Source organism: Pollachius pollachius (assembly GCF_949987615.1).
Source record: "Pollachius pollachius genome assembly, chromosome: 5".
NCBI classification, from domain to species: Eukaryota; Metazoa; Chordata; class Actinopteri; order Gadiformes; family Gadidae; genus Pollachius; species Pollachius pollachius.
Window position 1 is genome coordinate 434,723 of NC_136938.1, and position 144,179 is coordinate 578,901.

Genomic DNA, 144,179 nt, shown 5'->3' on the forward strand with positions numbered 1-144,179 from the left:
AGAAATAAGAGCTATGAATGACTGCTTCGCTTGACCTGCTGCAGTCCATCGCAGCGTTTGAAACGCTATGTTTCTTCAAAGGTTCACGCAAACGAGCACACACGCCAACTCGGTGTATTGCATTGCGTTTTGATATGGTACTTTGAGTCCGGAATAAAGTATTCATTCATTGCTTTCCTTCATTATTGATCTAATAATTGTTTCTGTACAAGTCTGGTCTATGGTCACGGCAGCGCTCTCAGTCCTTATGTGCTCCTGCTGTTTAAAAGCTACTTTGGATGCGCCTATACTCGCTTACGGCCATACCACCCTGAACACGCCCGATCTCGTCTGATCTCGGAAGCTAAGCAGGGTCGGGCCTGGTTAGTACTTGGATGGGAGACCGCCTGGGAATACCAGGTGCTGTAAGCTTTTTTTTTTTCTGCTCGAGATCAGTGGCTGCAATGGTCTGCCGTGCCCTGATCTTTAGCGCCCACTGTTTGGGAGAATTTAAGCAACATACAGACACTGACAACGTCTCTCCAAACTCTATTTGTGAAAAATGCAGACACTGTTGTGACGCCGGCAGCAGGGAGCATCAGAGGGCTGCAACGACAGAGATACATTGCAGTCTATCCCTGGTGTTGCAACGCTACATTTCTTCAAAAGATCACTCAACCGCACACGCAGTGTATTGCATTGCGTTTTGATATGGTACTTTGAGTATGGAATAAAGTCTTTATGCATTGCTTTCCTTCATTATGGATCTAATCATTGTTTCTGTACAAGTCCCGTCTCTGGCCACGGCAGCGCTCTCAGTCCTTTTGTGCTCCTGCTGAATAAAAGGTAGTATGGACCCGGTAACATTTGCGTACGGCCATACCACCCTGATCACGCCCGATCTCGTCTGATCTCGGAAGCTAAGCAGGGTCGGGCCTGGTTAGTACTTGGATGGGTGACCGCCTGGGAATACCAGGTGCTGTAAGCATATTTATTTTTCTGCTCGAGATCAATGGCTGCAATGGTCTGCCGTGCCCTGATCTTTAGCGCCCACTGTTTGGGAGAATTTAAGCAACATACAGACACTGACAACGTCTCTCCAAACTCTATTTGTGAAAAATGCAGACACTGTTGTGACGCCGGCAGCAGGGAGCATCAGAGGGCTGCAACGACAGAGATACATTGCAGTCTATCCCTGGTGTTGCAACGCTACATTTCTTCAAAAGATCACTCAACCGCACACGCAGTGTATTGCATTGCGTTTTCATATGGTACTTTGAGTATGGAATAAAGTCTTTATGCATTGCTTTCCTTCATTATGGATCTAATCATTGTTTCTGTACAAGTCCCGTCTCTGGCCACGGCAGCGCGCTCAGTCCTTTTGTGCTCCTGCTGAATAAAAGGTAGTATGGACCCGGTAACATTTGCGTACGGCCATACCACCCTGATCACGCCCGATCTCGTCTGATCTCGGAAGCTAAGCAGGGTCGGGCCTGGTTAGTACTTGGATGGGTGACCGCCTGGGAATACCAGGTGCTGTAAGCATATTTATTTTTCTGCTCGAGATCAATGGCTGCAATGGTCTGCCGTGCCCTGATCTTTAGCGCCCACTGTTTGGGAGAATTTAAGCAACATACAGACACTGACAACGTCTCTCCAAACTCTATTTGTGAAAAATGCAGACACTGTTGTGACGCCGGCAGCAGGGAGCATCAGAGGGCTGCAACGACAGAGATACATTGCAGTCTATCCCTGGTGTTGCAACGCTACATTTCTTCAAAAGATCACTCAACCGCACACGCAGTGTATTGCATTGCGTTTTCATATGGTACTTTGAGTATGGAATAAAGTCTTTATGCATTGCTTTCCTTCATTATGGATCTAATCATTGTTTCTGTACAAGTCCCGTCTCTGGCCACGGCAGCGCTCAGTCCTTTTGTGCTCCTGCTGAATAAAAGGTAGTATGGACCCGGTAACATTTGCGTACGGCCATACCACCCTGATCACGCCCGATCTCGTCTGATATCGGAAGCTAAGCGGGGTCGGGCCTGGTTAGTACTTGGATGGTTGACCGCCTGGGAATACCAGGTGCTGTAAGCATATTTATTTTTCTGCTCGAGATCAATGGCTGCAATGGTCTGCCGTGCCCTGATCTTTAGCACCCACTGTTTGGGAGAATTTAAGCAACATACAGACACTGACAACGTCTCTCCAAACTCTATTTGTGAAAAATGCAGACACTGTTGTGACGCCGGCAGCAGGGAGCATCAGAGGGCTGCAACGACAGAGATACATTGCAGTCTATCCCTGGTGTTGCAACGCTACATTTCTTCAAAAGATCACTCAACCGCACACGCAGTGTATTGCATTGCGTTTTCATATGGTACTTTGAGTATGGAATAAAGTCTTTATGCATTGCTTTCCTTCATTATGGATCTAATCATTGTTTCTGTACAAGTCCCGTCTCTGGCCACGGCAGCGCTCTCAGTCCTTTTGTGCTCCTGCTGAATAAAAGGTAGTATGGACCCGGTAACATTTGCGTACGGCCATACCACACTGATCACGCCCGATCTCGTCTGATCTCGGAAGCTAAGCAGGGTCGGGCCTGGTTAGTACTTGGATGGGTGACCGCCTGGGAATACCAGGTGCTGTAAGCATATTTATTTTTCTGCTCGAGATCAATGGCTGCAATGGTCTGCCGTGCCCTGATCTTTAGCGCCCACTGTTTGGGAGAATTTAAGCAACATACAGACACTGACAACGTCTCTCCAAACTCTATTTGTGAAAAATGCAGACACTGTTGTGACGCCGGCAGCAGGGAGCATCAGAGGGCTGCAACGACAGAGATACATTGCAGTCTATCCCTGGTGTTGCAACGCTACATTTCTTCAAAAGATCACTCAACCGCACACGCAGTGTATTGCATTGCGTTTTGATATGGTACTTTGAGTATGGAATAAAGTCTTTATGCATTGCTTTCCTTCATTATGGATCTAATCATTGTTTCTGTACAAGTCCCGTCTCTGGCCACGGCAGCGCTCTCAGTCCTTTTGTGCTCCTGCTGAATAAAAGGTAGTATGGACCCGGTAACATTTGCGTACGGCCATACCACCCTGATCACGCCCGATCTCGTCTGATCTCGGAAGCTAAGCAGGGTCGGGCCTGGTTAGTACTTGGATGGGTGACCGCCTGGGAATACCAGGTGCTGTAAGCATTTTTATTTTTCTGCTCGAGATCAATGGCTGCAATGGTCTGCCGTGCCCTGATCCTTAGCGCCCACTGTTTGGGAGAATTTAAGCAACATACAGACACTGACAACGTCTCTCCAAACTCTATTTGTGAAAAATGCAGACACTGTTGTGACGCCGGCAGCAGGGAGCATCAGAGGGCTGCAACGACAGAGATACATTGCAGTCTATCCCTGGTTTTGCAACGCTACATTTCTTCAAAAGATCACTCAACCGCACACGCAGTGTATTGCATTGCGTTTTCATATGGTACTTTGAGTATGGAATAAAGTCTTTATGCATTGCTTTCCTTCATTATGGATCTAATCATTGTTTCTGTACAAGTCCCGTCTCTGGCCACGGCAGCGCTCTCAGTCCTTTTGTGCTCCTGCTGAATAAAAGGTAGTATGGACCCGGTAATATTTGCGTACGGCCATACCATCCTGATCACGCCCGATCTCGTCTGATCTCAGAAGCTAAGCAGGATCGGGCCTGGTTAGTACTTGGATGGGTGACCGCCTGGGAATACCAGGTGCTGTAAGCATTTTTATTTTTCTGCTCGAGATCAATGGCTGCAATGGTCTGCCGTGCCCTGATCCTTAGCGCCCACTGTTTGGGAGAATTTAAGCAACATACAGACACTGACAACGTCTCTCCAAACTCTATTTGTGAAACATGCAGACACTGTTGTGACGCCGGCAGCAGGGAGCATCAGAGGGCTGCAACGACAGAGATACATTGCAGTCTATCCCTGGTGTTGCAACGCTACATTTCTTCAAAAGATCACTCAACCGCACACGCAGTGTATTGCATTGCGTTTTCATATGGTACTTTGAGTATGGAATAAAGTCTTTATGCATTGCTTTCCTTCATTATGGATCTAATCATTGTTTCTGTACAAGTCCCGTCTCTGGCCACGGCAGTGCTCTCAGTCCTTTTGTGCTCCTGCTGAATAAAAGGTAGTATGGACCCGGTAACATTTGCGTACGGCCATACCACCCTGATCACGCCCGATCTCGTCTGATCTCGGAAGCCAAGCAGGGTCGGGCCTGGTTAGTACTTGGATGGGTGACCGCCTGGGAATACCAGGTGCTGTAAGCATATTTATTTTTCTGCTCGAGATCAATGGCTGCAATGGTCTGCCGTGCCCTGATCTTTAGCGCCCACTGTTTGGGAGAATTTAAGCAACATACAGACACTGACAACGTCTCTCCAAACTCTATTTGTGAAACATGCAGACACTGTTGTGACGCCGGCAGCAGGGAGCATCAGAGGGCTGCAACGACAGAGATACATTGCAGTCTATCCCTGGTGTTGCAACGCTACATTTCTTCAAAAGATCACTCAACCGCACACGCAGTGTATTGCATTGCGTTTTCATATGGTACTTTGAGTATGGAATAAAGTCTTTATGCATTGCTTTCCTTCATTATGGATCTAATCATTGTTTCTGTACAAGTCCCGTCTCTGGCCACGGCAGCGCTCTCAGTCCTTTTGTGCTCCTGCTGAATAAAAGGTAGTATGGACCCGGTAACATTTGCGTACGGCCATACCAACCTGATCACGCCCGATCTCGTCTGATCTCGGAAGCCAAGCAGGGTCGGGCCTGGTTAGTACTTGGATGGGTGATCGCCTGGGAACACCAGGTGCTGTAAGCATATTTATTTTTCTGCTCGAGATCAATGGCTGCAATGGTCTGCCGTGCCCTGATCTTTAGCGCCCACTGTTTGGGAGAATTTAAGCAACATACAGACACTGACAACGTCTCTCCAAACTCTATTTGTGAAACATGCAGACGCTGTTGTGACGCCGGCAGCAGGGAGCATCAGAGGGCTGCAACGACAGAGATACATTGCAGTCTGTCCCTGGTGTTGCAACGCTACATTTCTTCAAAAGATCACTCAACCGCACACGCAGTGTATTGCATTGCGTTTTCATATGGTACTTTGAGTATGGAATAAAGTCTTTATGCATTGCTTTCCTTCATTATGGATCTAATCATTGTTTCTGTACAAGTCCCGTCTCTGGCCACGGCAGCACCCTCAGTCCTTATGTGCTCCTGCTGTATAAAACCTAGTATGGACCCGGAAATGTTAGTTTACGGCCATAACAGCCTGATCATGCCCGATCTCGTCTGATCTCGGAAGCTAAGCAGGGTCGGGCCTGGTTACTACATCGATGGGGGACCACCTGGTGCTGTAAGCACATTTATTTTTCAACTCGAGCTCATTGGCTGCAATGGCCTGCCGTGCCGTGATCTTTAGCGCCCACTGTTTGGGAGAATTTAAGCAACATACAGACACTGACAACGTCTCTCCAAACTCTATTTGAGAAACATGCAGACACACTAGTGACGCTGGCAGCAGGGACCAGCAGAGAGATGCAGCGACCTCGGCATTTTTCTTCAGCTTTCACAAACACGCACACAGGGTGACTGGTCTTCTATTTGTTTTGTCGTCGTCTGTCAAACCGCTAAGTGGAGCGACGTGTTTGGGAAGCTGGACTCTTGGTCTGAGCATGTGTGGGCATCGCTTCTCGGACTTTTGGCTAAGATCAAGTGTAGTATCTGTTCTTATCAGTTTAATATCTGATACGTCCCCTACCCGGGGACCATATATTAAATTGTTTTTTGGAACTGGGAGATGGAATAGGGGCTTGCTCCGTCCACTCCACGCATCGACCTGGTATTGCAGTACCTCCAGGACCGGTGCACCCCTCTCTCACTGTGAAAAATAAACTCCAATCACTCGAACTTATCCAACTGTAAGGCTTAGCTGCTTCACTAAGAAAGTAACTCACCACGAGGCCTTCATGACCATGCGGTATGCCGAAGCCGGAAATGACAAACACACAGTCGCACACACTCATCTTATGCAAAACAATCCGTTTTATCATCAACATTCAGTCACTGCAAAGATTTAAAGACTAGCCTCTTATCAAAAGTTAGAATGGACCCAAAGTGTGTGATTGATACAGTCTGGTTTAGCTTTCGCTTGCTCTCGGTTTTTAGTATGACTCGTTCTCAACATTACGTCATTCTTCTGTTAGGCGCACATGGCTAATTTGCATACGGGCAGAGATCTTTAGCGCCCACTGTTTGGGAGAATTTAAGCAACATACAGACACTGACAACGTCTCTCCAAACTCTATTTGTGAAACATGCAGACACTGTTGTGACGCCGGCAGCAGGGAGCATCAGAGGGCTGCAACGACAGAGATACATTGCAGTCTATCCCTGGTGTTGCAACGCTACATTTCTTCAAAAGATCACTCAACCGCACACGCAGTGTATTGCATTACGTTTTGATATGGTACATTGAGTCTGGAATAAAGTCTTTATGCATTGCTTTCCTTCATTATGGATCTAATCATTGTTTTTGTACAAGTCCCGTCTCTGGCCACTGCAGCGCTCTCAGTCCTTATGTGCTTCTGCTGTTTAAAAGCTACTTTGGATGCGGCAATACTCGCTTAGGGCCATACCACCCTGATCACGCCCGATCTCGTCTGATCTCGGAAGCTAAGCAGGGTCGGGCCTGGTTAGTACTTGGATGGGTGACCGCCTGGGAACACCAGGTGCTGTAAGCATATTTATTTTTCTGCTCGAGATCAATGGCTGCAATGGTCTGCCGTGCCCTGATCTTTAGCGCCCACTGTTTGGGAGAATTTAAGCAACATACAGACACTGACAACGTCTCTCCAAACTCTATTTGTGAAAAATGCAGACACTGTTGTGACGCCGGCAGCAGGGAGCATCAGAGGGCTGCAACGACAGAGATACATTGCAGTCTATCCCTGGTGTTGCAACGCTACATTTCTTCAAAAGATCACTCAACCGCAAACGCAGTGTATTGCATTGCGTTTTGATATGGTACTTTGAGTATGGAATAAAGTCTTTATGCATTGCTTTCCTTCATTATGGATCTAATCATTGTTTCTGTACAAGTCCCGTCTCTGGCCACTGCAGCGCTCTCAGTCCTTTTGTGCTCCTGATGAATAAAACGTAGTATGGACCCGGGAACATTTGCGTACGGCCATACCACCCTGATCACGCCCGATCTCGTCTGATCTCGGAAGCTAAGCAGGGTCGGGCCTGGTTAGTACTTGGATGGGTGACCGCCTGGGAATACCAGGTGCTGTAAGCATTTTTATTTTTCTGCTCGAGATCAATGGCTGCAATGGTCTGCCGTGCCCTGATCCTTAGCGCCCACTGTTTGGGAGAATTTAAGCAACATACAGACACTGACAACGTCTCTCCAAACTCTATTTGTGAAAAATGCAGACACTGTTGTGACGCCGGCAGCAGGGAGCATCAGAGGGCTGCAACGACAGAGATACATTGCAGTCTATCCCTGGTGTTGCAACGCTACATTTCTTCAAAAGATCACTCAACCGCAAACGCAGTGTATTGCATTGCGTTTTGATATGGTACTTTGAGTATGGAATAAAGTCTTTATGCATTGCTTTCCTTCATTATGGATCTAATCATTGTTTCTGTACAAGTCCCGTCTCTGGCCACGGCAGCGCTCTCAGTCCTTTTGTGCCCCTGATGAATAAAACGTAGTATGGACCCGGGAACATTTGCGTACGGCCATACCACCCTGATCACGCCCGATCTCGTCTGATCTCGGAAGCTAAGCAGGGTCGGGCCTGGTTAGTACTTGGATGGGTGACCGCCTGGGAATACCAGGTGCTGTAAGCATTTTTATTTTTCTGCTCGAGATCAATGGCTGCAATGGTCTGCCGTGCCCTGATCCTTAGCGCCCACTGTTTGGGAGAATTTAAGCAACATACAGACACTGACAACGTCTCTCCAAACTCTATTTGTGAAAAATGCAGACACTGTTGTGACGCCGGCAGCAGGGAGCATCAGAGGGCTGCAACGACAGAGATACATTGCAGTCTATCCCTGGTGTTGCAACGCTACATTTCTTCAAAAGATCACTCAACCGCACACGCAGTGTATTGCATTACGTTTTCATATGGTACTTTGAGTATGGAATAAAGTCTTTATGCATTGCTTTCCTTCATTATGGATCTAATCATTGTTTCTGTACAAGTCCCGTCTCTGGCCACGGCAGCGCTCTCAGTCCTTTTGTGCTCCTGCTGAATAAAAGGTAGTATGGACCCGGTAACATTTGCGTACGGCCATACCATCCTGATCACGCCCGATCTCGTCTGATCTCGGAAGCTAAGCAGGATCGGGCCTGGTTAGTACTTGGATGGGTGACCGCCTGGGAATACCAGGTGCTGTAAGCATTTTTATTTTTCTGCTCGAGATCAATGGCTGCAATGGTCTGCCGTGCCCTGATCCTTAGCGCCCACTGTTTGGGAGAATTTAAGCAACATACAGACACTGACAACTTATATCACTCCAACTCATCCAACTCCAAGGCGAGGCTGCTTCACTAAGAAAGCAACTCACCACGAGGCCTTCATTACCATGCGGTATGCCGAAGCCGGAAATGACAAACGCACAGTCGCACACACTCATCGAATGCAAAACAATCCGTTTTATCATAAACATTCAGTCACTGCAAAGATTTAAAGACTAGCCTCTTATCATAAGTTAGAATGGACCCAAAGTGTGTGATTGATACAGTCTGGTTTAGCTGTCGATTGCTCTCCCTTTTTAGTATGACTCGTTCTCAACATTACGTCATTCTTCTGTTAGGTGCACATGGCTAATTTGCATACGTGCACAGGACTGGCTGGCTCCGCATGGCAAATAATAGAACATATTTAATTATCCTGGGGGAAAAGAGAATCAATTGCAAACCGCTAAAATAGTACCTACTTTGTCGTATTACATTCCGTTTTGTGATACCTAACAACATGAAATAAAATGGATAACAGTTTAAATCTGTATTAAGAACAAGCAAATTGCACACACTTGTTGGAAAATAAACCCTGCAACACGGACTTTAAAGTCTAGACATCTCCGAATTCTTTGCAACCGTTCTCCAAGGGAACACGCGTGGGCAGCGTTTAGCCCATCTGAACGAGTACTAATCATACTTACCTGGCAAGGGAGATACCATGATCAAGAAGGTGGTTCACCCATGGTGAGGCTCGGCCATTGCACTGCGGCTGTTGCTGACCCGTGCGAATTCCCCAAATGTGGGAATCTCGATTGCATAATTTCTGGTAGTGGGGGACTGCGTTCGCGCTCTCCCCTGATCATGTTGTTGTAAAGAAATAAGAGCTATGAATGACTGCTTCGCTTGACCTGCTGCAGTCCATCGCAGCGTTTGAAACGCTATGTTTCTTCAAAGGTTCACGCAAACGAGCACACACGCCAACTCGGTGTATTGCATTGCGTTTTGATATGGTACTTTGAGTCCGGAATAAAGTATTCATTCATTGCTTTCCTTCATTATTGATCTAATAATTGTTTCTGTACAAGTCTGGTCTATGGTCACGGCAGCGCTCTCAGTCCTTATGTGCTCCTGCTGTTTAAAAGCTACTTTGGATGCGCCTATACTCGCTTACGGCCATACCACCCTGAACACGCCCGATCTCGTCTGATCTCGGAAGCTAAGCAGGGTCGGGCCTGGTTAGTACTTGGATGGGAGACCGCCTGGGAATACCAGGTGCTGTAAGCTTTTTTTTTTTCTGCTCGAGATCAGTGGCTGCAATGGTCTGCCGTGCCCTGATCTTTAGCGCCCACTGTTTGGGAGAATTTAAGCAACATACAGACACTGACAACGTCTCTCCAAACTCTATTTGTGAAAAATGCAGACACTGTTGTGACGCCGGCAGCAGGGAGCATCAGAGGGCTGCAACGACAGAGATACATTGCAGTCTATCCCTGGTGTTGCAACGCTACATTTCTTCAAAAGATCACTCAACCGCACACGCAGTGTATTGCATTGCGTTTTGATATGGTACTTTGAGTATGGAATAAAGTCTTTATGCATTGCTTTCCTTCATTATGGATCTAATCATTGTTTCTGTACAAGTCCCGTCTCTGGCCACGGCAGCGCTCAGTCCTTTTGTGCTCCTGCTGAATAAAAGGTAGTATGGACCCGGTAACATTTGCGTACGGCCATACCACCCTGATCACGCCCGATCTCGTCTGATATCGGAAGCTAAGCGGGGTCGGGCCTGGTTAGTACTTGGATGGTTGACCGCCTGGGAATACCAGGTGCTGTAAGCATATTTATTTTTCTGCTCGAGATCAATGGCTGCAATGGTCTGCCGTGCCCTGATCTTTAGCACCCACTGTTTGGGAGAATTTAAGCAACATACAGACACTGACAACGTCTCTCCAAACTCTATTTGTGAAAAATGCAGACACTGTTGTGACGCCGGCAGCAGGGAGCATCAGAGGGCTGCAACGACAGAGATACATTGCAGTCTATCCCTGGTGTTGCAACGCTACATTTCTTCAAAAGATCACTCAACCGCACACGCAGTGTATTGCATTGCGTTTTCATATGGTACTTTGAGTATGGAATAAAGTCTTTATGCATTGCTTTCCTTCATTATGGATCTAATCATTGTTTCTGTACAAGTCCCGTCTCTGGCCACGGCAGCGCTCTCAGTCCTTTTGTGCTCCTGCTGAATAAAAGGTAGTATGGACCCGGTAACATTTGCGTACGGCCATACCACACTGATCACGCCCGATCTCGTCTGATCTCGGAAGCTAAGCAGGGTCGGGCCTGGTTAGTACTTGGATGGGTGACCGCCTGGGAATACCAGGTGCTGTAAGCATATTTATTTTTCTGCTCGAGATCAATGGCTGCAATGGTCTGCCGTGCCCTGATCTTTAGCGCCCACTGTTTGGGAGAATTTAAGCAACATACAGACACTGACAACGTCTCTCCAAACTCTATTTGTGAAAAATGCAGACACTGTTGTGACGCCGGCAGCAGGGAGCATCAGAGGGCTGCAACGACAGAGATACATTGCAGTCTATCCCTGGTGTTGCAACGCTACATTTCTTCAAAAGATCACTCAACCGCACACGCAGTGTATTGCATTGCGTTTTGATATGGTACTTTGAGTATGGAATAAAGTCTTTATGCATTGCTTTCCTTCATTATGGATCTAATCATTGTTTCTGTACAAGTCCCGTCTCTGGCCACGGCAGCGCTCTCAGTCCTTTTGTGCTCCTGCTGAATAAAAGGTAGTATGGACCCGGTAACATTTGCGTACGGCCATACCACCCTGATCACGCCCGATCTCGTCTGATCTCGGAAGCTAAGCAGGGTCGGGCCTGGTTAGTACTTGGATGGGTGACCGCCTGGGAATACCAGGTGCTGTAAGCATTTTTATTTTTCTGCTCGAGATCAATGGCTGCAATGGTCTGCCGTGCCCTGATCCTTAGCGCCCACTGTTTGGGAGAATTTAAGCAACATACAGACACTGACAACGTCTCTCCAAACTCTATTTGTGAAAAATGCAGACACTGTTGTGACGCCGGCAGCAGGGAGCATCAGAGGGCTGCAACGACAGAGATACATTGCAGTCTATCCCTGGTTTTGCAACGCTACATTTCTTCAAAAGATCACTCAACCGCACACGCAGTGTATTGCATTGCGTTTTCATATGGTACTTTGAGTATGGAATAAAGTCTTTATGCATTGCTTTCCTTCATTATGGATCTAATCATTGTTTCTGTACAAGTCCCGTCTCTGGCCACGGCAGCGCTCTCAGTCCTTTTGTGCTCCTGCTGAATAAAAGGTAGTATGGACCCGGTAATATTTGCGTACGGCCATACCATCCTGATCACGCCCGATCTCGTCTGATCTCAGAAGCTAAGCAGGATCGGGCCTGGTTAGTACTTGGATGGGTGACCGCCTGGGAATACCAGGTGCTGTAAGCATTTTTATTTTTCTGCTCGAGATCAATGGCTGCAATGGTCTGCCGTGCCCTGATCCTTAGCGCCCACTGTTTGGGAGAATTTAAGCAACATACAGACACTGACAACGTCTCTCCAAACTCTATTTGTGAAACATGCAGACACTGTTGTGACGCCGGCAGCAGGGAGCATCAGAGGGCTGCAACGACAGAGATACATTGCAGTCTATCCCTGGTGTTGCAACGCTACATTTCTTCAAAAGATCACTCAACCGCACACGCAGTGTATTGCATTGCGTTTTCATATGGTACTTTGAGTATGGAATAAAGTCTTTATGCATTGCTTTCCTTCATTATGGATCTAATCATTGTTTCTGTACAAGTCCCGTCTCTGGCCACGGCAGTGCTCTCAGTCCTTTTGTGCTCCTGCTGAATAAAAGGTAGTATGGACCCGGTAACATTTGCGTACGGCCATACCACCCTGATCACGCCCGATCTCGTCTGATCTCGGAAGCCAAGCAGGGTCGGGCCTGGTTAGTACTTGGATGGGTGACCGCCTGGGAATACCAGGTGCTGTAAGCATATTTATTTTTCTGCTCGAGATCAATGGCTGCAATGGTCTGCCGTGCCCTGATCTTTAGCGCCCACTGTTTGGGAGAATTTAAGCAACATACAGACACTGACAACGTCTCTCCAAACTCTATTTGTGAAACATGCAGACACTGTTGTGACGCCGGCAGCAGGGAGCATCAGAGGGCTGCAACGACAGAGATACATTGCAGTCTATCCCTGGTGTTGCAACGCTACATTTCTTCAAAAGATCACTCAACCGCACACGCAGTGTATTGCATTGCGTTTTCATATGGTACTTTGAGTATGGAATAAAGTCTTTATGCATTGCTTTCCTTCATTATGGATCTAATCATTGTTTCTGTACAAGTCCCGTCTCTGGCCACGGCAGCGCTCTCAGTCCTTTTGTGCTCCTGCTGAATAAAAGGTAGTATGGACCCGGTAACATTTGCGTACGGCCATACCAACCTGATCACGCCCGATCTCGTCTGATCTCGGAAGCCAAGCAGGGTCGGGCCTGGTTAGTACTTGGATGGGTGATCGCCTGGGAACACCAGGTGCTGTAAGCATATTTATTTTTCTGCTCGAGATCAATGGCTGCAATGGTCTGCCGTGCCCTGATCTTTAGCGCCCACTGTTTGGGAGAATTTAAGCAACATACAGACACTGACAACGTCTCTCCAAACTCTATTTGTGAAACATGCAGACGCTGTTGTGACGCCGGCAGCAGGGAGCATCAGAGGGCTGCAACGACAGAGATACATTGCAGTCTGTCCCTGGTGTTGCAACGCTACATTTCTTCAAAAGATCACTCAACCGCACACGCAGTGTATTGCATTGCGTTTTCATATGGTACTTTGAGTATGGAATAAAGTCTTTATGCATTGCTTTCCTTCATTATGGATCTAATCATTGTTTCTGTACAAGTCCCGTCTCTGGCCACGGCAGCACCCTCAGTCCTTATGTGCTCCTGCTGTATAAAACCTAGTATGGACCCGGAAATGTTAGTTTACGGCCATAACAGCCTGATCATGCCCGATCTCGTCTGATCTCGGAAGCTAAGCAGGGTCGGGCCTGGTTACTACATCGATGGGGGACCACCTGGTGCTGTAAGCACATTTATTTTTCAACTCGAGCTCATTGGCTGCAATGGCCTGCCGTGCCGTGATCTTTAGCGCCCACTGTTTGGGAGAATTTAAGCAACATACAGACACTGACAACGTCTCTCCAAACTCTATTTGAGAAACATGCAGACACACTAGTGACGCTGGCAGCAGGGACCAGCAGAGAGATGCAGCGACCTCGGCATTTTTCTTCAGCTTTCACAAACACGCACACAGGGTGACTGGTCTTCTATTTGTTTTGTCGTCGTCTGTCAAACCGCTAAGTGGAGCGACGTGTTTGGGAAGCTGGACTCTTGGTCTGAGCATGTGTGGGCATCGCTTCTCGGCCTTTTGGCTAAGATCAAGTGTAGTATCTGTTCTTATCAGTTTAATATCTGATACGTCCCCTACCCGGGGACCATATATTAAATTGTTTTTTGGAACTGGGAGATGGAATAGGGGCTTGCTCCGTCCACTCCACGCATCGACCTGGTATTGCAGTACCTCCAGGACCGGTGCACCCCTCTCTCACTGTGAAAAATAAACTCCAATCACTCCAACTTATCCAACTGTAAGGCTTAGCTGCTTCACTAAGAAAGTAACTCACCACGAGGCCTTCATGACCATGCGGTATGCCGAAGCCGGAAATGACAAACACACAGTCGCACACACTCATCTTATGCAAAACAATCCGTTTTATCATCAACATTCAGTCACTGCAAAGATTTAAAGACTAGCCTCTTATCAAAAGTTAGAATGGACCCAAAGTGTGTGATTGATACAGTCTGGTTTAGCTTTCGCTTGCTCTCGGTTTTTAGTATGACTCGTTCTCAACATTACGTCATTCTTCTGTTAGGCGCACATGGCTAATTTGCATACGGGCAGAGATCTTTAGCGCCCACTGTTTGGGAGAATTTAAGCAACATACAGACACTGACAACGTCTCTCCAAACTCTATTTGTGAAACATGCAGACACTGTTGTGACGCCGGCAGCAGGGAGCATCAGAGGGCTGCAACGACAGAGATACATTGCAGTCTATCCCTGGTGTTGCAACGCTACATTTCTTCAAAAGATCACTCAACCGCACACGCAGTGTATTGCATTACGTTTTGATATGGTACATTGAGTCTGGAATAAAGTCTTTATGCATTGCTTTCCTTCATTATGGATCTAATCATTGTTTTTGTACAAGTCCCGTCTCTGGCCACTGCAGCGCTCTCAGTCCTTATGTGCTTCTGCTGTTTAAAAGCTACTTTGGATGCGGCAATACTCGCTTAGGGCCATACCACCCTGATCACGCCCGATCTCGTCTGATCTCGGAAGCTAAGCAGGGTCGGGCCTGGTTAGTACTTGGATGGGTGACCGCCTGGGAACACCAGGTGCTGTAAGCATATTTATTTTTCTGCTCGAGATCAATGGCTGCAATGGTCTGCCGTGCCCTGATCTTTAGCGCCCACTGTTTGGGAGAATTTAAGCAACATACAGACACTGACAACGTCTCTCCAAACTCTATTTGTGAAAAATGCAGACACTGTTGTGACGCCGGCAGCAGGGAGCATCAGAGGGCTGCAACGACAGAGATACATTGCAGTCTATCCCTGGTGTTGCAACGCTACATTTCTTCAAAAGATCACTCAACCGCAAACGCAGTGTATTGCATTGCGTTTTGATATGGTACTTTGAGTATGGAATAAAGTCTTTATGCATTGCTTTCCTTCATTATGGATCTAATCATTGTTTCTGTACAAGTCCCGTCTCTGGCCACTGCAGCGCTCTCAGTCCTTTTGTGCTCCTGATGAATAAAACGTAGTATGGACCCGGGAACATTTGCGTACGGCCATACCACCCTGATCACGCCCGATCTCGTCTGATCTCGGAAGCTAAGCAGGGTCGGGCCTGGTTAGTACTTGGATGGGTGACCGCCTGGGAATACCAGGTGCTGTAAGCATTTTTATTTTTCTGCTCGAGATCAATGGCTGCAATGGTCTGCCGTGCCCTGATCCTTAGCGCCCACTGTTTGGGAGAATTTAAGCAACATACAGACACTGACAACGTCTCTCCAAACTCTATTTGTGAAAAATGCAGACACTGTTGTGACGCCGGCAGCAGGGAGCATCAGAGGGCTGCAACGACAGAGATACATTGCAGTCTATCCCTGGTGTTGCAACGCTACATTTCTTCAAAAGATCACTCAACCGCAAACGCAGTGTATTGCATTGCGTTTTGATATGGTACTTTGAGTATGGAATAAAGTCTTTATGCATTGCTTTCCTTCATTATGGATCTAATCATTGTTTCTGTACAAGTCCCGTCTCTGGCCACGGCAGCGCTCTCAGTCCTTTTGTGCCCCTGATGAATAAAACGTAGTATGGACCCGGGAACATTTGCGTACGGCCATACCACCCTGATCACGCCCGATCTCGTCTGATCTCGGAAGCTAAGCAGGGTCGGGCCTGGTTAGTACTTGGATGGGTGACCGCCTGGGAATACCAGGTGCTGTAAGCATTTTTATTTTTCTGCTCGAGATCAATGGCTGCAATGGTCTGCCGTGCCCTGATCCTTAGCGCCCACTGTTTGGGAGAATTTAAGCAACATACAGACACTGACAACGTCTCTCCAAACTCTATTTGTGAAAAATGCAGACACTGTTGTGACGCCGGCAGCAGGGAGCATCAGAGGGCTGCAACGACAGAGATACATTGCAGTCTATCCCTGGTGTTGCAACGCTACATTTCTTCAAAAGATCACTCAACCGCACACGCAGTGTATTGCATTACGTTTTCATATGGTACTTTGAGTATGGAATAAAGTCTTTATGCATTGCTTTCCTTCATTATGGATCTAATCATTGTTTCTGTACAAGTCCCGTCTCTGGCCACGGCAGCGCTCTCAGTCCTTTTGTGCTCCTGCTGAATAAAAGGTAGTATGGACCCGGTAACATTTGCGTACGGCCATACCATCCTGATCACGCCCGATCTCGTCTGATCTCGGAAGCTAAGCAGGATCGGGCCTGGTTAGTACTTGGATGGGTGACCGCCTGGGAATACCAGGTGCTGTAAGCATTTTTATTTTTCTGCTCGAGATCAATGGCTGCAATGGTCTGCCGTGCCCTGATCCTTAGCGCCCACTGTTTGGGAGAATTTAAGCAACATACAGACACTGACAACTTATATCACTCCAACTCATCCAACTCCAAGGCGAGGCTGCTTCACTAAGAAAGCAACTCACCACGAGGCCTTCATTACCATGCGGTATGCCGAAGCCGGAAATGACAAACGCACAGTCGCACACACTCATCGAATGCAAAACAATCCGTTTTATCATAAACATTCAGTCACTGCAAAGATTTAAAGACTAGCCTCTTATCATAAGTTAGAATGGACCCAAAGTGTGTGATTGATACAGTCTGGTTTAGCTGTCGATTGCTCTCCCTTTTTAGTATGACTCGTTCTCAACATTACGTCATTCTTCTGTTAGGTGCACATGGCTAATTTGCATACGTGCACAGGACTGGCTGGCTCCGCATGGCAAATAATAGAACATATTTAATTATCCTGGGGGAAAAGAGAATCAATTGCAAACCGCTAAAATAGTACCTACTTTGTCGTATTACATTCCGTTTTGTGATACCTAACAACATGAAATAAAATGGATAACAGTTTAAATCTGTATTAAGAACAAGCAAATTGCACACACTTGTTGGAAAATAAACCCTGCAACACGGACTTTAAAGTCTAGACATCTCCGAATTCTTTGCAACCGTTCTCCAAGGGAACACGCGTGGGCAGCGTTTAGCCCATCTGAACGAGTACTAATCATACTTACCTGGCAAGGGAGATACCATGATCAAGAAGGTGGTTCACCCATGGTGAGGCTCGGCCATTGCACTGCGGCTGTTGCTGACCCGTGCGAATTCCCCAAATGTGGGAATCTCGATTGCATAATTTCTGGTAGTGGGGGACTGCGTTCGCGCTCTCCCCTGATCATGTTGTTGTAAAGAAATAAGAGCTATGAATGACTGCTTCGCTTGACCTGCTGCAGTCCATCGCAGCGTTTGAAACGCTATGTTTCTTCAAAGGTTCACGCAAACGAGCACACACGCCAACTCGGTGTATTGCATTGCGTTTTGATATGGTACTTTGAGTCCGGAATAAAGTATTCATTCATTGCTTTCCTTCATTATTGATCTAATAATTGTTTCTGTACAAGTCTGGTCTATGGTCACGGCAGCGCTCTCAGTCCTTATGTGCTCCTGCTGTTTAAAAGCTACTTTGGATGCGCCTATACTCGCTTACGGCCATACCACCCTGAACACGCCCGATCTCGTCTGATCTCGGAAGCTAAGCAGGGTCGGGCCTGGTTAGTACTTGGATGGGACACCGCCTGGGAATACCAGGTGCTGTAAGCTTTTTTTTTTTCTGCTCGAGATCAGTGGCTGCAATGGTCTGCCGTGCCCTGATCTTTAGCGCCCACTGTTTGGGAGAATTTAAGCAACATACAGACACTGACAACGTCTCTCCAAACTCTATTTGTGAAAAATGCAGACACTGTTGTGACGCCGGCAGCAGGGAGCATCAGAGGGCTGCAACGACAGAGATACATTGCAGTCTATCCCTGGTGTTGCAACGCTACATTTCTTCAAAAGATCACTCAACCGCACACGCAGTGTATTGCATTGCGTTTTGATATGGTACTTTGAGTATGGAATAAAGTCTTTATGCATTGCTTTCCTTCATTATGGATCTAATCATTGTTTCTGTACAAGTCCCGTCTCTGGCCACGGCAGCGCTCTCAGTCCTTTTGTGCTCCTGCTGAATAAAAGGTAGTATGGACCCGGTAACATTTGCGTACGGCCATACCACCCTGATCACGCCCGATCTCGTCTGATCTCGGAAGCTAAGCAGGGTCGGGCCTGGTTAGTACTTGGATGGGTGACCGCCTGGGAATACCAGGTGCTGTAAGCATATTTATTTTTCTGCTCGAGATCAATGGCTGCAATGGTCTGCCGTGCCCTGATCTTTAGCGCCCACTGTTTGGGAGAATTTAAGCAACATACAGACACTGACAACGTCTCTCCAAACTCTATTTGTGAAAAATGCAGACACTGTTGTGACGCTGGCAGCAGGGAGCATCAGAGGGCTGCAACGACAGAGATACATTGCAGTCTATCCCTGGTGTTGCAACGCTACATTTCTTCAAAAGATCACTCAACCGCACACGCAGTGTATTGCATTGCGTTTTCATATGGTACTTTGAGTATGGAATAAAGTCTTTATGCATTGCTTTCCTTCATTATGGATCTAATCATTGTTTCTGTACAAGTCCCGTCTCTGGCCACGGCAGCGCGCTCAGTCCTTTTGTGCTCCTGCTGAATAAAAGGTAGTATGGACCCGGTAACATTTGCGTACGGCCATACCACCCTGATCACGCCCGATCTCGTCTGATCTCGGAAGCTAAGCAGGGTCGGGCCTGGTTAGTACTTGGATGGGTGACCGCCTGGGAATACCAGGTGCTGTAAGCATATTTATTTTTCTGCTCGAGATCAATGGCTGCAATGGTCTGCCGTGCCCTGATCTTTAGCGCCCACTGTTTGGGAGAATTTAAGCAACATACAGACACTGACAACGTCTCTCCAAACTCTATTTGTGAAAAATGCAGACACTGTTGTGACGCCGGCAGCAGGGAGCATCAGAGGGCTGCAACGACAGAGATACATTGCAGTCTATCCCTGGTGTTGCAACGCTACATTTCTTCAAAAGATCACTCAACCGCACACGCAGTGTATTGCATTGCGTTTTCATATGGTACTTTGAGTATGGAATAAAGTCTTTATGCATTGCTTTCCTTCATTATGGATCTAATCATTGTTTCTGTACAAGTCCCGTCTCTGGCCACGGCAGCGCTCAGTCCTTTTGTGCTCCTGCTGAATAAAAGGTAGTATGGACCCGGTAACATTTGCGTACGGCCATACCACCCTGATCACGCCCGATCTCGTCTGATATCGGAAGCTAAGCGGGGTCGGGCCTGGTTAGTACTTGGATGGTTGACCGCCTGGGAATACCAGGTGCTGTAAGCATATTTATTTTTCTGCTCGAGATCAATGGCTGCAATGGTCTGCCGTGCCCTGATCTTTAGCACCCACTGTTTGGGAGAATTTAAGCAACATACAGACACTGACAACGTCTCTCCAAACTCTATTTGTGAAAAATGCAGACACTGTTGTGACGCCGGCAGCAGGGAGCATCAGAGGGCTGCAACGACAGAGATACATTGCAGTCTATCCCTGGTGTTGCAACGCTACATTTCTTCAAAAGATCACTCAACCGCACACGCAGTGTATTGCATTGCGTTTTCATATGGTACTTTGAGTATGGAATAAAGTCTTTATGCATTGCTTTCCTTCATTATGGATCTAATCATTGTTTCTGTACAAGTCCCGTCTCTGGCCACGGCAGCGCTCTCAGTCCTTTTGTGCTCCTGCTGAATAAAAGGTAGTATGGACCCGGTAACATTTGCGTACGGCCATACCACACTGATCACGCCCGATCTCGTCTGATCTCGGAAGCTAAGCAGGGTCGGGCCTGGTTAGTACTTGGATGGGTGACCGCCTGGGAATACCAGGTGCTGTAAGCATATTTATTTTTCTGCTCGAGATCAATGGCTGCAATGGTCTGCCGTGCCCTGATCTTTAGCGCCCACTGTTTGGGAGAATTTAAGCAACATACAGACACTGACAACGTCTCTCCAAACTCTATTTGTGAAAAATGCAGACACTGTTGTGACGCCGGCAGCAGGGAGCATCAGAGGGCTGCAACGACAGAGATACATTGCAGTCTATCCCTGGTGTTGCAACGCTACATTTCTTCAAAAGATCACTCAACCGCACACGCAGTGTATTGCATTGCGTTTTGATATGGTACTTTGAGTATGGAATAAAGTCTTTATGCATTGCTTTCCTTCATTATGGATCTAATCATTGTTTCTGTACAAGTCCCGTCTCTGGCCACGGCAGCGCTCTCAGTCCTTTTGTGCTCCTGCTGAATAAAAGGTAGTATGGACCCGGTAACATTTGCGTACGGCCATACCACCCTGATCACGCCCGATCTCGTCTGATCTCGGAAGCTAAGCAGGGTCGGGCCTGGTTAGTACTTGGATGGGTGACCGCCTGGGAATACCAGGTGCTGTAAGCATTTTTATTTTTCTGCTCGAGATCAATGGCTGCAATGGTCTGCCGTGCCCTGATCCTTAGCGCCCACTGTTTGGGAGAATTTAAGCAACATACAGACACTGACAACGTCTCTCCAAACTCTATTTGTGAAAAATGCAGACACTGTTGTGACGCCGGCAGCAGGGAGCATCAGAGGGCTGCAACGACAGAGATACATTGCAGTCTATCCCTGGTTTTGCAACGCTACATTTCTTCAAAAGATCACTCAACCGCACACGCAGTGTATTGCATTGCGTTTTCATATGGTACTTTGAGTATGGAATAAAGTCTTTATGCATTGCTTTCCTTCATTATGGATCTAATCATTGTTTCTGTACAAGTCCCGTCTCTGGCCACGGCAGCGCTCTCAGTCCTTTTGTGCTCCTGCTGAATAAAAGGTAGTATGGACCCGGTAATATTTGCGTACGGCCATACCATCCTGATCACGCCCGATCTCGTCTGATCTCAGAAGCTAAGCAGGATCGGGCCTGGTTAGTACTTGGATGGGTGACCGCCTGGGAATACCAGGTGCTGTAAGCATTTTTATTTTTCTGCTCGAGATCAATGGCTGCAATGGTCTGCCGTGCCCTGATCCTTAGCGCCCACTGTTTGGGAGAATTTAAGCAACATACAGACACTGACAACGTCTCTCCAAACTCTATTTGTGAAACATGCAGACACTGTTGTGACGCCGGCAGCAGGGAGCATCAGAGGGCTGCAACGACAGAGATACATTGCAGTCTATCCCTGGTGTTGCAACGCTACATTTCTTCAAAAGATCACTCAACCGCACACGCAGTGTATTGCATTGCGTTTTCATATGGTACTTTGAGTATGGAATAAAGTCTTTATGCATTGCTTTCCTTCATTATGGATCTAATCATTGTTTCTGTACAAGTCCCGTCTCTGGCCACGGCAGTGCTCTCAGTCCTTTTGTGCTCCTGCTGAATAAAAGGTAGTATGGACCCGGTAACATTTGCGTACGGCCATACCACCCTGATCACGCCCGATCTCGTCTGATCTCGGAAGCCAAGCAGGGTCGGGCCTGGTTAGTACTTGGATGGGTGACCGCCTGGGAATACCAGGTGCTGTAAGCATATTTATTTTTCTGCTCGAGATCAATGGCTGCAATGGTCTGCCGTGCCCTGATCTTTAGCGCCCACTGTTTGGGAGAATTTAAGCAACATACAGACACTGACAACGTCTCTCCAAACTCTATTTGTGAAACATGCAGACACTGTTGTGACGCCGGCAGCAGGGAGCATCAGAGGGCTGCAACGACAGAGATACATTGCAGTCTATCCCTGGTGTTGCAACGCTACATTTCTTCAAAAGATCACTCAACCGCACACGCAGTGTATTGCATTGCGTTTTCATATGGTACTTTGAGTATGGAATAAAGTCTTTATGCATTGCTTTCCTTCATTATGGATCTAATCATTGTTTCTGTACAAGTCCCGTCTCTGGCCACGGCAGCGCTCTCAGTCCTTTTGTGCTCCTGCTGAATAAAAGGTAGTATGGACCCGGTAACATTTGCGTACGGCCATACCAACCTGATCACGCCCGATCTCGTCTGATCTCGGAAGCCAAGCAGGGTCGGGCCTGGTTAGTACTTGGATGGGTGATCGCCTGGGAATACCAGGTGCTGTAAGCATATTTATTTTTCTGCTCGAGATCAATGGCTGCAATGGTCTGCCGTGCCCTGATCTTTAGCGCCCACTGTTTGGGAGAATTTAAGCAACATACAGACACTGACAACGTCTCTCCAAACTCTATTTGTGAAACATGCAGACGCTGTTGTGACGCCGGCAGCAGGGAGCATCAGAGGGCTGCAACGACAGAGATACATTGCAGTCTGTCCCTGGTGTTGCAACGCTACATTTCTTCAAAAGATCACTCAACCGCACACGCAGTGTATTGCATTGCGTTTTCATATGGTACTTTGAGTATGGAATAAAGTCTTTATGCATTGCTTTCCTTCATTATGGATCTAATCATTGTTTCTGTACAAGTCCCGTCTCTGGCCACGGCAGCACCCTCAGTCCTTATGTGCTCCTGCTGTATAAAACCTAGTATGGACCCGGAAATGTTAGTTTACGGCCATAACAGCCTGATCATGCCCGATCTCGTCTGATCTCGGAAGCTAAGCAGGGTCGGGCCTGGTTACTACATCGATGGGGGACCACCTGGTGCTGTAAGCACATTTATTTTTCAACTCGAGCTCATTGGCTGCAATGGCCTGCCGTGCCGTGATCTTTAGCGCCCACTGTTTGGGAGAATTTAAGCAACATACAGACACTGACAACGTCTCTCCAAACTCTATTTGAGAAACATGCAGACACACTAGTGACGCTGGCAGCAGGGACCAGCAGAGAGATGCAGCGACCTCGGCATTTTTCTTCAGCTTTCACAAACACGCACACAGGGTGACTGGTCTTCTATTTGTTTTGTCGTCGTCTGTCAAACCGCTAAGTGGAGCGACGTGTTTGGGAAGCTGGACTCTTGGTCTGAGCATGTGTGGGCATCGCTTCTCGGCCTTTTGGCTAAGATCAAGTGTAGTATCTGTTCTTATCAGTTTAATATCTGATACGTCCCCTACCCGGGGACCATATATTAAATTGTTTTTTGGAACTGGGAGATGGAATAGGGGCTTGCTCCGTCCACTCCACGCATCGACCTGGTATTGCAGTACCTCCAGGACCGGTGCACCCCTCTCTCACTGTGAAAAATAAACTCCAATCACTCCAACTTATCCAACTGTAAGGCTAAGCTGCTTCACTAAGAAAGTAACTCACCACGAGGCCTTCATGACCATGCGGTATGCCGAAGCCGGAAATGACAAACACACAGTCGCACACACTCATCTTATGCAAAACAATCCGTTTTATCATCAACATTCAGTCACTGCAAAGATTTAAAGACTAGCCTCTTATCAAAAGTTAGAATGGACCCAAAGTGTGTGATTGATACAGTCTGGTTTAGCTTTCGCTTGCTCTCGGTTTTTAGTATGACTCGTTCTCAACATTACGTCATTCTTCTGTTAGGCGCACATGGCTAATTTGCATACGGGCAGAGATCTTTAGCGCCCACTGTTTGGGAGAATTTAAGCAACATACAGACACTGACAACGTCTCTCCAAACTCTATTTGTGAAACATGCAGACACTGTTGTGACGCCGGCAGCAGGGAGCATCAGAGGGCTGCAACGACAGAGATACATTGCAGTCTATCCCTGGTGTTGCAACGCTACATTTCTTCAAAAGATCACTCAACCGCACACGCAGTGTATTGCATTACGTTTTGATATGGTACATTGAGTCTGGAATAAAGTCTTTATGCATTGCTTTCCTTCATTATGGATCTAATCATTGTTTTTGTACAAGTCCCGTCTCTGGCCACTGCAGCGCTCTCAGTCCTTATGTGCTTCTGCTGTTTAAAAGCTACTTTGGATGCGGCAATACTCGCTTAGGGCCATACCACCCTGATCACGCCCGATCTCGTCTGATCTCGGAAGCTAAGCAGGGTCGGGCCTGGTTAGTACTTGGATGGGTGACCGCCTGGGAACACCAGGTGCTGTAAGCATATTTATTTTTCTGCTCGAGATCAATGGCTGCAATGGTCTGCCGTGCCCTGATCTTTAGCGCCCACTGTTTGGGAGAATTTAAGCAACATACAGACACTGACAACGTCTCTCCAAACTCTATTTGTGAAACATGCAGACACTGTTGTGACGCCGGCAGCAGGGAGCATCAGAGGGCTGCAACGACAGAGATACATTGCAGTCTTTCCCTGGTGTTGCAACGCTACATTTCTTCAAAAGATCACTCAACCGCACACGCAGTGTATTGCATTGCGTTTTCATATGGTACTTTGAGTATGGAATAAAGTCTTTATGCATTGCTTTCCTTCATTATGGATCTAATCATTGTTTCTGTACAAGTCCCGTCTCTGGCCACGGCAGCGCTCTCAGTCCTTTTGTGCTCCTGCTGAATAAAAGGTAGTATGGACCTGGTAACATTTGCGTACGGCCATACTACCCTGATCACGCCCGATCTCGTCTGATCTCGGAAGCTAAGCAGGGTCGGGCCTGGTTAGTACTTGGATGGGTGACCGCCTGGGAATACCAGGTGCTGTAAGCAATTTTATTTTTCTGCTCGAGATCAATGGCTGCAATGGTCTGCCGTGCCCTGATCCTTAGCGCCCACTGTTTGGGAGAATATAAGCAACATACAGACACCGACAACGTCTCTCCAAACTCTATTTGTGAAACATGCAGACACTGTTGTGACGCCGGCAGCAGGGAGCATCAGAGGGCTGCAACGACAGAGATACATTGCAGTCTATCCCTGGCGTTGCAACGTTACATTTCTTCAAAAGATCACTCAACCGCACACGCAGTGCATTGCATTGCGTTTTGATATGGTACTTTGAGTATGGAATAAAGTCTTTATGCATTGCTTTCCTTCATTATGGATCTAATCATTGTTTCTGTACAAGTCCCGTCTCTGGCCACGGCAGCGCTCTCAGTCCTTTTGTGCTCCTGCTGAATAAAAGGTAGTATGGACCCGGTAACATTTGCGTACGGCCATACTACCCTGATCACGCCCGATCTCGTCTGATCTCGGAAGCTAAGCAGGGTCGGGCCTGGTTAGTACTTGGATGTGTGACCGCCTGGGAATACCAGGTGCTGTAAGCATTTTTATTTTTCTGCTCGAGATCAATGGCTGCAATGGTCTGCCGTGCCCTGATCCTTAGCGCCCACTGTTTGGGAGAATATAAGCAACATACAGACACCGACAACGTCTCTCCAAACTCTATTTGTGAAACATGCAGACACTGTTGTGACGCCGGCAGCAGGGAGCATCAGAGGGCTGCAACGACAGAGATACATTGCAGTCTATCCCTGGCGTTGCAACGTTACATTTCTTCAAAAGATCACTCAACCGCACACGCAGTGTATTGCATTGCGTTTTCATATGGTACTTTGAGTATGGAATAAAGTCTTTATGCATTGCTTTCCTTCATTATGGATCTAATCATTGTTTCTGTACAAGTCCCGTCTCTGGCCACGGCAGCGCTCTCAGTCCTTTTGTGCTCCTGCTGAATAAAAGGTAGTATGGACCCGGTAACATTTGCGTACGGCCATACCACCCTGATCACGCCCGATCTCGTCTGATCTCGGAAGCTAAGCAGGGTCGGGCCTGGTTAGTACTTAGATGGGTGACCGCCTGGGAATACCAGGTGCTGTAAGCATTTTTATTTTTCTGCTCGAGATCAATGGCTGCAATGGTCTGCCGTGCCCTGATCCTTAGCGCCCACTGTTTGGGAGAATTTAAGCAACATACAGACACTGACAACTTATATCACTCCAACTCATCCAACTCCAAGGCGAGGCTGCTTCACTAAGAAAGCAACTCACCACGAGGCCTTCATTACCATGCGGTATGCCGAAGCCGGAAATGACAAACGCACAGTCGCACACACTCATCGAATGCAAAACAATCCGTTTTATCATAAACATTCAGTCACTGCAAAGATTTAAAGACTAGCCTCTTATCATAAGTTAGAATGGACCCAAAGTGTGTGATTGATACAGTCTGGTTTAGCTGTCGATTGCTCTCCCTTTTTAGTATGACTCGTTCTCAACATTACGTCATTCTTCTGTTAGGTGCACATGGCTAATTTGCATACGTGCACAGGACTGGCTGGCTCCGCATGGCAAATAATAGAACATATTTAATTATCCTGGGGGAAAAGAGAATCAATTGCAAACCGCTAAAATAGTACCTACTTTGTCGTATTACATTCCGTTTTGTGATACCTAACAACATGAAATAAAATGGATAACAGTTTAAATCTGTATTAAGAACAAGCAAATTGCACACACTTGTTGGAAAATAAACCCTGCAACACGGACTTTAAAGTCTAGACATCTCCGAATTCTTTGCAACCGTTCTCCAAGGGAACACGCGTGGGCAGCGTTCAGCCCATCTGAACGAGTACTAATCATACTTACCTGGCAAGGGAGATACCATGATCAAGAAGGTGGTTCACCCATGGTGAGGCTCGGCCATTGCACTGCGGCTGTTGCTGACCCGTGCGAATTCCCCAAATGTGGGAATCTCGATTGCATAATTTCTGGTAGTGGGGGACTGCGTTCGCGCTCTCCCCTGATCATGTTGTTGTAAAGAAATAAGAGCTATGAATGACTGCTTCGCTTGACCTGCTGCAGTCCATCGCAGCGTTTGAAACGCTATGTTTCTTCAAAGGTTCACGCAAACGAGCACACACGCCAACTCGGTGTATTGCATTGCGTTTTGATATGGTACTTTGAGTCCGGAATAAAGTATTCATTCATTGCTTTCCTTCATTATTGATCTAATAATTGTTTCTGTACAAGTCTGGTCTATGGTCACGGCAGCGCTCTCAGTCCTTATGTGCTCCTGCTGTTTAAAAGCTACTTTGGATGCGGCTATACTCGCTTACGGCCATACCACCCTGAACACGCCCGATCTCGTCTGATCTCGGAAGCTAAGCAGGGTCGGGCCTGGTTAGTACTTGGATGGGAGACCGCCTGGGAATACCAGGTGCTGTAAGCTTTTTTTTTTTCTGCTCGAGATCAGTGGCTGCAATGGTCTGCCGTGCCCTGATCTTTAGCGCCCACTGTTTGGGAGAATTTAAGCAACATACAGACACTGACAACGTCTCTCCAAACTCTATTTGTGAAAAATGCAGACACTGTTGTGACGCCGGCAGCAGGGAGCATCAGAGGGCTGCAACGACAGAGATACATTGCAGTCTATCCCTGGTGTTGCAACGCTACATTTCTTCAAAAGATCACTCAACCGCACACGCAGTGTATTGCATTGCGTTTTGATATGGTACTTTGAGTATGGAATAAAGTCTTTATGCATTGCTTTCCTTCATTATGGATCTAATCATTGTTTCTGTACAAGTCCCGTCTCTGGCCACGGCAGCGCTCTCAGTCCTTTTGTGCTCCTGCTGAATAAAAGGTAGTATGGACCCGGTAACATTTGCGTACGGCCATACCACCCTGATCACGTTTGATACCGTTCAGGTGCGAAGCCAGATAGTGAATGAGCAGAGAGAGCAAGTGGAGAGAGAAGGTGAAATTTATTTTATTTGTGTTAGATTGACAGTGAGTGAGTTTAGTTTACTTTTTGTTTTAGCTTTACTCCCCCAGCAGCTTGCTGTTCGGGGGAACGTCCTTTTTGTTTGTGTGTGTGTTGAATGAGCGACGAAATGGATAGGAGAGAGCGAGTAGAGAGGAGTAGGACGGATCACACGGCAACTGAAAGCGGACCGGTACACACAACGACACAGAATATGGACAAAGGCATGGAGCAGATATCGCCCAAGAACACAGACCATGGAAAGACCACGACTACGAGCAGGATCATGGACAGCAGCAAGACGCAGCAACCGACAACGAATGCCGACATTGGAAGGGAAACGGTTACGAGAAGGATCACGGACAATGGCAGGAATGCTTCGGACAAAAGTAAGACACAAACTTTTGAGAAGAGGCTGACAGTTGCTGTGGAGATTGTTGGGGAAGAAGACGTGTCAATGATGGAATTACTGAAAGAAATCAAGAAGATATGTGGGGTGGTAGTCGGCTGCCGATTTAAAGCACCGAAAAAATATGAAATAACGATGGAGAATGAAGATGGAAAGGAGAAATTGTGTGATGGGTTAAAAATAAAAGACAGTTTAGTGTTTGTCAAGGAGATGGCAAACAATGAGCTGGTTGTCTCCTTTTTAAACCTTCCGACATATGTGCCTGATGAGGTGATCCTGGCGAAACTGTACGAGTGGGGAGTGAAAGCTGTCTCCCCGATAAAGAGAAGGATGTGGCCTGGGACTGACATAGCAGACGGGACAAGATTTCTGAAAGTACAATTCACAGAGACGGTGAAATCACTGCCGTACTCAACGAAATTTGATACACTGGAAGGCACAGAATTCTTCAGAGTAATTCATGACCGACAAGTCAGAGTATGTCGGATGTGCATAAAACCAGGACACATCTTGAGGGACTGCCCACATTTCACGTGTCACAAATGCCAGATGCAGGGGCACTACGCGCGGGACTGCCCGACGCGTAACGGGAGAGGAGGAGACCGAGCAAATGAGAACCAGGAAGGGCAGCGGGACGGTGAAGCGACGGCGGCAGCAGTGGTGCTGGCGGAGGAGGCTGCGGAGGTGTCAGCAGCGGTGGTGGAAGCGGATACGGCGGCGGTGGCGCCGGCAGCAGCAGAAATGGATCCACTCTGCAGCACTCTGGACGACGTCGTCCAGCCAGAGGATCCACCAACCGGGGGAGCGAGTGGGCTAGGAGTAGGTGAAGGTACCCCTGGGGACCTGGTGTCGAAAATTGCCCATGAACGCACCCTGGTTGGTAGAGGAAGTCCAAGAGGAGTTGGAGAGGACAACGCGGAAGGCATGTTGTCGGAGGGGGAGAACGAGGAAACCCCAGAGGAGGAGCGGGACCAAATAAGGAAGAGCTGGATAGAGGAAATGGACGTTGGGTCGGTGTCCGAGACTGACGAACCCATGGACGGAAAGGACAGAAAGGCAGAGCTGGTGAAGAAAAGGAAAGCCAAGAAGGAAAGAATGGTAGCAGCAAAAAAGAAAGGTACGAAAAAAAATGAAGGTTAGAAATGAAACAATAATCACCTTATGTCTAATGTTTAGCTTAATCTCATTTAACACAAATGGTTTACGAAATCAAAGCAAATTGGAAAAACTATTAGTCAAATGTAAGAATAATGATATATTATGTCTGCAAGAAACCAACTGGACAGACAATATCATGAAGGATATAAAAATAAAATGGAAAGACACGGTATATGTAAATAATGGTACAGAGAGATCTTGTGGTGTAGCAATTTTGATAAAAAATGATATTGTACAAAACATAAAAGAACTCTACAGCGATAAAACGGGAAGAATAATAATAATAGAATTCAAATACAAAAATATAGTGTATCGACTGATTAATGTATATGCGCCAAATATAGAAACGGATAGGAAGGTGTTTTTCTTGGGTTTGGGGAAATGGTGTGTGGGAAACTGTATTATAGTGGGAGATTTTAATTTAAAAAGTACAAGGCTGGATTTAGCGAGAGGGAAAGAATTTAAGAGCGACACGTCAAGAAAGGTTTTTCTAAAAATGATGGAGGAAAGACAGTTAATTGATATATGGAGGAATGAAAACCCAAACAAGCGGGAATACTCGAGGAGACAAATGGTAATGGGGGAATTAAAGCAGAGTCGAATTGATCTCTGTGTTGCAAAACAGAGCATTGTAAAATATCTAAAAAAAATGAAGTATAACTTCACATCGTTTAGTGACCATGCCTTTCTGTCGTTAGAGGTTGGTAGTGGGTTGGAAAGAAGGGGAGGAGGTGTATGGTGCCTCAACAGCAGTCTGCTTGCGGAAGAGAGGTATAGAAACAAAGTAGTGGCCTGTATAGAACAAGAAAAAAATAACATGGAAGTGTGCAGAAATAAGGGATCATGGTGGGAAAGACTAAAGCAAAAGATAAAAACAATAAGCATTCGATATGCGAAGTTCCGGAACTTTAAAGAAAGAGAAAAAGTAAAAGGCTTGACGGATGCGCTGGCAGAAGAGGCTGAGAGAGTGGATAAGGATCCAAATCATAGTATAGAGAAATATTTAAAGATAAAATCGAAATTGGACTCTTATGAGCGGAATCAATGTGAGGGGGCAATAACAAGGAGTAAGGCAAAATATGCAATGAGGGGAGAGAAATGCACGGGTTATTTTTTGGGGCTGGAAAAAAGAAAACAAGAAAGGGTATATATCGAAGAGTTGGAAAATGAAGATGGAGAGACAATAAATGATTTTGTAGACATTATTGATACGGTTGGGACATTTTATAAAAATCTGTTCAAAAAAGGGAATGCAAATAAGGAAGATATAGACATAGTATTAAGTGATATTAACAAAACAATCACAGAAGACGAGAAATGCATGTGTGATGATAATATAAAAGACATAGAAATAAAAGAAGCAATAATGTCCTTAAAAACCAATAAAAGTCCAGGGACAGATGGCCTTACGAGTGAGTTTTACAAAACGTTTATAGAAATTCTGATCCCTATATTAAATAGGATCTATGCAGAGATGGAAAAGGAACAGGAGATACCAGAGTCACTTGCAACAGGATTAATAACGGTACTATATAAAAACAAGGGAGGCAGAAGAAAACTAGAGAACTACAGACCACTAAGCTTACTAAACACAGATTACAAAATTTTAGCAAAGGTATTAGCAAACAGAATAAAAACGGCGGCACCAACAGTCATATCATCAACACAGGCGTACGGGATACCAGGGAGGGACATATCAGACATCATTAGCACAATAAGGGACACGGTAGAGTACATGGGCAAAGCCGGGGGAATTATTTTAAGTGTGGACTTGAATAAAGCCTTTGACAGGGTTGAGCACAGTTTCCTTTTTTACACATTGGAGAAGTTTGGGTTCGGAGAGAGAATGATAAATTGGATAAAACTGTTATATAGGAATGCAACAAGCAGCGTTAAAATAAATGGCGCTATAACGGATCCTTTTCCGCTTGAGAGATCTGTAAGGCAAGGGTGTCCACTATCTGCTGTATTATACAGCTTAACTGCGGAAAGTCTGGCTGAAATGATAAAAAAGGATAAAGAAATTGAGGGGATCCAATTGCCAAATGGGGGAGAAAGCAAAATTCAACAATATGCTGATGATACCACATGTACGGTGAAAAATATGAATGGCGTGAAAAGGATAATGGAAAAAATAGAAATATATGGAAAAGCATCAGGGGCGAAGGTAAATATAGATAAAACTGAAATAATGTACGTTAGGAATGTAAACCAGATTGGTTGTAGCATGCCTTTTAGAATTGCAAATGATTATATAAAAATATTGGGGATACATATTGGAGTGAAAGAAAAGGAGGCTAGAGATGAGACGTGGAACGGGGTTATAAACAAAGTGAAAAACACATTAAATGCGTGGAGGCCAAGGAGATTGAAATTGAAGGGGAAGGTTGTGGTGATAAATGCTCTGATATTATCCAAGGTTGTATATGCAATGACCGTGATAGACATGCCAGAGTGGGTGCACAAAGAACTAAACAGTATAATTAATAACTACATATGGGAGGGGAAACCAGCTAGAATAGCACATAAAACCCTGATAGGGAAATATGAAGAAGGAGGACTGAAACTGGTGGATTTAAATATAAAGAAAAAAGCAATAAGAATCAAGACTGTCAAAAAGTATATGCATGACAGGGTGGATTACGGATGGAAAAATGTTTTCAAGGAATACTTGCATAAAAACGGAAGGTGTGAAGAAAATGGATTAATTATGATAATGAAAAATACTATGTATGAAAAAGTACCTCCATTTTATAAAGAAGTGTTTGAAGCATGGGGCAAATACAGAGTCAACATTAAGTATGAATGTAACAAACTTAGTCAAATAATTAATCAACCGGTATGGTGTAATCCAATAATAACAAAGAACAATAACATGCTATGGGAGAAAAAATTCTTCTATGCAGGATTAAGGCAAATTAAGGATTACATATACGAATTCATACCTGGATTCCTTAGAGACCAGGCGATTATAGATACAGTACAGGAGTACGATGAAGACACGAGTGAAAGTAGTATTGTCAATACGTATGATAAAATAAAAGAAAGCATACCGACGGAATGGGTCCGACAAATAGAAAATAACGTGGTAACAGACAGAAAAATAACGTTTCCAGAGTTATATACAGAAAATAATGGGAAAAAAATAGTACTACGCAATCTAAAAGTAAAGGACTGCTACAACATGCTGATTAAGGAAGAGCTTAAAGAACCTGCTTCCGAAAAGGTTTGGGAAAAGGTGTTTCCAGGTATGAAGGGAAAGGAAATATGGAAAAATTGGATTGTAAAGAAAAATAGTATAGAATGCCAGAATCATGATTTTAAATTTAGACATAATAGGATGTTCACAAATGTGGTGATACACCAAATAAATAGAAATGTAAAGAGGAAATGTGATGTGTGTGCAATTGATCCAGAGACATTAATGCACCTGTATTATGAGTGTGACAAGTTGAAGATGTTTTTTTTGAAATTGAAAAGATTCCTGCATGAGCACTGGGGGAGGGAGTATATTGAGGGAATGGAGTGGAAAAAGATATTTCTATTTGGGGTGTGGGAAAAGAAAGAAGGAGTTAACGTGAATATGTTAAATTACGTTGTAAGTCATGCAAGATACGCTGTATGGCTGAGAAGAAACCTAGCACATTTTGAGGGAAAACACAGAGATGTATGGCCTTATTTTGAAGCTGAGTTGAAGAAAGATATCTTCTGGATATATAAATGCGAAAAGATGGAATTTCAAACCTTTATTAATGGATGCAAGTTCATTTCTGTGATGAATGACGGGAAACTTATGTTCAATTTTTGAATTGCATTTTGTTCTCTTGTTGGTTTATTTGCAGTGAAGAAAGGCTACCTCAGCTGTTTATTTTTCTCTGTGCAATTAATGTGAATGTTTAGTATATCAAATTGAACTAATGTTGATAATAAAAGAAAAAAAAAAAAAATCACGCCCGATCTCGTCTGATCTCGGAAGCTAAGCAGGGTCGGGCCTGGTTAGTACTTGGATGGGAGACCGCCTGGGAATACCAGGTGCTGTAAGCTTTTTTTTTTTCTGCTCGAGATCAGTGGCTGCAATGGTCTGCCGTGCCCTGATCTTTAGCGCCCACTGTTTGGGAGAATTTAAGCAACATACAGACACTGACAACGTCTCTCCAAACTCTATTTGTGAAAAATGCAGACACTGTTGTGACGCCGGCAGCAGGGAGCATCAGAGGGCTGCAACGACAGAGATACATTGCAGTCTATCCCTGGTGTTGCAACGCTACATTTCTTCAAAAGATCACTCAACCGCACACGCAGTGTATTGCATTGCGTTTTGATATGGTACTTTGAGTATGGAATAAAGTCTTTATGCATTGCTTTCCTTCATTATGGATCTAATCATTGTTTCTGTACAAGTCCCGTCTCTGGCCACGGCAGCGCTCTCAGTCCTTTTGTGCTCCTGCTGAATAAAAGGTAGTATGGACCCGGTAACATTTGCGTACGGCCATACCACCCTGATCACGCCCGATCTCGTCTGATCTCGGAAGCTAAGCAGGGTCGGGCCTGGTTAGTACTTGGATGGGTGACCGCCTGGGAATACCAGGTGCTGTAAGCATATTTATTTTTCTGCTCGAGATCAATGGCTGCAATGGTCTGCCGTGCCCTGATCTTTAGCGCCCACTGTTTGGGAGAATTTAAGCAACATACAGACACTGACAACGTCTCTCCAAACTCTATTTGTGAAAAATGCAGACACTGTTGTGACGCCGGCAGCAGGGAGCATCAGAGGGCTGCAACGACAGAGATACATTGCAGTCTATCCCTGGTGTTGCAACGCTACATTTCTTCAAAAGATCACTCAACCGCACACGCAGTGTATTGCATTGCGTTTTCATATGGTACTTTGAGTATGGAATAAAGTCTTTATGCATTGCTTTCCTTCATTATGGATCTAATCATTGTTTCTGTACAAGTCCCGTCTCTGGCCACGGCAGCGCGCTCAGTCCTTTTGTGCTCCTGCTGAATAAAAGGTAGTATGGACCCGGTAACATTTGCGTACGGCCATACCACCCTGATCACGCCCGATCTCGTCTGATCTCGGAAGCTAAGCGGGGTCGGGCCTGGTTAGTACTTGGATGGGTGACCGCCTGGGAATACCAGGTGCTGTAAGCATATTTATTTTTCTGCTCGAGATCAATGGCTGCAATGGTCTGCCGTGCCCTGATCTTTAGCGCCCACTGTTTGGGAGAATTTAAGCAACATACAGACACTGACAACGTCTCTCCAAACTCTATTTGTGAAAAATGCAGACACTGTTGTGACGCCGGCAGCAGGGAGCATCAGAGGGCTGCAACGACAGAGATACATTGCAGTCTATCCCTGGTGTTGCAACGCTACATTTCTTCAAAAGATCACTCAACCGCACACGCAGTGTATTGCATTGCGTTTTCATATGGTACTTTGAGTATGGAATAAAGTCTTTATGCATTGCTTTCCTTCATTATGGATCTAATCATTGTTTCTGTACAAGTCCCGTCCCTGGCCACGGCAGCGCTCAGTCCTTTTGTGCTCCTGCTGAATAAAAGGTAGTATGGACCCGGTAATAATTGCGTACGGCCATACCATCCTGATCACGCCCGATCTCGTCTGATCTCGGAAGCTAAGCAGGATCGGGCCTGGTTAGTACTTGGATGGGTGACCGCCTGGGAATACCAGGTGCTGTAAGCATTTTTATTTTTCTGCTCGAGATCAATGGCTGCAATGGTCTGCCGTGCCCTGATCCTTAGCGCCCACTGTTTGGGAGAATTTAAGCAACATACAGACACTGACAACGTCTCTCCAAACTCTATTTGTGAAACATGCAGACACTGTTGTGACGCCGGCAGCAGGGAGCATCAGAGGGCTGCAACGACAGAGATACATTGCAGTCTATCCCTGGTGTTGCAACGCTACATTTCTTCAAAAGATCACTCAACCGCACACGCAGTGTATTGCATTGCGTTTTGATATGGTACTTTGAGTATGGAATAAAGTCTTTATGCATTGCTTTCCTTCATTATGGATCTAATCATTGTTTCTGTACAAGTCCCGTCTCTGGCCACGGCAGCGCTCTCAGTCCTTTTGTGCTCCTGCTGAATAAAAGGTAGTATGGACCCGGTAACATTTGCGTACGGCCATACCACCCTGATCACGCCCGATCTCGTCTGATCTCGGAAGCCAAGCAGGGTCGGGCCTGGTTAGTACTTGGATGGGTGACCGCCTGGGAATACCAGGTGCTGTAAGCATATTTATTTTTCTGCTCGAGATCAATGGCTGCAATGGTCTGCCGTGCCCTGATCTTTAGCGCCCACTGTTTGGGAGAATTTAAGCAACATACAGACACTGACAACGTCTCTCCAAACTCTATTTGTGAAACATGCAGACACTGTTGTGACGCCGGCAGCAGGGAGCATCAGAGGGCTGCAACGACAGAGATACATTGCAGTCTATCCCTGGTGTTGCAACGCTACATTTCTTCAAAAGATCACTCAACCGCACACGCAGTGTATTGCATTGCGTTTTCATATGGTACTTTGAGTATGGAATAAAGTCTTTATGCATTGCTTTCCTTCATTATGGATCTAATCATTGTTTCTGTACAAGTCCCGTCTCTGGCCACGGCAGCGCTCTCAGTCCTTTTGTGCTCCTGCTGAATAAAAGGTAGTATGGACCCGGTAACATTTGCGTACGGCCATACCACCCTGATCACGCCCGATCTCGTCTGATCTCGGAAGCTAAGCAGGGTCGGGCCTGGTTAGTACTTGGATGGGTGACCGCCTGGGAATACCAGGTGCTGTAAGCATTTTTATTTTTCTGCTCGAGATCAATGGCTGCAATGGTCTGCCGTGCCCTGATCTTTAGCGCCCACTGTTTGGGAGAATTTAAGCAACATACAGACACTGACAACGTCTCTCCAAACTCTATTTGTGAAACATGCAGACACTGTTGTGACGCCGGCAGCAGGGAGCATCAGAGGGCTGCAACGACAGAGATACATTGCAGTCTATCCCTGGTGTTGCAACGCTACATTTCTTCAAAAGATCACTCAACCGCACACGCAGTGTATTGCATTGCGTTTTCATATGGTACTTTGAGTATGGAATAAAGTCTTTATGCATTGCTTTCCTTCATTATGGATCAAATCATTGTTTCTGTACAAGTCCCGTCTCTGGCCACGGCAGCGCTCTCAGTCCTTTTGTGCTCCTGCTGAATAAAAGGTAGTATGGACCCGGTAACATTTGCGTACGGCCATACCACCCTGATCACGCCCGATCTCGTCTGATCTCGGAAGCTAAGCAGGGTCGGGCCTGGTTAGTACTTGGATGGGTGACCGCCTGGGAATACCATGTGCTGTAAGCATTTTTATTTTTCTGCTCGAGATCAATGGCTGCAATGATCTGCCGTGCCCTGATCCTTAGCGCCCACTGTTTGGGAGAATTTAAGCAACATACAGACACTGACAACGTCTCTCCAAACTCTATTTGTGAAACATGCAGACACTGTTGTGACGCCGGCAGCAGGGAGCATCAGAGGGCTGCAACGACAGAGATACATTGCAGTCTATCCCTGGTGTTGCAACGCTACATTTCTTCAAAAGATCACTCAACCGCACACGCAGTGTATTGCATTGCGTTTTGATATGGTACTTTGAGTATGGAATAAAGTCTTTATGCATTGCTTTCCTTCATTATGGATCTAATCATTGTTTCTGTACAAGTCCCGTCTCTGGCCACGGCAGCGCTCTCAGTCCTTTTGTGCTCCTGCTGAATAAAAGGTAGTATGGACCCGGTAACATTTGCGTACGGCCATACCACCCTGATCACGCCCGGTCTCGTCTGATCTCGGAAGCTAAGCAGGGTCGGGCCTGGTTAGTACTTGGATGGGTGACCGCCTGGGAATACCAGGTGCTGTAAGCATATTTATTTTTCTGCTCGAGATCAATGGCTGCAATGGTCTGCCGTGCCCTGATCCTTAGCGCCCACTGTTTGGGAGAATTTAATCAACATACAGACACCGACAACGTCTCTCCAAACTCTATTTGTGAAACATGCAGACACTGTTGTGACGCCGGCAGCAGGGAGCATCAGAGGGCTGCAACGACAGAGATACATTGCAGTCTATCCCTGGTGTTGCAACGCTACATTTCTTCAAAAGATCACTCAACCGCACACGCAGTGTATTGCATTGCGTTTTCATATGGTACTTTGAGTATGGAATAAAGTCTTTATGCATTGCTTTCCTTCATTATGGATCTAATCATTGTTTCTGTACAAGTCCCGTCTCTGGCCACGGCAGCGCTCTCAGTCCTTTTGTGCTCCTGCTGAATAAAAGGTAGTATGGACCCGGTAACATTTGCGTACGGCCATACCACCCTGATCACGCCCGATCTCGTCTGATCTCGGAAGCTAAGCAGGGTCGGGCCTGGTTAGTACTTGGATGGGTGACCGCCTGGGAATACCAGGTGCTGTAAGCATTTTTATTTTTCTGCTCGAGATCAATGGCTGCAATGATCTGCCGTGCCCTGATCCTTAGCGCCCACTGTTTGGGAGAATTTAAGCAACATACAGACACTGACAACATCTCTCCAAACTCTATTTGTGAAACATGCAGACACTGTTGTGACGCCGGCAGCAGGGAGCATCAGAGGGCTGCAACGACAGAGATACATTGCAGTCTATCCCTGGTGTTGCAACGCTACATTTCTTCAAAAGATCACTCAACCGCACACGCAGTGTATTGCATTGCGTTTTGATATGGTACTTTGAGTATGGAATAAAGTCTTTATGCATTGCTTTCCTTCATTATGGATCTAATCATTGTTTCTGTACAAGTCCCGTCTCTGGCCACGGCAGCGCTCTCAGTCCTTTTGTGCTCCTGCTGAATAAAAGGTAGTATGGACCCGGTAATATTTGCGTACGGCCATACCACCCTGATCACGCCCGGTCTCGTCTGATCTCGGAAGCTAAGCAGGGTCGGGCCTGGTTAGTACTTGGATGGGTGACCGCCTGGGAATACCAGGTGCTGTAAGCATATTTATTTTTCTGCTCGAGATCAATGGCTGCAATGGTCTGCCGTGCCCTGATCCTTAGCGCCCACTGTTTGGGAGAATTTAATCAACATACAGACACCGACAACGTCTCTCCAAACTCTATTTGTGAAACATGCAGACACTGTTGTGACGCCGGCAGCAGGGAGCATCAGAGGGCTGCAACGACAGAGATACATTGCAGTCTATCCCTGGTGTTGCAACGCTACATTTCTTCAAAAGATCACTCAACCGCACACGCAGTGTATTGCATTGCGTTTTCATATGGTACTTTGAGTATGGAATAAAGTCTTTATGCATTGCTTTCCTTCATTATGGATCTAATCATTGTTTCTGTACAAGTCCCGTCTCTGGCCACGGCAGCGCTCTCAGTCCTTTTGTGCTCCTGCTGAATAAAAGGTAGTATGGACCCGGAAATGTTAGTTTACGGCCATAACAGCCTGATCATGCCCGATCTCGTCTGATCTCGGAAGCTAAGCAGGGTCGGGCCTGGTTACTACATCGATGGGGGACCACCTGGTGCTGTAAGCACATTTATTTTTCAACTCGAGCTCATTGGCTGCAATGGCCTGCCGTGCCGTGATCTTTAGCGCCCACTGTTTGGGAGAATTTAAGCAACATACAGACACTGACAACGTCTCTCCAAACTCTATTTGAGAAACATGCAGACACACTAGTGACGCTGGCAGCAGGGACCAGCAGAGAGATGCAGCGACCTCGGCATTTTTCTTCAGCTTTCACAAACACGCACATAGGGTGACTGGTCTTCTATTTGTTTTGTCGTCGTCTGTCAAACCGCTAAGTGGAGCGACGTGTTTGGGAAGCTGGACTCTTGGTCTGAGCATGTGTGGGCATCGCTTCTCGGCCTTTTGGCTAAGATCAAGTGTAGTATCTGTTCTTATCAGTTTAATATCTGATACGTCCCCTACCCGGGGACCATATATTAAATTGTTTTTTGGAACTGGGAGATGGAATAGGGGCTTGCTCCGTCCACTCCACGCATCGACCTGGTATTGCAGTACCTCCAGGACCGGTGCACCCCTCTCTCACTGTGAAAAATAAACTCTAATCACTCCAACTTATCTAACTGTAAGGCTAAGCTGCTTCACTAAGAAAGTAACTCACCACGAGGCCTTCATGACCATGCGGTATGCCGAAGCCGGAAATGACAAACACACAGTCGCACACACTCATCTTATGCAAAACAATCCGTTTTATCATCAACATTCAGTCACTGCAAAGATTTAAAGACTAGCCTCTTATCAAAAGTTAGAATGGACCCAAAGTGTGTGATTGATACAGTCTGGTTTAGCTTTCGCTTGCTCTCGGTTTTTAGTATGACTCGTTCTCAACATTACGTCATTCTTCTGTTAGGCGCACATGGCTAATTTGCATACGGGCAGAGATCTTTAGCGCCCACTGTTTGGGAGAATTTAAGCAACATACAGACACTGACAACGTCTCTCCAAACTCTATTTGTGAAACATGCAGACACTGTTGTGACGCCGGCAGCAGGGAGCATCAGAGGGCTGCAACGACAGAGATACATTGCAGTCTATCCCTGGTGTTGCAACGCTACATTTCTTCAAAAGATCACTCAACCGCACACGCAGTGTATTGCATTGCGTTTTGATATGGTACTTTGAGTATGGAATAAAGTCTTTATGCATTGCTTTCCTTCATTATGGATCTAATCATTGTTTCTGTACAAGTCCCGTCTCTGGCCACGGCAGCGCTCTCAGTCCTTTTGTGCTCCTGCTGAATAAAAGGTAGTATGGACCCGGTAACATTTGCGTACGGCCATACCACCCTGATCACGCCCGATCTCGTCTGATCTCGGAAGCTAAGCAGGGTCGGGCCTGGTTAGTACTTGGATGGGTGACCGCCTGGGAATACAAGGTGCTGTAAGCATTTTTATTTTTCTGCTCGAGATCAATGGCTGCAATGGTCTGCCGTGCCCTGATCCTTAGCGCCCACTGTTTGGGAGAATTTAAGCAACATACAGACACTGACAACGTCTCTCCAAACTCTATTTGTGAAAAATGCAGACACTGTTGTGACGCCGGCAGCAGGGAGCATCAGAGGGCTGCAACGACAGAGATACATTGCAGTCTATCCCTGGTGTTGCAACGCTACATTTCTTCAAAAGATCACTCAACCGCACACGCAGTGTATTGCATTGCGTTTTCATATGGTACTTTGAGTATGGAATAAAGTCTTTATGCATTGCTTTCCTTCATTATGGATCTAATCATTGTTTCTGTACAAGTCCCGTCTCTGGCCACGGCAGCGCTCTCAGTCCTTTTGTGCTCCTGCTGAATAAAAGGTAGTATGGACCCGGTAACATTTGCGTACGGCCATACCATCCTGATCACGCCCGATCTCGTCTGATCTCGGAAGCTAAGCAGGATCGGGCCTGGTTAGTACTTGGATGGGTGACTGCCTGGGAATACCAGGTGCTGTAAGCATTTTTATTTTTCTGCTCGAGATCAATGGCTGCAATGGTCTGCCGTGCCCTGATCCTTAGCGCCCACTGTTTGGGAGAATTTAAGCAACATACAGACACTGACAACGTCTCTCCAATCTCTATTTGTGAAACATGCAGACACTGTTGTGACGCCGGCAGCAGGGAGCATCAGAGGGCTGCAACGACAGAGATACATTGCAGTCTATCCCTGGTGTTGCAACGCTACATTTCTTCAAAAGATCACTCAACCGCACACGCAGTGTATTGCATTGCGTTTTCATATGGTACTTTGAGTATGGAATAAAGTCTTTATGCATTGCTTTCCTTCATTATGGATCTAATCATTGTTTCTGTACAAGTCCCGTCTCTGGCCACGGCAGCGCTCTCAGTCCTTTTGTGCTCCTGCTGAATAAAAGGTAGTATGGACCCGGTAACATTTGCGTACGGCCATACCACCCTGATCACGCCCGATCTCGTCTGATCTCGGAAGCTAAGCAGGGTCGGGCCTGGTTAGTACTTGGATGGGTGACCGCCTGGGAATACCAGGTGCTGTAAGCATTTTTATTTTTCTGCTCGAGATCAATGGCTGCAATGGTCTGCCGTGCCCTGATCCTTAGCGCCCACTGTTTGGGAGAATTTAAGCAACATACAGACACTGACAACGTCTCTCCAAACTCTATTTGTGAAAAATGCAGACACTGTTGTGACGCCGGCAGCAGGGAGCATCAGAGGGCTGCAACGACAGAGATACATTGCAGTCTATCCCTGGTGTTGCAACGCTACATTTCTTCAAAAGATCACTCAACCGCACACGCAGTGTATTGCATTGCGTTTTCATATGGTACTTTGAGTATGGAATAAAGTCTTTATGCATTGCTTTCCTTCATTATGGATCTAATCATTGTTTCTGTACAAGTCCCGTCTCTGGCCACGGCAGCGCTCTCAGTCCTTTTGTGCTCCTGCTGAATAAAAGGTAGTATGGACCCGGTAACATTTGCGTACGGCCATACCATCCTGATCACGCCCGATCTCGTCTGATCTCGGAAGCTAAGCAGGATCGGGCCTGGTTAGTACTTGGATGGGTGACTGCCTGGGAATACCAGGTGCTGTAAGCATTTTTATTTTTCTGCTCGAGATCAATGGCTGCAATGGTCTGCCGTGCCCTGATCCTTAGCGCCCACTGTTTGGGAGAATTTAAGCAACATACAGACACTGACAACGTCTCTCCAATCTCTATTTGTGAAACATGCAGACACTGTTGTGACGCCGGCAGCAGGGAGCATCAGAGGGCTGCAACGACAGAGATACATTGCAGTCTATCCCTGGTGTTGCAACGCTACATTTCTTCAAAAGATCACTCAACCGCACACGCAGTGTATTGCATTGCGTTTTCATATGGTACTTTGAGTATGGAATAAAGTCTTTATGCATTGCTTTCCTTCATTATGGATCTAATCATTGTTTCTGTACAAGTCCCGTCTCTGGCCACGGCAGCGCTCTCAGTCCTTTTGTGCTCCTGCTGAATAAAAGGTAGTATGGACCCGGTAATATTTGCGTACGGCCATACCACCCTGATCACGCCCGATCTCGTCTGATCTCGGAAGCTAAGCAGGGTCGGGCCTGGTTAGTACTTGGATGGGTGACCGCCTGGGAATACCAGGTGCTGTAAGCATTTTTATTTTTCTGCTCGAGATCAATGGCTGCAATGGTCTGCCGTGCCCTGATCCTTAGCGCCCACTGTTTGGGAGAATTTAAGCAACATACAGACACTGACAACGTCTCTCCAAACTCTATTTGTGAAAAATGCAGACACTGTTGTGACACCGGCAGCAGGGAGCATCAGAGGGCTGCAACGACAGAGATACATTGCAGTCTATCCCTGGTGTTGCAACGCTACATTTCTTCAAAAGATCACTCAACCGCACACGCAGTGTATTGCATTGCGTTTTCATATGGTACTTTGAGTATTTAATAAAGTCTTTATGCATTGCTTTCCTTCATTATGGATCTAATCATTGTTTCTGTACAAGTCCCGTCTCTGGCCACGGCAGCGCTCTCAGTCCTTTTGTGCTCCTGCTGAATAAAAGGTAGTATGGACCCGGTAACGTTTGCGTACGGCCATACCACCCTGATCACGCCCGATCTCGTCTGATCTCGGAAGCCAAGCAGGGTCGGGCCTGGTTAGTACTTGGATGGGTGACCGCCTGGGAATACCAGGTGCTGTAAGCATATTTATTTTTCTGCTCGAGATCAATGGCTGCAATGGTCTGCCGTGCCCTGATCTTTAGCGCCCACTGTTTGGGAGAATTTAAGCAACATACAGACACTGACAACGTCTCTCCAAACTCTATTTGTGAAACATGCAGACACTGTTGTGACGCCGGCAGCAGGGAGCATCAGAGGGCTGCAACGACAGAGATACATTGCAGTCTATCCCTGGTGTTGCAACGCTACATTTCTTCAAAAGATCACTCAACCGCACACGCAGTGTATTGCATTGCGTTTTCATATGGTACTTTGAGTATGGAATAAAGTCTTTATGCTTTGCTTTCCTTCATTATGGATCTAATCATTGTTTCTGTACAAGTCCCGTCTCTGGCCACGGCAGCGCTCTCAGTCCTTTTGTGCTCCTGCTGAATAAAAGGTAGTATGGACCCGGTAACATTTGCGTACGGCCATACCACCCTGATCACGCCCGATCTCGTCTGATCTCGGAAGCTAAGCAGGGTCGGGCCTGGTTAGTACTTGGATGGGTGACCGCCTGGGAATACCAGGTGCTGTAAGCATTTTTATTTTTCTGCTCGAGATCAATGGCTGCAATGGTCTGCCGTGCCCTGATCTTTAGCGCCCACTGTTTGGGAGAATTTAAGCAACATACAGACACTGACAACGTCTCTCCAAACTCTATTTGTGAAACATGCAGACACTGTTGTGACGCCGGCAGCAGGGAGCATCAGAGGGCTGCAACGACAGAGATACATTGCAGTCTATCCCTGGTGTTGCAACGCTACATTTCTTCAAAAGATCACTCAACCGCACACGCAGTGTATTGCATTGCGTTTTGATATGGTACTTTGAGTATGGAATAAAGTCTTTATGCATTGCTTTCCTTCATTATGGATCTAATCATTGTTTCTGTACAAGTCCCGTCTCTGGCCACGGCAGCGCTCTCAGTCCTTTTGTGCTCCTGCTGAATAAAAGGTAGTATGGACCCGGTAACATTTGCGTACGGCCATACCACCCTGATCACGCCCGGTCTCGTCTGATCTCGGAAGCTAAGCAGGGTCGGGCCTGGTTAGTACTTGGATGGGTGACCGCCTGGGAATACCAGGTGCTGTAAGCATATTTATTTTTCTGCTCGAGATCAATGGCTGCAATGGTCTGCCGTGCCCTGATCCTTAGCGCCCACTGTTTGGGAGAATTTAATCAACATACAGACACCGACAACGTCTCTCCAAACTCTATTTGTGAAACATGCAGACACTGTTGTGACGCCGGCAGCAGGGAGCATCAGAGGGCTGCAACGACAGAGATACATTGCAGTCTATCCCTGGTGTTGCAACGCTACATTTCTTCAAAAGATCACTCAACCGCACACGCAGTGTATTGCATTGCGTTTTCATATGGTACTTTGAGTATGGAATAAAGTCTTTATGCATTGCTTTCCTTCATTATGGATCTAATCATTGTTTCTGTACAAGTCCCGTCTCTGGCCACGGCAGCGCTCTCAGTCCTTTTGTGCTCCTGCTGAATAAAAGGTAGTATGGACCCGGTAACATTTGCGTACGGCCATACCACCCTGATCACGCCCGATCTCGTCTGATCTCGGAAGCTAAGCAGGGTCGGGCCTGGTTAGTACTTGGATGGGTGACCGCCTGGGAATACCAGGTGCTGTAAGCATTTTTATTTTTCTGCTCGAGATCAATGGCTGCAATGATCTGCCGTGCCCTGATCCTTAGCGCCCACTGTTTGGGAGAATTTAAGCAACATACAGACACTGACAACATCTCTCCAAACTCTATTTGTGAAACATGCAGACACTGTTGTGACGCCGGCAGCAGGGAGCATCAGAGGGCTGCAACGACAGAGATACATTGCAGTCTATCCCTGGTGTTGCAACGCTACATTTCTTCAAAAGATCACTCAACCGCACACGCAGTGTATTGCATTGCGTTTTGATATGGTACTTTGAGTATGGAATAAAGTCTTTATGCATTGCTTTCCTTCATTATGGATCTAATCATTGTTTCTGTACAAGTCCCGTCTCTGGCCACGGCAGCGCTCTCAGTCCTTTTGTGCTCCTGCTGAATAAAAGGTAGTATGGACCCGGTAATATTTGCGTACGGCCATACCACCCTGATCACGCCCGGTCTCGTCTGATCTCGGAAGCTAAGCAGGGTCGGGCCTGGTTAGTACTTGGATGGGTGACCGCCTGGGAATACCAGGTGCTGTAAGCATATTTATTTTTCTGCTCGAGATCAATGGCTGCAATGGTCTGCCGTGCCCTGATCCTTAGCGCCCACTGTTTGGGAGAATTTAATCAACATACAGACACCGACAACGTCTCTCCAAACTCTATTTGTGAAACATGCAGACACTGTTGTGACGCCGGCAGCAGGGAGCATCAGAGGGCTGCAACGACAGAGATACATTGCAGTCTATCCCTGGTGTTGCAACGCTACATTTCTTCAAAAGATCACTCAACCGCACACGCAGTGTATTGCATTGCGTTTTCATATGGTACTTTGAGTATGGAATAAAGTCTTTATGCATTGCTTTCCTTCATTATGGATCTAATCATTGTTTCTGTACAAGTCCCGTCTCTGGCCACGGCAGCGCTCTCAGTCCTTTTGTGCTCCTGCTGAATAAAAGGTAGTATGGACCCGGAAATGTTAGTTTACGGCCATAACAGCCTGATCATGCCCGATCTCGTCTGATCTCGGAAGCTAAGCAGGGTCGGGCCTGGTTACTACATCGATGGGGGACCACCTGGTGCTGTAAGCACATTTATTTTTCAACTCGAGCTCATTGGCTGCAATGGCCTGCCGTGCCGTGATCTTTAGCGCCCACTGTTTGGGAGAATTTAAGCAACATACAGACACTGACAACGTCTCTCCAAACTCTATTTGAGAAACATGCAGACACACTAGTGACGCTGGCAGCAGGGACCAGCAGAGAGATGCAGCGACCTCGGCATTTTTCTTCAGCTTTCACAAACACGCACATAGGGTGACTGGTCTTCTATTTGTTTTGTCGTCGTCTGTCAAACCGCTAAGTGGAGCGACGTGTTTGGGAAGCTGGACTCTTGGTCTGAGCATGTGTGGGCATCGCTTCTCGGCCTTTTGGCTAAGATCAAGTGTAGTATCTGTTCTTATCAGTTTAATATCTGATACGTCCCCTACCCGGGGACCATATATTAAATTGTTTTTTGGAACTGGGAGATGGAATAGGGGCTTGCTCCGTCCACTCCACGCATCGACCTGGTATTGCAGTACCTCCAGGACCGGTGCACCCCTCTCTCACTGTGAAAAATAAACTCTAATCACTCCAACTTATCCAACTGTAAGGCTAAGCTGCTTCACTAAGAAAGTAACTCACCACGAGGCCTTCATGACCATGCGGTATGCCGAAGCCGGAAATGACAAACACACAGTCGCACACACTCATCTTATGCAAAACAATCCGTTTTATCATCAACATTCAGTCACTGCAAAGATTTAAAGACTAGCCTCTTATCAAAAGTTAGAATGGACCCAAAGTGTGTGATTGATACAGTCTGGTTTAGCTTTCGCTTGCTCTCGGTTTTTAGTATGACTCGTTCTCAACATTACGTCATTCTTCTGTTAGGCGCACATGGCTAATTTGCATACGGGCAGAGATCTTTAGCGCCCACTGTTTGGGAGAATTTAAGCAACATACAGACACTGACAACGTCTCTCCAAACTCTATTTGTGAAACATGCAGACACTGTTGTGACGCCGGCAGCAGGGAGCATCAGAGGGCTGCAACGACAGAGATACATTGCAGTCTATCCCTGGTGTTGCAACGCTACATTTCTTCAAAAGATCACTCAACCGCACACGCAGTGTATTGCATTGCGTTTTGATATGGTACTTTGAGTATGGAATAAAGTCTTTATGCATTGCTTTCCTTCATTATGGATCAAATCATTGTTTCTGTACAAGTCCCGTCTCTGGCCACGGCAGCGCTCTCAGTCCTTTTGTGCTCCTGCTGAATAAAAGGTAGTATGGACCCGGTAACATTTGCGTACGGCCATACCACCCTGATCACGCCCGATCTCGTCTGATCTCGGAAGCTAAGCAGGGTCGGGCCTGGTTAGTACTTGGATGGGTGACCGCCTGGGAATACCAGGTGCTGTAAGCATTTTTATTTTTCTGCTCGAGATCAATGGCTGCAATGATCTGCCGTGCCCTGATCCTTAGCGCCCACTGTTTGGGAGAATTTAAGCAACATACAGACACTGACAACGTCTCTCCAAACTCTATTTGTGAAACATGCAGACACTGTTGTGACGCCGGCAGCAGGGAGCATCAGAGGGCTGCAACGACAGAGATACATTGCAGTCTATCCCTGGTGTTGCAACGCTACATTTCTTCAAAAGATCACTCAACCGCACACGCAGTGTATTGCATTGCGTTTTGATATGGTACTTTGAGTATGGAATAAAGTCTTTATGCATTGCTTTCCTTCATTATGGATCTAATCATTGTTTCTGTACAAGTCCCGTCTCTGGCCACGGCAGCGCTCTCAGTCCTTTTGTGCTCCTGCTGAATAAAAGGTAGTATGGACCCGGTAACATTTGCGTACGGCCATACCACCCTGATCACGCCCGGTCTCGTCTGATCTCGGAAGCTAAGCAGGGTCGGGCCTGGTTAGTACTTGGATGGGTGACCGCCTGGGAATACCAGGTGCTGTAAGCATATTTATTTTTCTGCTCGAGATCAATGGCTGCAATGGTCTGCCGTGCCCTGATCCTTAGCGCCCACTGTTTGGGAGAATTTAATCAACATACAGACACCGACAACGTCTCTCCAAACTCTATTTGTGAAACATGCAGACACTGTTGTGACGCCGGCAGCAGGGAGCATCAGAGGGCTGCAACGACAGAGATACATTGCAGTCTATCCCTGGTGTTGCAACGCTACATTTCTTCAAAAGATCACTCAACCGCACACGCAGTGTATTGCATTGCGTTTTCATATGGTACTTTGAGTATGGAATAAAGTCTTTATGCATTGCTTTCCTTCATTATGGATCTAATCATTGTTTCTGTACAAGTCCCGTCTCTGGCCACGGCAGCGCTCTCAGTCCTTTTGTGCTCCTGCTGAATAAAAGGTAGTATGGACCCGGTAACATTTGCGTACGGCCATACCACCCTGATCACGCCCGATCTCGTCTGATCTCGGAAGCTAAGCAGGGTCGGGCCTGGTTAGTACTTGGATGGGTGACCGCCTGGGAATACCAGGTGCTGTAAGCATTTTTATTTTTCTGCTCGAGATCAATGGCTGCAATGGTCTGCCGTGCCCTGATCCTTAGCGCCCACTGTTTGGGAGAATTTAAGCAACATACAGACACTGACAACGTCTCTCCAAACTCTATTTGTGAAAAATGCAGACACTGTTGTGACGCCGGCAGCAGGGAGCATCAGAGGGCTGCAACGACAGAGATACATTGCAGTCTATCCCTGGTGTTGCAACGCTACATTTCTTCAAAAGATCACTCAACCGCACACGCAGTGTATTGCATTGCGTTTTCATATGGTACTTTGAGTATGGAATAAAGTCTTTATGCATTGCTTTCCTTCATTATGGATCTAATCATTGTTTCTGTACAAGTCCCGTCTCTGGCCACGGCAGCGCTCTCAGTCCTTTTGTGCTCCTGCTGAATAAAAGGTAGTATGGACCCGGTAACATTTGCGTACGGCCATACCACCCTGATCACGCCCGATCTCGTCTGATCTCGGAAGCTAAGCAGGGTCGGGCCTGGTTAGTACTTGGATGGGTGACCGCCTGGGAATACCAGGTGCTGTAAGCATTTTTATTTTTCTGCTCGAGATCAATGGCTGCAATGGTCTGCCGTGCCCTGATCCTTAGCGCCCACTGTTTGGGAGAATTTAAGCAACATACAGACACTGACAACGTCTCTCCAAACTCTATTTGTGAAAAATGCAGACACTGTTGTGACGCCGGCAGCAGGGAGCATCAGAGGGCTGCAACGACAGAGATACATTGCAGTCTATCCCTGGTGTTGCAACGCTACATTTCTTCAAAAGATCACTCAACCGCACACGCAGTGTATTGCATTGCGTTTTCATATGGTACTTTGAGTATGGAATAAAGTCTTTATGCATTGCTTTCCTTCATTATGGATCTAATCATTGTTTCTGTACAAGTCCCGTCTCTGGCCACGGCAGCGCTCTCAGTCCTTTTGTGCTCCTGCTGAATAAAAGGTAGTATGGACCCGGTAACATTTGCGTACGGCCATACCATCCTGATCACGCCCGATCTCGTCTGATCTCGGAAGCTAAGCAGGATCGGGCCTGGTTAGTACTTGGATGGGTGACTGCCTGGGAATACCAGGTGCTGTAAGCATTTTTATTTTTCTGCTCGAGATCAATGGCTGCAATGGTCTGCCGTGCCCTGATCCTTAGCGCCCACTGTTTGGGAGAATTTAAGCAACATACAGACACTGACAACGTCTCTCCAATCTCTATTTGTGAAACATGCAGACACTGTTGTGACGCCGGCAGCAGGGAGCATCAGAGGGCTGCAACGACAGAGATACATTGCAGTCTATCCCTGGTGTTGCAACGCTACATTTCTTCAAAAGATCACTCAACCGCACACGCAGTGTATTGCATTGCGTTTTCATATGGTACTTTGAGTATGGAATAAAGTCTTTATGCATTGCTTTCCTTCATTATGGATCTAATCATTGTTTCTGTACAAGTCCCGTCTCTGGCCACGGCAGCGCTCTCAGTCCTTTTGTGCTCCTGCTGAATAAAAGGTAGTATGGACCCGGTAACATTTGCGTACGGCCATACCACCCTGATCACGCCCGATCTCGTCTGATCTCGGAAGCTAAGCAGGGTCGGGCCTGGTTAGTACTTGGATGGGTGACCGCCTGGGAATACCAGGTGCTGTAAGCATTTTTATTTTTCTGCTCGAGATCAATGGCTGCAATGGTCTGCCGTGCCCTGATCCTTAGCGCCCACTGTTTGGGAGAATTTAAGCAACATACAGACACTGACAACGTCTCTCCAATCTCTATTTGTGAAACATGCAGACACTGTTGTGACGCCGGCAGCAGGGAGCATCAGAGGGCTGCAACGACAGAGATACATTGCAGTCTATCCCTGGTGTTGCAACGCTACATTTCTTCAAAAGATCACTCAACCGCACACGCAGTGTATTGCATTGCGTTTTCATATGGTACTTTGAGTATGGAATAAAGTCTTTATGCATTGCTTTCCTTCATTATGGATCTAATCATTGTTTCTGTACAAGTCCCGTCTCTGGCCACGGCAGCGCTCTCAGTCCTTTTGTGCTCCTGCTGAATAAAAGGTAGTATGGACCCGGTAACATTTGCGTACGGCCATACCACCCTGATCACGCCCGATCTCGTCTGATCTCGGAAGCTAAGCAGGGTCGGGCCTGGTTAGTACTTGGATGGGTGACCGCCTGGGAATACCAGGTGCTGTAAGCATTTTTATTTTTCTGCTCGAGATCAATGGCTGCAATGGTCTGCCGTGCCCTGATCCTTAGCGCCCACTGTTTGGGAGAATTTAAGCAACATACAGACACTGACAACGTCTCTCCAAACTCTATTTGTGAAAAATGCAGACACTGTTGTGACGCCGGCAGCAGGGAGCATCAGAGGGCTGCAACGACAGAGATACATTGCAGTCTATCCCTGGTGTTGCAACGCTACATTTCTTCAAAAGATCACTCAACCGCACACGCAGTGTATTGCATTGCGTTTTCATATGGTACTTTGAGTATGGAATAAAGTCTTTATGCATTGCTTTCCTTCATTATGGATCTAATCATTGTTTCTGTACAAGTCCCGTCTCTGGCCACGGCAGCGCTCTCAGTCCTTTTGTGCTCCTGCTGAATAAAAGGTAGTATGGACCCGGTAACATTTGCGTACGGCCATACCACCCTGATCACGCCCGATCTCGTCTGATCTCGGAAGCTAAGCAGGGTCGGGCCTGGTTAGTACTTGGATGGGTGACCACCTGGGAATACCAGGTGCTGTAAGCATTTTTATTTTTCTGCTCGAGATCAATGGCTGCAATGGTCTGCCGTGCCCTGATCCTTAGCGCCCACTGTTTGGGAGAATATAAGCAACATACAGACACCGACAACGTCTCTCCAAACTCTATTTGCGAAACATGCAGACACTGTTGTGACGACGGCAGCAGGGAGCATCAGAGGGCTGCAACGACAGAGATACATTGCAGTCTATCCCTGGTGTTGCAACGCTACATTTCTTCAAAAGATCACTCAACCGCACACGCAGTGTATTGCATTGCGTTTTCATATGGTACTTTGAGTATGGAATAAAGTCTTTATGCATTGCTTTCCTTCATTATGGATCTAATCATTGTTTCTGTACAAGTCCCGTCTCTGGCCACGGCAGCGCTCTCAGTCCTTTTGTGCTCCTGCTGAATAAAAGGTAGTATGGACCCGGTAACATTTGCGTACGGCCATACCACCCTGATCACGCCCGATCTCGTCTGATCTCGGAAGCTAAGCAGGGTCGGGCCTGGTTAGTACTTGGATGGGTGACCGCCTGGGAATACCAGGTGCTGTAAGCATTTTTATTTTTCTGCTCGAGATCAATGGCTGCAATGGTCTGCCGTGCCCTGATCCTTAGCGCCCACTGTTTGGGAGAATATAAGCAACATACAGACACTGACAACGTCTCTCCAAACTCTATTTGTGAAACATGCAGACACTGTTGTGACGACGGCAGCAGGGAGCATCAGAGGGCTGCAACGACAGAGATACATTGCAGTCTATCCCTGGTGTTGCAACGCTACATTTCTTCAAAAGATCACTCAACCGCACACGCAGTGTATTGCATTGCGTTTTCATATGGTACTTTGAGTATGGAATAAAGTCTTTATGCATTGCTTTCCTTCATTATGGATCTAATCATTGTTTCTGTACAAGTCCCGTCTCTGGCCATGGCAGCACCCTCAGTCCTTATGTGCTCCTGCTGTATAAAACCTAGTATGGACCCGGAAATGTTAGTTTACGGCCCTAACAGCCTGATCATGCCCGATCTCGTCTGATCTCGGAAGCTAAGCATGGTCGGGCCTGGTTACTACATCGATGGGGGACCACCTGGTGCTGTAAGCACATTTATTTTTCAACTCGAGCTCATTGGCTGCAATGGCCTGCCGTGCCGTGATCTTTAGCGCCCACTGTTTGGGAGAATTTAAGCAACATACAGACACTGACAACGTCTCTCCAAACTCTATTTGAGAAACATGCAGACACACTAGTGACGCTGGCAGCAGGGACCAGCAGAGAGATGCAGCGACCTCGGCATTTTTCTTCAGCTTTCACAAACACGCACACAGGGTGACTGGTCTTCTATTTGTTTTGTCGTCGTCTGTCAAACCGCTAAGTGGAGCGACGTGTTTGGGAAGCTGGACTCTTGGTCTGAGCATGTGTGGGCATCGCTTCTCGGCCTTTTGGCTAAGATCAAGTGTAGTATCTGTTCTAATCAGTTTAATATCTGATACGTCCCCTACCCGGGGACCATATATTAAATTGTTTTTTGGAACTGGGAGATGGAATAGGGGCTTGCTCCGTCCACTCCACGCATCGACCTGGTATTGCAGTACCTCCAGGACCGGTGCACCCCTCTCTCACTGTGAAAAATAAACTCCAATCACTCCAACTTATCCAACTGTAAGGCTAAGCTGCATCACTAAGAAAGTAACTCACCACGAGGCCTTCATGACCATGCGGTATGCCGAAGCCGGAAATGACAAACACACAGTCGCACACACTCATCTTATGCAAAACAATCCGTTTTATCATCAACATTCAGTCACTGCAAAGATTTAAAGACTAGCCTCTTATCAAAAGTTAGAATGGACCCAAAGTGTGTGATTGATATAGTCTGGTTTAGCTTTCGCTTGCTCTCGGTTTTTAGTATGACTCGTTCTCAACATTACGTCATTCTTCTGTTAGGCGCACATGGCTAATTTGCATACGGGCAGAGATCTTTAGCGCCCACTGTTTGGGAGAATTTAAGCAACATACAGACACTGACAACGTCTCTCCAAACTCTATTTGTGAAACATGCAGACACTGTTGTGACGCCGGCAGCAGGGAGCATCAGAGGGCTGCAACGACAGAGATACATTGCAGTCTATCCCTGGTGTTGCAACGCTACATTTCTTCAAAAGATCACTCAACCGCACACGCAGTGTATTGCATTGCGTTTTGATATGGTACTTTGAGTATGGAATAAAGTCTTTATGCATTGCTTTCCTTCAATATGGATCTAATCATTGTTTCTGTACAAGTCCCGTCTCTGGCCACGGCAGCGCTCTCAGTCCTTTTGTGCTCCTGCTGAATAAAAGGTAGTATGGACCCGGTAACATTTGCGTACGGCCATACCACCCTGATCACGCCCGATCTCGTCTGATCTCGGAAGCTAAGCAGGGTCGGGCCTGGTTAGTACTTGGGTGGGTGACCGCCTGGGAATACCAGGTGCTGTAAGCATTTTTATTTTTCTGCTCGAGATCAATGGCTGCAATGGTCTGCCGTGCCCTGATCCTTAGCGCCCACTGTTTGGGAGAATATAAGCAACATACAGACACCGACAACGTCTCTCCAAACTCTATTTGTGAAACATGCAGACACTGTTGTGACGCCGGCAGCAGGGAGCATCAGAGGGCTGCAACGACAGAGATACATTGCAGTCTATCCCTGGTGTTGCAACGTTACATTTCTTCAAAAGATCACTCAACCGCACACGCAGTGTATTGCATTGCGTTTTCATATGGTACTTTGAGTATGGAATAAAGTCTTTATGCATTGCTTTCCTTCATTATGGATCTAATCATTGTTTCTGTACAAGTCCCGTCTCTGGCCACGGCAGCGCTCTCAGTCCTTTTGTGCTCCTGCTGAATAAAAGGTAGTATGGACCCGGTAACATTTGCGTACGGCCATACCACCCTGATCACGCCCGATCTCGTCTGATCTCGGAAGCTAAGCAGGGTCGGGCCTGGTTAGTACTTGGATGGGTGACCGCCGGGGAATACCAGGTGCTGTAAGCATTTTTATTTTTCTGCTCGAGATCAATGGCTGCAATGGTCTGCCGTGCCCTGATCCTTAGCGCCCACTGTTTGGGAGAATATAAGCAACATACAGACACCGACAACGTCTCTCCAAACTCTATTTGCGAAACATGCAGACACTGTTGTGACGACGGCAGCAGGGAGCATCAGAGAGCTGCAACGACAGAGATACATTGCAGTCTATCCCTGGTGTTGCAACGCTACATTTCTTCAAAAGATCACTCAACCGCACACGCAGTGTATTGCATTGCGTTTTCATATGGTACTTTGAGTATGGAATAAAGTCTTTATGCATTGCTTTCCTTCATTATGGATCTAATCATTGTTTCTGTACAAGTCCCGTCTCTGGCCACGGCAGCACCCTCAGTCCTTATGTGCTCCTGCTGTATAAAACCTAGTATGGACCCGGAAATGTTAGTTTACGGCCATAACAGCCTGATCATGCCCGATCTCGTCTGATCTCGGAAGCTAAGCAGGGTCGGGCCTGGTTACTACATCGATGGGGGACCACCTGGTGCTGTAAGCACATTTATTTTTCAACTCGAGCTCATTGGCTGCAATGGCCTGCCGTGCCGTGATCTTTAGCGCCCACTGTTTGGGAGAATTTAAGCAACATACAGACACTGACAACGTCTCTCCAAACTCTATTTGAGAAACATGCAGACACACTAGTGACGCTGGCAGCAGGGACCAGCAGAGAGATGCAGCGACCTCGGCATTTTTCTTCAGCTTTCACAAACACGCACACAGGGTGACTGGTCTTCTATTTGTTTTGTCGTCGTCTGTCAAACCGCTAAGTGGAGCGACGTGTTTGCGAAGCTGGACTCTTGGTCTGAGCATGTGTGGGCATCGCTTCTCGGCCTTTTGGCTAAGATCAAGTGTAGTATCTGTTCTTATCAGTTTAATATCTGATACGTCCCCTACCCGGGGACCATATATTAAATTGTTTTTTGGAACTGGGAGATGGAATAGGGGCTTGCTCCGTCCACTCCACGCATCGACCTGGTATTGCAGTACCTCCAGGACCGGTGCACCCCTCTCTCACTGTGAAAAATAAACTCCAATCACTCCAACTTATCCAACTGTAAGGCTAAGCTGCTTCACTAAGAAAGTAACTCACCACGAGGCCTTCATGACCATGCGGTATGCCGAAGCCGGAAATGACAAACACACAGTCGCACACACTCATCTTATGCAAAACAATCCGTTTTATCATCAACATTCAGTCACTGCAAAGATTTAAAGACTAGCCTCTTATCAAAAGTTAGAATGGACCCAAAGTGTGTGATTGATACAGTCTGGTTTAGCTTTCGCTTGCTCTCGGTTTTTAGTATGACTCGTTCTCAACATTTCGTCATTCTTCTGTTAGGCGCACATGGCTAATTTGCATACGGGCAGAGATCTTTAGCGCCCACTGTTTGGGAGAATTTAAGCAACATACAGACACTGACAACGTCTCTCCAAACTCTATTTGTGAAACATGCAGACACTGTTGTGACGCCGGCAGCAGGGAGCATCAGAGGGCTGCAACGACAGAGATACATTGCAGTCTATCCCTGGTGTTGCAACGCTACATTTCTTCAAAAGATCACTCAACCGCACACGCAGTGTATTGCATTGCGTTTTGATATGGTACTTTGAGTATGGAATAAAGTCTTTATGCATTGCTTTCCTTCAATATGGATCTAATCATTGTTTCTGTACAAGTCCCGTCTCTGGCCACGGCAGCGCTCTCAGTCCTTTTGTGCTCCTGCTGAATAAAAGGTAGTATGGACCCGGTAACATTTGCGTACGCCCATACCACCCTGATCACGCCCGATCTCGTCTGATCTCGGAAGCTAAGCAGGGTCGGGCCTGGTTAGTACTTGGGTGGGTGACCGCCTGGGAATACCAGGTGCTGTAAGCATTTTTATTTTTCTGCTCGAGATCAATGGCTGCTATGGTCTGCCGTGCCCTGATCCTTAGCGCCCACTGTTTGGGAGAATATAAGCAACATACAGACACCGACAACGTCTCTCCAAACTCTATTTGTGAAACATGCAGACACTGTTGTGACGCCGGCAGCAGGGAGCATCAGAGGGCTGCAACGACAGAGATACATTGCAGTCTATCCCTGGTGTTGCAACGTTACATTTCTTCAAAAGATCACTCAACCGCACACGCAGTGTATTGCATCGCGTTTTCATATGGTACTTTGAGTATGGAATAAAGTCTTTATGCATTGCTTTCCTTCATTATGGATCTAATCATTGTTTCTGTACAAGTCCCGTCTCTGGCCACGGCAGCGCTCTCAGTCCTTTTGTGCTCCTGCTGAATAAAAGGTAGTATGGACCCGGTAACATTTGCGTACGGCCATACCACCCTGATCACGCACGATCTCGTCTGATCTCGGAAGCTAAGCAGGGTCGGGCCTGGTTAGTACTTGGATGGGTGACCGCCTGGGAATACCAGGTGCTGTAAGCATATTTATTTTTCTGCTCGAGATCAATGGCTGCAATGGTCTGCCGTGCCCTGATCCTTAGCGCCCACTGTTTGGGAGAATATAAGCAACATACAGACACCGACAACGTCTCTCCAAACTCTATTTGTGAAACATGCAGACACTGTTGTGACGCCGGCAGCAGGGAGCATCAGAGGGCTGCTACGACAGAGATACATTGCAGTCTATCCCTGGTGTTGCAACGTTACATTTCTTCAAAAGATCACTCAACCGCACACGCAGTGTATTGCATTGCGTTTTCATATGGTACTTTGAGTATGGAATAAAGTCTTTATGCATTGCTTTCCTTCATTATGGATCTAATCATTGTTTCTGTACAAGTCCCGTCTCTGGCCACGGCAGCGCTCTCAGTCCTTTTGTGCTCCTGCTGAATAAAAGGTAGTATGGACCCGGTAACATTTGCGTACGGCCATACCACCCTGATCACGCCCGATCTCGTCTGATCTCGGAAGCTAAGCAGGGTCGGGCCTGGTTAGTACTTAGATGGGTGACCGCCTGGGAATACCAGGTGCTGTAAGCATTTTTATTTTTCTGCTCGAGATCAATGGCTGCAATGGTCTGCCGTGCCCTGATCCTTAGCGCCCACTGTTTGGGAAAATTTAAGCAACATACAGACACTGACAACTTATATCACTCCAACTCATCCAACTCCAAGGCGAGGCTGCTTCACTAAGAAAGCAACTCACCACGAGGCCTTCATTACCATGCGGTATGCCGAAGCCGGAAATGACAAACGCACAGTCGCACACACTCATCGAATGCAAAACAATCCGTTTTATCATAAACATTCAGTCACTGCAAAGATTTAAAGACTAGCCTCTTATCATAAGTTAGAATGGACCCAAAGTGTGTGATTGATACAGTCTGGTTTAGCTGTCGATTGCTCTCCCTTTTTAGTATGACTCGTTCTCAACATTACGTCATTCTTCTGTTAGGTGCACATCGCTAATTTGTATACGTGCACAGGACTGGCTGGCTCCGCATGGCAAATAATAGAACATATTTAATTATCCTGGGGGAAAAGAGAATCAATTGCAAACCGCTAAAATAGTACCTACTTTGCCGTATTACATTCCGTTTTGTGATACCTAACAACATGAAATAAAATGGATAACAGTTTAAATCTGTATTAAGAACAAGCAAATTGCACACACTTGTTGGAAAATAAACCCTGCAACACGGACTTTAAAGTCTAGACATCTCCGAATTCTTTGCAACCGTTCTCCAAGGGAACACGCGTGGGCAGCGTTCAGCCCATCTGAACGAGTACTAATCATACTTACCTGGCAAGGGAGATACCATGATCAAGAAGGTGGTTCACCCATGGTGAGGCTCGGCCATTGCACTGCGGCTGTTGCTGACCCGTGCGAATTCCCCAAATGTGGGAATCTCGATTGCATAATTTCTGGTAGTGGGGGACTGCGTTCGCGCTCTCCCCTGATCATGTTGTTGTAAAGAAATAAGAGCTATGAATGACTGCTTCGCTTGACCTGCTGCAGTCCATCGCAGCGTTTGAAACGCTATGTTTCTTCAAAGGTTCACGCAAACGAGCACACACGCCAACTCGGTGTATTGCATTGCGTTTTGATATGGTACTTTGAGTCCGGAATAAAGTATTCATTCATTGCTTTCCTTCATTATTGATCTAATAATTGTTTCTGTACAAGTCTGGTCTATGGTCACGGCAGCGCTCTCAGTCCTTATGTGCTCCTGCTGTTTAAAAGCTACTTTGGATGCGGCTATACTCGCTTACGGCCATACCACCCTGAACACGCCCGATCTCGTCTGATCTCGGAAGCTAAGCAGGGTCGGGCCTGGTTAGTACTTGGATGGGAGACCGCCTGGGAATACCAGGTGCTGTAAGCATTTTTTTTTTTCTGCTCGAGATCAATGGCTGCAATGGTCTGCCGTGCCCTGATCTTTAGCGCCCACTGTTTGGGAGAATTTAAGCAACATACAGACACTGACAACGTCTCTCCAAACTCTATTTGAGAAACATGCAGACAGTTTTGTGACGCCGGCAGCAGGGAGCATCAGAGGGCTGCAACGACAGAGATACATTGCAGTCTATCCCTGGTGTTGCAACGCTACATTTCTTCAAAAGATCACTCAACCGCACACGCAGTGTATTGCATTGCGTTTTCATATGGTACTTTGAGTCTGGAATAAAGTCTTTATGCATTGCTTTCCTTCATTATGGATCTAATCATTGTTTCTGTACAAGTCCCGTCTCTGGCCACGGCAGCGCTCTCAGTCCTTTTGTGCTCCTGCTGAATAGAAGGTAGTATGGACCCGGTAACATTTGCGTACGGCCATACCACCCTGATCACGCCCGATCTCGTCTGATCTCGGAAGCTAAGCAGGGTCGGGCCTGGTTAGTACTTGGATGGGTGACCGCCTGGGAATACCAGGTGCTGTAAGCATTTTTATTTTTCTGCTCGAGATCAATGGCTGCAATGGTCTGCCGTGCCCTGATCCTTAGCGCCCACTGTTTGGGAGAATTTAAGCAACATACAGACACTGACAACGTCTCTCCAAACTCTATTTGTGAAACATGCAGACACTGTTGTGACGCCGGCAGCAGGGAGCATCAGAGGGCTGCAACGACAGAGATACATTGCAGTCTATCCCTGGTGTTGCAACGCTACATTTCTTCAAAAGATCACTCAACCGCACACGCAGTGTATTGCATTGCGTTTTGATATGGTACTTTGAGTATGGAATAAAGTCTTTATGCATTGCTTTCCTTCATTATGGATCTTATCATTGTTTCTGTACAAGTCCCGTCTCTGGCCACGGCAGCGCTCTCAGTCCTTTTGTGCTCCTGCTGAATAAAAGGTAGTATGGACCCGGTAACATTTGCGTACGGCCATATCACCCTGATCACGCCCGATCTCGTCTGATCTCGGAAGCTAAGCAGGGTCGGGCCTGGTTAGTACTTGGATGGGTGACCGCCTGGGAATACCACGTGCTGTAAGCATTTTTATTTTTCTGCTCGAGATCAATGGCTGCAATGGTCTGCCGTGCCCTGATCCTTAGCGCCCACTGTTTGGGAGAATATAAGCAACATACAGACACTGACAACGTCTCTCCAAACTCTATTTGTGAAAAATGCAGACACTGTTGTGACGCCGGCAGCAGGGAGCATCAGAGGGCTGCAACGACAGAGATACATTGCAGTCTATCCCTGGTGTTGCAACGCTACATTTCTTCAAAAGATCACTCAACCGCACACGCAGTGTATTGCATTGCGTTTTCATATGGTACTTTGAGTATGGAATAAAGTCTTTATGCATTGCTTTCCTTCATTATGGATCTAATCATTGTTTCTGTACAAGTCCCGTCTCTGGCCACGGCAGCGCTCTCAGTCCTTTTGTGCTCCTGCTGAATAAAAGGTAGTATGGACCCGGTAACATTTGCGTACGGCCATACCACCCTGATCACGCCCGATCTCGTCTGATCTCGGAAGCTAAGCAGGGTCGGGGCTGGTTAGTACTTGGATGGGTGACCGCCTGGGAATACCAGGTGCTGTAAGCATTTTTATTTTTCTGCTCGAGATCAATGGCTGCAATGGTCTGCCGTGCCCTGATCCTTAGCGCCCACTGTTTGGGAGAATTTAAGCAACATACAGACACTGACAACTTATATCACTCCAACTCATCCAACTCCAAGGCGAGGCTGCTTCACTAAGAAAGCAACTCACCACGAGGCCTTCATTACCATGCGGTATGCCGAAGCCGGAAATGACAAACGCACAGTCGCACACACTCATCGAATGCAAAACAATCCGTTTTATCATAAACATTCAGTCACTGCAAAGATTTAAAGACTTGCCTCTTTTCATAAGTTAGAATGGACCCAAAGTGTGTGATTGATACAGTCTGGTTTAGCTGTCGATTGCTCTCCCTTTTTAGTATGACTCGTTCTCAACATTACGTCATTCTTCTGTTAGGTGCACATGGCTAATTTGCATACGTGCACAGGACTGGCTGGCTCCGCATGGCAAATAATAGAACATATTTAATTATCCTGGGGGAAAAGAGAATCAATTGCAAACCGCTAAAATAGTACCTACTTTGTCGTATTACATTCCGTTTTGTGATACCTAACAACATGAAATAAAATGGATAACAGTTTAAATCTGTATTAAGAACAAGCAAATTGCACACACTTGTTGGAAAATAAACCCTGCAACACGGACTTTAAAGTTTAGACATCTCCGAATTCTTTGCAACCGTTCTCCAAGGGAACACGCGTGGGCAGCGTTCTGCCCATCTGAACGAGTACTAATCATACTTACCTGGCAAGGGAGATACCATGATCAAGAAGGTGGTTCACCCATGGTGAGGGTCGGCCATTGCACTGCGGTTGTTGCTGACCCGTGCGAATTCCCCAAATGTGGGAATCTCGATTGCATAATTTCTGGTAGTGGGGGACTGCGTTCGCGCTCTCCCCTGATCATGTTGTTGTAAAGAAATAAGAGCTATGAATGACTGCTTCGCTTGACCTGCTGCAGTCCATCGCAGCGTTTGAAACGCTATGTTTCTTCAAAGGTTCACGCAAACGAGCACACACGCCAACTCGGTGTATTGCATTGCGTTTTGATATGGTACTTTGAGTCCGGAATAAAGTATTCATTCATTGCTTTCCTTCATTATTGATCTAATAATTGTTTCTGTACAAGTCTGGTCTATGGTCACGGCAGCGCTCTCAGTCCTTATGTGCTCCTGCTGTTTAAAATCTACTTTGGATGCGGTTATACTCGCTTACGGCCATACCACCCTGAACACGCCCGATCTCGTCTGATCTCGGAAGCTAAGCAGGGTCGGGCCTGGTTAGTACTTGGATGGGAGACCGCCTGGGAATACCAGGTGCTGTAAGCTTCTTTTTTTTTCTGCTCGAGATCAATGGCTGCAATGGTCTGCCGTGCCCTGATCTTTAGCGCCCACTGTTTGGGAGAATTTAAGCAACATACAGACACTGACAACGTCTCTCCAAACTCTATTTGTGAAAAATGCAGACACTGTTGTGACGCCGGCAGCAGGGAGCATCAGAGGGCTGCAACGACAGAGATACATTGCAGTCTATCCCTGGTGTTGCAACGCTACATTTCTTCAAAAGATCACTCAACCGCACACGCAGTGTACTGCATTGCGTTTTGATATGGTACTTTGAGTATGGAATAAAGTCTTTATGCATTGCTTTCCTTCATTATGGATCTAATCATTGTTTCTGTACAAGTCCCGTCTCTGGCCACGGCAGCGCTCTCCGTCCTTTTGTGCTCCTGCTGAATAAAAGGTAGTATGGACCCGGTAACATTTGCATACGGCCATACCACCCTGATCACGCCCGATCTCGTCTGATCTCGGAAGCTAAGCAGGGTCGGGCCTGGTTAGTACTTGGATGGGTGACCGCCTGGGAATACCAGGTGCTGTAAGCATATTTATTTTTCTGCTCGAGATCAATGGCTGCAATGGTCTGCCGTGCCCTGATCTTTAGCGCCCACTGTTTGGGAGAATTTAAGCAACATACAGACACTGACATCGTCTTTCCAAACTCTATTTGTGAAAAATGCAGACACTGTTGTGACGCCGGCAGCAGGGAGCATCAGAGGGCTGCAACGACAGAGATACATTGCAGTCTATCCCTGGTGTTGCAACGCTACATTTCTTCAAAAGATCACTCAACCGCACACGCAGTGTATTGCATTGCGTTTTGATATGGTACTTTGAGTATGGAATAAAGTCTTTATGCATTGCTTTCCTTCATTATGGATCTAATCATTGTTTCTGTACAAGTCCCGTCTCTGGCCACGGCAGCGCTCTCAGTCCTTTTGTGCTCCTGCTGAATAAAAGGTAGTATGGACCCGGTAACATTTGCGTACGGCCATATCACCCTGATCACGCCCGATCTCGTCTGATCTCGGAAGCTAAGCAGGGTCGGGCCTGGTTAGTACTTGGATGGGTGACCGCCTGGGAATACCACGTGCTGTAAGCATTTTTATTTTTCTGCTCGAGATCAATGGCTGCAATGGTCTGCCGTGCCCTGATCCTTAGCGCCCACTGTTTGGGAGAATATAAGCAACATACAGACACTGACAACGTCTCTCCAAACTCTATTTGTGAAAAATGCAGACACTGTTGTGACGCCGGCAGCAGGGAGCATCAGAGGGCTGCAACGACAGAGATACATTGCAGTCTATCCCTGGTGTTGCAACGCTACATTTCTTCAAAAGATCACTCAACCGCACACGCAGTGTATTGCATTGCGTTTTGATATGGTACTTTGAGTATGGAATAAAGTCTTTATGCATTGCTTTCCTTCATTATGGATCTAATCATTGTTTCTGTACAAGTCCCGTCTCTGGCCACGGCAGCGCTCTCAGTCCTTTTGTGCTCCTGCTGAATAAAAGGTAGTATGGACCCGGTAACATTTGCGTACGGCCATACCACCCTGATCACGCCCGATCTCGTCTGATCTCGGAAGCTAAGCAGGGTCGGGGCTGGTTAGTACTTGGATGGGTGACCGCCTGGGAATACCAGGTGCTGTAAGCATTTTTATTTTTCTGCTCGAGATCAATGGCTGCAATGGTCTGCCGTGCCCTGATCCTTAGCGCCCACTGTTTGGGAGAATTTAAGCAACATACAGACACTGACAACTTATATCACTCCAACTCATCCAACTCCAAGGCGAGGCTGCTTCACTAAGAAAGCAACTCACCACGAGGCCTTCATTACCATGCGGTATGCCGAAGCCGGAAATGACAAACGCACAGTCGCACACACTCATCGAATGCAAAACAATCCGTTTTATCATAAACATTCAGTCACTGCAAAGATTTAAAGACTTGCCTCTTATCATAAGTTAGAATGGACCCAAAGTGTGTGATTGATACAGTCTGGTTTAGCTGTCGATTGCTCTCCCTTTTTAGTATGACTCGTTCTCAACATTACGTCATTCTTCTGTTAGGTGCACATGGCTAATTTGCATACGTGCACAGGACTGGCTGGCTCCGCATGGCAAATAATAGAACATATTTAATTATCCTGGGGGAAAAGAGAATCAATTGCAAACCGCTAAAATAGTACCTACTTTGTCGTATTACATTCCGTTTTGTGATACCTAACAACATGAAATAAAATGGATAACAGTTTAAATCTGTATTAAGAACAAGCAAATTGCACACACTTGTTGGAAAATAAACCCTGCAACACGGACTTTAAAGTTTAGACATCTCCGAATTCTTTGCAACCGTTCTCCAAGGGAACACGCGTGGGCAGCGTTCTGCCCATCTGAACGAGTACTAATCATACTTACCTGGCAAGGGAGATACCATGATCAAGAAGGTGGTTCACCCATGGTGAGGGTCGGCCATTGCACTGCGGTTGTTGCTGACCCGTGCGAATTCCCCAAATGTGGGAATCTCGATTGCATAATTTCTGGTAGTGGGGGACTGCGTTCGCGCTCTCCCCTGATCATGTTGTTGTAAAGAAATAAGAGCTATGAATGACTGCTTCGCTTGACCTGCTGCAGTCCATCGCAGCGTTTGAAACGCTATGTTTCTTCAAAGGTTCACGCAAACGAGCACACACGCCAACTCGGTGTATTGCATTGCGTTTTGATATGGTACTTTGAGTCCGGAATAAAGTATTCATTCATTGCTTTCCTTCATTATTGATCTAATAATTGTTTCTGTACAAGTCTGGTCTATGGTCACGGCAGCGCTCTCAGTCCTTATGTGCTCCTGCTGTTTAAAATCTACTTTGGATGCGGTTATACTCGCTTACGGCCATACCACCCTGAACACGCCCGATCTCGTCTGATCTCGGAAGCTAAGCAGGGTCGGGCCTGGTTAGTACTTGGATGGGAGACCGCCTGGGAATACCAGGTGCTGTAAGCTTCTTTTTTTTTCTGCTCGAGATCAATGGCTGCAATGGTCTGCCGTGCCCTGATCTTTAGCGCCCACTGTTTGGGAGAATTTAAGCAACATACAGACACTGACAACGTCTCTCCAAACTCTATTTGTGAAAAATGCAGACACTGTTGTGACGCCGGCAGCAGGGAGCATCAGAGGGCTGCAACGACAGAGATACATTGCAGTCTATCCCTGGTGTTGCAACGCTACATTTCTTCAAAAGATCACTCAACCGCACACGCAGTGTATTGCATTGCGTTTTGATATGGTACTTTGAGTATGGAATAAAGTCTTTATGCATTGCTTTCCTTCATTATGGATCTAATCATTGTTTCTGTACAAGTCCCGTCTCTGGCCACGGCAGCGCTCTCAGTCCTTTTGTGCTCCTGCTGAATAAAACGTAGTATGGACCCGGGAACATTTGCGTACGGCCATACCACCCTGATCACGCCCGATCTCGTCTGATCTCGGAAGCTAAGCAGGGTCGGGGCTGGTTAGTACTTGGATGGGTGACCGCCTGGGAATACCAGGTGCTGTAAGCATTTTTATTTTTCTGCTCGAGATCAATGGCTGCAATGGTCTGCCGTGCCCTGATCCTTAGCGCCCACTGTTTGGGAGAATTTAAGCAACATACAGACACTGACAACGTCTCTCCAAACTCTATTTGTGAAACATGCAGACACTGTTGTGACGCCGGCAGCAGGGAGCATCAGAGGGCTGCAACGACAGAGATACATTGCAGTCTATCCCTGGTGTTGCAACGCTACATTTCTTCAAAAGATCACTCAACCGCACACGCAGTGTATTGCATTGCGTTTTCATATGGTACTTTGAGTATGGAATAAAGTCTTTATGCATTGCTTTCCTTCATTATGGATCTAATCATTGTTTCTGTACAAGTCCCGTCTCTGGCCACGGCAGCGCTCTCAGTCCTTTTGTGCTCCTGCTGAATAAAACGTAGTATGGACCCGGGAACTTTTGCGTACGGCCATACCACCCTGATCACGCCCGATCTCGTCTGATCTCGGAAGCTAAGCAGGGTCGGGGCTGGTTAGTACTTGGATGGGTGACCGCCTGGGAATACCAGGTGCTGTAAGCATTTTTATTTTTCTGCTCGAGATCAATGGCTGCAATGGTCTGCCGTGCCCTGATCCTTAGCGCCCACTGTTTGGGAGAATTTAAGCAACATACAGACACTGACAACGTCTCTCCAAACTCTATTTGTGAAACATGCAGACACTGTTGTGACGCCGGCAGCAGGGAGCATCAGAGGGCTGCAACGACAGAGATACATTGCAGTCTATCCCTGGTGTTGCAACGTTACATTTCTTCAAAAGATCACTCAACCGCACACGCAGTGTATTGCATTGCGTTTTCATATGGTACTTTGAGTATGGAATAAAGTCTTTATGCATTGCTTTCCTTCATTATGGATCTAATCATTGTTTCTGTACAAGTCCCGTCTCTGGCCACGGCAGCGCTCTCAGTCCTTTTGTGCTCCTGCTGAATAAAAGGTAGTATGGACCCGGTAACATTTGCGTACGGCCATACCACCCTGATCACGCCCGATCTCGTCTGATCTCGGAAGCTAAGCAGGGTCGGGCCTGGTTAGTACTTAGATGGGTGACCGCCTGGGAATACCAGGTGCTGTAAGCATTTTTATTTTTCTGCTCGAGATCAATGGCTGCAATGGTCTGCCGTGCCCTGATCCTTAGCGCCCACTGTTTGGGAGAATTTAAGCAACATACAGACACTGACAACTTATATCACTCCAACTCATCCAACTCCAAGGCGAGGCTGCTTCACTAAGAAAGCAACTCACCACGAGGCCTTCATTACCATGCGGTATGCCGAAGCCGGAAATGACAAACGCACAGTCGCACACACTCATCGAATGCAAAACAATCCGTTTTATCATAAACATTCAGTCACTGCAAAGATTTAAAGACTAGCCTCTTATCATAAGTTAGAATGGACCCAAAGTGTGTGATTGATACAGTCTGGTTTAGCTGTCGATTGCTCTCCCTTTTTAGTATGACTCGTTCTCAACATTACGTCATTCTTCTGTTAGGTGCACATGGCTAATTTGCATACGTGCACAGGACTGGCTGGCTCCGCATGGCAAATAATAGAACATATTTAATTATCCTGGGGGAAAAGAGAATCAATTGCAAACCGCTAAAATAGTACCTACTTTGTCGTATTACATTCCGTTTTGTGATACCTAACAACATGAAATAAAATGGATAACAGTTTAAATCTGTATTAAGAACAAGCAAATTGCACACACTTGTTGGAAAATAAACCCTGCAACACGGACTTTAAAGTCTAGACATCTCCGAATTCTTTGCAACCGTTCTCCAAGGGAACACGCGTGGGCAGCGTTCAGCCCATCTGAACGAGTACTAATCATACTTACCTGGCAAGGGAGATACCATGATCAAGAAGGTGGTTCACCCATGGTGAGGCTCGGCCATTGCACTGCGGCTGTTGCTGACCCGTGCGAATTCCCCAAATGTGGGAATCTCGATTGCATAATTTCTGGTAGTGGGGGACTGCGTTCGCGCTCTCCCCTGATCATGTTGTTGTAAAGAAATAAGAGCTATGAATGACTGCTTCGCTTGACCTGCTGCAGTCCATCGCAGCGTTTGAAACGCTATGTTTCTTCAAAGGTTCACGCAAACGAGCACACACGCCAACTCGGTGTATTGCATTGCGTTTTGATATGGTACTTTGAGTCCGGAATAAAGTATTCATTCATTGCTTTCCTTCATTATTGATCTAATAATTGTTTCTGTACAAGTCTGGTCTATGGTCACGGCAGCGCTCTCAGTCCTTATGTGCTCCTGCTGTTTAAAAGCTACTTTGGATGCGGCTATACTCGCTTACGGCCATACCACCCTGAACACGCCCGATCTCGTCTGATCTCGGAAGCTAAGCAGGGTCGGGCCTGGTTAGCACTTGGATGGGAGACCGCCTGGGAATACCAGGTGCTGTAAGCTTTTTTTTTTTCTGCTCGAGATCAGTGGCTGCAATGGTCTGCCGTGCCCTGATCTTTAGCGCCCACTGTTTGGGAGAATTTAAGCAACATACAGACACTGACAACGTCTCTCCAAACTCTATTTGTGAAAAATGCAGACACTGTTGTGACGCCGGCAGCAGGGAGCATCAGAGGGCTGCAACGACAGAGATACATTGCAGTCTATCCCTGGTGTTGCAACGCTACATTTCTTCAAAAGATCACTCAACCGCACACGCAGTGTATTGCATTGCGTTTTGATATGGTACTTTGAGTATGGAATAAAGTCTTTATGCATTGCTTTCCTTCATTATGGATCTAATCATTGTTTCTGTACAAGTCCCGTCTCTGGCCACGGCAGCGCTCTCAGTCCTTTTGTGCTCCTGCTGAATAAAAGGTAGTATGGACCCGGTAACATTTGCGTACGGCCATACCACCCTGATCACGCCCGATCTCGTCTGATCTCGGAAGCTAAGCAGGGTCGGGCCTGGTTAGTACTTGGATGGGTGACCGCCTGGGAATACCAGGTGCTGTAAGCATATTTATTTTTCTGCTCGAGATCAATGGCTGCAATGGTCTGCCGTGCCCTGATCTTTAGCGCCCACTGTTTGGGAGAATTTAAGCAACATACAGACACTGACAACGTCTCTCCAAACTCTATTTGTGAAAAATGCAGACACTGTTGTGACGCCGGCAGCAGGGAGCATCAGAGGGCTGCAACGACAGAGATACATTGCAGTCTATCCCTGGTGTTGCAACGCTACATTTCTTCAAAAGATCACTCAACCGCACACGCAGTGTATTGCATTGCGTTTTGATATGGTACTTTGAGTATGGAATAAAGTCTTTATGCATTGCTTTCCTTCATTATGGATCTAATCATTGTTTCTGTACAAGTCCCGTCTCTGGCCACGGCAGCGCTCTCAGTCCTTTTGTGCTCCTGCTGAATAAAAGGTAGTATGGACCCGGTAACATTTGCGTACGGCCATACCACCCTGATCACGCCCGATCTCGTCTGATCTCGGAAGCTAAGCAGGGTCGGGCCTGGTTAGTACTTGGATGGGTGACCGCCTGGGAATACCAGGTGCTGTAAGCATTTTTATTTTTCTGCTCGAGATCAATGGCTGCAATGGTCTGCCGTGCCCTGATCCTTAGCGCCCACTGTTTGGGAGAATTTAAGCAACATACAGACACTGACAACGTCTCTCCAAACTCTATTTGTGAAAAATGCAGACACTGTTGTGACGCCGGCAGCAGGGAGCATCAGAGGGCTGCAACGACAGAGATACATTGCAGTCTATCCCTGGTGTTGCAACGCTACATTTCTTCAAAAGATCACTCAACCGCACACGCAGTGTATTGCATTGCGTTTTCATATGGTACTTTGAGTATGGAATAAAGTCTTTATGCATTGCTTTCCTTCATTATGGATCTAATCATTGTTTCTGTACAAGTCCCGTCTCTGGCCACGGCAGCGCTCTCAGTCCTTTTGTGCTCCTGCTGAATAAAAGGTAGTATGGACCCGGTAACATTTGCGTACGGCCATACCACCCTGATCACGCCCGATCTCGTCTGATCTCGGAAGCTAAGCAGGGTCGGGCCTGGTTAGTACTTGGATGGGTGACCGCCTGGGAATACCAGGTGCTGTAAGCATTTTTATTTTTCTGCTCGAGATCAATGGCTGCAATGGTCTGCCGTGCCCTGATCCTTAGCACCCACTGTTTGGGAGAATTTAAGCAACATACAGACACTGACAACGTCTCTCCAAACTCTATTTGTGAAAAATGCAGACACTGTTGTGACGCCGGCAGCAGGGAGCATCAGAGGGCTGCAACGACAGAGATACATTGCAGTCTATCCCTGGTGTTGCAACGCTACATTTCTTCAAAAGATCACTCAACCGCACACGCAGTGTATTGCATTGCGTTTTCATATGGTACTTTGAGTATGGAATAAAGTCTTTATGCATTGCTTTCCTTCATTATGGATCTAATCATTGTTTCTGTACAAGTCCCGTCTCTGGCCACGGCAGCGCTCTCAGTCCTTTTGTGCTCCTGCTGAATAAAAGGTAGTATGGACCCGGTAACATTTGCGTACGGCCATACCATCCTGATCACGCCCGATCTCGTCTGATCTCGGAAGCTAAGCAGGATCGGGCCTGGTTAGTACTTGGATGGGTGACTGCCTGGGAATACCAGGTGCTGTAAGCATTTTTATTTTTCTGCTCGAGATCAATGGCTGCAATGGTCTGCCGTGCCCTGATCCTTAGCGCCCACTGTTTGGGAGAATTTAAGCAACATACAGACACTGACAACGTCTCTCCAAACTCTATTTGTGAAAAATGCAGACACTGTTGTGACGCCGGCAGCAGGGAGCATCAGAGGGCTGCAACGACAGAGATACATTGCAGTCTATCCCTGGTGTTGCAACGCTACATTTCTTCAAAAGATCACTCAACCGCACACGCAGTGTATTGCATTGCGTTTTCATATGGTACTTTGAGTATGGAATAAAGTCTTTATGCATTGCTTTCCTTCATTATGGATCTAATCATTGTTTCTGTACAAGTCCCGTCTCTGGCCACGGCAGCGCTCTCAGTCCTTTTGTGCTCCTGCTGAATAAAAGGTAGTATGGACCCGGTAACATTTGCGTACGGCCATACCATCCTGATCACGCCCGATCTCGTCTGATCTCGGAAGCTAAGCAGGATCGGGCCTGGTTAGTACTTGGATGGGTGACTGCCTGGGAATACCAGGTGCTGTAAGCGTTTTTATTTTTCTGCTCGAGATCAATGGCTGCAATGGTCTGCCGTGCCCTGATCCTTAGCGCCCACTGTTTGGGAGAATTTAAGCAACATACAGACACTGACAACGTCTCTCCAATCTCTATTTGTGAAACATGCAGACACTGTTGTGACGCCGGCAGCAGGGAGCATCAGAGGGCTGCAACGACAGAGATACATTGCAGTCTATCCCTGGTGTTGCAACGCTACATTTCTTCAAAAGATCACTCAACCGCACACGCAGTGTATTGCATTGCGTTTTCATATGGTACTTTGAGTATGGAATAAAGTCTTTATGCATTGCTTTCCTTCATTATGGATCTAATCATTGTTTCTGTACAAGTCCCGTCTCTGGCCACGGCAGCGCTCTCAGTCCTTTTGTGCTCCTGCTGAATAAAAGGTAGTATGGACCCGGTAATATTTGCGTACGGCCATACCACCCTGATCACGCCCGATCTCGTCTGATCTCGGAAGCTAAGCAGGGTCGGGCCTGGTTAGTACTTGGATGGGTGACCGCCTGGGAATACCAGGTGCTGTAAGCATTTTTATTTTTCTGCTCGAGATCAATGGCTGCAATGGTCTGCCGTGCCCTGATCCTTAGCGCCCACTGTTTGGGAGAATTTAAGCAACATACAGACACTGACAACGTCTCTCCAAACTCTATTTGTGAAAAATGCAGACACTGTTGTGACACCGGCAGCAGGGAGCATCAGAGGGCTGCAACGACAGAGATACATTGCAGTCTATCCCTGGTGTTGCAACGCTACATTTCTTCAAAAGATCACTCAACCGCACACGCAGTGTATTGCATTGCGTTTTCATATGGTACTTTGAGTATTTAATAAAGTCTTTATGCATTGCTTTCCTTCATTATGGATCTAATCATTGTTTCTGTACAAGTCCCGTCTCTGGCCACGGCAGCGCTCTCAGTCCTTTTGTGCTCCTGCTGAATAAAAGGTAGTATGGACCCGGTAATAATTGCGTACGGCCATACCATCCTGATCACGCCCGATCTCGTCTGATCTCGGAAGCTAAGCAGGATCGGGCCTGGTTAGTACTTGGATGGGTGACCGCCTGGGAATACCAGGTGCTGTAAGCATTTTTATTTTTCTGCTCGAGATCAATGGCTGCAATGGTCTGCCGTGCCCTGATCCTTAGCGCCCACTGTTTGGGAGAATTTAAGCAACATACAGACACTGACAACGTCTCTCCAAACTCTATTTGTGAAACATGCAGACACTGTTGTGACGCCGGCAGCAGGGAGCATCAGAGGGCTGCAACGACAGAGATACATTGCAGTCTATCCCTGGTGTTGCAACGCTACATTTCTTCAAAAGATCACTCAACCGCACACGCAGTGTATTGCATTGCGTTTTCATATGGTACTTTGAGTATGGAATAAAGTCTTTATGCATTGCTTTCCTTCATTATGGATCTAATCATTGTTTCTGTACAAGTCCCGTCTCTGGCCACGGCAGCGCTCTCAGTCCTTTTGTGCTCCTGCTGAATAAAAGGTAGTATGGACCCGGTAACATTTGCGTACGGCCATACCACCCTGATCACGCCCGATCTCGTCTGATCTCGGAAGCTAAGCAGGGTCGGGCCTGGTTAGTACTTGGATGGGTGACCGCCTGGGAATACCAGGTGCTGTAAGCATTTTTATTTTTCTGCTCGAGATCAATGGCTGCAATGGTCTGCCGTGCCCTGATCTTTAGCGCCCACTGTTTGGGAGAATTTAAGCAACATACAGACACTGACAACGTCTCTCCAAACTCTATTTGTGAAAAATGCAGACACTGTTGTGACGCCGGCAGCAGGGAGCATCAGAGGGCTGCAACGACAGAGATACATTGCAGTCTATCCCTGGTGTTGCAACGCTACATTTCTTCAAAAGATCACTCAACCGCACACGCAGTGTATTGCATTGCGTTTTGATATGGTACTTTGAGTATGGAATAAAGTCTTTATGCATTGCTTTCCTTCATTATGGATCTAATCATTGTTTCTGTACAAGTCCCGTCTCTGGCCACGGCAGCGCTCTCAGTCCTTTTGTGCTCCTGCTGAATAAAAGGTAGTATGGACCCGGTAACATTTTCGTACGGCAATACCACCCTGATCACGCCCGATCTCGTCTGATCTCGGAAGCTAAGCAGGGTCGGGCCTGGTTAGTACTTGGATGGTTGACCGCCTGGGAATACCAGGTGCTGTAAGCATATTTATTTTTCTGCTCGAGATCAATGGCTGCAATGGTCTGCCGTGCCCTGATCTTTAGCGCCCACTGTTTGGGAGAATTTAAGCAACATACAGACACTGACAACGTCTCTCCAAACTCTATTTGTGAAAAATGCAGACACTGTTGTGACGCCGGCAGCAGGGAGCATCAGAGGGCTGCAACGACAGAGATACATTGCAGTCTATCCCTGGTGTTGCAACGCTACATTTCTTCAAAAGATCACTCAACCGCACACGCAGTGTATTGCATTGCGTTTTCATATGGTACTTTGAGTATGGAATAAAGTCTTTATGCATTGCTTTCCTTCATTATGGATCTAATCATTGTTTCTGTACAAGTCCCGTCTCTGGCCACGGCAGCGCTCTCAGTCCTTTTGTGCTCCTGCTGAATAAAAGGTAGTATGGACCCGGTAACATTTGCGTACGGCCATACCACACTGATCACGCCCGATCTCGTCTGATCTCGGAAGCTAAGCAGGGTCGGGCCTGGTTAGTACTTGGATGGGTGACCGCCTGGGAATACCAGGTGCTGTAAGCATATTTATTTTTCTGCTCGAGATCAATGGCTGCAATGGTCTGCCGTGCCCTGATCTTTAGCGCCCACTGTTTGGGAGAATTTAAGCAACATACAGACACTGACAACGTCTCTCCAAACTCTATTTGTGAAACATGCAGACACTGTTGTGACGCCGGCAGCAGGGAGCATCAGAGGGCTGCAACGACAGAGATACATTGCAGTCTATCCCTGGTGTTGCAACGCTACATTTCTTCAAAAGATCACTCAACCGCACACGCAGTGTATTGCATTGCGTTTTGATATGGTACTTTGAGTATGGAATAAAGTCTTTATGCATTGCTTTCCTTCATTATGGATCTAATCATTGTTTCTGTACAAGTCCCGTCTCTGGCCACGGCAGCGCTCTCAGTCCTTTTGTGCTCCTGCTGAATAAAAGGTAGTATGGACCCGGTAACATTTGCGTACGGCCATACCATCCTGATCACGCCCGATCTCGTCTGATCTCGGAAGCTAAGCAGGATCGGGCCTGGTTAGTACTTGGATGGGTGACCGCCTGGGAATACCAGGTGCTGTAAGCATTTTTATTTTTCTGCTCGAGATCAATGGCTGCAATGGTCTGCCGTGCCCTGATCCTTAGCGCCCACTGTTTGGGAGAATTTAAGCAACATACAGACACTGACAACGTCTCTCCAAACTCTATTTGTGAAACATGCAGACACTGTTGTGACGCCGGCAGCAGGGAGCATCAGAGGGCTGCAACGACAGAGATACATTGCAGTCTATCCCTGGTGTTGCAACGCTACATTTCTTCAAAAGATCACTCAACCGCACACGCAGTGTATTGCATTGCGTTTTCATATGGTACTTTGAGTATGGAATAAAGTCTTTATGCATTGCTTTCCTTCATTATGGATCTAATCATTGTTTCTGTACAAGTCCCGTCTCTGGCCACGGCAGCGCTCTCAGTCCTTTTGTGCTCCTGCTGAATAAAAGGTAGTATGGACCCGGTAACATTTGCGTACGGCCATACCACCCTGATCACGCCCGATCTCGTCTGATCTCGGAAGCTAAGCAGGGTCGGGCCTGGTTAGTACTTAGATGGGTGACCGCCTGGGAATACCAGGTGCTGTAAGCATTTTTATTTTTCTGCTCGAGATCAATGGCTGCAATGGTCTGCCGTGCCCTGATCCTTAGCGCCCACTGTTTGGGAGAATTTAAGCAACATACAGACACTGACAACTTATATCACTCCAACTCATCCAACTCCAAGGCGAGTCTGCTTCACTAAGAAAGCAACTCACCACGAGGCCTTCATTACCATGCGGTATGCCGAAGCCGGAAATGACAAACGCACAGTCGCACACACTCATCGAATGCAAAACAATCCGTTTTATCATAAACATTCAGTCACTGCAAAGATTTAAAGACTAGCCTCTTATCATAAGTTAGAATGGACCCAAAGTGTGTGATTGATACAGTCTGGTTTAGCTGTCGATTGCTCTCCCTTTTTAGTATGACTCGTTCTCAACATTACGTCATTCTTCTGTTAGGTGCACATGGCTAATTTGCATACGTGCACAGGACTGGCTGGCTCCGCATGGCAAATAATAGAACATATTTAATTATCCTGGGGGAAAAGAGAATCAATTGCAAACCGCTAAAATAGTACCTACTTTGTCGTATTACATTCCGTTTTGTGATACCTAACAACATGAAATAAAATGGATAACAGTTTAAATCTGTATTAAGAACAAGCAAATTGCACACACTTGTTGGAAAATAAACCCTGCAACACGGACTTTAAAGTCTAGACATCTCCGAATTCTTTGCAACCGTTCTCCAAGGGAACACGCGTGGGCAGCGTTCAGCCCATCTGAACGAGTACTAATCATACTTACCTGGCAAGGGAGATACCATGATCAAGAAGGTGGTTCACCCATGGTGAGGCTCGGCCATTGCACTGCGGCTGTTGCTGACCCGTGCGAATTCCCCAAATGTGGGAATCTCGATTGCATAATTTCTGGTAGTGGGGGACTGCGTTCGCGCTCTCCCCTGATCATGTTGTTGTAAAGAAATAAGAGCTATGAATGACTGCTTCGCTTGACCTGCTGCAGTCCATCGCAGCGTTTGAAACGCTATGTTTCTTCAAAGGTTCACGCAAACGAGCACACACGCCAACTCGGTGTATTGCATTGCGTTTTGATATGGTACTTTGAGTCCGGAATAAAGTATTCATTCATTGCTTTCCTTCATTATTGATCTAATAATTGTTTCTGTACAAGTCTGGTCTATGGTCACGGCAGCGCTCTCAGTCCTTATGTGCTCCTGCTGTTTAAAATCTACTTTGGATGCGGTTATACTCGCTTACGGCCATACCACCCTGAACACGCCCGATCTCGTCTGATCTCGGAAGCTAAGCAGGGTCGGGCCTGGTTAGTACTTGGATGGGAGACCGCCTGGGAATACCAGGTGCTGTAAGCTTCTTTTTTTTTCTGCTCGAGATCAATGGCTGCAATGGTCTGCCGTGCCCTGATCTTTAGCGCCCACTGTTTGGGAGAATTTAAGCAACATACAGACACTGACAACGTCTCTCCAAACTCTATTTGTGAAAAATGCAGACACTGTTGTGACGCCGGCAGCAGGGAGCATCAGAGGGCTGCAACGACAGAGATACATTGCAGTCTATCCCTGGTGTTGCAACGCTACATTTCTTCAAAAGATCACTCAACCGCACACGCAGTGTATTGCATTGCGTTTTCATATGGTACTTTGAGTATGGAATAAAGTCTTTATGCATTGCTTTCCTTCATTATGGATCTAATCATTGTTTCTGTACAAGTCCCGTCTCTGGCCACGGCAGCGCTCTCAGTCCTTTTGTGCTCCTGCTGAATAAAACGTAGTATGGACCCGGGAACATTTGCGTACGGCCATACCACCCTGATCACGCCCGATCTCGTCTGATCTCGGAAGCTAAGCAGGGTCGGGGCTGGTTAGTACTTGGATGGGTGACCGCCTGGGAATACCAGGTGCTGTAAGCATTTTTATTTTTCTGCTCGAGATCAATGGCTGCAATGGTCTGCCGTGCCCTGATCCTTAGCGCCCACTGTTTGGGAGAATTTAAGCAACATACAGACACTGACAACGTCTCTCCAAACTCTATTTGTGAAACATGCAGACACTGTTGTGACGCCGGCAGCAGGGAGCATCAGAGGGCTGCAACGACAGAGATACATTGCAGTCTATCCCTGGTGTTGCAACGCTACATTTCTTCAAAAGATCACTCAACCGCACACGCAGTGTATTGCATTGCGTTTTCATATGGTACTTTGAGTATGGAATAAAGTCTTTATGCATTGCTTTCCTTCATTATGGATCTAATCATTGTTTCTGTACAAGTCCCGTCTCTGGCCACGGCAGCGCTCTCAGTCCTTTTGTGCTCCTGCTGAATAAAACGTAGTATGGACCCGGGAACTTTTGCGTACGGCCATACCACCCTGATCACGCCCGATCTCGTCTGATCTCGGAAGCTAAGCAGGGTCGGGGCTGGTTAGTACTTGGATGGGTGACCGCCTGGGAATAACAGGTGCTGTAAGCATTTTTATTTTTCTGCTCGAGATCAATGGCTGCAATGGTCTGCCGTGCCCTGATCCTTAGCGCCCACTGTTTGGGAGAATTTAAGCAACATACAGACACTGACAACGTCTCTCCAAACTCTATTTGTGAAACATGCAGACACTGTTGTGACGCCGGCAGCAGGGAGCATCAGAGGGCTGCAACGACAGAGATACATTGCAGTCTATCCCTGGTGTTGCAACGTTACATTTCTTCAAAAGATCACTCAACCGCACACGCAGTGTATTGCATTGCGTTTTCATATGGTACTTTGAGTATGGAATAAAGTCTTTATGCATTGCTTTCCTTCATTATGGATCTAATCATTGTTTCTGTACAAGTCCCGTCTCTGGCCACGGCAGCGCTCTCAGTCCTTTTGTGCTCCTGCTGAATAAAAGGTAGTATGGACCCGGTAACATTTGCGTACGGCCATACCACCCTGATCACGCCCGATCTCGTCTGATCTCGGAAGCTAAGCAGGGTCGGGCCTGGTTAGTACTTAGATGGGTGACCGCCTGGGAATACCAGGTGCTGTAAGCATTTTTATTTTTCTGCTCGAGATCAATGGCTGCAATGGTCTGCCGTGCCCTGATCCTTAGCGCCCACTGTTTGGGAGAATTTAAGCAACATACAGACACTGACAACTTATATCACTCCAACTCATCCAACTCCAAGGCGAGGCTGCTTCACTAAGAAAGCAACTCACCACGAGGCCTTCATTACCATGCGGTATGCCGAAGCCGGAAATGACAAACGCACAGTCGCACACACTCATCGAATGCAAAACAATCCGTTTTATCATAAACATTCAGTCACTGCAAAGATTTAAAGACTAGCCTCTTATCATAAGTTAGAATGGACCCAAAGTGTGTGATTGATACAGTCTGGTTTAGCTGTCGATTGCTCTCCCTTTTTAGTATGACTCGTTCTCAACATTACGTCATTCTTCTGTTAGGTGCACATGGCTAATTTGCATACGTGCACAGGACTGGCTGGCTCCGCATGGCAAATAATAGAACATATTTAATTATCCTGGGGGAAAAGAGAATCAATTGCAAACCGCTAAAATAGTACCTACTTTGTCGTATTACATTCCGTTTTGTGATACCTAACAACATGAAATAAAATGGATAACAGTTTAAATCTGTATTAAGAACAAGCAAATTGCACACACTTGTTGGAAAATAAACCCTGCAACACGGACTTTAAAGTCTAGACATCTCCGAATTCTTTGCAACCGTTCTCCAAGGGAACACGCGTGGGCAGCGTTCAGCCCATCTGAACGAGTACTAATCATACTTACCTGGCAAGGGAGATACCATGATCAAGAAGGTGGTTCACCCATGGTGAGGCTCGGCCATTGCACTGCGGCTGTTGCTGACCCGTGCGAATTCCCCAAATGTGGGAATCTCGATTGCATAATTTCTGGTAGTGGGGGACTGCGTTCGCGCTCTCCCCTGATCATGTTGTTGTAAAGAAATAAGAGCTATGAATGACTGCTTCGCTTGACCTGCTGCAGTCCATCGCAGCGTTTGAAACGCTATGTTTCTTCAAAGGTTCACGCAAACGAGCACACACGCCAACTCGGTGTATTGCATTGCGTTTTGATATGGTACTTTGAGTCCGGAATAAAGTATTCATTCATTGCTTTCCTTCATTATTGATCTAATAATTGTTTCTGTACAAGTCTGGTCTATGGTCACGGCAGCGCTCTCAGTCCTTATGTGCTCCTGCTGTTTAAAAGCTACTTTGGATGCGGCTATACTCGCTTACGGCCATACCACCCTGAACACGCCCGATCTCGTCTGATCTCGGAAGCTAAGCAGGGTCGGGCCTGGTTAGTACTTGGATGGGAGACCGCCTGGGAATACCAGGTGCTGTAAGCTTTTTTTTTTTCTGCTCGAGATCAGTGGCTGCAATGGTCTGCCGTGCCCTGATCTTTAGCGCCCACTGTTTGGGAGAATTTAAGCAACATACAGACACTGACAACGTCTCTCCAAACTCTATTTGTGAAACATGCAGACACTGTTGTGACGCCGGCAGCAGGGAGCATCAGAGGGCTGCAACGACAGAGATACATTGCAGTCTATCCCTGGTGTTGCAACGCTACATTTCTTCAAAAGATCACTCAACCGCACACGCAGTGTATTGCATTGCGTTTTCATATGGTACTTTGAGTATGGAATAAAGTCTTTATGCATTGCTTTCCTTCATTATGGATCTAATCATTGTTTCTGTACAAGTCCCGTCTCTGGCCACGGCAGCGCTCTCAGTCCTTTTGTGCTCCTGCTGAATAAAAGGTAGTATGGACCCGGTAACATTTGCGTACGGCCATACCATCCTGATCACGCCCGATCTCGTCTGATCTCGGAAGCTAAGCAGGATCGGGCCTGGTTAGTACTTGGATGGGTGACCGCCTGGGAATACCAGGTGCTGTAAGCATTTTTATTTTTCTGCTCGAGATCAATGGCTGCAATGGTCTGCCGTGCCCTGATCCTTAGCGCCCACTGTTTGGGAGAATTTAAGCAACATACAGACACTGACAACGTCTCTCCAAACTCTATTTGTGAAACATGCAGACACTGTTGTGACGCCGGCAGCAGGGAGCATCAGAGGGCTGCAACGACAGAGATACATTGCAGTCTATCCCTGGTGTTGCAACGCTACATTTCTTCAAAAGATCACTCAACCGCACACGCAGTGTATTGCATTGCGTTTTCATATGGTACTTTGAGTATGGAATAAAGTCTTTATGCATTGCTTTCCTTCATTATGGATCTAATCATTGTTTCTGTACAAGTCCCGTCTCTGGCCACGGCAGCGCTCTCAGTCCTTTTGTGCTCCTGCTGAATAAAAGGTAGTATGGACCCGGTAACATTTGCGTACGGCCATACCACCCTGATCACGCCCGATCTCGTCTGATCTCGGAAGCTAAGCAGGGTCGGGCCTGGTTAGTACTTAGATGGGTGACCGCCTGGGAATACCAGGTGCTGTAAGCATTTTTATTTTTCTGCTCGAGATCAATGGCTGCAATGGTCTGCCGTGCCCTGATCCTTAGCGCCCACTGTTTGGGAGAATTTAAGCAACATACAGACACTGACAACTTATATCACTCCAACTCATCCAACTCCAAGGCGAGTCTGCTTCACTAAGAAAGCAACTCACCACGAGGCCTTCATTACCATGCGGTATGCCGAAGCCGGAAATGACAAACGCACAGTCGCACACACTCATCGAATGCAAAACAATCCGTTTTATCATAAACATTCAGTCACTGCAAAGATTTAAAGACTAGCCTCTTATCATAAGTTAGAATGGACCCAAAGTGTGTGATTGATACAGTCTGGTTTAGCTGTCGATTGCTCTCCCTTTTTAGTATGACTCGTTCTCAACATTACGTCATTCTTCTGTTAGGTGCACATGGCTAATTTGCATACGTGCACAGGACTGGCTGGCTCCGCATGGCAAATAATAGAACATATTTAATTATCCTGGGGGAAAAGAGAATCAATTGCAAACCGCTAAAATAGTACCTACTTTGTCGTATTACATTCCGTTTTGTGATACCTAACAACATGAAATAAAATGGATAACAGTTTAAATCTGTATTAAGAACAAGCAAATTGCACACACTTGTTGGAAAATAAACCCTGCAACACGGACTTTAAAGTCTAGACATCTCCGAATTCTTTGCAACCGTTCTCCAAGGGAACACGCGTGGGCAGCGTTCAGCCCATCTGAACGAGTACTAATCATACTTACCTGGCAAGGGAGATACCATGATCAAGAAGGTGGTTCACCCATGGTGAGGCTCGGCCATTGCACTGCGGCTGTTGCTGACCCGTGCGAATTCCCCAAATGTGGGAATCTCGATTGCATAATTTCTGGTAGTGGGGGACTGCGTTCGCGCTCTCCCCTGATCATGTTGTTGTAAAGAAATAAGAGCTATGAATGACTGCTTCGCTTGACCTGCTGCAGTCCATCGCAGCGTTTGAAACGCTATGTTTCTTCAAAGGTTCACGCAAACGAGCACACACGCCAACTCGGTGTATTGCATTGCGTTTTGATATGGTACTTTGAGTCCGGAATAAAGTATTCATTCATTGCTTTCCTTCATTATTGATCTAATAATTGTTTCTGTACAAGTCTGGTCTATGGTCACGGCAGCGCTCTCAGTCCTTATGTGCTCCTGCTGTTTAAAAGCTACTTTGGATGCGGCTATACTCGCTTACGGCCATACCACCCTGAACACGCCCGATCTCGTCTGATCTCGGAAGCTAAGCAGGGTCGGGCCTGGTTAGTACTTGGATGGGAGACCGCCTGGGAATACCAGGTGCTGTAAGCTTTTTTTTTTTCTGCTCGAGATCAGTGGCTGCAATGGTCTGCCGTGCCCTGATCTTTAGCGCCCACTGTTTGGGAGAATTTAAGCAACATACAGACACTGACAACGTCTCTCCAAACTCTATTTGTGAAAAATGCAGACACTGTTGTGACGCCGGCAGCAGGGAGCATCAGAGGGCTGCAACGACAGAGATACATTGCAGTCTATCCCTGGTGTTGCAACGCTACATTTCTTCAAAAGATCACTCAACCGCACACGCAGTGTATTGCATTGCGTTTTGATATGGTACTTTGAGTATGGAATAAAGTCTTTATGCATTGCTTTCCTTCATTATGGATCTAATCATTGTTTCTGTACAAGTCCCGTCTCTGGCCACGGCAGCGCGCTCAGTCCTTTTGTGCTCTTGCTGAATAAAAGGTAGTATGGACCCGGTAACATTTGCGTACGGCCATACCACCCTGATCACGCCCGATCTCGTCTGATCTCGGAAGCTAAGCAGGGTCGGGCCTGGTTAGTACTTGGATGGGTGACCGCCTGGGAATACCAGGTGCTGTAAGCATATTTATTTTTCTGCTCGAGATCAATGGCTGCAATGGTCTGCCGTGCCCTGATCTTTAGCGCCCACTGTTTGGGAGAATTTAAGCAACATACAGACACTGACAACGTCTCTCCAAACTCTATTTGTGAAAAATGCAGACACTGTTGTGACGCCGGCAGCAGGGAGCATCAGAGGGCTGCAACGACAGAGATACATTGCAGTCTATCCCTGGTGTTGCAACGCTACATTTCTTCAAAAGATCACTCAACCGCACACGCAGTGTATTGCATTGCGTTTTGATATGGTACTTTGAGTATGGAATAAAGTCTTTATGCATTGCTTTCCTTCATTATGGATCTAATCATTGTTTCTGTACAAGTCCCGTCTCTGGCCACGGCAGCGCTCTCAGTCCTTTTGTGCTCCTGCTGAATAAAAGGTAGTATGGACCCGGTAACATTTGCGTACGGCCATACCACCCTGATCACGCCCGATCTCGTCTGATCTCGGAAGCTAAGCAGGGTCGGGCCTGGTTAGTACTTGGATGGGTGACCGCCTGGGAATACCAGGTGCTGTAAGCATTTTTATTTTTCTGCTCGAGATCAATGGCTGCAATGGTCTGCCGTGCCCTGATCCTTAGCGCCCACTGTTTGGGAGAATTTAAGCAACATACAGACACTGACAACGTCTCTCCAAACTCTATTTGTGAAAAATGCAGACACTGTTGTGACGCCGGCAGCAGGGAGCATCAGAGGGCTGCAACGACAGAGATACATTGCAGTCTATCCCTGGTGTTGCAACGCTACATTTCTTCAAAAGATCACTCAACCGCACACGCAGTGTATTGCATTGCGTTTTCATATGGTACTTTGAGTATGGAATAAAGTCTTTATGCATTGCTTTCCTTCATTATGGATCTAATCATTGTTTCTGTACAAGTCCCGTCTCTGGCCACGGCAGCGCGCTCAGTCCTTTTGTGCTCCTGCTGAATAAAAGGTAGTATGGACCCGGTAACATTTGCGTACGGCCATACCACCCTGATCACGCCCGATCTCGTCTGATCTCGGAAGCTAAGCAGGGTCGGGCCTGGTTAGTACTTGGATGGGTGACCGCCTGGGAATACCAGGTGCTGTAAGCATATTTATTTTTCTGCTCGAGATCAATGGCTGCAATGGTCTGCCGTGCCCTGATCTTTAGCGCCCACTGTTTGGGAGAATTTAAGCAACATACAGACACTGACAACGTCTCTCCAAACTCTATTTGTGAAAAATGCAGACACTGTTGTGACGCCGGCAGCAGGGAGCATCAGAGGGCTGCAACGACAGAGATACATTGCAGTCTATCCCTGGTGTTGCAACGCTACATTTCTTCAAAAGATCACTCAACCGCACACGCAGTGTATTGCATTGCGTTTTGATATGGTACTTTGAGTATGGAATAAAGTCTTTATGCATTGCTTTCCTTCATTATGGATCTAATCATTGTTTCTGTACAAGTCCCGTCTCTGGCCACGGCAGCGCTCTCAGTCCTTTTGTGCTCCTGCTGAATAAAAGGTAGTATGGACCCGGTAACATTTGCGTACGGCCATACCACCCTGATCACGCCCGATCTCGTCTGATCTCGGAAGCTAAGCAGGGTCGGGCCTGGTTAGTACTTGGATGGGTGACCGCCTGGGAATACCAGGTGCTGTAAGCATTTTTATTTTTCTGCTCGAGATCAATGGCTGCAATGGTCTGCCGTGCCCTGATCCTTAGCGCCCACTGTTTGGGAGAATTTAAGCAACATACAGACACTGACAACGTCTCTCCAAACTCTATTTGTGAAAAATGCAGACACTGTTGTGACGCCGGCAGCAGGGAGCATCAGAGGGCTGCAACGACAGAGATACATTGCAGTCTATCGCTGGTGTTGCAACGCTACATTTCTTCAAAAGATCACTCAACCGCACACGCAGTGTATTGCATTGCGTTTTCATATGGTACTTTGAGTATGGAATAAAGTCTTTATGCATTGCTTTCCTTCATTATGGATCTAATCATTGTTTCTGTACAAGTCCCGTCTCTGGCCACGGCAGCGCTCTCAGTCCTTTTGTGCTCCTGCTGAATAAAAGGTAGTATGGACCCGGTAACATTTGCGTACGGCCATACCATCCTGATCACCCCTGATCTCGTCTGATCTCGGAAGCAAAGCAGGATCGGGCCTGGTTAGTACTTGGATGGGTGACCGCCTGGGAATACCAGGTGCTGTAAGCATTTTTATTTTTCTGCTCGAGATCAATGGCTGCAATGGTCTGCCGTGCCCTGATCCTTAGCGCCCACTGTTTGGGAGAATTTAAGCAACATACAGACACTGACAACGTCTCTCCAAACTCTATTTGTGAAACATGCAGACACTGTTGTGACGCCGGCAGCAGGGAGCATCAGAGGGCTGCAACGACAGAGATACATTGCAGTCTATCCCTGGTGTTGCAACGCTACATTTCTTCAAAAGATCACTCAACCGCACACGCAGTGTATTGCATTGCGTTTTCATATGGTACTTTGAGTATGGAATAAAGTCTTTATGCATTGCTTTCCTTCATTATGGATCTAATCATTGTTTCTGTACAAGTCCCGTCTCTGGCCACGGCAGCGCTCTCAGTCCTTTTGTGCTCCTGCTGAATAAAAGGTAGTATGGACCCGGTAACATTTGCGTACGGCCATACCACCCTGATCACGCCCGATCTCGTCTGATCTCGGAAGCTAAGCAGGGTCGGGCCTGGTTAGTACTTGGATGGGTGACCGCCTGGGAATACCAGGTGCTGTAAGCATTTTTATTTTTCTGCTCGAGATCAATGGCTGCAATGGTCTGCCGTGCCCTGATCCTTAGCGCCCACTGTTTGGGAGAATTTAAGCAACATACAGACACTGACAACGTCTCTCCAAACTCTATTTGTGAAAAATGCAGACACTGTTGTGACACCGGCAGCAGGGAGCATCAGAGGGCTGCAACGACAGAGATACATTGCAGTCTATCCCTGGTGTTGCAACGCTACATTTCTTCAAAAGATCACTCAACCGCACACGCAGTGTATTGCATTGCGTTTTCATATGGTACTTTGAGTATGGAATAAAGTCTTTATGCATTGCTTTCCTTCATTATGGATCTAATCATTGTTTCTGTACAAGTCCCGTCTCTGGCCACGGCAGCGCTCTCAGTCCTTTTGTGCTCCTGCTGAATAAAAGGTAGTATGGACCCGGTAACATTTGCGTACGGCCATACCACCCTGATCACGCCCGATCTCGTCTGATCTCGGAAGCTAAGCAGGGTCGGGCCTGGTTAGTACTTGGATGGGTGACCGCCTGGGAATACCAGGTGCTGTAAGCATTTTTATTTTTCTGCTCGAGATCAATGGCTGCAATTGTCTGCCGTGCCCTGATCTTTAGCGCCCACTGTTTGGGAGAATTTAAGCAACATACAGACACTGACAACGTCTCTCCAAACTCTATTTGTGAAAAATGCAGACACTGTTGTGACGCCGGCAGCAGGGAGCATCAGAGGGCTGCAACGACAGAGATACATTGCAGTCTATCCCTGTTGTTGCAACGCTACATTTCTTCAAAAGATCACTCAACCGCACACGCAGTGTATTGCATTGCGTTTTGATATGGTACTTTGAGTATGGAATAAAGTCTTTATGCATTGCTTTCCTTCATTATGGATCTAATCATTGTTTCTGTACAAGTCCCGTCTCTGGCCACGGCAGCGCTCTCAGTCCTTTTGTGCTCCTGCTGAATAAAAGGTAGTATGGACCCGGTAACATTTTCGTACGGCAATACCACCCTGATCACGCCCGATCTCGTCTGATCTCGGAAGCTAAGCAGGGTCGGGCCTGGTTAGTACTTGGATGGTTGACCGCCTGGGAATACCAGGTGCTGTAAGCATATTTATTTTTCTGCTCGAGATCAATGGCTGCAATGGTCTGCCGTGCCCTGATCTTTAGCGCCCACTGTTTGGGAGAATTTAAGCAACATACAGACACTGACAACGTCTCTCCAAACTCTATTTGTGAAAAATGCAGACACTGTTGTGACGCCGGCAGCAGGGAGCATCAGAGGGCTGCAACGACAGAGATACATTGCAGTCTATCCCTGGTGTTGCAACGCTACATTTCTTCAAAAGATCACTCAACCGCACACGCAGTGTATTGCATTGCGTTTTCATATGGTACTTTGAGTATGGAATAAAGTCTTTATGCATTGCTTTCCTTCATTATGGATCTAATCATTGTTTCTGTACAAGTCCCGTCTCTGGCCACGGCAGCGCTCTCAGTCCTTTTGTGCTCCTGCTGAATAAAAGGTAGTATGGACCCGGTAACATTTGCGTACGGCCATACGACACTGATCACGCCCGATCTCGTCTGATCTCGGAAGCTAAGCAGGGTCGGGCCTGGTTAGTACTTGGATGGGTGACCGCCTGGGAATACCAGGTGCTGTAAGCATATTTATTTTTCTGCTCGAGATCAATGGCTGCAATGGTCTGCCGTGCCCTGATCTTTAGCGCCCACTGTTTGGGAGAATTTAAGCAACATACAGACACTGACAACGTCTCTCCAAACTCTATTTGTGAAACATGCAGACACTGTTGTGACGCCGGCAGCAGGGAGCATCAGAGGGCTGCAACGACAGAGATACATTGCAGTCTATCCCTGGTGTTGCAACGCTACATTTCTTCAAAAGATCACTCAACCGCACACGCAGTGTATTGCATTGCGTTTTGATATGGTACTTTGAGTATGGAATAAAGTCTTTATGCATTGCTTTCCTTCATTATGGATCTAATCATTGTTTCTGTACAAGTCCCGTCTCTGGCCACGGCAGCGCTCTCAGTCCTTTTGTGCTCCTGCTGAATAAAAGGTAGTATGGACCCGGTAACATTTGCGTACGGCCATACCACCCTGATCACGCCCGATCTCGTCTGATCTCGGAAGCTAAGCAGGGTCGGGCCTGGTTAGTACTTGGATGGGTGACCGCCTGGGAATACCAGGTGCTGTAAGCATTTTTATTTTTCTGCTCGAGATCAATGGCTGCAATGGTCTGCCGTGCCCTGATCCTTAGCGCCCACTGTTTGGGAGAATTTAAGCAACATACAGACACTGACAACGTCTCTCCAAACTCTATTTGTGAAAAATGCAGACACTGTTGTGACGCCGGCAGCAGGGAGCATCAGAGGGCTGCAACGACAGAGATACATTGCAGTCTATCCCTGGTGTTGCAACGCTACATTTCTTCAAAAGATCACTCAACCGCACACGCAGTGTATTGCATTGCGTTTTCATATGGTACTTTGAGTATGGAATAAAGTCTTTATGCATTGCTTTCCTTCATTATGGATCTAATCATTGTTTCTGTACAAGTCCCGTCTCTGGCCACGGCAGCGCTCTCAGTCCTTTTGTGCTCCTGCTGAATAAAAGGTAGTATGGACCCGGTAACATTTGCGTACGGCCATACGACACTGATCACGCCCGATCTCGTCTGATCTCGGAAGCTAAGCAGGGTCGGGCCTGGTTAGTACTTGGATGGGTGACCGCCTGGGAATACCAGGTGCTGTAAGCATATTTATTTTTCTGCTCGAGATCAATGGCTGCAATGGTCTGCCGTGCCCTGATCTTTAGCGCCCACTGTTTGGGAGAATTTAAGCAACATACAGACACTGACAACGTCTCTCCAAACTCTATTTGTGAAACATGCAGACACTGTTGTGACGCCGGCAGCAGGGAGCATCAGAGGGCTGCAACGACAGAGATACATTGCAGTCTATCCCTGGTGTTGCAACGCTACATTTCTTCAAAAGATCACTCAACCGCACACGCAGTGTATTGCATTGCGTTTTGATATGGTACTTTGAGTATGGAATAAAGTCTTTATGCATTGCTTTCCTTCATTATGGATCTAATCATTGTTTCTGTACAAGTCCCGTCTCTGGCCACGGCAGCGCTCTCAGTCCTTTTGTGCTCCTGCTGAATAAAAGGTAGTATGGACCCGGTAACATTTGCGTACGGCCATACCATCCTGATCACGCCCGATCTCGTCTGATCTCGGAAGCTAAGCAGGATCGGGCCTGGTTAGTACTTGGATGGGTGACCGCCTGGGAATACCAGGTGCTGTAAGCATTTTTATTTTTCTGCTCGAGATCAATGGCTGCAATGGTCTGCCGTGCCCTGATCCTTAGCGCCCACTGTTTGGGAGAATTTAAGCAACATACAGACACTGACAACGTCTCTCCAAACTCTATTTGTGAAACATGCAGACACTGTTGTGACGCCGGCAGCAGGGAGCATCAGAGGGCTGCAACGACAGAGATACATTGCAGTCTATCCCTGGTGTTGCAACGCTACATTTCTTCAAAAGATCACTCAACCGCACACGCAGTGTATTGCATTGCGTTTTGATATGGTACTTTGAGTATGGAATAAAGTCTTTATGCATTGCTTTCCTTCATTATGGATCTAATCATTGTTTCTGTACAAGTCCCGTCTCTGGCCACGGCAGCGCTCTCAGTCCTTTTGTGCTCCTGCTGAATAAAAGGTAGTATGGACCCGGTAACATTTGCGTACGGCCATACCACCCTGATCACGCACGATCTCGTCTGATCTCGGAAGCTAAGCAGGGTCGGGCCTGGTTAGTACTTGGATGGGTGACCGCCTGGGAATACCAGGTGCTGTAAGCATAATTATTTTTCTGCTCGAGATCAATGGCTGCAATGGTCTGCCGTGCCCTGATCCTTAGCGCCCACTGTTTGGGAGAATGTAAGCAACATACAGACACCGACAACGTCTCTCCAAACTCTATTTGTGAAACATGCAGACACTGTTGTGACGCCGGCAGCAGGGAGCATCAGAGGGCTGCAACGACAGAGATACATTGCAGTCTATCCCTGGTGTTGCAACGCTACATTTCTTCAAAAGATCACTCAACCGCACACGCAGTGTATTGCATTGCGTTTTCATATGGTACTTTGAGTATGGAATAAAGTCTTTATGCATTGCTTTCCTTCATTATGGATCTAATCATTGTTTCTGTACAAGTCCCGTCTCTGGCCACGGCAGCGCTCTCAGTCCTTTTGTGCTCCTGCTGAATAAAAGGTAGTATGGACCCGGTAACATTTGCGTACGGCCATACCACCCTGATCACGCCCGATCTCGTCTGATCTCGGAAGCTAAGCAGGGTCGGGCCTGGTTAGTACTTGGATGGGTGACCGCCTGGGAATACCAGGTGCTGTAAGCATTTTTATTTTTCTGCTCGAGATCAATGGCTGCAATGGTCTGCCGTGCCCTGATCTTTAGCGCCCACTGTTTGGGAGAATTTAAGCAACATACAGACACTGACAACGTCTCTCCAAACTCTATTTGTGAAAAATGCAGACACTGTTGTGACGCCGGCAGCAGGGAGCATCAGAGGGCTGCAACGACAGAGATACATTGCAGTCTATCCCTGGTGTTGCAACGCTACATTTCTTCAAAAGATCACTCAACCGCACACGCAGTGTATTGCATTGCGTTTTGATATGGTACTTTGAGTATGGAATAAAGTCTTTATGCATTGCTTTCCTTCATTATGGATCTAATCATTGTTTCTGTACATGTCCCGTCTCTGGCCACGGCAGCGCTCTCAGTCCTTTTGTGCTCCTGCTGAATAAAAGGTAGTATGGACCCGGTAACTTTTGCGTACGGCCATACCACCCTGATCACGCCCGATCTCGTCTGATCTCGGAAGCTAAGCAGGGTCGGGCCTGGTTAGTACTTGGATGGGTGACCGCCTGGGAATACCAGGTGCTGTAAGCATTTTTATTTTTCTGCTCGAGATCAATGGCTGCAATGGTCTGCCGTGCCCTGATCCTTAGCGCCCACTGTTTGGGAGAATATAAGCAACATACAGACACCGACAACGTCTCTCCAAACTCTATTTGTGAAACATGCAGACACTGTTGTGACGCCGGCAGCAGGGAGCATCAGAGGGCTGCAACGACAGAGATACATTGCAGTCTATCCCTGGTGTTGCAACGCTACATTTCTTCAAAAGATCACTCAACCGCACACGCAGTGTATTGCATTGCGTTTTGATATGGTACTTTGAGTATGGAATAAAGTCTTTATGCATTGCTTTCCTTCATTATGGATCTAATCATTGTTTCTGTACAAGTCCCGTCTCTGGCCACGGCAGCGCTCTCAGTCCTTTTGTGCTCCTGCTGAATAAAAGGTAGTATGGACCCGGTAACATTTGCGTACGGCCATACCACCCTGATCACGCCCGATCTCGTCTGATCTCGGAAGCTAAGCAGGGTCGGGCCTGGTTAGTACTTGGATGGGTGACCGCCTGGGAATACCAGGTGCTGTAAGCATAATTATTTTTCTGCTCGAGATCAATGGCTGCAATGGTCTGCCGTGCCCTGATCCTTAGCGCCCACTGTTTGGGAGAATTTAATCAACATACAGACACTGACAACGTCTCTCCAAACTCTATTTGTGAAACATGCAGACACTGTTGTGACGCCGGCAGCAGGGAGCATCAGAGGGCTGCAACGACAGAGATACATTACAGTCTATCCCTGGTGTTGCAACGCTACATTTCTTCAAAAGATCACTCAACCGCACACGCAGTGTATTGCATTGCGTTTTGATATGGTACTTTGAGTATGGAATAAAGTCTTTATGCATTGCTTTCCTTCATTATGGATCTAATCATTGTTTCTGTACAAGTCCCGTCTCTGGCCACGGCAGCGCTCTCAGTCCTTTTGTGCTCCTGCTGAATAAAAGGTAGTATGGACCCGGTAACATTTGCGTACGGCCATACCACCCTGATCACGCCCGATCTCGTCTGATCTCGGAAGCTAAGCAGGGTCGGGCCTGGTTAGTACTTGGATGGGTGACCGCCTGGGAATACCAGGTGCTGTAAGCATTTTTATTTTTCTGCTCGAGATCAATGGCTGCAATGGTCTGCCGTGCCCTGATCCTTAGCGCCCACTGTTTGGGAGAATATAAGCAACATACAGACACCGACAACGTCTCTCCAAACTCTATTTGTGAAACATGCAGACACTGTTGTGACGCCGGCAGCAGGGAGCATCAGAGGGCTGCAACGACAGAGATACATTGCAGTCTATCCCTGGTGTTGCAACGCAACATTTCTTCAAAAGATCACTCAACCGCACACGCAGTGTATTGCATTGCGTTTTGATATGGTACTTTGAGTATGGAATAAAGTCTTTATGCATTGCTTTCCTTCATTATGGATCTAATCATTGTTTCTGTACAAGTCCCGTCTCTGGCCACGGCAGCGCTCTCAGTCCTTTTGTGCTCCTGCTGAATAAAAGGTAGTATGGACCCGGTAACATTTGCGTACGGCCATACCACCCTGATCACGCCCGGTCTCGTCTGATCTCGGAAGCTAAGCAGGGTCGGGCCTGGTTAGTACTTGGATGGGTGACCGCCTGGGAATACCAGGTGCTGTAAGCTTTTTTATTTTTCTGCTCGAGATCAATGGCTGCAATGGTCTGCCGTGCCCTGATCCTTAGCGCCCACTGTTTGGGAGAATTTAAGCAACATACAGACACTGACAACGTCTCTCCAAACTCTATTTGTGAAACATGCAGACACTGTTGTGACGCCGGCAGCAGGGAGCATCAGAGGGCTGCAACGACAGAGATACATTACAGTCTATCCCTGGTGTTGCAACGCTACATTTCTTCAAAAGATCACTCAACCGCACACGCAGTGTATTGCATTGCGTTTTGATATGGTACTTTGAGTATGGAATAAAGTCTTTATGCATTGCTTTCCTTCATTATGGATCTAATCATTGTTTCTGTACAAGTCCCGTCTCTGGCCACGGCAGCGCTCTCAGTCCTTTTGTGCTCCTGCTGAATAAAAGGTAGTATGGACCCGGTAACATTTGCGTACGGCCATACCACCCTGATCACGCCCGATCTCGTCTGATCTCGGAAGCTAAGCAGGGTCGGGCCTGGTTAGTACTTGGATGGGTGACCGCCTGGGAATACCAGGTGCTGTAAGCATTTTTATTTTTCTGCTCGAGATCAATGGCTGCAATGGTCTGCCGTGCCCTGATCCTTAGCGCCCACTGTTTGGGAGAATTTAAGCAACATACAGACACTGACAACGTCTCTCCAAACTCTATTTGTGAAAAATGCAGACACTGTTGTGACGCCGGCAGCAGGGAGCATCAGAGGGCTGCAACGACAGAGATACATTGCAGTCTATCGCTGGTGTTGCAACGCTACATTTCTTCAAAAGATCACTCAACCGCACACGCAGTGTATTGCATTGCGTTTTCATATGGTACTTTGAGTATGGAATAAAGTCTTTATGCATTGCTTTCCTTCATTATGGATCTAATCATTGTTTCTGTACAAGTCCCGTCTCTGGCCACGGCAGCGCTCTCAGTCCTTTTGTGCTCCTGCTGAATAAAAGGTAGTATGGACCCGGTAACATTTGCGTACGGCCATACCATCCTGATCACCCCTGATCTCGTCTGATCTCGGAAGCAAAGCAGGATCGGGCCTGGTTAGTACTTGGATGGGTGACCGCCTGGGAATACCAGGTGCTGTAAGCATTTTTATTTTTCTGCTCGAGATCAATGGCTGCAATGGTCTGCCGTGCCCTGATCCTTAGCGCCCACTGTTTGGGAGAATTTAAGCAACATACAGACACTGACAACGTCTCTCCAAACTCTATTTGTGAAACATGCAGACACTGTTGTGACGCCGGCAGCAGGGAGCATCAGAGGGCTGCAACGACAGAGATACATTGCAGTCTATCCCTGGTGTTGCAACGCTACATTTCTTCAAAAGATCACTCAACCGCACACGCAGTGTATTGCATTGCGTTTTCATATGGTACTTTGAGTATGGAATAAAGTCTTTATGCATTGCTTTCCTTCATTATGGATCTAATCATTGTTTCTGTACAAGTCCCGTCTCTGGCCACGGCAGCGCTCTCAGTCCTTTTGTGCTCCTGCTGAATAAAAGGTAGTATGGACCCGGTAACATTTGCGTACGGCCATACCACCCTGATCACGCCCGATCTCGTCTGATCTCGGAAGCTAAGCAGGGTCGGGCCTGGTTAGTACTTGGATGGGTGACCGCCTGGGAATACCAGGTGCTGTAAGCATTTTTATTTTTCTGCTCGAGATCAATGGCTGCAATGGTCTGCCGTGCCCTGATCCTTAGCGCCCACTGTTTGGGAGAATTTAAGCAACATACAGACACTGACAACGTCTCTCCAAACTCTATTTGTGAAAAATGCAGACACTGTTGTGACACCGGCAGCAGGGAGCATCAGAGGGCTGCAACGACAGAGATACATTGCAGTCTATCCCTGGTGTTGCAACGCTACATTTCTTCAAAAGATCACTCAACCGCACACGCAGTGTATTGCATTGCGTTTTCATATGGTACTTTGAGTATGGAATAAAGTCTTTATGCATTGCTTTCCTTCATTATGGATCTAATCATTGTTTCTGTACAAGTCCCGTCTCTGGCCACGGCAGCGCTCTCAGTCCTTTTGTGCTCCTGCTGAATAAAAGGTAGTATGGACCCGGTAACATTTGCGTACGGCCATACCACCCTGATCACGCCCGATCTCGTCTGATCTCGGAAGCTAAGCAGGGTCGGGCCTGGTTAGTACTTGGATGGGTGACCGCCTGGGAATACCAGGTGCTGTAAGCATTTTTATTTTTCTGCTCGAGATCAATGGCTGCAATGGTCTGCCGTGCCCTGATCTTTAGCGCCCACTGTTTGGGAGAATTTAAGCAACATACAGACACTGTCAACGTCTCTCCAAACTCTATTTGTGAAAAATGCAGACACTGTTGTGACGCCGGCAGCAGGGAGCATCAGAGGGCTGCAACGACAGAGATACATTGCAGTCTATCCCTGTTGTTGCAACGCTACATTTCTTCAAAAGATCACTCAACCGCACACGCAGTGTATTGCATTGCGTTTTGATATGGTACTTTGAGTATGGAATAAAGTCTTTATGCATTGCTTTCCTTCATTATGGATCTAATCATTGTTTCTGTACAAGTCCCGTCTCTGGCCACGGCAGCGCTCTCAGTCCTTTTGTGCTCCTGCTGAATAAAAGGTAGTATGGACCCGGTAACATTTTCGTACGGCAATACCACCCTGATCACGCCCGATCTCGTCTGATCTCGGAAGCTAAGCAGGGTCGGGCCTGGTTAGTACTTGGATGGTTGACCGCCTGGGAATACCAGGTGCTGTAAGCATATTTATTTTTCTGCTCGAGATCAATGGCTGCAATGGTCTGCCGTGCCCTGATCTTTAGCGCCCACTGTTTGGGAGAATTTAAGCAACATACAGACACTGACAACGTCTCTCCAAACTCTATTTGTGAAAAATGCAGACACTGTTGTGACGCCGGCAGCAGGGAGCATCAGAGGGCTGCAACGACAGAGATACATTGCAGTCTATCCCTGGTGTTGCAACGCTACATTTCTTCAAAAGATCACTCAACCGCACACGCAGTGTATTGCATTGCGTTTTCATATGGTACTTTGAGTATGGAATAAAGTCTTTATGCATTGCTTTCCTTCATTATGGATCTAATCATTGTTTCTGTACAAGTCCCGTCTCTGGCCACGGCAGCGCTCTCAGTCCTTTTGTGCTCCTGCTGAATAAAAGGTAGTATGGACCCGGTAACATTTGCGTACGGCCATACGACACTGATCACGCCCGATCTCGTCTGATCTCGGAAGCTAAGCAGGGTCGGGCCTGGTTAGTACTTGGATGGGTGACCGCCTGGGAATACCAGGTGCTGTAAGCATATTTATTTTTCTGCTCGAGATCAATGGCTGCAATGGTCTGCCGTGCCCTGATCTTTAGCGCCCACTGTTTGGGAGAATTTAAGCAACATACAGACACTGACAACGTCTCTCCAAACTCTATTTGTGAAACATGCAGACACTGTTGTGACGCCGGCAGCAGGGAGCATCAGAGGGCTGCAACGACAGAGATACATTGCAGTCTATCCCTGGTGTTGCAACGCTACATTTCTTCAAAAGATCACTCAACCGCACACGCAGTGTATTGCATTGCGTTTTGATATGGTACTTTGAGTATGGAATAAAGTCTTTATGCATTGCTTTCCTTCATTATGGATCTAATCATTGTTTCTGTACAAGTCCCGTCTCTGGCCACGGCAGCGCTCTCAGTCCTTTTGTGCTCCTGCTGAATAAAAGGTAGTATGGACCCGGTAACATTTGCGTACGGCCATACCATCCTGATCACGCCCGATCTCGTCTGATCTCGGAAGCTAAGCAGGATCGGGCCTGGTTAGTACTTGGATGGGTGACCGCCTGGGAATACCAGGTGCTGTAAGCATTTTTATTTTTCTGCTCGAGATCAATGGCTGCAATGGTCTGCCGTGCCCTGATCCTTAGCGCCCACTGTTTGGGAGAATTTAAGCAACATACAGACACTGACAACGTCTCTCCAAACTCTATTTGTGAAACATGCAGACACTGTTGTGACGCCGGCAGCAGGGAGCATCAGAGGGCTGCAACGACAGAGATACATTGCAGTCTATCCCTGGTGTTGCAACGCTACATTTCTTCAAAAGATCACTCAACCGCACACGCAGTGTATTGCATTGCGTTTTGATATGGTACTTTGAGTATGGAATAAAGTCTTTATGCATTGCTTTCCTTCATTATGGATCTAATCATTGTTTCTGTACAAGTCCCGTCTCTGGCCACGGCAGCGCTCTCAGTCCTTTTGTGCTCCTGCTGAATAAAAGGTAGTATGGACCCGGTAACATTTGCGTACGGCCATACCACCCTGATCACGCACGATCTCGTCTGATCTCGGAAGCTAAGCAGGGTCGGGCCTGGTTAGTACTTGGATGGGTGACCGCCTGGGAATACCAGGTGCTGTAAGCATAATTATTTTTCTGCTCGAGATCAATGGCTGCAATGGTCTGCCGTGCCCTGATCCTTAGCGCCCACTGTTTGGGAGAATGTAAGCAACATACAGACACCGACAACGTCTCTCCAAACTCTATTTGTGAAACATGCAGACACTGTTGTGACGCCGGCAGCAGGGAGCATCAGAGGGCTGCAACGACAGAGATACATTGCAGTCTATCCCTGGTGTTGCAACGCTACATTTCTTCAAAAGATCACTCAACCGCACACGCAGTGTATTGCATTGCGTTTTCATATGGTACTTTGAGTATGGAATAAAGTCTTTATGCATTGCTTTCCTTCATTATGGATCTAATCATTGTTTCTGTACAAGTCCCGTCTCTGGCCACGGCAGCGCTCTCAGTCCTTTTGTGCTCCTGCTGAATAAAAGGTAGTATGGACCCGGTAACATTTGCGTACGGCCATACCACCCTGATCACGCCCGATCTCGTCTGATCTCGGAAGCTAAGCAGGGTCGGGCCTGGTTAGTACTTGGATGGGTGACCGCCTGGGAATACCAGGTGCTGTAAGCATTTTTATTTTTCTGCTCGAGATCAATGGCTGCAATGGTCTGCCGTGCCCTGATCTTTAGCGCCCACTGTTTGGGAGAATTTAAGCAACATACAGACACTGACAACGTCTCTCCAAACTCTATTTGTGAAAAATGCAGACACTGTTGTGACGCCGGCAGCAGGGAGCATCAGAGGGCTGCAACGACAGAGATACATTGCAGTCTATCCCTGGTGTTGCAACGCTACATTTCTTCAAAAGATCACTCAACCGCACACGCAGTGTATTGCATTGCGTTTTGATATGGTACTTTGAGTATGGAATAAAGTCTTTATGCATTGCTTTCCTTCATTATGGATCTAATCATTGTTTCTGTACATGTCCCGTCTCTGGCCACGGCAGCGCTCTCAGTCCTTTTGTGCTCCTGCTGAATAAAAGGTAGTATGGACCCGGTAACTTTTGCGTACGGCCATACCACCCTGATCACGCCCGATCTCGTCTGATCTCGGAAGCTAAGCAGGGTCGGGCCTGGTTAGTACTTGGATGGGTGACCGCCTGGGAATACCAGGTGCTGTAAGCATTTTTATTTTTCTGCTCGAGATCAATGGCTGCAATGGTCTGCCGTGCCCTGATCCTTAGCGCCCACTGTTTGGGAGAATATAAGCAACATACAGACACCGACAACGTCTCTCCAAACTCTATTTGTGAAACATGCAGACACTGTTGTGACGCCGGCAGCAGGGAGCATCAGAGGGCTGCAACGACAGAGATACATTGCAGTCTATCCCTGGTGTTGCAACGCTACATTTCTTCAAAAGATCACTCAACCGCACACGCAGTGTATTGCATTGCGTTTTGATATGGTACTTTGAGTATGGAATAAAGTCTTTATGCATTGCTTTCCTTCATTATGGATCTAATCATTGTTTCTGTACAAGTCCCGTCTCTGGCCACGGCAGCGCTCTCAGTCCTTTTGTGCTCCTGCTGAATAAAAGGTAGTATGGACCCGGTAACATTTGCGTACGGCCATACCACCCTGATCACGCCCGATCTCGTCTGATCTCGGAAGCTAAGCAGGGTCGGGCCTGGTTAGTACTTGGATGGGTGACCGCCTGGGAATACCAGGTGCTGTAAGCATAATTATTTTTCTGCTCGAGATCAATGGCTGCAATGGTCTGCCGTGCCCTGATCCTTAGCGCCCACTGTTTGGGAGAATTTAATCAACATACAGACACTGACAACGTCTCTCCAAACTCTATTTGTGAAACATGCAGACACTGTTGTGACGCCGGCAGCAGGGAGCATCAGAGGGCTGCAACGACAGAGATACATTACAGTCTATCCCTGGTGTTGCAACGCTACATTTCTTCAAAAGATCACTCAACCGCACACGCAGTGTATTGCATTGCGTTTTGATATGGTACTTTGAGTATGGAATAAAGTCTTTATGCATTGCTTTCCTTCATTATGGATCTAATCATTGTTTCTGTACAAGTCCCGTCTCTGGCCACGGCAGCGCTCTCAGTCCTTTTGTGCTCCTGCTGAATAAAAGGTAGTATGGACCCGGTAACATTTGCGTACGGCCATACCACCCTGATCACGCCCGATCTCGTCTGATCTCGGAAGCTAAGCAGGGTCGGGCCTGGTTAGTACTTGGATGGGTGACCGCCTGGGAATACCAGGTGCTGTAAGCATTTTTATTTTTCTGCTCGAGATCAATGGCTGCAATGGTCTGCCGTGCCCTGATCCTTAGCGCCCACTGTTTGGGAGAATATAAGCAACATACAGACACCGACAACGTCTCTCCAAACTCTATTTGTGAAACATGCAGACACTGTTGTGACGCCGGCAGCAGGGAGCATCAGAGGGCTGCAACGACAGAGATACATTGCAGTCTATCCCTGGTGTTGCAACGCAACATTTCTTCAAAAGATCACTCAACCGCACACGCAGTGTATTGCATTGCGTTTTGATATGGTACTTTGAGTATGGAATAAAGTCTTTATGCATTGCTTTCCTTCATTATGGATCTAATCATTGTTTCTGTACAAGTCCCGTCTCTGGCCACGGCAGCGCTCTCAGTCCTTTTGTGCTCCTGCTGAATAAAAGGTAGTATGGACCCGGTAACATTTGCGTACGGCCATACCACCCTGATCACGCCCGGTCTCGTCTGATCTCGGAAGCTAAGCAGGGTCGGGCCTGGTTAGTACTTGGATGGGTGACCGCCTGGGAATACCAGGTGCTGTAAGCTTTTTTATTTTTCTGCTCGAGATCAATGGCTGCAATGGTCTGCCGTGCCCTGATCCTTAGCGCCCACTGTTTGGGAGAATTTAAGCAACATACAGACACTGACAACGTCTCTCCAAACTCTATTTGTGAAACATGCAGACACTGTTGTGACGCCGGCAGCAGGGAGCATCAGAGGGCTGCAACGACAGAGATACATTACAGTCTATCCCTGGTGTTGCAACGCTACATTTCTTCAAAAGATCACTCAACCGCACACGCAGTGTATTGCATTGCGTTTTGATATGGTACTTTGAGTATGGAATAAAGTCTTTATGCATTGCTTTCCTTCATTATGGATCTAATCATTGTTTCTGTACAAGTCCCGTCTCTGGCCACGGCAGCGCTCTCAGTCCTTTTGTGCTCCTGCTGAATAAAAGGTAGTATGGACCCGGTAACATTTGCGTACGGCCATACCACCCTGATCACGCCCGATCTCGTCTGATCTCGGAAGCTAAGCAGGGTCGGGCCTGGTCAGTACTTGGATGGGTGACCGCCTGGGAATACCAGGTGCTGTAAGCATAATTATTTTTCTGCTCGAGATCAATGGCTGCAATGGTCTGCCGTGCCCTGATCCTTAGCGCCCACTGTTTGGGAGAATATAAGCAACATACAGACACTGACAACGTCTCTCCAAACTCTATTTGTGAAACATGCAGACACTGTTGTGACGCCGGCAGCAGGGAGCATCAGAGGGCTGCAACGACAGAGATACATTGCAGTCTATCCCTGGTGTTGCAACGCTACATTTCTTCAAAAGATCACTCAACCGCACACGCAGTGTATTGCATTACGTTTTGATATGGTACATTGAGTCTGGAATAAAGTCTTTATGCATTGCTTTCCTTCATTATGGATCTAATCATTGTTTCTGTACAAGTCCCGTCTCTGGCCACGGCAGCACCCTCAGTCCTTATGTGCTCCTGCTGTATAAAACCTAGTATGGACCCGGAAATGTTAGTTTACGGCCATAACAGCCTGATCATGCCCGATCTCGTCTGATCTCGGAAGCTAAGCAGGGTCGGGCCTGGTTACTACATCGATGGGGGACCACCTGGTGCTGTAAGCACATTTATTTTTCAACTCGAGCTCATTGGCTGCAATGGCCTGCCGTGCCGTGATCTTTAGCGCCCACTGTTTGGGAGAATTTAAGCAACATACAGACACTGACAACGTCTCTCCAAACTCTATTTGAGAAACATGCAGACACACTAGTGACGCTGGCAGCAGGGACCAGCAGAGAGATGCAGCGACCTCGGCATTTTTCTTCAGCTTTCACAAACACGCACACAGGGTGACTGGTCTTCTATTTGTTTTGTCGTCGTCTGTCAAACCGCTAAGTGGAGCGACGTGTTTGGGAAGCTGGACTCTTGGTCTGAGCATGTGTGGGCATCGCTTCTCGGCCTTTTGGCTAAGATCAAGTGTAGTATCTGTTCTTATCAGTTTAATATCTGATACGTCCCCTACCCGGGGACCATATATTAAATTGTTTTTTGGAACTGGGAGATGGAATAGGGGCTTGCTCCGTCCACTCCACGCATCGACCTGGTATTGCAGTACCTCCAGGACCGGTGCACCCCTCTCTCACTGTGAAAAATAAACTCCAATCACTCCAACTTATCCAACTGTAAGGCTAAGCTGCTTCACTAAGAAAGTAACTCACCACGAGGCCTTCATGACCATGCGGTATGCCGAAGCCGGAAATGACAAACACACAGTCGCACACACTCATCTTATGCAAAACAATCCGTTTTATCATCAACATTCAGTCACTGCAAAATTTAAAGACTAGCCTCTTATCAAAAGTTAGAATGGACCCAAAGTGTGTGATTGATACAGTCTGGTTTAGCTTTCGCTTGCTCTCGGTTTTTAGTATGACTCGTTCTCAACATTACGTCATTCTTCTGTTAGGCGCACATGGCTAATTTGCATACGGGCAGAGATCTTTAGCGCCCACTGTTTGGGAGAATTTAAGCAACATACAGACACTGACAACGTCTCTCCAAACTCTATTTGTGAAACATGCAGACACTGTTGTGACGCCGGCAGCAGGGAGCATCAGAGGGCTGCAACGACAGAGATACATTACAGTCTATCCCTGGTGTTGCAACGCTACATTTCTTCAAAAGATCACTCAACCGCACACGCAGTGTATTGCATTGCGTTTTGATATGGTACTTTGAGTATGGAATAAAGTCTTTATGCATTGCTTTCCTTCATTATGGATCTAATCATTGTTTCTGTACAAGTCCCGTCTCTGGCCACGGCAGCGCTCTCAGTCCTTTTGTGCTCCTGCTGAATAAAAGGTAGTATGGACCCGGTAACATTTGCGTACGGCCATACCACCCTGATCACGCCCGATCTCGTCTGATCTCGGAAGCTAAGCAGGGTCGGGCCTGGTTAGTACTTGGATGGGTGACCGCCTGGGAATACCAGGTGCTGTAAGCATTTTTATTTTTCTGCTCGAGATCAATGGCTGCAATGGTCTGCCGTGCCCTGATCCTTAGCGCCCACTGTTTGGGAGAATATAAGCAACATACAGACACCGACAACGTCTCTCCAAACTCTATTTGTGAAACATGCAGACACTGTTGTGACGCCGGCAGCAGGGAGCATCAGAGGGCTGCAACGACAGAGATACATTGCAGTCTATCCCTGGTGTTGCAACGCTACATTTCTTCAAAAGATCACTCAACCGCACACGCAGTGTATTGCATTGCGTTTTGATATGGTACTTTGAGTATGGAATAAAGTCTTTATGCATTGCTTTCCTTCATTATGGATCTAATCATTGTTTCTGTACAAGTCCCGTCTCTGGCCACGGCAGCGCTCTCAGTCCTTTTGTGCTCCTGATGAATAAAAGGTAGTATGGACCCGGTAACATTTGCGTACGGCCATACCACCCTGATCACGCCCGATCTCGTCTGATCTCGGAAGCTAAGCAGGGTCGGGCCTGGTTAGTACTTGGATGGGTGACCGCCTGGGAATACCAGGTGCTGTAAGCATTTTTATTTTTCTGCTCGAGATCAATGGCTGCAATGGTCTGCCGTGCCCTGATCTTTAGCGCCCACTGTTTGGGAGAATTTAAGCAACATACAGACACTGACAACTTCTCTCCAAACTCTATTTGTGAAACATGCAGACACTGTTGTGACGCCGGCAGCAGGGAGCATCAGAGGGCTGCAACGACAGAGATACATTGCAGTCTATCCCTGGTGTTGCAACGCTACATTTCTTCAAAAGATCACTCAACCGCACACGCAGTGTATTGCATTGCGTTTTGATATGGTACTTTGAGTATGGAATAAAGTCTCTATGCATTGCTTTCCTTCATTATGGATCTAATCATTGTTTCTGTACATGTCCCGTCTCTGGCCACGGCAGCGCTCTCAGTCCTTTTGTGCTCCTGCTGAATAAAAGGTAGTATGGACCCGGTAACATTTGCGTTCGGCCATACCACCCTGATCACGCCCGATCTCGTCTGATCTCGGAAGCTAAGCAGGGTCGGGCCTGGTTAGTACTTGGATGGGTGACCGCCTGGGAATACCAGGTGCTGTAAGCATATTTATTTTTCTGCTCGAGATCAATGGCTGCAATGGTCTGCCGTGCCCTGATCTTTAGCGCCCACTGTTTGGGAGAATTTGAGCAACATACAGACACTGACAACGTCTCTCCAAACTCTATTTGTGAAAAATGCAGACACTGTTGTGACGCCGGCAGCAGGGAGCATCAGAGGGCTGCAACGACAGAGATACATTGCAGTCTATCCCTGGTGTTGCAACGCTACATTTCTTCAAAAGATCACTCAACCGCACACGCAGTGTATTGCATTGCGTTTTGATATGGTACTTTGAGTATGGAATAAAGTCTTTATGCATTGCTTTCCTTCATTATGGATCTAATCATTGTTTCTGTACAAGTCCCGTCTCTGGCCACGGCAGCACTCTCAGTCCTTTTGTGCTCCTGCTGAATAAAAGGTAGTATGGACCCGGTAACATTTGCGTACGGCCATACCACCCTGATCACGCCCGATCTCGTCTGATCTCGGAAGCTAAGCAGGGTCGGGCATGGTTAGTACTTGGATGGGTGACCGCCTGGGAATACCAGGTGCTGTAAGCATTTTTATTTTTCTGCTCGAGATCAATGGCTGCAATGGTCTGCCGTGCCCTGATCCTTAGCGCCCACTGTTTGGGAGAATTTAATCAACATACAGACACCGACAACGTCTCTCCAAACTCTATTTGTGAAACATGCAGACACTGTTGTGACGCCGGCAGCAGGGAGCATCAGAGGGCTGCAACGACAGAGATACATTGCAGTCTATCCCTGGTGTTGCAACGCTACATTTCTTCAAAAGATCACTCAACCGCACACGCAGTGTATTGCATTGCGTTTTCATATGGTACTTTGAGTATGGAATAAAGTCTTTATGCATTGCTTTCCTTCATTATGGATCTAATCATTGTTTCTGTACAAGTCCCGTCTCTGGCCACGGCAGCGCTCTCAGTCCTTTTGTGCTCCTGCTGAATAAAAGGTAGTATGGACCCGGTAACATTTGCGTACGGCCATACCACCCTGATCACGCCCGATCTCGTCTGATCTCGGAAGCTAAGCAGGGTCGGGCCTGGTTAGTACTTGGATGGGTGACCGCCTGGGAATACCAGGTGCTGTAAGCATAATTATTTTTCTGCTCGAGATCAATGGCTGCAATGGTCTGCCGTGCCCTGATCCTTAGCGCCCACTGTTTGGGAGAATTTAATCAACATACAGACACTGACAACGTCTCTCCAAACTCTATTTGTGAAACATGCAGACACTGTTGTGACGCCGGCAGCAGGGAGCATCAGAGGGCTGCAACGACAGAGATACATTACAGTCTATCCCTGGTGTTGCAACGCTACATTTCTTCAAAAGATCACTCAACCGCACACGCAGTGTATTGCATTGCGTTTTGATATGGTACTTTGAGTATGGAATAAAGTCTTTATGCATTGCTTTCCTTCATTATGGATCTAATCATTGTTTCTGTACAAGTCCCGTCTCTGGCCACGGCAGCGCTCTCAGTCCTTTTGTGCTCCTGCTGAATAAAAGGTAGTATGGACCCGGTAACATTTGCGTACGGCCATACCACCCTGATCACGCCCGATCTCGTCTGATCTCGGAAGCTAAGCAGGGTCGGGCCTGGTTAGTACTTGGATGGGTGACCGCCTGGGAATACCAGGTGCTGTAAGCATTTTTATTTTTCTGCTCGAGATCAATGGCTGCAATGGTCTGCCGTGCCCTGATCCTTAGCGCCCACTGTTTGGGAGAATATAAGCAACATACAGACACCGACAACGTCTCTCCAAACTCTATTTGTGAAACATGCAGACACTGTTGTGACGCCGGCAGCAGGGAGCATCAGAGGGCTGCAACGACAGAGATACATTGCAGTCTATCCCTGGTGTTGCAACGCAACATTTCTTCAAAAGATCACTCAACCGCACACGCAGTGTATTGCATTGCGTTTTGATATGGTACTTTGAGTATGGAATAAAGTCTTTATGCATTGCTTTCCTTCATTATGGATCTAATCATTGTTTCTGTACAAGTCCCGTCTCTGGCCACGGCAGCGCTCTCAGTCCTTTTGTGCTCCTGCTGAATAAAAGGTAGTATGGACCCGGTAACATTTGCGTACGGCCATACCACCCTGATCACGCCCGGTCTCGTCTGATCTCGGAAGCTAAGCAGGGTCGGGCCTGGTTAGTACTTGGATGGGTGACCGCCTGGGAATACCAGGTGCTGTAAGCTTTTTTATTTTTCTGCTCGAGATCAATGGCTGCAATGGTCTGCCGTGCCCTGATCCTTAGCGCCCACTGTTTGGGAGAATTTAAGCAACATACAGACACTGACAACGTCTCTCCAAACTCTATTTGTGAAACATGCAGACACTGTTGTGACGCCGGCAGCAGGGAGCATCAGAGGGCTGCAACGACAGAGATACATTACAGTCTATCCCTGGTGTTGCAACGCTACATTTCTTCAAAAGATCACTCAACCGCACACGCAGTGTATTGCATTGCGTTTTGATATGGTACTTTGAGTATGGAATAAAGTCTTTATGCATTGCTTTCCTTCATTATGGATCTAATCATTGTTTCTGTACAAGTCCCGTCTCTGGCCACGGCAGCGCTCTCAGTCCTTTTGTGCTCCTGCTGAATAAAAGGTAGTATGGACCCGGTAACATTTGCGTACGGCCATACCACCCTGATCACGCCCGATCTCGTCTGATCTCGGAAGCTAAGCAGGGTCGGGCCTGGTCAGTACTTGGATGGGTGACCACCTGGGAATACCAGGTGCTGTAAGCATAATTATTTTTCTGCTCGAGATCAATGGCTGCAATGGTCTGCCGTGCCCTGATCCTTAGCGCCCACTGTTTGGGAGAATATAAGCAACATACAGACACTGACAACGTCTCTCCAAACTCTATTTGTGAAACATGCAGACACTGTTGTGACGCCGGCAGCAGGGAGCATCAGAGGGCTGCAACGACAGAGATACATTGCAGTCTATCCCTGGTGTTGCAACGCTACATTTCTTCAAAAGATCACTCAACCGCACACGCAGTGTATTGCATTACGTTTTGATATGGTACATTGAGTCTGGAATAAAGTCTTTATGCATTGCTTTCCTTCATTATGGATCTAATCATTGTTTCTGTACAAGTCCCGTCTCTGGCCACGGCAGCGCTCTCAGTCCTTTTGTGCTCCTGCTGAATAAAAGGTAGTATGGACCCGGTAACATTTGCGTACGGCCATACGACACTGATCACGCCCGATCTCGTCTGATCTCGGAAGCTAAGCAGGGTCGGGCCTGGTTAGTACTTGGATGGGTGACCGCCTGGGAATACCAGGTGCTGTAAGCATATTTATTTTTCTGCTCGAGATCAATGGCTGCAATGGTCTGCCGTGCCCTGATCTTTAGCGCCCACTGTTTGGGAGAATTTAAGCAACATACAGACACTGACAACGTCTCTCCAAACTCTATTTGTGAAACATGCAGACACTGTTGTGACGCCGGCAGCAGGGAGCATCAGAGGGCTGCAACGACAGAGATACATTGCAGTCTATCCCTGGTGTTGCAACGCTACATTTCTTCAAAAGATCACTCAACCGCACACGCAGTGTATTGCATTGCGTTTTGATATGGTACTTTGAGTATGGAATAAAGTCTTTATGCATTGCTTTCCTTCATTATGGATCTAATCATTGTTTCTGTACAAGTCCCGTCTCTGGCCACGGCAGCGCTCTCAGTCCTTTTGTGCTCCTGCTGAATAAAAGGTAGTATGGACCCGGTAACATTTGCGTACGGCCATACCACCCTGATCACGCCCGATCTCGTCTGATCTCGGAAGCTAAGCAGGGTCGGGCCTGGTTAGTACTTGGATGGGTGACCGCCTGGGAATACCAGGTGCTGTAAGCATTTTTATTTTTCTGCTCGAGATCAATGGCTGCAATGGTCTGCCGTGCCCTGATCCTTAGCGCCCACTGTTTGGGAGAATTTAAGCAACATACAGACACTGACAACGTCTCTCCAAACTCTATTTGTGAAAAATGCAGACACTGTTGTGACGCCGGCAGCAGGGAGCATCAGAGGGCTGCAACGACAGAGATACATTGCAGTCTATCGCTGGTGTTGCAACGCTACATTTCTTCAAAAGATCACTCAACCGCACACGCAGTGTATTGCATTGCGTTTTCATATGGTACTTTGAGTATGGAATAAAGTCTTTATGCATTGCTTTCCTTCATTATGGATCTAATCATTGTTTCTGTACAAGTCCCGTCTCTGGCCACGGCAGCGCTCTCAGTCCTTTTGTGCTCCTGCTGAATAAAAGGTAGTATGGACCCGGTAACATTTGCGTACGGCCATACCATCCTGATCACCCCTGATCTCGTCTGATCTCGGAAGCAAAGCAGGATCGGGCCTGGTTAGTACTTGGATGGGTGACCGCCTGGGAATACCAGGTGCTGTAAGCATTTTTATTTTTCTGCTCGAGATCAATGGCTGCAATGGTCTGCCGTGCCCTGATCCTTAGCGCCCACTGTTTGGGAGAATTTAAGCAACATACAGACACTGACAACGTCTCTCCAAACTCTATTTGTGAAACATGCAGACACTGTTGTGACGCCGGCAGCAGGGAGCATCAGAGGGCTGCAACGACAGAGATACATTGCAGTCTATCCCTGGTGTTGCAACGCTACATTTCTTCAAAAGATCACTCAACCGCACACGCAGTGTATTGCATTGCGTTTTCATATGGTACTTTGAGTATGGAATAAAGTCTTTATGCATTGCTTTCCTTCATTATGGATCTAATCATTGTTTCTGTACAAGTCCCGTCTCTGGCCACGGCAGCGCTCTCAGTCCTTTTGTGCTCCTGCTGAATAAAAGGTAGTATGGACCCGGTAACATTTGCGTACGGCCATACCACCCTGATCACGCCCGATCTCGTCTGATCTCGGAAGCTAAGCAGGGTCGGGCCTGGTTAGTACTTGGATGGGTGACCGCCTGGGAATACCAGGTGCTGTAAGCATTTTTATTTTTCTGCTCGAGATCAATGGCTGCAATGGTCTGCCGTGCCCTGATCCTTAGCGCCCACTGTTTGGGAGAATTTAAGCAACATACAGACACTGACAACGTCTCTCCAAACTCTATTTGTGAAAAATGCAGACACTGTTGTGACACCGGCAGCAGGGAGCATCAGAGGGCTGCAACGACAGAGATACATTGCAGTCTATCCCTGGTGTTGCAACGCTACATTTCTTCAAAAGATCACTCAACCGCACACGCAGTGTATTGCATTGCGTTTTCATATGGTACTTTGAGTATGGAATAAAGTCTTTATGCATTGCTTTCCTTCATTATGGATCTAATCATTGTTTCTGTACAAGTCCCGTCTCTGGCCACGGCAGCGCTCTCAGTCCTTTTGTGCTCCTGCTGAATAAAAGGTAGTATGGACCCGGTAACATTTGCGTACGGCCATACCACCCTGATCACGCCCGATCTCGTCTGATCTCGGAAGCTAAGCAGGGTCGGGCCTGGTTAGTACTTGGATGGGTGACCGCCTGGGAATACCAGGTGCTGTAAGCATTTTTATTTTTCTGCTCGAGATCAATGGCTGCAATGGTCTGCCGTGCCCTGATCTTTAGCGCCCACTGTTTGGGAGAATTTAAGCAACATACAGACACTGTCAACGTCTCTCCAAACTCTATTTGTGAAAAATGCAGACACTGTTGTGACGCCGGCAGCAGGGAGCATCAGAGGGCTGCAACGACAGAGATACATTGCAGTCTATCCCTGTTGTTGCAACGCTACATTTCTTCAAAAGATCACTCAACCGCACACGCAGTGTATTGCATTGCGTTTTGATATGGTACTTTGAGTATGGAATAAAGTCTTTATGCATTGCTTTCCTTCATTATGGATCTAATCATTGTTTCTGTACAAGTCCCGTCTCTGGCCACGGCAGCGCTCTCAGTCCTTTTGTGCTCCTGCTGAATAAAAGGTAGTATGGACCCGGTAACATTTTCGTACGGCAATACCACCCTGATCACGCCCGATCTCGTCTGATCTCGGAAGCTAAGCAGGGTCGGGCCTGGTTAGTACTTGGATGGTTGACCGCCTGGGAATACCAGGTGCTGTAAGCATATTTATTTTTCTGCTCGAGATCAATGGCTGCAATGGTCTGCCGTGCCCTGATCTTTAGCGCCCACTGTTTGGGAGAATTTAAGCAACATACAGACACTGACAACGTCTCTCCAAACTCTATTTGTGAAAAATGCAGACACTGTTGTGACGCCGGCAGCAGGGAGCATCAGAGGGCTGCAACGACAGAGATACATTGCAGTCTATCCCTGGTGTTGCAACGCTACATTTCTTCAAAAGATCACTCAACCGCACACGCAGTGTATTGCATTGCGTTTTCATATGGTACTTTGAGTATGGAATAAAGTCTTTATGCATTGCTTTCCTTCATTATGGATCTAATCATTGTTTCTGTACAAGTCCCGTCTCTGGCCACGGCAGCGCTCTCAGTCCTTTTGTGCTCCTGCTGAATAAAAGGTAGTATGGACCCGGTAACATTTGCGTACGGCCATACGACACTGATCACGCCCGATCTCGTCTGATCTCGGAAGCTAAGCAGGGTCGGGCCTGGTTAGTACTTGGATGGGTGACCGCCTGGGAATACCAGGTGCTGTAAGCATATTTATTTTTCTGCTCGAGATCAATGGCTGCAATGGTCTGCCGTGCCCTGATCTTTAGCGCCCACTGTTTGGGAGAATTTAAGCAACATACAGACACTGACAACGTCTCTCCAAACTCTATTTGTGAAACATGCAGACACTGTTGTGACGCCGGCAGCAGGGAGCATCAGAGGGCTGCAACGACAGAGATACATTGCAGTCTATCCCTGGTGTTGCAACGCTACATTTCTTCAAAAGATCACTCAACCGCACACGCAGTGTATTGCATTGCGTTTTGATATGGTACTTTGAGTATGGAATAAAGTCTTTATGCATTGCTTTCCTTCATTATGGATCTAATCATTGTTTCTGTACAAGTCCCGTCTCTGGCCACGGCAGCGCTCTCAGTCCTTTTGTGCTCCTGCTGAATAAAAGGTAGTATGGACCCGGTAACATTTGCGTACGGCCATACCATCCTGATCACGCCCGATCTCGTCTGATCTCGGAAGCTAAGCAGGATCGGGCCTGGTTAGTACTTGGATGGGTGACCGCCTGGGAATACCAGGTGCTGTAAGCATTTTTATTTTTCTGCTCGAGATCAATGGCTGCAATGGTCTGCCGTGCCCTGATCCTTAGCGCCCACTGTTTGGGAGAATTTAAGCAACATACAGACACTGACAACGTCTCTCCAAACTCTATTTGTGAAACATGCAGACACTGTTGTGACGCCGGCAGCAGGGAGCATCAGAGGGCTGCAACGACAGAGATACATTGCAGTCTATCCCTGGTGTTGCAACGCTACATTTCTTCAAAAGATCACTCAACCGCACACGCAGTGTATTGCATTGCGTTTTGATATGGTACTTTGAGTATGGAATAAAGTCTTTATGCATTGCTTTCCTTCATTATGGATCTAATCATTGTTTCTGTACAAGTCCCGTCTCTGGCCACGGCAGCGCTCTCAGTCCTTTTGTGCTCCTGCTGAATAAAAGGTAGTATGGACCCGGTAACATTTGCGTACGGCCATACCACCCTGATCACGCACGATCTCGTCTGATCTCGGAAGCTAAGCAGGGTCGGGCCTGGTTAGTACTTGGATGGGTGACCGCCTGGGAATACCAGGTGCTGTAAGCATAATTATTTTTCTGCTCGAGATCAATGGCTGCAATGGTCTGCCGTGCCCTGATCCTTAGCGCCCACTGTTTGGGAGAATGTAAGCAACATACAGACACCGACAACGTCTCTCCAAACTCTATTTGTGAAACATGCAGACACTGTTGTGACGCCGGCAGCAGGGAGCATCAGAGGGCTGCAACGACAGAGATACATTGCAGTCTATCCCTGGTGTTGCAACGCTACATTTCTTCAAAAGATCACTCAACCGCACACGCAGTGTATTGCATTGCGTTTTCATATGGTACTTTGAGTATGGAATAAAGTCTTTATGCATTGCTTTCCTTCATTATGGATCTAATCATTGTTTCTGTACAAGTCCCGTCTCTGGCCACGGCAGCGCTCTCAGTCCTTTTGTGCTCCTGCTGAATAAAAGGTAGTATGGACCCGGTAACATTTGCGTACGGCCATACCACCCTGATCACGCCCGATCTCGTCTGATCTCGGAAGCTAAGCAGGGTCGGGCCTGGTTAGTACTTGGATGGGTGACCGCCTGGGAATACCAGGTGCTGTAAGCATTTTTATTTTTCTGCTCGAGATCAATGGCTGCAATGGTCTGCCGTGCCCTGATCTTTAGCGCCCACTGTTTGGGAGAATTTAAGCAACATACAGACACTGACAACGTCTCTCCAAACTCTATTTGTGAAAAATGCAGACACTGTTGTGACGCCGGCAGCAGGGAGCATCAGAGGGCTGCAACGACAGAGATACATTGCAGTCTATCCCTGGTGTTGCAACGCTACATTTCTTCAAAAGATCACTCAACCGCACACGCAGTGTATTGCATTGCGTTTTGATATGGTACTTTGAGTATGGAATAAAGTCTTTATGCATTGCTTTCCTTCATTATGGATCTAATCATTGTTTCTGTACATGTCCCGTCTCTGGCCACGGCAGCGCTCTCAGTCCTTTTGTGCTCCTGCTGAATAAAAGGTAGTATGGACCCGGTAACTTTTGCGTACGGCCATACCACCCTGATCACGCCCGATCTCGTCTGATCTCGGAAGCTAAGCAGGGTCGGGCCTGGTTAGTACTTGGATGGGTGACCGCCTGGGAATACCAGGTGCTGTAAGCATTTTTATTTTTCTGCTCGAGATCAATGGCTGCAATGGTCTGCCGTGCCCTGATCCTTAGCGCCCACTGTTTGGGAGAATATAAGCAACATACAGACACCGACAACGTCTCTCCAAACTCTATTTGTGAAACATGCAGACACTGTTGTGACGCCGGCAGCAGGGAGCATCAGAGGGCTGCAACGACAGAGATACATTGCAGTCTATCCCTGGTGTTGCAACGCTACATTTCTTCAAAAGATCACTCAACCGCACACGCAGTGTATTGCATTGCGTTTTGATATGGTACTTTGAGTATGGAATAAAGTCTTTATGCATTGCTTTCCTTCATTATGGATCTAATCATTGTTTCTGTACAAGTCCCGTCTCTGGCCACGGCAGCGCTCTCAGTCCTTTTGTGCTCCTGCTGAATAAAAGGTAGTATGGACCCGGTAACATTTGCGTACGGCCATACCACCCTGATCACGCCCGATCTCGTCTGATCTCGGAAGCTAAGCAGGGTCGGGCCTGGTTAGTACTTGGATGGGTGACCGCCTGGGAATACCAGGTGCTGTAAGCATAATTATTTTTCTGCTCGAGATCAATGGCTGCAATGGTCTGCCGTGCCCTGATCCTTAGCGCCCACTGTTTGGGAGAATTTAATCAACATACAGACACTGACAACGTCTCTCCAAACTCTATTTGTGAAACATGCAGACACTGTTGTGACGCCGGCAGCAGGGAGCATCAGAGGGCTGCAACGACAGAGATACATTACAGTCTATCCCTGGTGTTGCAACGCTACATTTCTTCAAAAGATCACTCAACCGCACACGCAGTGTATTGCATTGCGTTTTGATATGGTACTTTGAGTATGGAATAAAGTCTTTATGCATTGCTTTCCTTCATTATGGATCTAATCATTGTTTCTGTACAAGTCCCGTCTCTGGCCACGGCAGCGCTCTCAGTCCTTTTGTGCTCCTGCTGAATAAAAGGTAGTATGGACCCGGTAACATTTGCGTACGGCCATACCACCCTGATCACGCCCGATCTCGTCTGATCTCGGAAGCTAAGCAGGGTCGGGCCTGGTTAGTACTTGGATGGGTGACCGCCTGGGAATACCAGGTGCTGTAAGCATTTTTATTTTTCTGCTCGAGATCAATGGCTGCAATGGTCTGCCGTGCCCTGATCCTTAGCGCCCACTGTTTGGGAGAATATAAGCAACATACAGACACCGACAACGTCTCTCCAAACTCTATTTGTGAAACATGCAGACACTGTTGTGACGCCGGCAGCAGGGAGCATCAGAGGGCTGCAACGACAGAGATACATTGCAGTCTATCCCTGGTGTTGCAACGCAACATTTCTTCAAAAGATCACTCAACCGCACACGCAGTGTATTGCATTGCGTTTTGATATGGTACTTTGAGTATGGAATAAAGTCTTTATGCATTGCTTTCCTTCATTATGGATCTAATCATTGTTTCTGTACAAGTCCCGTCTCTGGCCACGGCAGCGCTCTCAGTCCTTTTGTGCTCCTGCTGAATAAAAGGTAGTATGGACCCGGTAACATTTGCGTACGGCCATACCACCCTGATCACGCCCGGTCTCGTCTGATCTCGGAAGCTAAGCAGGGTCGGGCCTGGTTAGTACTTGGATGGGTGACCGCCTGGGAATACCAGGTGCTGTAAGCTTTTTTATTTTTCTGCTCGAGATCAATGGCTGCAATGGTCTGCCGTGCCCTGATCCTTAGCGCCCACTGTTTGGGAGAATTTAAGCAACATACAGACACTGACAACGTCTCTCCAAACTCTATTTGTGAAACATGCAGACACTGTTGTGACGCCGGCAGCAGGGAGCATCAGAGGGCTGCAACGACAGAGATACATTACAGTCTATCCCTGGTGTTGCAACGCTACATTTCTTCAAAAGATCACTCAACCGCACACGCAGTGTATTGCATTGCGTTTTGATATGGTACTTTGAGTATGGAATAAAGTCTTTATGCATTGCTTTCCTTCATTATGGATCTAATCATTGTTTCTGTACAAGTCCCGTCTCTGGCCACGGCAGCGCTCTCAGTCCTTTTGTGCTCCTGCTGAATAAAAGGTAGTATGGACCCGGTAACATTTGCGTACGGCCATACCACCCTGATCACGCCCGATCTCGTCTGATCTCGGAAGCTAAGCAGGGTCGGGCCTGGTCAGTACTTGGATGGGTGACCGCCTGGGAATACCAGGTGCTGTAAGCATAATTATTTTTCTGCTCGAGATCAATGGCTGCAATGGTCTGCCGTGCCCTGATCCTTAGCGCCCACTGTTTGGGAGAATATAAGCAACATACAGACACTGACAACGTCTCTCCAAACTCTATTTGTGAAACATGCAGACACTGTTGTGACGCCGGCAGCAGGGAGCATCAGAGGGCTGCAACGACAGAGATACATTGCAGTCTATCCCTGGTGTTGCAACGCTACATTTCTTCAAAAGATCACTCAACCGCACACGCAGTGTATTGCATTACGTTTTGATATGGTACATTGAGTCTGGAATAAAGTCTTTATGCATTGCTTTCCTTCATTATGGATCTAATCATTGTTTCTGTACAAGTCCCGTCTCTGGCCACGGCAGCACCCTCAGTCCTTATGTGCTCCTGCTGTATAAAACCTAGTATGGACCCGGAAATGTTAGTTTACGGCCATAACAGCCTGATCATGCCCGATCTCGTCTGATCTCGGAAGCTAAGCAGGGTCGGGCCTGGTTACTACATCGATGGGGGACCACCTGGTGCTGTAAGCACATTTATTTTTCAACTCGAGCTCATTGGCTGCAATGGCCTGCCGTGCCGTGATCTTTAGCGCCCACTGTTTGGGAGAATTTAAGCAACATACAGACACTGACAACGTCTCTCCAAACTCTATTTGAGAAACATGCAGACACACTAGTGACGCTGGCAGCAGGGACCAGCAGAGAGATGCAGCGACCTCGGCATTTTTCTTCAGCTTTCACAAACACGCACACAGGGTGACTGGTCTTCTATTTGTTTTGTCGTCGTCTGTCAAACCGCTAAGTGGAGCGACGTGTTTGGGAAGCTGGACTCTTGGTCTGAGCATGTGTGGGCATCGCTTCTCGGCCTTTTGGCTAAGATCAAGTGTAGTATCTGTTCTTATCAGTTTAATATCTGATACGTCCCCTACCCGGGGACCATATATTAAATTGTTTTTTGGAACTGGGAGATGGAATAGGGGCTTGCTCCGTCCACTCCACGCATCGACCTGGTATTGCAGTACCTCCAGGACCGGTGCACCCCTCTCTCACTGTGAAAAATAAACTCCAATCACTCCAACTTATCCAACTGTAAGGCTAAGCTGCTTCACTAAGAAAGTAACTCACCACGAGGCCTTCATGACCATGCGGTATGCCGAAGCCGGAAATGACAAACACACAGTCGCACACACTCATCTTATGCAAAACAATCCGTTTTATCATCAACATTCAGTCACTGCAAAATTTAAAGACTAGCCTCTTATCAAAAGTTAGAATGGACCCAAAGTGTGTGATTGATACAGTCTGGTTTAGCTTTCGCTTGCTCTCGGTTTTTAGTATGACTCGTTCTCAACATTACGTCATTCTTCTGTTAGGCGCACATGGCTAATTTGCATACGGGCAGAGATCTTTAGCGCCCACTGTTTGGGAGAATTTAAGCAACATACAGACACTGACAACGTCTCTCCAAACTCTATTTGTGAAACATGCAGACACTGTTGTGACGCCGGCAGCAGGGAGCATCAGAGGGCTGCAACGACAGAGATACATTACAGTCTATCCCTGGTGTTGCAACGCTACATTTCTTCAAAAGATCACTCAACCGCACACGCAGTGTATTGCATTGCGTTTTGATATGGTACTTTGAGTATGGAATAAAGTCTTTATGCATTGCTTTCCTTCATTATGGATCTAATCATTGTTTCTGTACAAGTCCCGTCTCTGGCCACGGCAGCGCTCTCAGTCCTTTTGTGCTCCTGCTGAATAAAAGGTAGTATGGACCCGGTAACATTTGCGTACGGCCATACCACCCTGATCACGCCCGATCTCGTCTGATCTCGGAAGCTAAGCAGGGTCGGGCCTGGTTAGTACTTGGATGGGTGACCGCCTGGGAATACCAGGTGCTGTAAGCATTTTTATTTTTCTGCTCGAGATCAATGGCTGCAATGGTCTGCCGTGCCCTGATCCTTAGCGCCCACTGTTTGGGAGAATATAAGCAACATACAGACACCGACAACGTCTCTCCAAACTCTATTTGTGAAACATGCAGACACTGTTGTGACGCCGGCAGCAGGGAGCATCAGAGGGCTGCAACGACAGAGATACATTGCAGTCTATCCCTGGTGTTGCAACGCTACATTTCTTCAAAAGATCACTCAACCGCACACGCAGTGTATTGCATTGCGTTTTGATATGGTACTTTGAGTATGGAATAAAGTCTTTATGCATTGCTTTCCTTCATTATGGATCTAATCATTGTTTCTGTACAAGTCCCGTCTCTGGCCACGGCAGCGCTCTCAGTCCTTTTGTGCTCCTGATGAATAAAAGGTAGTATGGACCCGGTAACATTTGCGTACGGCCATACCACCCTGATCACGCCCGATCTCGTCTGATCTCGGAAGCTAAGCAGGGTCGGGCCTGGTTAGTACTTGGATGGGTGACCGCCTGGGAATACCAGGTGCTGTAAGCATTTTTATTTTTCTGCTCGAGATCAATGGCTGCAATGGTCTGCCGTGCCCTGATCTTTAGCGCCCACTGTTTGGGAGAATTTAAGCAACATACAGACACTGACAACTTCTCTCCAAACTCTATTTGTGAAACATGCAGACACTGTTGTGACGCCGGCAGCAGGGAGCATCAGAGGGCTGCAACGACAGAGATACATTGCAGTCTATCCCTGGTGTTGCAACGCTACATTTCTTCAAAAGATCACTCAACCGCACACGCAGTGTATTGCATTGCGTTTTGATATGGTACTTTGAGTATGGAATAAAGTCTCTATGCATTGCTTTCCTTCATTATGGATCTAATCATTGTTTCTGTACATGTCCCGTCTCTGGCCACGGCAGCGCTCTCAGTCCTTTTGTGCTCCTGCTGAATAAAAGGTAGTATGGACCCGGTAACATTTGCGTTCGGCCATACCACCCTGATCACGCCCGATCTCGTCTGATCTCGGAAGCTAAGCAGGGTCGGGCCTGGTTAGTACTTGGATGGGTGACCGCCTGGGAATACCAGGTGCTGTAAGCATATTTATTTTTCTGCTCGAGATCAATGGCTGCAATGGTCTGCCGTGCCCTGATCTTTAGCGCCCACTGTTTGGGAGAATTTGAGCAACATACAGACACTGACAACGTCTCTCCAAACTCTATTTGTGAAAAATGCAGACACTGTTGTGACGCCGGCAGCAGGGAGCATCAGAGGGCTGCAACGACAGAGATACATTGCAGTCTATCCCTGGTGTTGCAACGCTACATTTCTTCAAAAGATCACTCAACCGCACACGCAGTGTATTGCATTGCGTTTTGATATGGTACTTTGAGTATGGAATAAAGTCTTTATGCATTGCTTTCCTTCATTATGGATCTAATCATTGTTTCTGTACAAGTCCCGTCTCTGGCCACGGCAGCACTCTCAGTCCTTTTGTGCTCCTGCTGAATAAAAGGTAGTATGGACCCGGTAACATTTGCGTACGGCCATACCACCCTGATCACGCCCGATCTCGTCTGATCTCGGAAGCTAAGCAGGGTCGGGCATGGTTAGTACTTGGATGGGTGACCGCCTGGGAATACCAGGTGCTGTAAGCATTTTTATTTTTCTGCTCGAGATCAATGGCTGCAATGGTCTGCCGTGCCCTGATCCTTAGCGCCCACTGTTTGGGAGAATTTAATCAACATACAGACACCGACAACGTCTCTCCAAACTCTATTTGTGAAACATGCAGACACTGTTGTGACGCCGGCAGCAGGGAGCATCAGAGGGCTGCAACGACAGAGATACATTGCAGTCTATCCCTGGTGTTGCAACGCTACATTTCTTCAAAAGATCACTCAACCGCACACGCAGTGTATTGCATTGCGTTTTCATATGGTACTTTGAGTATGGAATAAAGTCTTTATGCATTGCTTTCCTTCATTATGGATCTAATCATTGTTTCTGTACAAGTCCCGTCTCTGGCCACGGCAGCGCTCTCAGTCCTTTTGTGCTCCTGCTGAATAAAAGGTAGTATGGACCCGGTAACATTTGCGTACGGCCATACCACCCTGATCACGCCCGATCTCGTCTGATCTCGGAAGCTAAGCAGGGTCGGGCCTGGTTAGTACTTGGATGGGTGACCGCCTGGGAATACCAGGTGCTGTAAGCATAATTATTTTTCTGCTCGAGATCAATGGCTGCAATGGTCTGCCGTGCCCTGATCCTTAGCGCCCACTGTTTGGGAGAATTTAATCAACATACAGACACTGACAACGTCTCTCCAAACTCTATTTGTGAAACATGCAGACACTGTTGTGACGCCGGCAGCAGGGAGCATCAGAGGGCTGCAACGACAGAGATACATTACAGTCTATCCCTGGTGTTGCAACGCTACATTTCTTCAAAAGATCACTCAACCGCACACGCAGTGTATTGCATTGCGTTTTGATATGGTACTTTGAGTATGGAATAAAGTCTTTATGCATTGCTTTCCTTCATTATGGATCTAATCATTGTTTCTGTACAAGTCCCGTCTCTGGCCACGGCAGCGCTCTCAGTCCTTTTGTGCTCCTGCTGAATAAAAGGTAGTATGGACCCGGTAACATTTGCGTACGGCCATACCACCCTGATCACGCCCGATCTCGTCTGATCTCGGAAGCTAAGCAGGGTCGGGCCTGGTTAGTACTTGGATGGGTGACCGCCTGGGAATACCAGGTGCTGTAAGCATTTTTATTTTTCTGCTCGAGATCAATGGCTGCAATGGTCTGCCGTGCCCTGATCCTTAGCGCCCACTGTTTGGGAGAATATAAGCAACATACAGACACCGACAACGTCTCTCCAAACTCTATTTGTGAAACATGCAGACACTGTTGTGACGCCGGCAGCAGGGAGCATCAGAGGGCTGCAACGACAGAGATACATTGCAGTCTATCCCTGGTGTTGCAACGCAACATTTCTTCAAAAGATCACTCAACCGCACACGCAGTGTATTGCATTGCGTTTTGATATGGTACTTTGAGTATGGAATAAAGTCTTTATGCATTGCTTTCCTTCATTATGGATCTAATCATTGTTTCTGTACAAGTCCCGTCTCTGGCCACGGCAGCGCTCTCAGTCCTTTTGTGCTCCTGCTGAATAAAAGGTAGTATGGACCCGGTAACATTTGCGTACGGCCATACCACCCTGATCACGCCCGGTCTCGTCTGATCTCGGAAGCTAAGCAGGGTCGGGCCTGGTTAGTACTTGGATGGGTGACCGCCTGGGAATACCAGGTGCTGTAAGCTTTTTTATTTTTCTGCTCGAGATCAATGGCTGCAATGGTCTGCCGTGCCCTGATCCTTAGCGCCCACTGTTTGGGAGAATTTAAGCAACATACAGACACTGACAACGTCTCTCCAAACTCTATTTGTGAAACATGCAGACACTGTTGTGACGCCGGCAGCAGGGAGCATCAGAGGGCTGCAACGACAGAGATACATTACAGTCTATCCCTGGTGTTGCAACGCTACATTTCTTCAAAAGATCACTCAACCGCACACGCAGTGTATTGCATTGCGTTTTGATATGGTACTTTGAGTATGGAATAAAGTCTTTATGCATTGCTTTCCTTCATTATGGATCTAATCATTGTTTCTGTACAAGTCCCGTCTCTGGCCACGGCAGCGCTCTCAGTCCTTTTGTGCTCCTGCTGAATAAAAGGTAGTATGGAACCGGTAACATTTGCGTACGGCCATACCACCCTGATCACGCCCGATCTCGTCTGATCTCGGAAGCTAAGCAGGGTCGGGCCTGGTCAGTACTTGGATGGGTGACCACCTGGGAATACCAGGTGCTGTAAGCATAATTATTTTTCTGCTCGAGATCAATGGCTGCAATGGTCTGCCGTGCCCTGATCCTTAGCGCCCACTGTTTGGGAGAATATAAGCAACATACAGACACTGACAACGTCTCTCCAAACTCTATTTGTGAAACATGCAGACACTGTTGTGACGCCGGCAGCAGGGAGCATCAGAGGGCTGCAACGACAGAGATACATTGCAGTCTATCCCTGGTGTTGCAACGCTACATTTCTTCAAAAGATCACTCAACCGCACACGCAGTGTATTGCATTACGTTTTGATATGGTACATTGAGTCTGGAATAAAGTCTTTATGCATTGCTTTCCTTCATTATGGATCTAATCATTGTTTCTGTACAAGTCCCGTCTCTGGCCACGGCAGCACCCTCAGTCCTTATGTGCTCCTGCTGTATAAAACCTAGTATGGACCCGGAAATGTTAGTTTACGGCCATAACAGCCTGATCATGCCCGATCTCGTCTGATCTCGGAAGCTAAGCAGGGTCGGGCCTGGTTACTACATCGATGGGGGACCACCTGGTGCTGTAAGCACATTTATTTTTCAACTCGAGCTCATTGGCTGCAATGGCCTGCCGTGCCGTGATCTTTAGCGCCCACTGTTTGGGAGAATTTAAGCAACATACAGACACTGACAACGTCTCTCCAAACTCTATTTGAGAAACATGCAGACACACTAGTGACGCTGGCAGCAGGGACCAGCAGAGAGATGCAGTGACCTCGGCATTTTTCTTCAGCTTTCACAAACACGCACACAGGGTGACTGGTCTTCTATTTGTTTTGTCGTCGTCTGTCAAACCGCTAAGTGGAGCGACGTGTTTGGGAAGCTGGACTCTTGGTCTGAGCATGTGTGGGCATCGCTTCTCGGCCTTTTGGCTAAGATCAAGTGTAGTATCTGTTCTTATCAGTTTAATATCTGATACGTCCCCTACCCGGGGACCATATATTAAATTGTTTTTTGGAACTGGGAGATGGAATAGGGGCTTGCTCCGTCCACTCCACGCATCGACCTGGTATTGCAGTACCTCCAGGACCGGTGCACCCCTCTCTCACTGTGAAAAATAAACTCCAATCACTCCAACTTATCCAACTGTAAGGCTAAGCTGCTTCACTAAGAAAGTAACTCACCACGAGGCCTTCATGACCATGCGGTATGCCGAAGCCGGAAATGACAAACACACAGTCGCACACACTCATCTTATGCAAAACAATCCGTTTTATCATCAACATTCAGTCACTGCAAAATTTAAAGACTAGCCTCTTATCAAAAGTTAGAATGGACCCAAAGTGTGTGATTGATACAGTCTGGTTTAGCTTTCGCTTGCTCTCGGTTTTTAGTATGACTCGTTCTCAACATTACGTCATTCTTCTGTTAGGCGCACATGGCTAATTTGCATACGGGCAGAGATCTTTAGCGCCCACTGTTTGGGAGAATTTAAGCAACATACAGACACTGACAACGTCTCTCCAAACTCTATTTGTGAAACATGCAGACACTGTTGTGACGCCGGCAGCAGGGAGCATCAGAGGGCTGCAACGACAGAGATACATTACAGTCTATCCCTGGTGTTGCAACGCTACATTTCTTCAAATGATCACTCAACCGCACACGCAGTGTATTGCATTGCGTTTTGATATGGTACTTTGAGTATGGAATAAAGTCTTTATGCATTGCTTTCCTTCATTATGGATCTAATCATTGTTTCTGTACAAGTCCCGTCTCTGGCCACGGCAGCGCTCTCAGTCCTTTTGTGCTCCTGCTGAATAAAAGGTAGTATGGACCCGGTAACATTTGCGTACGGCCATACCACCCTGATCACGCCCGATCTCGTCTGATCTCGGAAGCTAAGCAGGGTCGGGCCTGGTTAGTACTTGGATGGGTGACCGCCTGGGAATACCAGGTGCTGTAAGCATTTTTATTTTTCTGCTCGAGATCAATGGCTGCAATGGTCTGCCGTGCCCTGATCCTTAGCGCCCACTGTTTGGGAGAATATAAGCAACATACAGACACCGACAACGTCTCTCCAAACTCTATTTGTGAAACATGCAGACACTGTTGTGACGCCGGCAGCAGGGAGCATCAGAGGGCTGCAACGACAGAGATACATTGCAGTCTATCCCTGGTGTTGCAACGCTACATTTCTTCAAAAGATCACTCAACCGCACACGCAGTGTATTGCATTGCGTTTTGATATGGTACTTTGAGTATGGAATAAAGTCTTTATGCATTGCTTTCCTTCATTATGGATCTAATCATTGTTTCTGTACAAGTCCCGTCTCTGGCCACGGCAGCGCTCTCAGTCCTTTTGTGCTCCTGATGAATAAAAGGTAGTATGGACCCGGTAACATTTGCGTACGGCCATACCACCCTGATCACGCCCGATCTCGTCTGATCTCGGAAGCTAAGCAGGGTCGGGCCTGGTTAGTACTTGGATGGGTGACCGCCTGGGAATACCAGGTGCTGTAAGCATTTTTATTTTTCTGCTCGAGATCAATGGCTGCAATGGTCTGCCGTGCCCTGATCCTTAGCGCCCACTGTTTGGGAGAATATAAGCAACATACAGACACCGACAACGTCTCTCCAAACTCTATTTGTGAAACATGCAGACACTGTTGTGACGCCGGCAGCAGGGAGCATCAGAGGGCTGCAACGACAGAGATACATTGCAGTCTATCCCTGGTGTTGCAACGCTACATTTCTTCAAAAGATCACTCAACCGCACACGCAGTGTATTGCATTGCGTTTTGATATGGTACTTTGAGTATGGAATAAAGTCTTTATGCATTGCTTTCCTTCATTATGGATCTAATCATTGTTTCTGTACAAGTCCCGTCTCTGGCCACGGCAGCGCTCTCAGTCCTTTTGTGCTCCTGCTGAATAAAAGGTAGTATGGACCCGGTAACATTTGCGTACGGCCATACCACCCTGATCACGCCCGATCTCGTCTGATCTCGGAAGCTAAGCAGGGTCGGGCCTGGTTAGTACTTGGATGGGTGACCGCCTGGGAATACCAGGTGCTGTAAGCATTTTTATTTTTCTGCTCGAGATCAATGGCTGCAATGATCTGCCGTGCCCTGATCCTTAGCGCCCACTGTTTGGGAGAATATAAGCAACATACAGACACCGACAACGTCTCTCCAAACTCTATTTGTGAAACATGCAGACACTGTTGTGACGCCGGCAGCAGGGAGCATCAGAGGGCTGCAACGACAGAGATACATTGCAGTCTATCCCTGGTGTTGCAACGTTACATTTCTTCAAAAGATCACTCAACCGCACACGCAGTGTATTGCATTGCGTTTTCATATGGTACTTTGAGTATGGAATAAAGTCTTTATGCATTGCTTTCCTTCATTATGGATCTAATCATTGTTTCTGTACAAGTCCCGTCTCTGGCCACGGCAGCGCTCTCAGTCCTTTTGTGCTCCTGCTGAATAAAAGGTAGTATGGACCCGGTAACATTTGCGTACGGCCATACCACCCTGATCACGCCCGATCTCGTCTGATCTCGGAAGCTAAGCAGGGTCGGGCCTGGTTAGTACTTGGATGGGTGACCGCCTGGGAATACCAGGTGCTGTAAGCATAATTATTTTTCTGCTCGAGATCAATGGCTGCAATGGTCTGCCGTGCCCTGATCCTTAGCGCCCACTGTTTGGGAGAATATAAGCAACATACAGACACCGACAACGTCTCTCCAAACTCTATTTGTGAAACATGCAGACACTGTTGTGACGCCGGCAGCAGGGAGCATCAGAGGGCTGCAACGACAGAGATACATTGCAGTCTATCCCTGGTGTTGCAACGCTACATTTCTTCAAAAGATCACTCAACCGCACACGCAGTGTATTGCATTGCGTTTTGATATGGTACTTTGAGTATGGAATAAAGTCTTTATGCATTGCTTTCCTTCATTATGGATCTAATCATTGTTTCTGTACAAGTCCCGTCTCTGGCCACGGCAGCGCTCTCAGTCCTTTTGTGCTCCTGCTGAATAAAAGGTAGTATGGACCCGGTAACATTTGCGTACGGCCATACCACCCTGATCACGCCCGATCTCGTCTGATCTCGGAAGCTAAGCAGGGTCGGGCCTGGTCAGTACTTGGATGGGTGACCGCCTGGGAATACCAGGTGCTGTAAGCATAATTATTTTTCTGCTCGAGATCAATGGCTGCAATGGTCTGCCGTGCCCTGATCCTTAGCGCCCACTGTTTGGGAGAATATAAGCAACATACAGACACCGACAACGTCTCTCCAAACTCTATTTGTGAAACATGCAGACACTGTTGTGACGCCGGCAGCAGGGAGCATCAGAGGGCTGCAACGACAGAGATACATTGCAGTCTATCCCTGGTGTTGCAACGTTACATTTCTTCAAAAGATCACTCAACCGCACACGCAGTGTATTGCATTGCGTTTTCATATGGTACTTTGAGTATGGAATAAAGTCTTTATGCATTGCTTTCCTTCATTATGGATCTAATCATTGTTTCTGTACAAGTCCCGTCTCTGGCCACGGCAGCGCTCTCAGTCCTTTTGTGCTCCTGCTGAATAAAAGGTAGTATGGACCCGGTAACATTTGCGTACGGCCATACCACCCTGATCACGCCCGATCTCGTCTGATCTCGGAAGCTAAGCAGGGTCGGGCCTGGTTAGTACTTGGATGGGTGACCGCCTGGGAATACCAGGTGCTGTAAGCATAATTATTTTTCTGCTCGAGATCAATGGCTGCAATGGTCTGCCGTGCCCTGATCCTTAGCGCCCACTGTTTGGGAGAATATAAGCAACATACAGACACCGACAACGTCTCTCCAAACTCTATTTGTGAAACATGCAGACACTGTTGTGACGCCGGCAGCAGGGAGCATCAGAGGGCTGCAACGACAGAGATACATTGCAGTCTATCCCTGGTGTTGCAACGCTACATTTCTTCAAAAGATCACTCAACCGCACACGCAGTGTATTGCATTGCGTTTTGATATGGTACTTTGAGTATGGAATAAAGTCTTTATGCATTGCTTTCCTTCATTATGGATCTAATCATTGTTTCTGTACAAGTCCCGTCTCTGGCCACGGCAGCGCTCTCAGTCCTTTTGTGCTCCTGCTGAATAAAAGGTAGTATGGACCCGGTAACATTTGCGTACGGCCATACCACCCTGATCACGCCCGATCTCGTCTGATCTCGGAAGCTAAGCAGCGTCGGGCCTGGTCAGTACTTGGATGGGTGACCGCCTGGGAATACCAGGTGCTGTAAGCATAATTATTTTTCTGCTCGAGATCAATGGCTGCAATGGTCTGCCGTGCCCTGATCCTTAGCGCCCACTGTTTGGGAGAATATAAGCAACATACAGACACCGACAACGTCTCTCCAAACTCTATTTGTGAAACATGCAGACACTGTTGTGACGCCGGCAGCAGGGAGCATCAGAGGGCTGCAACGACAGAGATACATTGCAGTCTATCCCTGGTGTTGCAACGCTACATTTCTTCAAAAGATCACTCAACCGCACACGCAGTGTATTGCATTGCGTTTTCATATGGTACTTTGAGTATGGAATAAAGTCTTTATGCATTGCTTTCCTTCATTATGGATCTAATCATTGTTTCTGTACAAGTCCCGTCTCTGGCCACGGCAGCGCTCTCAGTCCTTTTGTGCTCCTGCTGAATAAAAGGTAGTATGGACCCGGTAACATTTGCGTACGGCCATACCACCCTGATCACGCCCGATCTCGTCTGATCTCGGAAGCTAAGCAGGGTCGGGCCTGGTTAGTACTTGGATGGGTGACCGCCTGGGAATACCAGGTGCTGTAAGCATTTTTATTTTTCTGCTCGAGATCAATGGCTGCAATGGTCTGCCGTGCCCTGATCTTTAGCGCCCACTGTTTGGGAGAATTTAAGCAACATACAGACACTGACAACTTCTCTCCAAACTCTATTTGTGAAACATGCAGACACTGTTGTGACGCCGGCAGCAGGGAGCATCAGAGGGCTGCAACCACAGAGATACATTGCAGTCTATCCCTGGTGTTGCAACGCTACATTTCTTCAAAAGATCACTCAACCGCACACGCAGTGTATTGCATTGCGTTTTGATATGGTACTTTGAGTATGGAATAAAGTCTCTATGCATTGCTTTCCTTCATTATGGATCTAATCATTGTTTCTGTACATGTCCCGTCTCTGGCCACGGCAGCGCTCTCAGTCCTTTTGTGCTCCTGCTGAATAAAAGGTAGTATGGACCCGGTAACATTTGCGTACGGCCATACCACCCTGATCACGCCCGATCTCGTCTGATCTCGGAAGCTAAGCAGGGTCGGGCCTGGTTAGTACTTGGATGGGTGACCGCCTGGGAATAACAGGTGCTGTAAGCATATTTATTTTTCTGCTCGAGATCAATGGCTGCAATGGTCTGCCGTGCCCTGATCTTTAGCGCCCACTGTTTGGGAGAATTTAAGCAACATACAGACACTGACAACGTCTCTCCAAACTCTATTTGTGAAACATGCAGACACTGTTGTGACGCCGGCAGCAGGGAGCATCAGAGGGCTGCAACGACAGAGATACATTACAGTCTATCCCTGGTGTTGCAACGCTACATTTCTTCAAAAGATCACTCAACCGCACACGCAGTGTATTGCATTGCGTTTTGATATGGTACTTTGAGTATGGAATAAAGTCTTTATGCATTGCTTTCCTTCATTATGGATCTAATCATTGTTTCTGTACAAGTCCCGTCTCTGGCCACGGCAGCGCTCTCAGTCCTTTTGTGCTCCTGCTGAATAAAAGGTAGTATGGACCCGGTAACATTTGCGTACGGCCATACCACCCTGATCACGCCCGATCTCGTCTGATCTCGGAAGCTAAGCAGGGTCGGGCCTGGTTAGTACTTGGATGGGTGACCGCCTGGGAATACCAGGTGCTGTAAGCATTTTAATTTTTCTGCTCGAGATCAATGGCTGCAATGGTCTGCCGTGCCCTGATCCTTAGCGCCCACTGTTTGGGAGAATATAAGCAACATACAGACACCGACAACGTCTCTCCAAACTCTATTTGTGAAACATGCAGACACTGTTGTGACGCCGGCAGCAGGGAGCATCAGAGGGCTGCAACGACAGAGATACATTGCAGTCTATCCCTGGTGTTGCAACGCTACATTTCTTCAAAAGATCACTCAACCGCACACGCAGTGTATTGCATTGCGTTTTGATATGGTACTTTGAGTATGGAATAAAGTCTTTATGCATTGCTTTCCTTCATTATGGATCTAATCATTGTTTCTGTACAAGTCCCGTCTCTGGCCACGGCAGCGCTCTCAGTCCTTTTGTGCTCCTGCTGAATAAAAGGTAGTATGGACCCGGTAACATTTGCGTACGGCCATACCACCCTGATCACGCCCGGTCTCGTCTGATCTCGGAAGCTAAGCAGGGTCGGGCCTGGTTAGTACTTGGATGGGTGACCGCCTGGGAATACCAGGTGCTGTAAGCTTTTTTATTTTTCTGCTCGAGATCAATGGCTGCAATGGTCTGCCGTGCCCTGATCCTTAGCGCCCACTGTTTGGGAGAATTTAAGCAACATACAGACACTGACAACGTCTCTCCAAACTCTATTTGTGAAACATGCAGACACTGTTGTGACGCCGGCAGCAGGGAGCATCAGAGGGCTGCAACGACAGAGATACATTGCAGTCTATCCCTGGTGTTGCAACGCTACATTTCTTCAAAAGATCACTCAACCGCACACGCAGTGTATTGCATTGCGTTTTGATATGGTACTTTGAGTATGGAATAAAGTCTTTATGCATTGCTTTCCTTCATTATGGATCTAATCATTGTTTCTGTACAAGTCCCGTCTCTGGCCACGGCAGCGCTCTCAGTCCTTTTGTGCTCCTGCTGAATAAAAGGTAGTATGGACCCGGTAACATTTGCGTACGGCCATACCACCCTGATCACGCCCGATCTCGTCTGATCTCGGAAGCAAAGCAGGTTCGGGCCTGGTTAGTACTTGGATGGGTGACCGCCTGGGAATACCAGGTGCTGTAAGCATTTTAATTTTTCTGCTCGAGATCAATGGCTGCAATGGTCTGCCGTGCCCTGATCCTTAGCGCCCACTGTTTGGGAGAATATAAGCAACATACAGACACCGACAACGTCTCTCCAAACTCTATTTGTGAAACATGCAGACACTGTTGTGACGCCGGCAGCAGGGAGCATCAGAGGGCTGCAACGACAGAGATACATTGCAGTCTATCCCTGGTGTTGCAACGCTACATTTCTTCAAAAGATCACTCAACCGCACACGCAGTGTATTGCATTGCGTTTTGATATGGTACTTTGAGTATGGAATAAAGTCTTTATGCATTGCTTTCCTTCATTATGGATCTAATCATTGTTTCTGTACAAGTCCCGTCTCTGGCCACGGCAGCGCTCTCAGTCCTTTTGTGCTCCTGATGAATAAAAGGTAGTATGGACCCGGTAACATTTGCGTACGGCCATACCACCCTGATCACGCCCGATCTCGTCTGATCTCGGAAGCTAAGCAGGGTCGGGCCTGGTTAGTACTTGGATGGGTGACCGCCTGGGAATACCAGGTGCTGTAAGCATTTTTATTTTTCTGCTCGAGATCAATGGCTGCAATGGTCTGCCGTGCCCTGATCCTTAGCGCCCACTGTTTGGGAGAATATAAGCAACATACAGACACCGACAACGTCTCTCCAAACTCTATTTGTGAAACATGCAGACACTGTTGTGACGCCGGCAGCAGGGAGCATCAGAGGGCTGCAACGACAGAGATACATTGCAGTCTATCCCTGGTGTTGCAACGCTACATTTCTTCAAAAGATCACTCAACCGCACACGCAGTGTATTGCATTGCGTTTTGATATGGTACTTTGAGTATGGAATAAAGTCTTTATGCATTGCTTTCCTTCATTATGGATCTAATCATTGTTTCTGTACAAGTCCCGTCTCTGGCCACGGCAGCGCTCTCAGTCCTTTTGTGCTCCTGCTGAATAAAAGGTAGTATGGACCCGGTAACATTTGCGTACGGCCATACCACCCTGATCACGCCCGATCTCGTCTGATCTCGGAAGCTAAGCAGGGTCGGGCCTGGTTAGTACTTGGATGGGTGACCGCCTGGGAATACCAGGTGCTGTAAGCATTTTTATTTTTCTGCTCGAGATCAATGGCTGCAATGATCTGCCGTGCCCTGATCCTTAGCGCCCACTGTTTGGGAGAATATAAGCAACATACAGACACCGACAACGTCTCTCCAAACTCTATTTGTGAAACATGCAGACACTGTTGTGACGCCGGCAGCAGGGAGCATCAGAGGGCTGCAACGACAGAGATACATTGCAGTCTATCCCTGGTGTTGCAACGTTACATTTCTTCAAAAGATCACTCAACCGCACACGCAGTGTATTGCATTGCGTTTTCATATGGTACTTTGAGTATGGAATAAAGTCTTTATGCATTGCTTTCCTTCATTATGGATCTAATCATTGTTTCTGTACAAGTCCCGTCTCTGGCCACGGCAGCGCTCTCAGTCCTTTTGTGCTCCTGCTGAATAAAAGGTAGTATGGACCCGGTAACATTTGCGTACGGCCATACCACCCTGATCACGCCCGATCTCGTCTGATCTCGGAAGCTAAGCAGGGTCGGGCCTGGTTAGTACTTGGATGGGTGACCGCCTGGGAATACCAGGTGCTGTAAGCATAATTATTTTTCTGCTCGAGATCAATGGCTGCAATGGTCTGCCGTGCCCTGATCCTTAGCGCCCACTGTTTGGGAGAATATAAGCAACATACAGACACCGACAACGTCTCTCCAAACTCTATTTGTGAAACATGCAGACACTGTTGTGACGCCGGCAGCAGGGAGCATCAGAGGGCTGCAACGACAGAGATACATTGCAGTCTATCCCTGGTGTTGCAACGCTACATTTCTTCAAAAGATCACTCAACCGCACACGCAGTGTATTGCATTGCGTTTTGATATGGTACTTTGAGTATGGAATAAAGTCTTTATGCATTGCTTTCCTTCATTATGGATCTAATCATTGTTTCTGTACAAGTCCCGTCTCTGGCCACGGCAGCGCTCTCAGTCCTTTTGTGCTCCTGCTGAATAAAAGGTAGTATGGACCCGGTAACATTTGCGTACGGCCATACCACCCTGATCACGCCCGATCTCGTCTGATCTCGGAAGCTAAGCAGGGTCGGGCCTGGTCAGTACTTGGATGGGTGACCGCCTGGGAATACCAGGTGCTGTAAGCATAATTATTTTTCTGCTCGAGATCAATGGCTGCAATGGTCTGCCGTGCCCTGATCCTTAGCGCCCACTGTTTGGGAGAATATAAGCAACATACAGACACCGACAACGTCTCTCCAAACTCTATTTGTGAAACATGCAGACACTGTTGTGACGCCGGCAGCAGGGAGCATCAGAGGGCTGCAACGACAGAGATACATTGCAGTCTATCCCTGGTGTTGCAACGTTACATTTCTTCAAAAGATCACTCAACCGCACACGCAGTGTATTGCATTGCGTTTTCATATGGTACTTTGAGTATGGAATAAAGTCTTTATGCATTGCTTTCCTTCATTATGGATCTAATCATTGTTTCTGTACAAGTCCCGTCTCTGGCCACGGCAGCGCTCTCAGTCCTTTTGTGCTCCTGCTGAATAAAAGGTAGTATGGACCCGGTAACATTTGCGTACGGCCATACCACCCTGATCACGCCCGATCTCGTCTGATCTCGGAAGCTAAGCAGGGTCGGGCCTGGTTAGTACTTGGATGGGTGACCGCCTGGGAATACCAGGTGCTGTAAGCATAATTATTTTTCTGCTCGAGATCAATGGCTGCAATGGTCTGCCGTGCCCTGATCCTTAGCGCCCACTGTTTGGGAGAATATAAGCAACATACAGACACCGACAACGTCTCTCCAAACTCTATTTGTGAAACATGCAGACACTGTTGTGACGCCGGCAGCAGGGAGCATCAGAGGGCTGCAACGACAGAGATACATTGCAGTCTATCCCTGGTGTTGCAACGCTACATTTCTTCAAAAGATCACTCAACCGCACACGCAGTGTATTGCATTGCGTTTTGATATGGTACTTTGAGTATGGAATAAAGTCTTTATGCATTGCTTTCCTTCATTATGGATCTAATCATTGTTTCTGTACAAGTCCCGTCTCTGGCCACGGCAGCGCTCTCAGTCCTTTTGTGCTCCTGCTGAATAAAAGGTAGTATGGACCCGGTAACATTTGCGTACGGCCATACCACCCTGATCACGCCCGATCTCGTCTGATCTCGGAAGCTAAGCAGCGTCGGGCCTGGTCAGTACTTGGATGGGTGACCGCCTGGGAATACCAGGTGCTGTAAGCATAATTATTTTTCTGCTCGAGATCAATGGCTGCAATGGTCTGCCGTGCCCTGATCCTTAGCGCCCACTGTTTGGGAGAATATAAGCAACATACAGACACCGACAACGTCTCTCCAAACTCTATTTGTGAAACATGCAGACACTGTTGTGACGCCGGCAGCAGGGAGCATCAGAGGGCTGCAACGACAGAGATACATTGCAGTCTATCCCTGGTGTTGCAACGCTACATTTCTTCAAAAGATCACTCAACCGCACACGCAGTGTATTGCATTGCGTTTTCATATGGTACTTTGAGTATGGAATAAAGTCTTTATGCATTGCTTTCCTTCATTATGGATCTAATCATTGTTTCTGTACAAGTCCCGTCTCTGGCCACGGCAGCGCTCTCAGTCCTTTTGTGCTCCTGCTGAATAAAAGGTAGTATGGACCCGGTAACATTTGCGTACGGCCATACCACCCTGATCACGCCCGATCTCGTCTGATCTCGGAAGCTAAGCAGGGTCGGGCCTGGTTAGTACTTGGATGGGTGACCGCCTGGGAATACCAGGTGCTGTAAGCATTTTTATTTTTCTGCTCGAGATCAATGGCTGCAATGGTCTGCCGTGCCCTGATCTTTAGCGCCCACTGTTTGGGAGAATTTAAGCAACATACAGACACTGACAACTTCTCTCCAAACTCTATTTGTGAAACATGCAGACACTGTTGTGACGCCGGCAGCAGGGAGCATCAGAGGGCTGCAACCACAGAGATACATTGCAGTCTATCCCTGGTGTTGCAACGCTACATTTCTTCAAAAGATCACTCAACCGCACACGCAGTGTATTGCATTGCGTTTTGATATGGTACTTTGAGTATGGAATAAAGTCTCTATGCATTGCTTTCCTTCATTATGGATCTAATCATTGTTTCTGTACATGTCCCGTCTCTGGCCACGGCAGCGCTCTCAGTCCTTTTGTGCTCCTGCTGAATAAAAGGTAGTATGGACCCGGTAACATTTGCGTACGGCCATACCACCCTGATCACGCCCGATCTCGTCTGATCTCGGAAGCTAAGCAGGGTCGGGCCTGGTTAGTACTTGGATGGGTGACCGCCTGGGAATAACAGGTGCTGTAAGCATATTTATTTTTCTGCTCGAGATCAATGGCTGCAATGGTCTGCCGTGCCCTGATCTTTAGCGCCCACTGTTTGGGAGAATTTAAGCAACATACAGACACTGACAACGTCTCTCCAAACTCTATTTGTGAAACATGCAGACACTGTTGTGACGCCGGCAGCAGGGAGCATCAGAGGGCTGCAACGACAGAGATACATTACAGTCTATCCCTGGTGTTGCAACGCTACATTTCTTCAAAAGATCACTCAACCGCACACGCAGTGTATTGCATTGCGTTTTGATATGGTACTTTGAGTATGGAATAAAGTCTTTATGCATTGCTTTCCTTCATTATGGATCTAATCATTGTTTCTGTACAAGTCCCGTCTCTGGCCACGGCAGCGCTCTCAGTCCTTTTGTGCTCCTGCTGAATAAAAGGTAGTATGGACCCGGTAACATTTGCGTACGGCCATACCACCCTGATCACGCCCGATCTCGTCTGATCTCGGAAGCTAAGCAGGGTCGGGCCTGGTTAGTACTTGGATGGGTGACCGCCTGGGAATACCAGGTGCTGTAAGCATTTTAATTTTTCTGCTCGAGATCAATGGCTGCAATGGTCTGCCGTGCCCTGATCCTTAGCGCCCACTGTTTGGGAGAATATAAGCAACATACAGACACCGACAACGTCTCTCCAAACTCTATTTGTGAAACATGCAGACACTGTTGTGACGCCGGCAGCAGGGAGCATCAGAGGGCTGCAACGACAGAGATACATTGCAGTCTATCCCTGGTGTTGCAACGCTACATTTCTTCAAAAGATCACTCAACCGCACACGCAGTGTATTGCATTGCGTTTTGATATGGTACTTTGAGTATGGAATAAAGTCTTTATGCATTGCTTTCCTTCATTATGGATCTAATCATTGTTTCTGTACAAGTCCCGTCTCTGGCCACGGCAGCGCTCTCAGTCCTTTTGTGCTCCTGCTGAATAAAAGGTAGTATGGACCCGGTAACATTTGCGTACGGCCATACCACCCTGATCACGCCCGGTCTCGTCTGATCTCGGAAGCTAAGCAGGGTCGGGCCTGGTTAGTACTTGGATGGGTGACCGCCTGGGAATACCAGGTGCTGTAAGCTTTTTTATTTTTCTGCTCGAGATCAATGGCTGCAATGGTCTGCCGTGCCCTGATCCTTAGCGCCCACTGTTTGGGAGAATTTAAGCAACATACAGACACTGACAACGTCTCTCCAAACTCTATTTGTGAAACATGCAGACACTGTTGTGACGCCGGCAGCAGGGAGCATCAGAGGGCTGCAACGACAGAGATACATTGCAGTCTATCCCTGGTGTTGCAACGCTACATTTCTTCAAAAGATCACTCAACCGCACACGCAGTGTATTGCATTGCGTTTTGATATGGTACTTTGAGTATGGAATAAAGTCTTTATGCATTGCTTTCCTTCATTATGGATCTAATCATTGTTTCTGTACAAGTCCCGTCTCTGGCCACGGCAGCGCTCTCAGTCCTTTTGTGCTCCTGCTGAATAAAAGGTAGTATGGACCCGGTAACATTTGCGTACGGCCATACCACCCTGATCACGCCCGATCTCGTCTGATCTCGGAAGCAAAGCAGGTTCGGGCCTGGTTAGTACTTGGATGGGTGACCGCCTGGGAATACCAGGTGCTGTAAGCATTTTAATTTTTCTGCTCGAGATCAATGGCTGCAATGGTCTGCCGTGCCCTGATCCTTAGCGCCCACTGTTTGGGAGAATATAAGCAACATACAGACACCGACAACGTCTCTCCAAACTCTATTTGTGAAACATGCAGACACTGTTGTGACGCCGGCAGCAGGGAGCATCAGAGGGCTGCAACGACAGAGATACATTGCAGTCTATCCCTGGTGTTGCAACGCTACATTTCTTCAAAAGATCACTCAACCGCACACGCAGTGTATTGCATTACGTTTTGATATGGTACATTGAGTCTGGAATAAAGTCTTTATGCATTGCTTTCCTTCATTATGGATCTAATCATTGTTTCTGTACAAGTCCCGTCTCTGGCCACGGCAGCACCCTCAGTCCTTATGTGCTCCTGCTGTATAAAACCTAGTATGGACCCGGAAATGTTAGTTTACGGCCATAACAGCCTGATCATGCCCGATCTCGTCTGATCTCGGAAGCTAAGCAGGGTCGGGCCTGGTTACTACATCGATGGGGGACCACCTGGTGCTGTAAGCACATTTATTTTTCAACTCGAGCTCATTGGCTGCAATGGCCTGCCGTGCCGTGATCTTTAGCGCCCACTGTTTGGGAGAATTTAAGCAACATACAGACACTGACAACGTCTCTCCAAACTCTATTTGAGAAACATGCAGACACACTAGTGACGCTGGCAGCAGGGACCAGCAGAGAGATGCAGCGACCTCGGCATTTTTCTTCAGCTTTCACAAACACGCACACAGGGTGACTGGTCTTCTATTTGTTTTGTCGTCGTCTGTCAAACCGCTAAGTGGAGCGACGTGTTTGGGAAGCTGGACTCTTGGTCTGAGCATGTGTGGGCATCGCTTCTCGGCCTTTTGGCTAAGATCAAGTGTAGTATCTGTTCTTATCAGTTTAATATCTGATACGTCCCCTACCCGGGGACCATATATTAAATTGTTTTTTGGAACTGGGAGATGGAATAGGGGCTTGCTCCGTCCACTCCACGCATCGACCTGGTATTGCAGTACCTCCAGGACCGGTGCACCCCTCTCTCACTGTGAAAAATAAACTCCAATCACTCCAACTTATCCAACTGTAAGGCTAAGCTGCTTCACTAAGAAAGTAACTCACCACGAGGCCTTCATGACCATGCGGTATGCCGAAGCCGGAAATGACAAACACACAGTCGCACACACTCATCTTATGCAAAACAATCCGTTTTATCATCAACATTCAGTCACTGCAAAGATTTAAAGACTAGCCTCTTATCAAAAGTTAGAATGGACCCAAAGTGTGTGATTGATACAGTCTGGTTTAGCTTTCGCTTGCTCTCGGTTTTTAGTATGACTCGTTCTCAACATTACGTCATTCTTCTGTTAGGCGCACATGGCTAATTTGCATACGGGCAGAGATCTTTAGCGCCCACTGTTTGGGAGAATTTAAGCAACATACAGACACTGACAACGTCTCTCCAAACTCTATTTGTGAAACATGCAGACACTGTTGTGACGCCGGCAGCAGGGAGCATCAGAGGGCTGCAACGACAGAGATACATTACAGTCTATCCCTGGTGTTGCAACGCTACATTTCTTCAAAAGATCACTCAACCGCACACGCAGTGTATTGCATTGCGTTTTGATATGGTACTTTGAGTATGGAATAAAGTCTTTATGCATTGCTTTCCTTCATTATGGATCTAATCATTGTTTCTGTACAAGTCCCGTCTCTGGCCACGGCAGCGCTCTCAGTCCTTTTGTGCTCCTGCTGAATAAAAGGTAGTATGGACCCGGTAACATTTGCGTACGGCCATACCACCCTGATCACGCCCGATCTCGTCTGATCTCGGAAGCTAAGCAGGGTCGGGCCTGGTTAGTACTTGGATGGGTGACCGCCTGGGAATACCAGGTGCTGTAAGCATTTTTATTTTTCTGCTCGAGATCAATGGCTGCAATGGTCTGCCGTGCCCTGATCCTTAGCGCCCACTGTTTGGGAGAATATAAGCAACATACAGACACCGACAACGTCTCTCCAAACTCTATTTGTGAAACATGCAGACACTGTTGTGACGCCGGCAGCAGGGAGCATCAGAGGGCTGCAACGACAGAGATACATTGCAGTCTATCCCTGGTGTTGCAACGCAACATTTCTTCAAAAGATCACTCAACCGCACACGCAGTGTATTGCATTGCGTTTTGATATGGTACTTTGAGTATAGAATAAAGTCTTTATGCATTGCTTTCCTTCATTATGGATCTAATCATTGTTTCTGTACAAGTCCCGTCTCTGGCCACGGCAGCGCTCTCAGTCCTTTTGTGCTCCTGCTGAATAAAAGGTAGTATGGACCCGGTAACATTTGCGTACGGCCATACCACCCTGATCACGCCCGGTCTCGTCTGATCTCGGAAGCTAAGCAGGGTCGGGCCTGGTTAGTACTTGGATGGGTGACCGCCTGGGAATACCAGGTGCTGTAAGCATTTTTATTTTTCTGCTCGAGATCAATGGCTGCAATGGTCTGCCGTGCCCTGATCCTTAGCGCCCACTGTTTGGGAGAATATAAGCAACATACAGACACCGACAACGTCTCTCCAAACTCTATTTGTGAAACATGCAGACACTGTTGTGACGCCGGCAGCAGGGAGCATCAGAGGGCTGCAACGACAGAGATACATTGCAGTCTATCCCTGGTGTTGCAACGCTACATTTCTTCAAAAGATCACTCAACCGCACACGCAGTGTATTGCATTGCGTTTTGATATGGTACTTTGAGTATGGAATAAAGTCTTTATGCATTGCTTTCCTTCATTATGGATCTAATCATTGTTTCTGTACAAGTCCCGTCTCTGGCCACGGCAGCGCTCTCAGTCCTTTTGTGCTCCTGCTGAATAAAAGGTAGTATGGACCCGGTAACATTTGCGTACGGCCATACCACCCTGATCACGCCCGATCTCGTCTGATCTCGGAAGCTAAGCAGGGTCGGGCCTGGTTAGTACTTGGATGGGTGACCGCCTGGGAATACCAGGTGCTGTAAGCATTTTTATTTTTCTGCTCGAGATCAATGGCTGCAATGATCTGCCGTGCCCTGATCCTTAGCGCCCACTGTTTGGGAGAATATAAGCAACATACAGACACCGACAACGTCTCTCCAAACTCTATTTGTGAAACATGCAGACACTGTTGTGACGCCGGCAGCAGGGAGCATCAGAGGGCTGCAACGACAGAGATACATTGCAGTCTATCCCTGGTGTTGCAACGTTACATTTCTTCAAAAGATCACTCAACCGCACACGCAGTGTATTGCATTGCGTTTTCATATGGTACTTTGAGTATGGAATAAAGTCTTTATGCATTGCTTTCCTTCATTATGGATCTAATCATTGTTTCTGTACAAGTCCCGTCTCTGGCCACGGCAGCGCTCTCAGTCCTTTTGTGCTCCTGCTGAATAAAAGGTAGTATGGACCCGGTAACATTTGCGTACGGCCATACCACCCTGATCACGCCCGATCTCGTCTGATCTCGGAAGCTAAGCAGGGTCGGGCCTGGTTAGTACTTGGATGGGTGACCGCCTGGGAATACCAGGTGCTGTAAGCATAATTATTTTTCTGCTCGAGATCAATGGCTGCAATGGTCTGCCGTGCCCTGATCCTTAGCGCCCACTGTTTGGGAGAATATAAGCAACATACAGACACCGACAACGTCTCTCCAAACTCTATTTGTGAAACATGCAGACACTGTTGTGACGCCGGCAGCAGGGAGCATCAGAGGGCTGCAACGACAGAGATACATTGCAGTCTATCCCTGGTGTTGCAACGCTACATTTCTTCAAAAGATCACTCAACCGCACACGCAGTGTATTGCATTGCGTTTTGATATGGTACTTTGAGTATGGAATAAAGTCTTTATGCATTGCTTTCCTTCATTATGGATCTAATCATTGTTTCTGTACAAGTCCCGTCTCTGGCCACGGCAGCAATCTCAGTCCTTTTGTGCTCCTGCTGAATAAAAGGTAGTATGGACCCGGTAACATTTGCATACGGCCATACCACCCTGATCACGCCCGATCTCGTCTGATCTCGGAAGCTAAGCAGGGTCGGGCCTGGTCAGTACTTGGATGGGTGACCGCCTGGGAATACCAGGTGCTGTAAGCATAATTATTTTTCTGCTCGAGATCAATGGCTGCAATGGTCTGCCGTGCCCTGATCCTTAGCGCCCACTGTTTGGGAGAATATAAGCAACATACAGACACCGACAACGTCTCTCCAAACTCTATTTGTGAAACATGCAGACACTGTTGTGACGCCGGCAGCAGGGAGCATCAGAGGGCTGCAACGACAGAGATACATTGCAGTCTATCCCTGGTGTTGCAACGCTACATTTCTTCAAAAGATCACTCAACCGCACACGCAGTGTATTGCATTGCGTTTTCATATGGTACTTTGAGTATGGAATAAAGTCTTTATGCATTGCTTTCCTTCATTATGGATCTAATCATTGTTTCTGTACAAGTCCCGTCTCTGGCCACGGCAGCGCTCTCAGTCCTTTTGTGCTCCTGCTGAATAAAAGGTAGTATGGACCCGGTAACATTTGCGTACGGCCATACCACCCTGATCACGCCCGATCTCGTCTGATCTCGGAAGCTAAGCAGGGTCGGGCCTGGTTAGTACTTGGATGGGTGACCGCCTGGGAATACCAGGTGCTGTAAGCATTTTTATTTTTCTGCTCGAGATCAATGGCTGCAATGGTCTGCCGTGCCCTGATCTTTAGCGCCCACTGTTTGGGAGAATTTAAGCAACATACAGACACTGACAACTTCTCTCCAAACTCTATTTGTGAAACATGCAGACACTGTTGTGACGCCGGCAGCAGGGAGCATCAGAGGGCTGCAACCACAGAGATACATTGCAGTCTATCCCTGGTGTTGCAACGCTACATTTCTTCAAAAGATCACTCAACCGCACACGCAGTGTATTGCATTGCGTTTTGATATGGTACTTTGAGTATGGAATAAAGTCTCTATGCATTGCTTTCCTTCATTATGGATCTAATCATTGTTTCTGTACATGTCCCGTCTCTGGCCACGGCAGCGCTCTCAGTCCTTTTGTGCTCCTGCTGAATAAAAGGTAGTATGGACCCGGTAACATTTGCGTACGGCCATACCACCCTGATCACGCCCGATCTCGTCTGATCTCGGAAGCTAAGCAGGGTCGGGCCTGGTAAGTACTTGGATGGGTGACCGCCTGGGAATAACAGGTGCTGTAAGCATATTTATTTTTCTGCTCGAGATCAATGGCTGCAATGGTCTGCCGTGCCCTGATCTTTAGCGCCCACTGTTTGGGAGAATTTAAGCAACATACAGACACTGACAACGTCTCTCCAAACTCTATTTGTGAAACATGCAGACACTGTTGTGACGCCGGCAGCAGGGAGCATCAGAGGGCTGCAACGACAGAGATACATTACAGTCTATCCCTGGTGTTGCAACGCTACATTTCTTCAAAAGATCACTCAACCGCACACGCAGTGTATTGCATTGCGTTTTGATATGGTACTTTGAGTATGGAATAAAGTCTTTATGCATTGCTTTCCTTCATTATGGATCTAATCATTGTTTCTGTACAAGTCCCGTCTCTGGCCACGGCAGCGCTCTCAGTCCTTTTGTGCTCCTGCTGAATAAAAGGTAGTATGGACCCGGTAACATTTGCGTACGGCCATACCACCCTGATCACGCCCGATCTCGTCTGATCTCGGAAGCTAAGCAGGGTCGGGCCTGGTTAGTACTTGGATGGGTGACCGCCTGGGAATACCAGGTGCTGTAAGCATTTTTATTTTTCTGCTCGAGATCAATGGCTGCAATGGTCTGCCGTGCCCTGATCCTTAGCGCCCACTGTTTGGGAGAATTTAAGCAACATACAGACACTGACAACGTCTCTCCAAACTCTATTTGTGAAAAATGCAGACACTGTTGTGACGCCGGCAGCAGGGAGCATCAGAGGGCTGCAACGACAGAGATACATTGCAGTCTATCCCTGGTGTTGCAACGCTACATTTCTTCAAAAGATCACTCAACCGCAAACGCAGTGTATTGCATTGCGTTTTGATATGGTACTTTGAGTATGGAATAAAGTCTTTATGCATTGCTTTCCTTCATTATGGATCTAATCATTGTTTCTGTACAAGTCCCGTCTCTGGCCACGGCAGCGCTCTCAGTCCTTTTGTGCCCCTGATGAATAAAACGTAGTATGGACCCGGGAACATTTGCGTACGGCCATACCACCCTGATCACGCCCGATCTCGTCTGATCTCGGAAGCTAAGCAGGGTCGGGCCTGGTTAGTACTTGGATGGGTGACCGCCTGGGAATACCAGGTGCTGTAAGCATTTTTATTTTTCTGCTCGAGATCAATGGCTGCAATGGTCTGCCGTGCCCTGATCCTTAGCGCCCACTGTTTGGGAGAATTTAAGCAACATACAGACACTGACAACGTCTCTCCAAACTCTATTTGTGAAAAATGCAGACACTGTTGTGACGCCGGCAGCAGGGAGCATCAGAGGGCTGCAACGACAGAGATACATTGCAGTCTATCCCTGGTGTTGCAACGCTACATTTCTTCAAAAGATCACTCAACCGCACACGCAGTGTATTGCATTACGTTTTCATATGGTACTTTGAGTATGGAATAAAGTCTTTATGCATTGCTTTCCTTCATTATGGATCTAATCATTGTTTCTGTACAAGTCCCGTCTCTGGCCACGGCAGCGCTCTCAGTCCTTTTGTGCTCCTGCTGAATAAAAGGTAGTATGGACCCGGTAACATTTGCGTACGGCCATACCATCCTGATCACGCCCGATCTCGTCTGATCTCGGAAGCTAAGCAGGATCGGGCCTGGTTAGTACTTGGATGGGTGACCGCCTGGGAATACCAGGTGCTGTAAGCATTTTTATTTTTCTGCTCGAGATCAATGGCTGCAATGGTCTGCCGTGCCCTGATCCTTAGCGCCCACTGTTTGGGAGAATTTAAGCAACATACAGACACTGACAACTTATATCACTCCAACTCATCCAACTCCAAGGCGAGGCTGCTTCACTAAGAAAGCAACTCACCACGAGGCCTTCATTACCATGCGGTATGCCGAAGCCGGAAATGACAAACGCACAGTCGCACACACTCATCGAATGCAAAACAATCCGTTTTATCATAAACATTCAGTCACTGCAAAGATTTAAAGACTAGCCTCTTATCATAAGTTAGAATGGACCCAAAGTGTGTGATTGATACAGTCTGGTTTAGCTGTCGATTGCTCTCCCTTTTTAGTATGACTCGTTCTCAACATTACGTCATTCTTCTGTTAGGTGCACATGGCTAATTTGCATACGTGCACAGGACTGGCTGGCTCCGCATGGCAAATAATAGAACATATTTAATTATCCTGGGGGAAAAGAGAATCAATTGCAAACCGCTAAAATAGTACCTACTTTGTCGTATTACATTCCGTTTTGTGATACCTAACAACATGAAATAAAATGGATAACAGTTTAAATCTGTATTAAGAACAAGCAAATTGCACACACTTGTTGGAAAATAAACCCTGCAACACGGACTTTAAAGTCTAGACATCTCCGAATTCTTTGCAACCGTTCTCCAAGGGAACACGCGTGGGCAGCGTTTAGCCCATCTGAACGAGTACTAATCATACTTACCTGGCAAGGGAGATACCATGATCAAGAAGGTGGTTCACCCATGGTGAGGCTCGGCCATTGCACTGCGGCTGTTGCTGACCCGTGCGAATTCCCCAAATGTGGGAATCTCGATTGCATAATTTCTGGTAGTGGGGGACTGCGTTCGCGCTCTCCCCTGATCATGTTGTTGTAAAGAAATAAGAGCTATGAATGACTGCTTCGCTTGACCTGCTGCAGTCCATCGCAGCGTTTGAAACGCTATGTTTCTTCAAAGGTTCACGCAAACGAGCACACACGCCAACTCGGTGTATTGCATTGCGTTTTGATATGGTACTTTGAGTCCGGAATAAAGTATTCATTCATTGCTTTCCTTCATTATTGATCTAATAATTGTTTCTGTACAAGTCTGGTCTATGGTCACGGCAGCGCTCTCAGTCCTTATGTGCTCCTGCTGTTTAAAAGCTACTTTGGATGCGCCTATACTCGCTTACGGCCATACCACCCTGAACACGCCCGATCTCGTCTGATCTCGGAAGCTAAGCAGGGTCGGGCCTGGTTAGTACTTGGATGGGAGACCGCCTGGGAATACCAGGTGCTGTAAGCTTTTTTTTTTTCTGCTCGAGATCAGTGGCTGCAATGGTCTGCCGTGCCCTGATCTTTAGCGCCCACTGTTTGGGAGAATTTAAGCAACATACAGACACTGACAACGTCTCTCCAAACTCTATTTGTGAAAAATGCAGACACTGTTGTGACGCCGGCAGCAGGGAGCATCAGAGGGCTGCAACGACAGAGATACATTGCAGTCTATCCCTGGTGTTGCAACGCTACATTTCTTCAAAAGATCACTCAACCGCACACGCAGTGTATTGCATTGCGTTTTGATATGGTACTTTGAGTATGGAATAAAGTCTTTATGCATTGCTTTCCTTCATTATGGATCTAATCATTGTTTCTGTACAAGTCCCGTCTCTGGCCACGGCAGCGCTCTCAGTCCTTTTGTGCTCCTGCTGAATAAAAGGTAGTATGGACCCGGTAACATTTGCGTACGGCCATACCACCCTGATCACGCCCGATCTCGTCTGATCTCGGAAGCTAAGCAGGGTCGGGCCTGGTTAGTACTTGGATGGGTGACCGCCTGGGAATACCAGGTGCTGTAAGCATATTTATTTTTCTGCTCGAGATCAATGGCTGCAATGGTCTGCCGTGCCCTGATCTTTAGCGCCCACTGTTTGGGAGAATTTAAGCAACATACAGACACTGACAACGTCTCTCCAAACTCTATTTGTGAAAAATGCAGACACTGTTGTGACGCCGGCAGCAGGGAGCATCAGAGGGCTGCAACGACAGAGATACATTGCAGTCTATCCCTGGTGTTGCAACGCTACATTTCTTCAAAAGATCACTCAACCGCACACGCAGTGTATTGCATTGCGTTTTCATATGGTACTTTGAGTATGGAATAAAGTCTTTATGCATTGCTTTCCTTCATTATGGATCTAATCATTGTTTCTGTACAAGTCCCGTCTCTGGCCACGGCAGCGCGCTCAGTCCTTTTGTGCTCCTGCTGAATAAAAGGTAGTATGGACCCGGTAACATTTGCGTACGGCCATACCACCCTGATCACGCCCGATCTCGTCTGATCTCGGAAGCTAAGCAGGGTCGGGCCTGGTTAGTACTTGGATGGGTGACCGCCTGGGAATACCAGGTGCTGTAAGCATATTTATTTTTCTGCTCGAGATCAATGGCTGCAATGGTCTGCCGTGCCCTGATCTTTAGCGCCCACTGTTTGGGAGAATTTAAGCAACATACAGACACTGACAACGTCTCTCCAAACTCTATTTGTGAAAAATGCAGACACTGTTGTGACGCCGGCAGCAGGGAGCATCAGAGGGCTGCAACGACAGAGATACATTGCAGTCTATCCCTGGTGTTGCAACGCTACATTTCTTCAAAAGATCACTCAACCGCACACGCAGTGTATTGCATTGCGTTTTCATATGGTACTTTGAGTATGGAATAAAGTCTTTATGCATTGCTTTCCTTCATTATGGATCTAATCATTGTTTCTGTACAAGTCCCGTCTCTGGCCACGGCAGCGCTCAGTCCTTTTGTGCTCCTGCTGAATAAAAGGTAGTATGGACCCGGTAACATTTGCGTACGGCCATACCACCCTGATCACGCCCGATCTCGTCTGATATCGGAAGCTAAGCGGGGTCGGGCCTGGTTAGTACTTGGATGGTTGACCGCCTGGGAATACCAGGTGCTGTAAGCATATTTATTTTTCTGCTCGAGATCAATGGCTGCAATGGTCTGCCGTGCCCTGATCTTTAGCACCCACTGTTTGGGAGAATTTAAGCAACATACAGACACTGACAACGTCTCTCCAAACTCTATTTGTGAAAAATGCAGACACTGTTGTGACGCCGGCAGCAGGGAGCATCAGAGGGCTGCAACGACAGAGATACATTGCAGTCTATCCCTGGTGTTGCAACGCTACATTTCTTCAAAAGATCACTCAACCGCACACGCAGTGTATTGCATTGCGTTTTCATATGGTACTTTGAGTATGGAATAAAGTCTTTATGCATTGCTTTCCTTCATTATGGATCTAATCATTGTTTCTGTACAAGTCCCGTCTCTGGCCACGGCAGCGCTCTCAGTCCTTTTGTGCTCCTGCTGAATAAAAGGTAGTATGGACCCGGTAACATTTGCGTACGGCCATACCACACTGATCACGCCCGATCTCGTCTGATCTCGGAAGCTAAGCAGGGTCGGGCCTGGTTAGTACTTGGATGGGTGACCGCCTGGGAATACCAGGTGCTGTAAGCATATTTATTTTTCTGCTCGAGATCAATGGCTGCAATGGTCTGCCGTGCCCTGATCTTTAGCGCCCACTGTTTGGGAGAATTTAAGCAACATACAGACACTGACAACGTCTCTCCAAACTCTATTTGTGAAAAATGCAGACACTGTTGTGACGCCGGCAGCAGGGAGCATCAGAGGGCTGCAACGACAGAGATACATTGCAGTCTATCCCTGGTGTTGCAACGCTACATTTCTTCAAAAGATCACTCAACCGCACACGCAGTGTATTGC